Raw genomic sequence first — 144,179 nt, 5'->3', positions numbered from 1 at the left:
TTTCTCCATCTGATTTATTTCACTAGGCATAATACCCCCTAGGTCCATCCATGTTGTTGCAAATGGCAAAATTTCATTCTTTATAGCTTAATAGTATTCCACTGTGTATGTATGTATATATATATTATTTCTTCTTTATCAAATCATTTGCACATATGCATTTAAGTTATTTTCAACTCTTAGCTATTGGAAATAATGCTGCCATAAAATGAGGGTGCAAGCATCTCTTCAGATTACTATTTTTGTATTTTTCAGGCAAATACCCAGAAGCTTCATAACTGGATAATATGGAATTTCTATTTTTTAAGTTTTTGAGGAAGCTTCATACTGTTTTCCATAGTGACCACACTATTACTTTTCCATCAACAGAGTACGAGGGTACCCTGCTCTCCACATCCTCTCCAACACTTGATTCTTGTCTTTTGAATAATAGCCATATTCATATGTGCCAGTTTATATCTCATTGTTGCTTTGATTTATGTTTTCCTAATAATAAGAGATGATAAACATCTTTTCAGATGACTATCTATATGTTGTCTTAGAAGAAGTATCTTTTAAGTTCCTCTGCCCAATTTTTAATTGAGTTGGTTGTTTTTGTTGTTGAATTGTATGACTTCTTTATATATAGATATAGATATAGATATATAAATCCCTTTTCAGACATATGATGTGCAAATACTTGCTTCCATTCAATAATATGTCTTTGTTTTGGTGATAGTTTTGTGTTGTTGTTGTTTTTTTTACTATGCAGAGTAATTTTAGTTTGATATAGTCCCATTTGTTTGTTTACCTTGCTGTTTGAAGTCAAGTCACCAATGTTTTCTACTATGTATGTTGTGATTTCAGGTCTTACATTGAAGTATTTAAAATATTTAAAATTAAATTTTGTGTATACTGTGAGTTAATGATCAAGTTTCATTCTTTACATGTGACTGTCTAGTTTTCCCAAAACTACTTATTGAAATATTTTCTTTGTTCCATTGTATGCTCTTGACTGTTTGTCACAAACTAGTTGTCCATATGTGTGTGAGTTTATTTCTGGGCCTCAGTCCTAATCTATTGATATGTATGTCTTTTTTTATTCTAACAATGTGCTATTTTAATTACTATCATTTTATTATATACTTTGAAGTTAAGGAGTATTCCTCCATTTCTGTTCTTTGCCCCCAGTATTGTTTTTTTCTATTAGGGTCTTTTGTAGTTCTAAATAGATTTTGTGATTTTTATTCTATTTCTGTGAAGAATGCCTTTGGGATTTTGATAGGAATTGCATTGAATTCATGTAATGCCTTAGGTAATATAATTAGTTTAATATTAATTCTTCCAAAATGAACACAGAATATATTTCCATTTCTTTGTGTCTTCTTCTGTTTGTTTCAATTAGAGGTCTTTCACTTTTTGTGGCATAATATTTTGTTATGTCACTGTACCATTATTCATTAAACAATTCCCTACTATTAGACATTTCAGTAGGTGTCAATATTTCAATACTTTAACATAGAATGGTTATAAATATTTTTAATGGGGCAGTTCAAGTTTTTTCTTATTGATTTGACTACTCAATGTTTAGTTACTAAGAGGCTTTTCCAGTCATAAATATTGCAAATTGTTTTTGTGGTTTTCTCTTTGCCTTTCCAATACAATTATGGCATTTTTGAGTAGAGAGGTTTTCAAGAATTTTGATGGGGCAGCCACATCTGAGCAGATGAACATTCCATTTCCATCCTGTGCATCATTTCAATAGGGCAAATGAAATCTGATTATGAACTTTGGGGCCCTAACACCTCATAGCTATCCTTATCTGCTATCATTTCTGTTTGTTTGGTTTTTTTTTAATTGACTCCTTGGATAGTCTGATCTATATCTCTATAGTAATAAATGAAACACATGAGAATAAAACAAACAAGATTTAGTTTTATTAAAGGGAAAAAGAGAATATTAGATTCAAAGGAGAGATAGGTAGAATGGATAACCAATGACAGATGCACTAAGATACAGATCATATTATGTTTCTTTAATTTCTTTCTTATTCTTTAGCCTCTAGCATTCAAGTGTACTTGTTTTTCAGCTCCAAGACACAAACTTCAAAATGTTCATATTTGCTTAGTCAATTTGCTTAGTAAAAAGCACTGCAGAAAGTTTTAAACTGGACTCAATTTACTATCTATAATCCATCAAACACTGAAATAGTATAGAATTAAAGAGATCTGTGGTTTTAAATTTTTACTTGATGCACTTTCATACCATTTTTTTACAAGTGTTTACAATTATTTTTATAAGGGAACCTAGTATGTGATTAAGATATATAGATAGACTTGGGAAACAGTTTTAATTGAAAGCAGTTTCTAAACCATTTTATGTGATACTAAGAAATTTCTAAAGATAAATATGACTTTACAGAATGATGGTGGTTTGAAACGAAGTGAGAGAAATAGTTCTATGTTCCTCTAAATGATATAGTTAGAGGCATTTCAACATCAAATGTAAGATTGACCATAGTTCACATGGCTTCTTTGAAAAGCATTATTTCAACATTACCTTGTGTTCATTCTTTTTCCTATAGAAAAACAGTTGATCCAGAGACTATTCAAGAATTATATTGTAGAATATAATGTAAAAATAGATTTGATATAAAAGAACAAATATCTCAGATGACTTCAGGAATAAAATATTCATCTATTTACAAATCATTGATATTAAAGTCTACTGTTTAGATATTATTGTGAAAGAAATCTAGAAATTATACTTTGATAGGAAAAAAAATCCTCATTGGAAAAGTGGAAACAAACTATGTTTCCATCACAAGATTAGATGAGAAATATTCAGTAGGTGTCTTGAATGTTGTTCAACAGAAAACTTTCCAAATCATCCCATGAATAAGAAAAATCTATAAAAAATATGTTGGGATAAAATAAGTTATCTCCTGAGAACTGATTTATCACTAGATTCAACTTCTCCTGATCTTATGCTGATTATATGATAAAGTTTTATGATGAGGTATAAAAGTGTAGCTTCTACCTCAGTGTTGGGGCTGGGGAAGCCAATGGCAAGGTGACTGCTTAAACTGCTCTATTTTAAATAGTAACACAGAATTATGGCAAAAGGTTGCCAAAGGATAAAAAAACATAAATATTTTAGGACCCTGATTGATGGACATTTTGCAATATTTTGAGAGATTTCAAAATGGGTAATATATTTTCCTCGAGGTGAAAGCTATAACTTAAAGTTAAAATAACTGTGGTCTCAGAAGTAAGTTACGGTAGTTTTAGGTTGAAGCATCTTGAGTAACCATTTCTTTTGTGTGTTCCACCCCTTAATAAAATGTAGAGCACCATCTATCTTAATAGTCATTTATTATTTAGCTTAATTTCACCTACCCTCGGGCCTCTGAAGTCAGAACTGACCATGTATACATGTAATACAGTACCTCACAGACACAGAAGTCACTTATCTAGTAACTTCAGTTATCAAGAAAACAGTAATTATCAGAAAGAAACAAAAATACTTGAACTAATAGATCACATAGAGACCAGGCTTTAAAAAAAAATGTAACCAACAACAAACTTTGTTTAGTGGAATTTTAGCAGGACAACGAGTTTGCCAAGGTGCAGTATGTCATTGTTGAGCTACTGTTTTGACAAAATAGTATATATGTGTGGTTGTATCTGTGAATATGAAAAAGACAAGAAAAAAACAAGGAGATTATATATATATATATGTATATAAAAATGCATGCATACATATATATTTAAAGAAATAAATGCAAGAAAAAAAAAAAGAAAATTGTTAGGGGCCTCCCCGGTGGTGCAGCGGGTTGAGTGCAGAGCTGTGAAGCTGTCCACAGCCTCTGCAGCATGCGTTCAATTCCCAGCCAGCCAGGAAGATACCCACATAGCACAGCAGACCTCTCCTGTCTCAACTGTTGCTCCCCTCAGCAGTGTTTTGGGGTTGTCTGCCTGTTCTCCTCCCTGCTCTGTCTCTGGTGAATTCTCTCACCCTCCTGCACCTCTGGCCTGTGCCTCAGCTCTTGTATGAATAAATAAATCTTTAAAAAAAAAAAGAAAAAGAAAAAGAAAATTGTTAGACTCTTGTTCTCCACACCTTCTGCTTACTTTAGACATAATATTAACTTCTGTATTCATTTGCTTTACCTGTTTATAGCAAATTAGATCCAATAAATTGGAGACATGAAGGCAAGAAATCAATAACAGAAAGAACTGATAACCTATAGTGTGAGCATAAGAAATGAAGCCAAAAGAAGTTAGAATATTAATTCAAAAACCAGGGGGCCTCCATCGTGGTGCATGCAGTTGAGCGCAGCGCTGTGAAGCTGTCCGCAGCCTCTCAGGGCTGGTTTGGTCCCTGCTGGCCTCAGAGCAACTCACATGGCAAGCAGACCTCTCCTGTCTCTCCCGCTGCTCCCCTCAGCAGTATATTTCATCAGCCTGCCTCTTCTGTTCCCTGCTCTGTCTCTGGTGAATCTTCTCACCCTCCCGTGTATCTGGCCTGTTCCCCGGTTCTTGTATAAATAAAATAAATTTTTAATTAATGAATTAATTCAAGAATCACCACCACTACCAATAATAATAGTAATCTGTTGTCATTAGTATGCCACAAATAGCCCTTTATTTTTCCCAAATAGCACTGAAGAATCACTCCGTCACTGCCAAGTGTGCATGCTGATATGAGCAAAGCCGTCTAATTCTTACCCTCCAATGATCATTATAAATGAAATAAACAAAAAATGCAAACTCTGTATCAGTGTTGGAGAATAATGCCATGTGTGACAGAATATTTGAGGAATTTCTCTGCAATATAGTATGAGTGATTCTATATTGAAGTCATCATAGAAGGCTAGTTGAGAAGTCCCTTCCCTTATAAAAGCATCAATTTCCAGCCTCACAAATGTTGGACAATCCAGCTTACATCCTGTTAGCTCAAAGAATTAAAGGTAGCTGTATTTAGAGAAAATTATATTTCTGAAGCTAAATAGAAATTACTAATTTACAAATAAAAATAATTATTGTTTTGATTTTTATTAAAATGTATAGTGAAAATGGATGGGTGAAGAAGATATTACTATGTGGTAAGCACCAATGGCTATCAAATACTATTTTATATATTTTAAGTGCATTACCTATTGTAATCTTTGATCAACTTTGTGAAACAGGAAGTGGGACTTTCAGGTTACATACTGAGTTTCAAACAGCTAGTAAGAATACACAAAACTGATATTAACCAATAAGCAATATAACTAATAAATATTAAATACAAACCACCACTGAGAAAAGTAGATTTCATAAATATTTCTGATTAATGGTTAATATACTTCATATAAAAATAATTCATAAAACTGATAATAGTACTACTATCCAGCATAGAAAATGAAAAGACAGAGATTACTAATAAACATGAGAAAAATGTTTGACTGCAGATATTTAAAAGACTATGATAGCGAGGCAGTGAAACTACCACTCTTAAATTTTGTAATAGAAGTGTGAATTTACACAACCTTTCTGGAAGCAATTTGTTGAGATATCTACCACTTCTTAATTCAGCTATTTTGCTTTATGCTTTATCCTAAGGAGGTAATGTATAATGCAAATTTAAAAAGAAAAAGCATTGTTTTAAAATCATATCCAATACTTACAGAATTTATATACTAAAACTAATATCACTACATTCATTTTAATAAAAAAATTGGAAACAACCAAAATGAATTATTATAACACAGGAATATTTCCATAAATTATTTTAAACCCATTAAATTTAATTATAGGCCATAATTTAAATGGTAATAAATAGATATAATAGCAGGCACTGAAAAATGCTTGTAATAAGAATCTAATAGAATTTGGGATATGACATTTTCCTTGTGTGATATTGTGTCCAAATAAAGCATATATACACATGAAAATAAATAGAATTTAGGTAATAAATTATTTCATTGTATATTTTTCTGGGGTTCTATTCATATTTTTCACAGTGAACAGATGATTTCTATAACAGAAAAATATTTTTAAAGATTTATAGATAATAATTCTATCATTAGAATCCTAAAATGAAGTATTCCATAAATTTGTTATAGGCTTCAACCTGGTTGATTTTACTTTGTTTTCTTTTTCAACAATTCCTGGGTCTCCCTCATGGTACAGAAAGCCTGCCAAACACTGACGTTACCAAGGTGAAAAATGACATGGTCTCTAGTGACATTACACATGACATGACTGAAAGCAGTGTCTACAATGGTGTAGGGGAGAGAAAACCTGGGGTTGGGGCAAACAAGCATTACTGCCTGAGAAACATATCATCCTCCATGGAAAAAGTGTGTCTCCATAGACTTTCACTAGGAAACCTTGCAGGAAGTTTTCTCTAACTTGGGCTCTTCAAGAAAATTTCTACTTAGCTTCCCAGGAATCTTGACATTGGGAAAAGAGAAAATCTCATTAGTAGATATGTGCATCCAGTCATTTAATTAATTGACTTTCTGATGTATATATCTTGTTTAATGTCAGTCCATTATAAATCAAGTCAACTTTGATTTTGCTTATGTAATCCAGATTTTAAACCTGCAAATCCAAAGATATAGTGAAACCAGTAAGCCATCCCACTACTTGAGCCTTGAGTACTGACCCTCTTCTAAATCCCCCAATATAATGATAATTTTTCTTAAAGCGAAGATTTAGCAGGAAGATTCTGATTTAAAAGCTTTTGCTACATTTCCTTAAGAAACAATTCATTTTCTTAAGGAAATCCTAAGAGTACCGCCCCATTTGCATAAAGCAAAAACATTCTTTAGTAAGTCACAAGCTGTGATATTTTTACAAATGACCCAATTACTCCTCTTTTAGAATCTTTAAACATTCACCATTAAAGAATTTCTGCTCACACATACAGACATTTTTTATAATTATGGAGAAAACTCGGGGAAAAAAAGCTGCTAAAAGCAAAAACAAGACTTTGGGCTCACAGCAGAAATAAAGTTACTTAGGATCTACAAGTACTTCTGTGATTTTTTAAGTAGTTTGGGGGGAACTTAAAAGTCTAAAATAGCATTGCAGTCTATCAGAATAAAGCAAGCAGCCTGAAACCTACTGTAAACAAAACTACTTGAGGTGAAGTTTCCAACAGTCTTCTAGCATCACAAATCTTGGTAAGCATCCTGCCATGATTCTATTCACTGTGCAAAGCTGGACTGAATAGTCACGGTTGCCCATAACCATAGACATGGCTTATAGGCACACTCATATTTAAAAAGCCTGTCTGTGGGGAGGCCAAGAATGGTTCTACTGTCTTATTTCTGTCCGAATGGACGTGCATAGGAAAGTTGCATTTTTAGACAGGATCAGGGCAGTGAGAAGTGTTTTTCTCTTTTCCAGTTCATCAGACAGACTTCATTGTAATGTTAGGAAGAAAGGAAAGGGGGGTGACTATTGAGTAAATTGCCTGCCATTTCTTCTTTATATTTGAGTCTGTACACATTGAACAGAGAAAAAGTTGCACAGAGCCACATGTGATAGGAGGCAGAAATTTAGCAAATGCAGAATATAATCATACCCATAATATGACAAAACATGGCTACCTGGACAGCCACATAAGGTAGGGATTCTGTACACAAGATAAAATAAAAACTAATGAGAAAAAATCTGAGTATGTTTAACTGCTTCTTCCAGCAAATTCTCCCCCCAAAAAAGTTTTCATTCATCACAAGACATGTTTATAAGACAGTTTTGTGCACGATAATCTAAATGGGTGTTATAAACAGAACACTGAGATGCAGACCTAGAAATGGAAAGCCAGTGGTATCTCTGTAAAAAGCACTGTAAATCCAGGGCCTCCCCGGGTGGCGCAGCGATTGAGCGCTGGGCACCAAGGCTGCCCACAGCCTCTGCAGCCGCCGGAGAGGGTCCCACAAAAAAAAAAAAAAAAAAAAAAAAAACCCACCGTAAATCCTGCAGAGAGCACAACTCCTGTCAGTGTCTCTTTGAGCTCTTATTAGTTCTGAGTCTTTGTTAGCTGTTTGGCAGAGCAAGTTTAAGATGGTTTGTCCAGATCATTTTTAGTGGTTAGTAAAGCATTCTACTGGAATCTTTGTTCTTTCTTTCACAGCTCAACACTTAACCATCCCATAACTTTTCTCATCTATTAAATGGGTACAGTAATCCATACATTTCCAGGTTGCAGGCAGTGCTAGATAGAGTGTGTATAATAACCCAGTGCAGTGACTGCTGTAGTAATTTCTCAGTAAATGGAAGCTGTGACTAACAGCATTTCAGCAAGACTTCATCCCCTCCTGCTTTTGCTCTCTAAACATTATATCCTAATTTAACTTAAAAAATGTGTCAAAAGCTGCTAACTCTTCTTTTTGATTGTTGACCTACCTGTAAAATGAGGCTAGCAGGCCAGAGAGCATATTTAAATCAAAGATAAAAATTACATTTGTAAACTGTGTGGAACCATTTAAGAGAAAGACATTTCGAATTGCATCCTTGGTACTTTAGGAGAAATAAAATGCTGCCGTGGGAGTAAAGTTTCTTCTCATTTATGTAATGTGAAATATTCTTTCATAAGATTTAGTGTATTCACAAAGCCTTACTTTATTGCTAGAGATTGTTAAAATAACACACAAATCTGTGGCAGGGATATAAACCTTGACATATGCATTCATGACTTCATAGAGGGATACCTCCCTCCTGAAGAAAACCTGTGAGAAGGTTCAGAAGTCAACACACAAGGGAAATATATAAATTGAAAATAGATGCTTTTCTTCTTCATTTGTTTTACTGTTTCTTATATAAGGACTCAATGATTAGAGAAATTTATTCAGAAACATTTATTTTATTGGCATCTATGTATTGCAAGGCTGGATATCTGTATAAATACCCTTATATGAGTAGTTAGTAAAAACTGAGAGTTATAATAATGAAAAAAACTCAGCAACAAAATTATTTTATAGTCAAAAATCTTAGAATGTCAAATAGATGATCGTCTGTATTTATGATGCACAGAAGTATTTGAACCCTTCAAAAGACACTCGGTAATTTAGTTTCATAAAAACCATTTCAAACATATTCAGAAGTCTTTCTAAAAATTAATTTTAAAATATGAAGAAATAAAATTGATATATTAAAAGATCTGGGGACTTGGAAATCAGAAGACAAAGTCTGTGTTTGATACTGTTTAAATGAAATTTAGAGACAGCTAAAGGGAATTTTCCACCTTATCTAACTGAAATGAGAGGACAAAAGGGTGGATAGTCCAGACTACAAGCAGTGACCTATAAGATTAAAAAGAAGTCTCTTTGTCGCAATTTTATCATCACTTGTAAGTGATAAAGTGCCAAAAGACAGGCTTCTGGCAGTAGCAATACATTTTCTTTGAGGCAGTAAAATCATCAACAAGGTGTCTGTATATGTGTAACCCTGCTTGAATATGAAAGCAATTTTCCAAAGCCCTGTAGCTTAATTCTATTGTTTTCGTCAAGAACGAATATTCTAGATCACAATTTTCAGTGACTGATTGTAATGGATACTGCCTGAAAAATGGATGAGGAAGCTCCCCAACTGATTGCTGGACTAGAGTCCAATACTATTAGCAGCAATATTTACATTTATCTAAAAAGAGATTAAATGCTAAATGGACTCCTATACGTTTGTCTGCAAGGCATCCTTGCCTGCGTTTTCTATTAGAGAAAAGGCAAAATTCAAGTAAAACAAGAAGAAAATCTCAATAAAACAAATCTAAATAAAAGTTTAAGTGGACATTACACAGTAATACAAACATAATATATACATTAGACTAAAACATTGATTTTAATATTCCATTATTTAAAAATAACCACAAAAGAGGAAACACCATTTAATTACATCACTTTCAACAGTGGCTAAGTTTTTAAGTCTAAGGCAAATTCAAAGTTGGAAAAGATTAACATATCACCTTTGAATATCTAATGCAGTAATGACCCAAAAGCAATTTTAATTATTCGGATTCTAAACCATTTTTATGCATTGTTTTATGGCCAATAATTATTTGTGTAGGAAGGAATGTTGGTTAGAAAAGGGTAATAACTTTTATGTGTGAAGAAGCAAGCAATTTGTCATGGGTCAAAATTAATTGTTCTCTGCTCTTTTGTACTACTTCGTGTGATTGCATAAAATCATGTTTTCTTATCTTTGGAAGGTTGTTTTTCTGGTTTGGTTTTGTTTTGCTGGTATTGCCACAGGGGGTGTACATAAATGATGATCTCAAATCAAAGCTTGATGATGCTCATTTTATGACATGCATAAGTGTGTGTGCTTAAGAAATTGGCAGGGATACTTGAGTGGTTGTTTTAGAGATACACAGAGGACAGCAAATGCCAGAGAAGTTTAAAAGATTATAGTACACAGGGGAAAAGAAGTAGCGGACTATTGATGGCCTGACAACTGTAACTCAAATATGTTGGTAGATGCAGGGAAGAAGCAAAGAGTAGCATAGAATTATCAGAAAATAATGTTTCGATAAACTGGGTTTTTAGAGCAATTATAAGGAAGACCTTCATATTTCACCCTTAACTTTGAAGGTGTTTCTAATATAGAATGTTTTGTTTCATTAATTAGTATAGTTTCATATTCCATTTCTCTATGATGATTTAAGGTCTTGCAAAAGTTCATTCTGCACATCAATTATCACTGTAAGCTATAAGTGTAGAAGCAAAAAGTGGAGAAGATTAGATTTAATGTGCATAGATGTACAGCACCCTTAAGGAGGTGATTACGAGTAAACCCCTTCTGTTATCTTACTTCTTGGAGATTTGTTTTCCTATTGTTTAAAATAGTACTGTGAAAAGATTCTTGTTCTTTGACTATTACTATCCTTTGAGGCTTAGTTATTAGAAAAACATGATTCAGAGAAATAGATACTGACCACATATTTGAAGATTCTTGGTTACATAAGTAACAGACCACAATGGTAGTGCTAAAACAATAGTCATGCTTTTTTCTCAAGACACTGTCTGAAAAACATCATGTGATCTCAATTCCTAGAAATCTTTTAGTGATTAAGCAATAGCCTATCTGGAATATTTTAGCAATAAATGGTCCCAGAAAGAGTAAGATAGTGCATGGGCACCTATAATGTGTATTCATACAGCTTTATTAGCCTACACCTCATATTTAAATATGAAGAATTTTTTTGAAGATTTATTTATTTATGCATACAAGAACAGGGGTCTAGGCTAGAGGTATGGGGGGGTCAGGGTAGGGGTGAGAGGGTTCACCAGAGACAGTGGGGAGCAGAACAGGCAGATCTCCTGAGATACACCACGGAGGCGAGCAGTGGGCGAGACAGGAGAGGTCTGCTGCACCATGTGGGTCAACTCCCTGGCTGGGGATCAAACTTAGGTTGCGGTGGCTGCTAATAGCCTCACAGCACTGAGACTTTAACCCCTGTGCCACCAGGGAGGCCCTATACATGAAGAACCTAAATACCTTTCTGCTTGGGAAAAAAATTTCCTAAATTTTCCATTCTTCCCACTATCCTCATACCAATTCCTCATAACCACTCAGACTCTTTTTAATTACCCATTTTTGGCAAGAGTGATTTCTCCACATTAAAATGTGGCGCCAACTTGAAAACTGTAAGTCATCTTGCTTATCCTCTTCATTTTATAGTAAAAAGAAATGAATTAGGCAGAAAAAAAAAAATGAAGCCCATGCAAATAACTCCTTGTATAGCTAGAAGCAGGATCTTAATCTTTTTTTCTGCTTAGTACATGAGCCCTTCATTTTTAATAAGGAGTTTCTGATAATATTTTACACAAAAGCTGTGAAAGTTTCCCTGTATTATCTGAAATATGCTCTTTCATATTATGGCTTTTTTTATCCTCCCACCCATGTATCCCCCACCTCATGAATGAGGTTTTATAGCCTAGATTCAAATATATCAGTAAAAGATTTGTTTCTATAAGGCTATAATTTAGACCACACTCTAGAAGGTGAATGTGTCCCTTTAAGGAAAAATGTTATTCCTAGTGCAGAAAATGAGTTAGATCTTTAAACTTGGGTGAGAAAGGGTTTACTTATCTCTGGTTTGTATATACTTATGTAAAACTGCTAGTTAGTATTTATTCTTGCTTATTCAAAACAAAATGTAGGGGGCCTCCCTGGTGGCTCAGTGGTTGAGCGCTGGGTTGCGAAGCTGCCCGCAGCCTCTGCAGCACCGGTTCAATCCCCGGCTGCTCCGCGATAATAAATAAATAAATAAATAAATGTAATTTTCATTGAATTTTGATTTGGTTTTATACACAAGTCCTTATAATTTGAGAAATAGTGTACTTATTACAAGATAATCTGTGTTAATAAATCATGTCAACAAATATATATGACTTTTTTTTTAATCTGGCAGTTGCTAGGAAAGATATTGTTGAGTAAACTTTCCAGAATTCCAAGCCTGAAATATTTCATCTAGTATTATTAAGAAACCTGGCATTACAGGAAAGAGAAGATTTTCTCTATAACATTATAGCCTAGATTTATATTTATTTGCTTAACTAAGGAGCCACTTGATGACTGCTGCTAATGTCCATATGAAAAAGATGTTTTCAAAGGCTCACTATTTCTATTTTAAAGATCAGATAACCATGTGATGATATGGTTATACAAATAAAAGTAACTTTGGGGAAGGAGTATTTCTGCAAAACTCATGTAAGGACATCAGAAAATATGCTTCTCCATAAAACCAGTGAGAACACTGGCAAACATGCAAAATTCAACTTTTCTCAGGACTCTGAAAATTAACCAAAGGCTCTCAATGACCCAAGGAGCATTTACTCACGAAAAAACAACTGACTCTCAGGATGGCTAGTGAGCCTTATGGCATTTAATTTCCTTTCCTCAGCTCCCTCTCCCTATTTTTAAAATCACCTCAAAGCCTTGCAACTATACTTACTGAGAAAACAAGCAGCCCAACAGCCAGTTAAGGAAGCCAAATAGGTGTGTAATGCCCCAAAAATTCCATACCCAGACAATTGTCACTGTTTTACCTGTTTGGTGGCTTCCTGAATAGGGGAAAGGAAACTAAATGGCTTTTTTTTTTTTTTTAATGTAAAGGCAAAACCATACAGATAGAAAGTAGCTGGTAGTGGTCAAGGGTGAGAGTGGAGAGAGGAGAGTGACTGCCAGTACTATGGAGTTTCTTTTTGGACTGATGTGAATGTTCTAAAACCAGTCGTGATAGTGTGTGACTCTGAATGTACTAAAAACACTGAATTGTGCACTGTGTACTGTGAAATGTACTGTGAAATGGCTAATATTATTGTATATGAATTATATTTCAATAAAGTTATTTTTAGGAAACTATCTTTAAAAAGTTTTAATTGTCTGGTTTTGCTTATAAGCCAGAGCCATCCTGCAGGGGAGGAGGAGGGAGAGGGATCAGAGGGAGGGAGGGAGGAGCACAGGGGACTGTGGTGATGTGATGCACGGGTGCATTGGTGAAGGAAATTCTATGGGGACTACACCTGACGGGGTGGGGAGAAGCAAATATTGTTTAAAAATGAACAATGATGTAAAAAAATGAAAAAAAAAACTTAAAAAATTAAACTAAGGGTGGTGCAGGTGGTTGAGCGCAGTGCTATGAAGCTATCGGCAGCCTCTGCAGCGCAGGTTCCAGCGTTGCCTGCCTGGGAGCAACCCACATGGCGCGGCAGACCTCTCCTGGCTTGCCTGCTGCTCCCCTCAGCAGTGTATCTCAGTCAGTCTGCCTGTTCTGTTCCCCACTCTGTCTCTGGTGAATCCTCTTACCCTCCTGCACATCTGGCCTGTACCCCAGTTCTTATATGCATGACTAAATAAAAATCTAAAAAAAAAAAATTTTAAAAAATCAGGTCAAAAATTATACTCCAAACCTAGGACCTAAATGAAAATAAGATAAAAATTAATTTGGCAGTGGGAAATTTCCAGTGTTAATAAAAGACATGAATCACACAAAGAAATAAAATGAAGTAAAAATTGAACACACCACATAATATAGACATAGAAAATCCTAAGAACTTCACCAGAAAAGCTCTTAGAACTAACAAATGAATTTAGCAAGTTTGCAAAATATGACATTAATCTTATGTGAATTTTTGTGAAATCTCATGTGACTATCAGAGGCTATGAGATGATGATAGGACATAGCTCTGGGTGGCTATTGAAAATCTAGCTGTAAAAGGATAAATCAGCCCATTTCAAAATCTAACTCATGACCGCTGTTCTAAGAATCAGTGGTCTTACCTTTCCTTCTGCCCTATTGTGATTCTCTTACTTGGCATTATCATGGAGTGAGCATATTCAGAACTACCAATAATTTCTCTGTAAAAGTCCAGGACTTGAAAAGCTAAGCACAGTGGATTAGAAGCATGGAGCTTTCACTACCCTCCAGTGTGCAGTTCACCTGACAGATTACCATAACAAATTGGACACATTTTCAAATCCAGTCAGCCTTTTTTTAATGGCATATAGCCATAAAATTAGAGTCTACCTAAAATACCTTTTTGTATTTAATTTCTTTATATCTAATATGCCATTATTTATGTACATATATATTAATGTAGCATGATTATGTATGTTTAGGTATAAATATATAAATATTTAAATGTAAATATGTATTAATTATATGCATGATTTTACATTAATGCACAAACATGATCATACACATGCTTATTCAAGAATAAATTGATTTATTTTTCCACTTGTTTCCTCTTTTAATGCATCCCTATTCATTGACATCAAATACCCTCCCCCCAAAGAATCCATTTAAAAATCTAATACTATTCATATTTTTTTTCCTTTGTGCCTACTATCCCACATAGTTATGCATGGTCACACATTGGAGATTACCATTTTTAAAAATGAAGTCATAGTACACACATTCCCTACATCTTGACTTTCATTCTAAAATACCTTGTGGAAATTCTTTCAACTCATCTGATATGACTTTAATTCATTCTTTTAAAGCTATGTAATAGTACGAATTGTCCAAGCTGTGGCTGCACTACAACATATTCAGCCATTACCTCGCTCATTTTGGTTTCCACTTTTTTGCTACTATGGAAAATGTTGCAGAAAACAACTTTAATTTTTTCAAATGCATGTCCTATGTATGATCATATTTCAAAGGTATAAATTCCCAAGAGTACACATATACACATATAAAAATGCTAATGAAAGTTGCTAGAAAGACTGTAACAGTATATATTTCTACCTCAATCTATATGTATACTTTCCCATGACCCTACCTATAATAGGAATTTTAGTTCTTCTTTTTTATTTTCGCCATGTATTTGTTATTTATTGAGTTAATGAGGATTCTATCATAAATTTAAAAGAAAGCTACCAGACTGCTTAAGCAAATGGAATAAATTTGTTCACAAGTTATGCAATAGTATCAAGACTTAATTTCTCCCTCTTTATCCAACCTCCCTGTTGACCTCAATCTCAAATTGACTGCCTGCCACCTTCTGATCACAAGATGCTAACACTGGAGCTACATTTTTCTAGTTTGATCTCCAGCAAGAAAGAGGCATGGTCTCATCTTAGCATTCCAGCAATAGCTCTAAGGTTCACTCCTACAGGATCACAATATGCTTCTTGGCTCATATCTCTGTGTAGTTGGCAGAATGAGATTCCTTGATTAGCTTGGGTCTGGGTCACATGCTTTACCCCAGGACTAGAGGTTGAGCCTCAACTATACTGAGACAGGAGAAGGAACATCCCCCCCCCAAATATCAGGGTGGTTGCCAAAAAGAAGAGAGAATAAAAACAATAAATGTTGACTACATCTTAATATGTGAAAAACTATATCACAACTGTTACAAAAGGATGTTTTTACCCCTTTGAACTAGACAATTGGTTCAACAAAACTAAGTAACTTGAAATTTATTATCCTAACCCAAATGTTTGCAGCATAACCATTTGTAACTTATAAAATAATTGTATACTAAGTTAGTAAAAGAAATAACATATGTAATATATTGATCTGAAAAAATAAACAGCTTGAAAAGCCAAACTTACTTCTAATTTCAACCTTCTGTTGTGAATTTTGCTAAAGTATATCTTAAATGATAATTATATCCTCTTGTGTGTTCTTATTACTTCAGAGTAATCACTAATCATCTATTTTGTTAGTCCAATATAATTTGGGTCTATGAAAGATAATAGGGCTAATGACTTTTAATCATCTTTTCTATTTTTTAATTAAATTGCATTATTTTATTGAAATAATACTGATTTACAACACTATAATTTGGGGGATAGGTTCACCATGTGGGTATGGGTATACTCTTCAGATGTAGTTACCACATTTTACCCATAATCTTATAGTCCACCGGACCCCTACACTCCTTTTCTTATCCTTCCCCCAACACACACATAGCCTCTCTGGTAGCCTCCATTATAACATCAGATTTCTAGGGTTTATTCTGATCTTGTTTTGTCTATTTTATTGCTTTCTTTCTTTATATTCTACATATGAGTAAAATCTTCTAGTATTTGTTTTTCTGTTTTTCAGTTCCATCCACTTGGTCACAAATAACAAGATTTCTTTTTTTTTTTTTTAGTTGTATAGTATTTCATAATGTATATATGTATACCAGATCTTCTTAATATACTCATCTGTAGCTGGGCACTTAGGTTGTTTCTGTACCTTAAGCATTATAAATAGTGCTGCTATGAACATAGGAGTGCATATGTCCCTCAGATTTAGTGCTTTTGTATTCTTTATATAGACATGTAGGTGTCAAATTGCTAGATAACATAGTAGGTCTGTTTTTAATATTTTGGTAAAATTCCATACTGTTTTCCATAGTGCTGGACCAGCCTACATTCCCAACAGCAGTCCATGAGGGTTTCCCTTTGTACACATCCTCATCAATTCCTACTATTCTATCTTTCTTTTTTTTTCACATTTTTATATTTTTTTAAATTATTTTTTTTATTTTTATATTCCCCATACAATTGCAACCCCCTGATTTTGACCCTGATCTCTCCTTATCTTTCTAATATGGGCCATTCTCATAGTTGCGAGATTGTATCTCATTGTGGTTCCAATTTGCATTTCCTTGATGATAAATGATGAGGAGCCTTTTTTTCATGAGCTTGTTGGTCATCCATATGTCTTTGGAGAAGTGCCTGTTTGTTTCTCTGCCCATTTTAATTTATTTATTTATGGGTTTTGTTGTTGTTGTTGATTTGTGTGAGTTCTTTGTAACTATTGAATATTTTAGCCCCTCACTGGATGTATGATGTTCAAATATTTTTCTCACTTGGTAGGGTTTCTTATTTTAATGATAGTTTCTTTTACTGTGCAGTAGTTTTTTAGTTTGATGGTGCCCCATTTGTTTATCTTTGCTTTTGTTTCCCTAGCCATTGGAGTCAAGTTCCCCAAAATGTCACTAAGACCAATGTCATGGGGTGTTTTGTGCATGTTTTCTCCCATAGGTTTTGTTTTGCAAGTCTTACATCCAAGTCTGTAATCCATTTTTAGTTTATTATTGTGTGTAATGAGAGCAGTTTCACTCTTTCACAGATGATTATAGTTTTCCCAGTATCATTTGATAATGAGATTTTCCCTTCTCCATTGTATACTCTTGGCTTCTTTGTCATAGACTACTTACTGTCCACATAAATATGGATTTATACATGGACTCTCAATTCTAGTCTATTGATCTGTGTGTCTATTTTTATTCCATGTCCATAATGTTTTAATTACTATGGCTCTATAATATAGTTTGATGTCTGGGAATGGTACCTTCATTATTCTTTTTTGTCAGAATTGCTTTGAATCTGGTCTTTTTGTGATTCCATATAGATTTATTAAACTTATTTATCTTTCTTCATTTTCCCGTTTTTTGCCATATCCCATACCCATCTCTAGATTTTTCCAACTCTCCCATTCTTGAACACTTACATTTATAATATGTAAGTTGTCTGAAAAATGAGAGATAATTGTCTTTAAAAAAGTTCATCCATTATGAAAGTAGACCAGCTTTAGTACAAATGTTCTGGGTTAGGCTAAGTCAGTCTTAATTACAATGTGTATGAGTACCTAGAGTCCCATTTATTTATTGAATACACAAAATTATTTATCTCCTAATTATGTAGTCTTATGCAATGCACTAAGCTTCTCTGTACCTTACGACCCCAATCTGTCAAATGGCAATAATAACAGTATCTACTTCAGAGGGCTGTTGTGAATATTAAGTATGATGTGTAAAGCTCAGCAAGGTTCCTGGTATATAATGTGTTCAATTAGTCATAGTTGGTATTATTTGTTCACTTTTTTCCTCACTAGATGGGGACATAGTGCTTGGTACATGAAAGATTATACATAAATATTGAATAAATTACTAGAAACTATAAGGTACTCTTCTTCTATGTTCACAGACATGTAAATGCATATTTATACGATCTCAGATAGGAAGTGCTAGTATTATTTATTGACAGAATAGGAATGAACAGGATAAAATGCAATGAAACTATATGCCTGAATTTATAACAAAGCTATCATAATCCCTGAAAACTGTGCTGAGAAATCCTTTAACTGGAATTATGTTTTCCTGTTTCTTTTTAAGACTACTCATTTTCCTGATCAAAAGTTTCCTTACAGCAACATCTTTTATAGAGAGACCGTAATATTCAAAATGATAAAGCAATTAAGAGAGAAAGAATGTTTAACAGTTTGCATAAAAAAAATAGCAATTTTTCTTTTTTAAGAGGTTTTTTATTCGGATTCTGATCTGAGAGCTATTCAGATTTTAAATAACATTGTTTAGTGCTGCCTGGGAATTCCTTCCAGAACACTCTGACCCTGAGATGTCTTTGGGATATCTCCATTACATTGTATACTGTACTTTCTTCTCCCATCGCTAAACTCCCTCTGGTCCTCAAAAGATTTAGGCTTTATTTAAAAAATCAAACAGAAAGAAAATCAAGATTATATAAAGATGTTAAGAAGCAAAGCTCTGTCTTCTTCTTTCAATCCTCTTATTAATACCCATGTCATGACTCTTGTCAAGAAAAAGGTTTAGTGTCACTGTCCTCAATCAGTGTTCTTTCATTCACTTTCATTAGGACCCATGTTTTCCTGACAAAGGATAACAAATGGACACTGTTGGTCCCTAATGTGCTTTTGACTACAGATCCTGCTCCATTTCTCTGTGAAGCAATTGCAATTATTTGTCATTTTAATATGACTTGGCAAGGAGGTCTGAAAAACATGGCTATTATTCATCAATATGTATATTTTGTACTTATATTAATATTAGAATATCATTATTACTTGTCTCACATTGTATGAGCAGACAAAATTACACTATGTAAAAAATGCATTAAATTCTCTTCAGCTGCATTCATACAGCAAAGTAAAGGTAATTTAAGAGCTTGCACCATTTATATGCTAAATACTGCCATTTATTATTATTAGTGGAGAAATACTTTTACCTTGCACTAATGAAAAATATATCAATATGTTTCCAGTGTTAATTGGAAATAATATAGCTAATACTAACACTCAAACCTTTTAAAATTTATCCATCCTTTCACATCCTAAAATGTTCTGGTTTCTAATTTTTCAACCATGTTAGCATAATGTAATTTTGATATTGGAGTATAATTCTTTAGTTTTAAATTCTTTCATAGGCTTTTCCACGTAAGATTAGTTTTGAAACCTTAGAAATTTAAGAACTAGCTTTGTAAATAACTACTAATAATTTATCAACCAACATTCTCTCAATGGATATAGTTAATATCATATCATAATTGTGATGAAGCAAGTTAAATCCCTATCCAATTCTGAGTAGTTTTAAATTACATCTATAATTTCATCAGTCCTTTTTCCTAATCCCAAGATAAAGCTAAATAAAAAACAACTTTTAATTGGTATATGCTGAGCAAAGGGAATGAAAGAGCAGGTTTCCTAGAAGCTATTTCTCTGAATCAAAGGACACACAACATTTAGGACCAGAGAAAGGCCAATCAAATAAGTTTTTTAAATTTATCATGAACAAGATAGCTCAAAGTAAAAGTAAACTTTCCCCCATTTAACTAAGTGCCTTAGAGAAGGCCAGGTACATTCAGATCACAAAGCTTAGAAAATAGGGATCAGACAATTAACTCTCAGGAGAAAAGGAAAGCAAGGGGCAAAATCAAGATAAAACATTATGCATGTGGGCCTCCCTGGTGGTGCAAGGGGTTAAGACAAAGCCTGCAAAGCTGCCCACAGCCTCTGCAGCAGGATTTTGATCCCTGGCCAGCCAGGGAGCAACCCACATAGCGCAGCAGACCACTTCTGACTCGCCTGCTGCTCCCCTCAGCAGTGTACTTCCATCGATCTGCCTGTTCTGTTCCCAGCTCTACCTCTGGTGAATCCTCTTACCCCCCACGCCTCTGACCTGTACCCCAGCTCTTGTATGCATAAATAAATAAATAAATAACATTATGCATGTTTGTATGGGTAGGTAAGACGTGGTCGGATGGTAAAAGGAGGAAAGTAGGAGCATTTTAAAATGCATTACCAAACTTCCAGTTGTAAGTGTAATGAAATAAAGGGAATTATAGAAAAATATGAATATTCGAGGATATTCATCCCATTATTATTTATAAAATTGATTAAATAAAATATGGCTTATTTATAAAATGAATCATCTAAAATTATCTTTAAAGGCTATAGTATGAAAACACTTAAAATCATATTTTAGAAGTATATATTGAAATGTGGGGATGTAAAATGATATCAAGTAAAAATCGATTTTTTAACACAAGTACATGTATAAAACAATATACATACATACATATATGAAACAGTATGCTATGAAATATTTATGAAGTGACAAGATTATGAGTCATTTTAGTTTTCTTTCTTGTATACTTTGCATTTTACCCAGATTTTTCTGCAATGAATATAGTACTTTGTCAGAAAAAAAGTGACTTGAAAAGCATGCTAAAATATTACGTAGAATGTTATTTTTTATGTGTAAAATTTAAAACTTTTATTTCTACAACTCAATGCTGGATTAAATTATGGGTTTATGTTGAATTTATTAGGAGGCCTAATTCTGTGCTAAATAAACTTTTGGCCCTACTTAGTGTTATTTTAAATATTGACACTTAATACTTTTGAAAGTATTAATATGAAAGGATGGGCATTGTAAGAGGTATAATAAAACCTTGTTTCTATCCTAAAGAAATCAATGGAACCCTTAAAAAATATAAAAACAATAACCATTTTAAGGTAAACATTAATGTAACTAAATTTTTAAAAATCAGACCACTCAGTGACAATTTTACCCATTGTCAAATCTGAAACACAGATGAATTTTCAAAATTATGAAAAATAATATAAATTTTTACCCATACTGAAATGTAGGGGTGAGAACAAAGGGGCAAGGAAGCAAAATGGAATGTGGTGATGGGTAATTTGGTGGTGGACACAATACAAGGGTGATAGCTGAGGGAGGGCACCGAATACTTCCAAAATACTAACAATAATATAGCCAGTGTTACCACAGTTTAAAATAATTAACTAAAGAAAAAATTTTACCTGTCCTGAAGTAGGTAAGTCCATAGAGACAGAACATGGATTAGTGATTTCCTAGGACTGAGGGTGATGCCAGGATTAGGGGTAATAGCTCATTAAGTGTGGAGGATCTTTTGGGGGTGATGAAAATGTTCTAAAATTGATTGTGGCAATGGTTGTATAGCTCTGTGAATATACTTTAAGCAGCTAATCATCCACTTTAAGTGGCTAAATTGTATGACAGGTGAATGGCATCTCAAAGAATGTTGTCTCTGTTCCTTGAGTATGGTTTGGACCTCTGGCTACTTCTAGCCAGAGGCCATATTCTGTCAACAGAATATGGCAACAGCGATGGTATCACTCTCATGAATGTATTATACAGAAGTCCATCTTGCTAGCAAATTCATTTCGAAGCCCCACTCTTTCTGACTAGATTTGCAAAAGTTAAGGATCCATGTTGGAAAGTCCACTTGGCAGAGTTGTAGGTGACCTCTGCATCTGTAAGCAGCCTCCAGCTCACAGCCAGTTCAAGTCCTTAGTTCTACAACCAAAAAAAAAAAAAAAAATGAATGTTTTCAATCACCTGAGTGACCTTGGAAAAGGCTCTTCCTCAGTCAAGTCTCCAAGTGAGAATGCATTTCCTCCAACATCTGGATACAGTGTTATGAGATGCTAGGTACTGGACTCAGTGACGTCAGTCCCAGGCAGCTGTCTCAAAGAACCCCCAAAATAAGTGTGTGTTATTTTATTTTATTTTTTTTTAAGATTTATTTATTTATTTATACAAGCACTGGGTACAGTCAGAAGCACGGGAGGGTGAGAGAATTCACCAGAGCCAGAGCAAGTAGCAGAACAGGCAGAAGGACTGAAGTACACTGCTGAGGGGAGCAGCAGGCGGCAGGAGAGGTCTGCGCGCCATGCAGGACTCTCCTCTGGTGGCCGGGGAGCAGCCAGGAATCGAACCAGCGCTGCAGAGGCTGCGGGCCGCTTCGCAACCCAGCGCTCAACCGCTGCGCCACCGGGGAGGCCCAAATGTGTGTTATTTTAAACTGCTTCATATGTGGTAATGTGCTATGCAGCAAGAAAAAGAAGAAACTTACATTACTATGTTATTCTCTCATGGAATGTACTATTTGAAGCTCTTCAGATACCTTCTATATTCCTCTGACTTCCCAATTTTACTGAAGCTCCTACTCAGGTCACAGTTTGGGGACTGTAGAGTCAGTTCATTGCCAAGAGTGTTTATATTGGCACAGAAGTTGCTACAGCTTGAGCATCTAACAAGACTAGACACATTTCTTCAGCTCCTCTGAAGAGATGAAATTATGGTTATATCTCTGGCCAAGAAAATAATTTCCCACCTGTACATAATAAAAACTGGGCTTATACATCCAACTAAATGATATTAGGGCATAACCCAGTGTAAATAAACTTAATAAAATAAATATATAATATGGGAGAGAAATCAGGGAGTGATTTTGAGTTGTGCATATTTGCCTTTTCCTCATTTAAATGACTTAGCAACTTCTTAAAAAGATCTGTCAAAATATTATTGAAAGATTTTTTAGCTTTATCACATGGCTCACATTTGAAAGGTACTCATTTTTAAGAGGTCAAAGGTCCTTAGCAGTACAAAGGAGTTTTTAATTACACTTTTATTTATTTTACTTAATTTTTAAAGTTCAATACCATAAAAGTATTTTACCACCTAAATGTCCTTTTCTTCTCTTTAATGCAATGCAAAATAATCTTACCTTAGTTTTACTGAAATTGTTCTACATTCTTATTGAAGCTCTTCAAATCCCAACTATCTTTTGGTTTTTTAAAATATATTATTAAAGACTTAACACAAGGAATGTCCAACAAACTATAATGTAATGTGAAATGGGATCCTGGAACAGAGAAAGCATGTAACGTAAACACTAAGGAAATCTGAATAAAATATGTACTTTAATTAATAGTAATGTATAACTAATATTTCGTTCATTGTAAAGAGTGAAACATATTTACATGTATGGAAATAACAAGGGAAATTGGGTATGGGGTATATGGGAACTGTATTATTTTTGCAGTTCTTCCATAAATCTATAACTATTCTAAAATAAAAATTTATTTTAGGGCCTCCCAGATGGCATAGGGGTTAAGTCTCAGCACTATCACCACTGCAGCCTGAGTTCGATCCCTGGCCAGGGAGCTAACCCACATGGCATGGCAGACCACTCCTGTCTCTCCTGCTGCTCCCTTAGCAGTGTGCTTCAGTCCTTCTGCCTGTTCTGCTCCCCGCTCTGGCTCTGGTGAACTCTCTCACCCTCCCGATCTTCTGACTGTACCCACGTGCTTGTATAAATAAATAAATAAATCTTTTAAAAAAAGGAAAGATACATTTCATCATATTTAAAAAAAAAATTATAGAATAGCCCTAACACTTTGGGACAAGTGAATAGCTAAATGATAAAAAATAGCATTCCCCATTTGGCATAACTAACTGGCATTATTTCTAGGAAATTTAAGAGTCAAATGAAAAAATTTCATTTTTTATTAGGATAAAATATATAGTATTGTATAATGTGGAAAATGCTTCCTAAGCATAGAACCAAAAATAGCCCCAAAAAAAGATAAATTTATAAATATTAATAATAAAACATTTGACCATATAAAAAATTAAACTGATATATATGTGAAATTAAAATAAATATTTTTATGTATTTGCGATATAGATGACAAGGAGGTAGCTTCTTTAATATAAATGTATTGTTATGAATAAATAAGAAAATATGTCTAAATAGAAAAATGAGCAAATATCATATCACAAATGTATAATTTGCTGAAATAGAAATGCAGCTGACCACTAAGTATGTACTAAAGATTAGCATAATAAATTTCAAAGAAATTTTAATTAGGAGAGCAGTGAAAATTTTTCCACTATATTAGTGAAGATAAAAATGATAATGCCCTCTGTTGGCAAGGATGTGAGGAAATAACCATTCTCATATACAGTAGGAACACAGCAGTCAAGACATTCATAATCATTATCGTACTTAATCTGTGTGAAAAATAATTAGCTCTAATTTTAATTAGTGCAATTACATCATAAAACCAACTTGCAAAACTAGTTATGTAACCAAATCTTAATATCTTAATATTTATAAAAATCTGTAAGAGAAAACTACTACTGAGGTTTTAACTATCAATAGTTGCCTTTAAATAGCAGTTATTTAAATATCAAATAACAGTATCTGGTTAAGGAAGATATTTGCTCTCAAATCAGTTTGCTTTCCAACAAACATAGAATAAATTAATATTTGTTTACTACATGTTTTCTTCCTTCTGAAATTATTATGGGCTTTGGGGTTTCCTTCTATTTCTGTTATTAAAGAAATGTAAAAATGACTGACACAGCAAAGGCTCAAAAATATTGGATAGATAAAAGGGAAGATGGATGGAAGGAAGGATGGATGGATAGATGGATGGATGGATGGATGGATGGATGGATGGATGGACAGGTGGACTAGCATGTTTCTTAACAATGGCTATGTTCATCTCATTCAAAATCTTTATCTCCTAACTGTGGCAGCAAAATCGTTAAATCATAAATAATTGGAAAGGAAGTTCTTTTAAAAAAAAGCAATAAGAAAAAACAATGCAATTGTGTTAATTTTATTATAAAGTTAATCTTCACAGTTCCATTTTCTGAAGCTAAATGAAAAATAACATTCTCAAAATTATTTAAGTAGGGTTCCAAATAGATTTACATAAATCTCTAAATTGATTTACTTTTTAGTTCATAATATATCCAAATATTATATGAAAGGTTTCAAATATTTTGAGGAATGTTCCATATATTAAAAGAATTTAAAGTTTACTTTAGAAGACATAGTCAATACTTTCTCAGATAAACTATAAAACTAACACAGGCATCGTTTTGATCCTCATGGGTATACTTTATTTGTCCTTGAAAATATATATATCCAATGTACCTTTCAGAATGATTTATTAGGTGTTATTGTTATGGTGTTCAATATTGTTCAATACTGAACTACTATACTGATTACCACTCTCCACTCTGCTTTAGTTCTATCATGTGCTTTTATTTACCTCCTGAGGCAAAAACATTTTAATTGGTTTAGAGAAGCTTGAACTCTCTTTTATCAATGACAGATTTCATCAAAATGGAACTAACCCAAGAGCTGTATTCCCAGGGCAGAAAATCCATGATCCACTTTGGGTTTCTAAGGTTTAAGACTTATAAACCAACAGTAAAAGAAAAAAAAAAAGGAAACTAAAGCTTTGTAATCTAAGATCTTTTGTAATAATATACATCTATGTGTGTATTATATATATACAAACATAGGTATGCATGCAAACATATATAAACACATACAGATATGTTTATAGCACCCAGGTATAATTTTACGGAAGTGTTAATATATATTAAATACATTAAAATAATATAGAGGTCTTTAACATGGAACAGAAAATTATTTGTAATTTAAGAAAGGTACCTGAAATGACGTAGTATTTCTCCTATTTTCTTTTAATAGATAGCTTGCCAAATTATCCACACATTTAATTTATGGAACACTGCAGTCAATTTTGAAATAATTTACAGTTAGAGCAAATCCTGCCCACTGCATAAAATTAAGCAAATAGTGCATTATTTTAATAGGTCTATATTTCTTTAAGTATTCATTTTACTGGGATTCATTATTTATGAACAATGGAAGAAATAAGTTGCTTGTTGCACAGAAATTGCATTTATTTAATAGATTTTCATTCCATAATGTTTTCACTACTTCATAAATTCAAACTAAACTGTGATTTGCGCAGAGCCAAACATTCTTTGTAATACACATGCAAAACAAAGACCAACCACCATAATGAATAACCCATTTTTAAAAAATTTTATTATGTTTAGAATAACATTATGTCTTAACATAGAAACAACCTAATGTAGGATCAACTCTCTTAACAAAGTTTAAGTGTACAACACAGTATTATCCAAAAAACAAAATGTAATAAATGCCAGTGAGGATGTAAAGAAATTGTAGACAGCTGGTTGACAAACAAAATGGTGCAGCAGCTATGAAAACGTGTGTGAATTTACTCAAAAATTTAAAAAGAGGGGCCTCCCTGGTGGCACTAGGGGTTAAGCACATTGCTGTGAGGGTATCTGCAGCCTTTATAGCACGATCTCCAGGCAGCCAGGGAGCTACCCACATGGTGCAGCAGACCTCTCCTAACTCACCTGCTGCTCCCCTGAGCGATGTATTTCAGTAGATCTGCCTGTTCTGTCCCCCACTCTGTCTCTGGTGAATCCTCTCAATCCCCCACACCTCTGCCTGTACTCCACTTCTTGTATGCATAAATAAATAAATCTTTTTTAAAAAATTAAATACAGCAGCAATTGATGCAGCAATCCCATTTCTGGGTATTTATCCAAAAACTTGAACAGAGGCTCTGAGGAAGGCCTTAGTACTTACTTCCATGGTCATATGTTCATTGCAGTCCTATTCACAAGATGCAAGATGTGGAAACAATCTAAATGTCCACCAACAGATGACTGGCTATCACTTTCGCCTGGCAAGATAACAAGAATCATAACCCACTAGACACTGAACTGGCCAATAAAGCTAAATCCATGTTCTCCCAATAGTCCCATTGTAAAGAGGCACAGTCTTTTCTTAAATTAAATTCTAATAAAATTGATAATATATAACTCCAACAATGTTCTGCATATTGGAGAGGTAAAAGTGTTTATTTAAAGTAAATGATAGCTGCTATCCTTTCAGCAAATTCTCTCAGTCTATGCCAAGTGAGAATATTCCTTAGAGTTAAATTATTCACTAATTTTTATTGCTCTTTCCAATATAGATTTTTCAAATCTCCCTTTCTTTGTCAAACTGAGCAAAAGACCTTGAGAAGCACAGATATTGAACACAGTATTTCACCTACAAAGTTAGGGACTTTTCTACCATAGAGAACTCATTCTCACTATTAAAGTCATCATAAATTATCAGGTTGTATTAAAAATAATAATTTCAGTGAGTTGGTAGAAAAAATTATTCTGTTTAAAAACAGCAAATTTAGTGGACCTCCCTGGTGGTGCAAGGGGTTAAGTCTCAGCACTATCAAGCTGTCGCCAGCCACTGCTACATGAATTTAATCAGTGGCCAGGGAGCTAACCCACATCGAGCAGCAGACCACTCCTGTCTCACCTGCTGCTCCCCTCAGCAGTGTATTTTAGTAAATCTGCCTGTCTCCGGTGAATCCTCTCACCCCCCACCCCAGTACCTCTGGGCTATGCCCCCGTTCTTGTATGTATAAATAAATAAAAATAAATCTTTTTTTAAAAAGGCAAATTTAGGCATAAGTAGAAATGTAGCATCATCTCTGATGTAATACAGAGACTACAGAAAATCAACTTTTCTCAGTCACAAAACATATTTCCAGTGCATTCATAAATTATTCATAAATAATTCTAATGCACTAAATATACACATGTATCTAAACACTCTATTACTTTGGATTAATAAATAGTCTTTTTAAACAAACAAGAACTCCTGTGAAGGTCACTTTCAGTTAACAAGCCACCCTATACTTACAATGCCTAAGCATTATAAAAGATATCGACAAAATATAAGACACCGTTGCCTACACTTAAACAACAGTTCATAATTTACTTGGGAAAAAAATAAAACAAGATGAACTCATGAAAAACATCAAGCCAAAGAGATCATGTTACTTGAACTTCAAAATTATATTGTTTCCTGACCAGGGATTAGCACATTTTTTCCACAAAAGAGCAGGTGGTAAATATTTTAGGTTTGACAAAAAACAAGGTCTGTGTCAAAATTACTCAACTCCCCTGTTTAGCAGGAAAGGAGTTGTAGATAATCAAAAGTGAATGAGAGTGTCTGAGTTTCAATAAGATATTGTTATAACATAAAGGCTCAGCTAGAATTGGTCCACCATGGTTGTTTATTCATTCTACAGAGCCATTTTGTGAATGTGTTTCCATTGTATTGATGAGGTCTTGGGAAGAACAGTATTTTTAAAACTGAACTATAATTGACACATTTGTAAAACAAAGTGATTTTGTATGTGTACATAATGTAAAATTTTCACAAAAAGTCTGGTTAACATCCCTTACCACACATACTTACACCTGTTTTTTTTCCTTGTGATGAGAATGTTTAACATTTTTTTAAATTTTATTTATTTATATAAAAACCGGGGTACAGGCCAGATGCGTGGGAGGGTGAGACAGAGCAGGGAACAGAACAGGCAGACTGATGAAATACACTGCTGAGGGGAGCAGCGGGTGTGACAGGAGAGGTCTGCTGCACCATCTGGGACCCTTGCCAGCCGGTTGGGATCGAACCTGCACTGCAGAGGCTGCAGACAGCTTCACAGTGAGGCGCTCAATTGCCTGGTCCACCAGGGGAGGCCCCAGAATGTTTAACATTTTTGACTGCTATTTTGCATTAGATAAAACATATTTTGCCCAGTCTTGAGGGAGTCATCGACTATAGGAATGAAACTTCATTCTACCTTTCCCTAGATCTTAGCTTTCTATAAAATATTTGTGGGTATCCAAGCAGACTGTTATAGTCTACATGGTCCCCAGTAGCAGAGGGTGTGCTCAGACCTCAAATTGTCCCAAAGAGAACGATCTCCATCACCACCTACATTCTCTGATATGAAGCCATATTCTTAGGTAGTAGCTTTTAAAGCATGCTAACAGACCTCTCAAGGGGAAGACTGGGAGCTGGACATTCTGTCTGTTCTCTCTACCTTTCATCCTGGTGTGATAATCAGTTTAGAACTGTTTTATTACATTGTAGTATATCATTGAACCTATGACCACAAACCCCACTGGTACCAGTCAGGCTATGTGGAGGAATGTGCCCTCCGGGTAGAGCTACAAAATCCGCAGTGCCAGACATGTACACAAACTCTTTTCTCAAAGACTAGAAATCTGGAGTTAGAAAGAGGGAGAGTGCAAATGGCATCTGCCAGCCTCCCCATCTCTGGAGAGGACTGCAACCTCTTTTGTTTAAAAGAGGTTACAGTAAAGCCTTTTGTTTAACTGGAAACCTGACCCTTTCATGGAAAGACTGGGTGCTTTGTCTGCTACTTCTTTACTGTACACCATCTTTTAGCATAACCATGTGAACCCAGTTCATGAGGGAAAGCTGTTTTACAGAAGACTGCTATTTAAGAATCATAGACAGAGGAATAACGTTGAAATAAATAATAATCAATGTAATGTCAAATAAAATTATGTGTTTATATACATATTACAAAGTGAATTTGAAACAATTATGCAAGTGCTTGAGAAATCAATGCATATTGGTGACAAATTATTTTCTGTTTGCAAAGAGAAATTTTGAAGTACAATGAAGGAACAAGGTTGTCTTCTATCTTATCTAGTGACCAAGTGATAATCAGTTTAGAACTGTTTGAGTGATAGTAGGACAACCAGATATCTTGTGTTTCTAGATATAATCCAGTATAGGGTATATACTTGACTCATGAACAATGGACATTGGGACACTGATACCCCCCATGCAGTCAAAAATTCATATAAAACAGTTGACTCCCCCAAACTTAAGTTACTAATAACCACCTGTTGAGCAGAAGACATACAGAGCTGAACATAAATAGCTGATTGACATGTTGACATATTTTGTGTGGTACATCTATTATATGGTATATTTTTAAATAAAGTAAGCTAGAGAAAAGAACATATTAAGAAAATCATAGGGAAAATACATTTACAGTGCTGTGCTGTATTTATCAATACTGTCAGTTTATATCATCTTGTTTACAATACATCCATGTGAGTTGGACCTGTGGTGTTCCAGGATTAAATGTACAACACTATTTTTGGTGCATTTTGTCTAAAGATGTTTAGTGTTTAATCAAGACTTTGGAACTAAATTCTTCTGGGTTACAGAAAATACAAGGTATTAAGTTATAAAATTAAATGATAATGTGAGGAATAAATGAGATAATATCCAAAAAGTAGATAATTTCACAAGTTCCTATGTTTGAAATTGCTTTTGATTAATGGAAATTTTTTTTAAATATGGCATACAAATTCAGTATATGGCTCGGGTTCAATAATGTTCATACAAACCAATTGTAAATGACCTTTGGAGTACAATGGGATAATGTAAATACAAATGGACTATCAGATGGCATCAAGAAATTATTAACTTTATTATTATAATATTATTTTTTTCCATGTTGTAAGATGATCTTTTTAGAAATGCATACTCATTTTTTTTATGTATGGAATGTTGTATCATCAGTAAGTAAATTGTTTTTATTTTTTATAGTATTTTTATTGAATTAGTTTTGGTTTACTGTAGATGAATCAGAAATATAAGCTCATACCTTTTAAATGCCTTACAATAAGGTAGGTTTAAAAAGTGACCTCACTCCAATTCCCTCACACCTGCCATGGACCTATTGCTGGCCCACTCTTTAGCACAACTTGTATAGTTTCCTCCATGACAGCTATTAACTGGAAAGACTTGGTTGGCTATTTGGTTGGTTGGTGTTGGTTGATCGATAGATTGTTAGTTCGCTGTCCATCGCCTCCTCGAGAATATTAGTTCTATGAGATGTGGGATCTTGCTGGCCATGCAAGTGTATTTTAGCCCTTGAATCATGTGTGGCACATAGTACATATTGTTAAATGTGGGGGAAAACACATATTCATACTCAATCACAATTAACATTTTGTTTGTGAAATACTTCTTTTGAAGATTCCCTTTGCTTAGTTTGATGTGGTTTTCCTGGGGCAATATGTTGACAACATTGGGAAGGGGATGCTTTTCTATTTATCATATAAATGAAGCTTACATCATCATGCCAGTTAACAAACAAAGAGATGGGGAAAGGGAATTGGAAAGATGTAAGATTTTTATTGAGTGTTATTTGAAATCACATGTGAACAGTCTGCTGTGCACTGCTGGAAGACATCCCTGTGAAGTTCAAAGAGCTGAGTGTTCTAGCACCTGTTTCTGAGCTATAACCTGTTTACACTTTTCATAATAAGATGAAACTCAATGTTTTCAGAAAGCTGGTACATGAGAGTTCTAAACATATCCTGTTGGAATTAAATCTTCAGTCCTAAAAATAAAGATTGCAGTGCTCCGATGAAAGAAAATTAAAACATTTTATTTAAAAAAATATGACACTGAAAATCATAATCCAAAGTAACTGTAGCAGTGTGAATAGGAACATCTTTTCTATCTACAGGAGGTATATGTTACTTTTAAGATCAGATTTAAATTTACAAACTACAGAGACTTTTGGCTCAAGAAACACTAGTAACAGATTTTTGTCACATATAGAGACCAGATTGTAGAAAAACTAATAATAAGACCATAGGAATATTGTTTCATGAATTGATATTGAGAAATCTGCCTTAAATAATAAAGACCACCCAAAGATGTCCACTGGGTGACATGTCTAAGGGCTAATTCTATCTCTTATGCTAATCAATCAAGAACTAGAAATAACCATCACTAATACAGTCATTGCAAAAGAAAAGCACTGCTCCGTGATCACGTTTTCACCAGTTTACAACTTCTTACAACCAGAATTCTGCTTTTCTAGGTTGAGTGGTCACTGACAGGGAGGATTATAAGGAGAGGTATGGGAACACACAGGATAAGATCTAGTCAATAAGAGGGCCTTCCCTGGTGGCACAGCGGTTGAGCGCTGGGCTGCAAAGCTGCCCGCAGACTCTGCAGCGCCGGTTCGATCCCCGGCCCCCAGTGAGGGTCCCACATGGCATGACAGACCTCTCCTGCCACGCCCACTGCCCCCCTCAGCAGTGTATTTCGTCAGTCTGCCTGTTCTGTTCCCCGCTCTGGCTCTGGTGAATTCTCTCACCCTCCCGCACTTCTGACTGTATCCAGTGCTTGTATAAATAAATAAATAAATCTAAAAAAAAAAAAAAAAAGAAATAGAGTGAATTTTACGATTTGCCATACACTGTTAGAAATTGCGATTGCAAAGAACAAAAGAAACATGGTCATTGTCCTCAAAGTGAAAACTGTCCTGATTTCATAGTGTGCCCCAGTAGAAGCTGCATATGTAAGGCATGTGTCCTAAAACTGTGCATAAATAAATCAGGCAAGTTTTAATAGTAGTATTTTTCTTAAAAGTCACAGTGTAATTTACTAAATAATCAGTTAATATTATGGTCTTAATGTTCATGTATTTCCAAAATTCATATGTCGAAATCCAAAATCCCAAAGGATTAGGAGGTGAGACCTCTTTGGGATGATTAGGTCATGAGAGTTCAGTCCTCATTAATGAGATTAGTGGCACCCTAAGAACTCCCTAACCTCTTGTGAGGATACAAAAGTCTACAGTCCAGAGGAGGGCCGTCATTAAAACATGACTATGCTGTTACCTTGAAATCTTAGACTTCCCAGCATCCAAGATACCAATAAATTACATTCAATCACAAATTGATCAGTATAATTCAGCACACTAACAGATGAAAGAAAAAATCAAATGATCACTTGAATAGCCTATAGTAAAGCATTTGACAAAAGTAAGATCCATCTCTGATTTTTTTTTAAAAACCTATTTTTATAATTATATTAATCATGAACTAGTAAATCTTTATGATTGGAAAAAATGGCAAGAATATCCAGTCAGAGTTATGTACAACAGTGTAGTAAATGTTGTAATGAATGCAATAAGGAAAAGAAAAAAAATTAATTTCATAAATATTGGGAAGAAGTGTAACTTTTTGTATTAGCAGACAGCATGATTATAAATATTGGAGAACTTGGCTAGGTGTCAGGATGCAAGATCAATATATAAAATCAGCTGCATTTCTACAAAATAACCACAAATAATTAGAAAATAATATATGAAAACTGAATACAATAGCATTTAAAATTAAATGCCTAGGAATTAATTCAACAGAGGACATGGCAGATCTTGAAACAGAAAACTAAAAATATTGTTGATAGAAATAAAATCTAAATAATAGAGAAACATAACAAGCTGATTTTATTTCCCCCAATTGATCTTTGGATTTAACATAATTCCAATCAAAGTTCCAGACAACTTTTTTGAAGAAATTAAACTGATTCTAAGAGTTCTAGAATCGCAAAGAACATAGACTAGTAAAGAAACTCCTGACGTAGCAAAACAAAGGTAATGGAATTACAGTGTCTAAAAAGTTACAGATACTATTTATTCTTTACATTAATATAGACTGTACTATAAATTACCATGAGGATAGATAGATTGAAGAAGCAGAATATCCCACAAATGTAGGTTAATTGATTTTCCACAAAAGCACAAGTTATTTCAATGGGGAAAATAAAGACTTTTCATTAAATCGTGCTGGATAACTATCACTCACTTTTCAAAAGTTAATTTGAAATAAGTCATAGATAAAAATTAAAATATGAAAAGCTGCTAGAAAACACAAGAAAATATTTTGCAATCAAGAGTGACATTTATTTTTAGGATTTTTTTAAGATTTATTTCTTTATGCACAGAAGAACTGGGGTATAGGCCAGAGGTGTGGGGAGTGAGGGGTGAGAGGATTCACCAGAGAGAGTGGGGTGCAGAACAGGCAGATCTACTGAAATACACTGCTGAGGGGAGCAGCAGGCAAGACAGGAGAGGTCTGCTGGGCCATGTGGGTAGCTCCCTGTCCAGGGATCTAACTCATGCTGCAGTGGCTGCCAATAGCTAAATAGTGCTGAGACTTAACCCCTTGCGCCACCAGGGAAGCCCCCAGCATTGATTTTTTAAACAAACAAAAACTCTAAAAATAAAGGAATTTAGACCCTGTTACTTTTTTTTTTTTAATTTAGAATGTCTTATCATTAAAAGATACCATTAAGAAATGAAATAGGGAGCCTGGTGGCTTAGGGGTCAAGTCTCAGCGCTATCACCACTGTGGCTTAAGTTCAATCCCCAGACAGAGTTAACCACATATGGCGCAGCAGACTTCTGTCTCACCCACTGCTCCCCTTAGCAGTTTATTTTAGTAAATCCACCCATTCAGCTCAGCTCCCCACTCTGTCTCTGGTGAATCCTCTCACCGCACCCCATCCCCCTCCACACCTCTGGCCTATACCTTAGTTCTTCTACATACATACACACAAAAAAAAGAAATAGGGACTTTTTCCTGGAAAATGGATTCTAAATTCATATTCAGAATATCTAAAGAATTCCTTCAAATGAACAATAAAAATATAAACATCCCCACAATTTTTTAAAAGACAAATGATTTGAACATGCACTTCATCCAAAATTAATACACCAATGGCCAAAAAGCACATGAAAAAAATCTTAAATCATTAGTAAACGGGGAAATTCAAATTAGAAGACAATGAGACACCACTGTAAACACTCAGTAGAATGACTTGGATTTCAAATACTGACAATTTCCAACATTTGTGAGGATAAAAACAATTGCAATGTTGATGCATTGCCAGAAGGAGTATAAAATGGAAGAGTAAGTTGGTAATTTCTTACAGAGCGAAACATTTAGCTACTCTGTATCCCAGCAATTTTATTCCTACATATATAAGCACAAAAAAAGAAGCCGCAGAGAATCCTCATTCGCAGTAACCTAAATCTGAAAATAATTTTTCAGAAGAGAATAGGAAAACATACTGTGGTATATTAGCACAGTGTTACTAATAATTAATAGTACTAGTAATTAGTACTATCCATCAGAGAAAAATGAACTACTGAAATATTTAACAACATGGATGAATCTCAATTAATAAGCAAAAAAATCAAATACAAAGAACACATTTTTTGTGTGTGTTGTAATGTCACTTTGTGGTTTTTTTTTTATTTAATATTAAGTTTTTTTAATTTTTACATCATTGTTCATTTTTAAACAATATTTGCTTCCCCACCCCCTCAGGTGTAGTCCCCATAGAGTTTCCTTCCCCAGTGCACCCGTGCAACCTCACCTCAGTCCCCTGTGCTCCTCCCTCCCTCCCTCTGATCCCTCTCCCTCCTCCTCCCCTGCAGGATGTCTCTGGTTTATAATTGTCCATTTTTGCTTTGTTGTGTTTTTACTGTTATTATTTTTTACACTGATGTCTTATTGGGTTCCCCTATATTCTTGCTATAAGTGAAACCATCCGATATTTTTCTTTTTCCTTCTGGCTTATATCACTGAGCATAATTCCTTCTAGTTCCATCCACGTTGCTGCGAATGGCATGAGTTTATCTTTTTTGATTGCTGAATAATATTCCATTGTATATATATGCCACATCTTCTTGATCCAGTCATCTATTTTTGGGCATTTGGGTTGTTTCCAGGTTCTAACTATCGTTTTACCTAGTCCTGCAATAAACATAAGTGTACAAGTGTTCCTTTGAATCAACGTTTTTGTGTCCTTTGGGTAGATCCCTAGGAGTGGAATTGCCAGGTCATATGGTAGCTCCATTTTTAGTAGACTGAGGAACCTCCAGACAGCTTTCCATAGTGGTTGGACCAGTTTGCACTCCCATCGCAATGTAGGAGAGCTCCTTTTTCACCACATCCTTGCCAACATTTGTTGTTGCTTGTTTTTTTTTTTTTTGATATGTGCCACTCTTACTGGTGTAAGGTGGTCAAAGTATACATTTTTAACTCCTTTGTATGAAGCTTTGGGTAACTGTTAATTATTGCCAGCTAACTAACCTTTAGTAGTGGGCATTAGGGCAGTGGCAGCTTTAAAGGCATGTGAAAACATTTTAGGAGATGGTAACACTCTATGTCTTGTTTGGGGATTTCAAGCATAATTGAATTAAATCCGTTAGGTCTGTACATGGGCTGAAGTGATCTCAGATTTTTTTTAAAGATTTATTTTTATTAATTTATGCATACAAGAACTGGGGTATAAGCCAGAGGTGCAGGGGTGAGAGGATTCACCAGAGACAGAGTGGGGAGAAGAACAGGTGGATCTACTGAAATACACTGTTGAGGGGAGCAGGAGGCGAGACAGGAGAGGTCTGCTGTGCCATGTGGGTTTGCTCCCTGGCCTGGGATAGAACTCATGCCACAGTAGCTGGCAACAGCTTCACAGTGCTGAGACTTTAACCCCTGCACCACCAGGGAGGCCCAATCTTAGGTTTTGAGGTCTCAGGATCCTGGCAAAGGCATATGAAAAGCCTTCTTTGGAGGATGATAACATCATCAAAACCTCATATTATTTCCATCAACAATTATATAATTGTTTATAACTGGCACAAACTAAACAATAGCTAAGTGCCAAAGGAGGTGTGAACACATGAAAGAAAAAGCAGAAATATTCCACAACATGATCAGACCCAGAGGAGCTCCAGGTATTGTTAACAGAGATTTTAAAATAAAGATGAGTTAATCAAACAAATGGTACTTCTGTTCCTAAAAATTACCCTTACATCTGAGAGGAGAAATCAAACATTGTACAAAAATGAACAATGATGTAAAAAAATATGTGTGCGTAAAAAAAATCATCCTTAATAAATTAGGAAGGGGATCCTAAGAGAATACCTACGGCAAGGATCTAGAGTTGCTTTATCTTCAAGTCCTGTTCCTGAAACCTTAAGGCACTCCCCTCATAAGACTGTGGTGGGGACAGTCATTGGTGGGGACACAGACTGCTGGTGAGACTGGGGAGGGGTTGGAAGTGGAACTTCACATCACCCACACTCTGCTGTAGGTGGTGAGGGACCCAAACATGGATTCTAACATTCTGTGCCTTTGTGTTGACACAGAACTTGAGGACTTGAAGGGATCTGCGGGGACTTGCAGACAGGATAGCCTTGATAGTATAGAAAATTCATGTCTAACATGATGGTTTGGGACTTAGAACCATCCAGAAGATAGTCATTTGGGCACCACTCAATATTCAGACTCCAACATGGCTCCATGAGCTTCACTTATCAGATACCATCATTGACTGCTTGACTGTGAACTTCGGGAACTTTCTCTCTTACTATGTCTTACCCAATATGTATCATAGGTCTAGTATTGAGTCGATGCTCAATAAATGTTTGTTGCATTAATACATAGACACAAAGGGCCTCCCCAGTGGCGCAGCGGTTGAGCGCTGGGTTGCAAAGCTGCGTGCGGCCTCTGCGGCTCCAGTTTGATCCCCGACTGCTCCCCGGCCACCAGAGGAGGCTGCTGCATGGTGCGCAGACCTCTCCTGCCGCCCGCTGCTCCCCTCAGCAGTGTACTTCGGTCCTTCTGCCTGTTCTGCTCCCCGCTCTGGTTCTGGTGAATTCTCTCACCCTCCCACGCTTCTGACTATACCCAGTGCTTGTCTAAATAAATAAATAAATAAATCTTAAAAAAAAAATACATAGACGCAAAAACTTGAAGAATTCCTTGAGGCACTCATTTGCATATTTTGATATTGCGTTGAACTGTACTGAGACTAAGTATCCTATATAGTCAGCTCAAGCCAGCGAATAAAGTAGTGCTCAATTCAAGTCAGTAATTAATAATAACAATAACAAATGCTCATATAACACAGCCATACAACAAGCACTATTCTAAGAATTTTCCTATATCAATTCTAACTTATCAGACCCATTGTAATTCTATTTAGTAAGTTTTTAGCACCCACATTTTACGAAAAGGAAAAATAAAGCACAGAAAGGTTAGGTAATTTCCTCCACTTATGGGACTAGTAAAGGGGTCAAGCTTGGATTCATCTCAGATTTCCTTTCTCTAGGTGAATTTTCATATAATATGTGGTTCCATTTCTAAACTACAATCATTTCACTTAGAATTATGTCTCAACTCTGAATCTTGTTCTCTTTGCAAAAAGCTCATTTTAAATGTTGTTTCATATCTAGTAAGACATGGTATTTTTTTTAAAAAACATATAAAAGTATTGATTTACTGGATCAAAGTGTGCTGTTGCCTAAATGAATTGCTTCTTAGTGAAAACTTATCATTCCATCTTACTCAGATGTCACTAAACTGAGTATACTTTCTCACTACACAAAAGTTTATTTAAATTTGTTTGATTAACATTAGCCATATTACATTAATTTTTCCAAGGAACTTTTAGATTTTCCAATTTACATATGCTATATTTTGCAATTATAGGGCACATTGTTTGCAATAATACACAAATTTGACACTTCCATTTTTCAAGTTTCCTACTGACCTTTAACCACTGAATTTGGTCAAGAATCCATTGTCTAAATTGGGTGTTTTTCCTCTTTGAAAGCCACTGATGTGTTTGTCAGAATACTAAATTGTGTTTTCCATTCTATGCATACAAATTTTTAAAGACATTTATTTGCTATGTCAGCATGCCAATTTCAGGTATCAAATATATGCTTTATATCTGTGGTTTGATGAAATCAATATGTATAAAACTTCTATTCTCAAATTTATTTAAACATCAATATTCTTTTTAGCCTGATATGTGAAAATTGTTATCTATTTAAGTCCAACACAGAGCATAGAGAGAATTTTCACAAAACTAAAGCACCATTTACTCAAATTTAAATTGAAGGATGTAGACTAAGATAATATAGTATTTGAAGAAATTGCATATTGCAGGCACTACAGTAAAACCAATCGGAGAAATCGCTCACATCATTAAGAAGACTCAAGCAAAAAAGAAAGTATTTTAGTGCATTGAGAAATGTATTCCCATGTGGGATAAAATATTCCATTAGTGCAAATGTGGTCCTGAGCTCTATATGAAGGTGGACCTAAGGTCAAAAGCAATGCAATCTGTGATAGTCAGTTTGCCCACATTCTGGTTAATAATAAACAATGGAAGGCTTACATGAGCTCATCCTTTCTTGTCACCCAGCACAATTCCTGAAGTTTAGGATTACTTTAATTGCATCTAAATAAAAAGCAAATATAAGACAAGAGCTACAATGTTGAGCATTTGCTGATTTTCTAACTTTCTCTAAGCAATATGTATGGGCAACAGAGAAAGGGCAGTTACTGAGCCTCCTATCTTCTGTTCTCCCCAAGATCCATTCTCCCTTTTCCAAAGATGCCAGGGGAGGTCAACCTGTACAGCCCACAGCAACATAACTGCTTGCCCCATGGCTTGCTTCTGGGTGAGCCAAATGGGAGCCCCCCCACAGGAGAGTAAAAGGAGAGAGGGAAGTGCATTTGAGGTGCTTCCAGGTGATCATGCCCCTCATTAGAATTTCCAGCCCTCCCTGGTGGCACAAGGGGTTAAGACACTACATTTGAAGCTGTCCGCAGCCACTGCAGCATAAGTTCAATCCCCAGCTAGGGAGCTACCCACATGGTGCAGCAGACCTCTCCTGACTTGCCCTCTGCTCCCCTCAGCAGTGTATTTCAGTCAATCTGCCTGTTCTTCTCCCCACTCTGTCTCTGGTGAATCCTCTCACCCCCTACACCTCTGGTCTGTACCCCAGTTCTTGTGTGCATAAATAAATATCTTTTTAAAAAAATAATTTCACAAATTTCCTCAAAACTTATGATTTTCTTTTTCCAAGTTCTAATACTCCTGTCTCCACCATTCCTTTCGGTCCCAAGTTTAGCACATCCTCACTGTTACTAACCCCAAAGTTCTGCACAATCCCTTAGAATTTCTCTACACTCTGATAATCCCTGTTATATAGTCCCTTTATGAAAGACCCTGCCCCCTGAATTATCCCAATTTGAGTATGCCATGAGGTTCTGCTTGGAAACCCTGATTTATAAAATTAACGACATATGAAAAAAATGAAGCTCTCAAATGTAATACCATAGTATTTAGAAAGTTGTGCTCAAATTATTCTGTGAATCAGGAATGTATAACTACTCTTTGCTTATAAAATAAATACATTTAAACTAAAATAGCCAAAGAACTTACTAAATCCTTCCTTTATCCTTTACTTGGGAATATAAATGAGTCAATATAAATCTATCCTTCCTAGTTTATTGAACACTCTGTTTAGCCATATGTAATAATTGATAAGAAACTATGCTTATCTCTTAGCTCAGATGTATAACCCAATAATTATAAGACTGTGTGACATATATGATGAGGAAAAGAGAAAAAGCATTATAAAAACTCAGCTTAGGTGGTGCAGGAGTTAAAGTCTCAGCACTATCAAGCTAGCCAACCACTGCATCATGAGTTCAATCCCTGACCAGTGCAGCAAACCTCTTCTGCCTCACCCACTGCTCCCCTCAGCAGTATATTCCAGTAGATATGCCTGTTCTTTTTTTTTTTAATTTAATATATTTTATTTAATTCTTACATCATTTTTCATTTTTGCCTATTCTGCTCCCTAGTCTGTCTCTGGTGAATCTTCTCACCCCCAACACCTCTGGCCTATACCCCAATGCTTGCATGCATAAATAAACAAAAATAAATATTTTTTAAAATCTCAGCTTGGAAATACAAGTGAAAGTTCTGGCAAAAAGAGGACTTATTTTATATAGATATAAGAAATTGAGGGTCTCCCTGGTGGTGCAGCAGTTGAGCTCTGGGTTGCGAAGCTGCCAGCAGCCTCTGCAGCACTGGTTCGATCCCCAGCTGCTCCCCGGCCACCAGAGGAGGGTCCCACATGGTGCACAGACCTCTCCTGCTGCCTGCTGCTCCCCTCAGCAGTGTAATTCGGTCCTTCTGCCTGCTCTGCTCCCCGCTCTGGCTCAGTGAATTCTCTCACCCTCCCGCGCTTCTGACTGTACCCAGTGCTTGTATAAATAAATAAATAAATAAATAAATCTTAAAAAAAAAAAAAAATAGCCTTTCTACTTAAAAAAAAAAAAGAAAGAAATTGAACCATTTTATTTATAAAGGGAAAGAAGAAATTCCTGGAAGAGATGTGAGAGTATAGAATTAAGAACAAAATTACATTGTCAAACTAATTACTTATCTTTTTGAAAGTAAATACTTAAATAAAAAATAACTTCTGCTTACTTGGATGATGCAGAGTAGAGTGTTTTAAGTTATTAAAATCAGTGCAAGTGTTGGAATCCAGAAGGATTCTATCTCAACCTGAGTATTTATTATCACTCTACCATCTGTGACCAATAGTCCCTACAGAATTTTTCCAAATTTATTCTCCAAAGTTAAATCTATGATAGAAAAGAAACTGGCAGTTTCAGTAGGTGAACATCTGGGTTCATTTTAAACAGGTAAGAACTGGATACCTGATATTTAAAAATTTTAATGACCATAAGGAATAATGTAGAAATATATTATTCCATTGTAATGAAGTAGAAAGAATTAATTAAACAAATTGGAAGTGTTGGAATATTTAAAGGTCTACAGAATTGCAGAATACAGTTTTGAAGATTTATTTGTAAAACAACAGGCTCTGAAGAGAACAATTTAGGAGTCACAGTCCCCAATTTGTTAAGATTAAAAGATCAGTAATTTTTAAACTTGAATATGCCTTTCAAATTTGAAGATCTGAAAGTTAGATGATATGTATATGTTATGATTGGCAAAGGGAGTAAGTACAGTGGATCTCATTCTCAGAGAACAAAATACAATAGAAAAATCTTTAAAATATAACCTCACTGAGACCAAGGAGCTTGAAAAGTAAGAGCTTTTAGAAGCACCAGGTAGAATCTACCACCCCATAGTCCTGAACACTGGAGAAAATCTGTCCAAATGTCCATTTTTTCTCAAGTTTTTTGTGCTTCCTGGCATTCCAGTAAGGGGTTGGGCTTGGAGATCTTGACCTTTGAAACTCCAATCTGTCTAATTTGTTTTCTTGAAAAGGGTGGGGATCAGAGGTCTGTCTCCCCAGATCACAAGAATGGCCTCTGATGCTACTCTTTCTCACCTAAGTATACTAGAGACTGAATATTTGTGTGCCCCAAAAGTCATGTGTTGAAACCTACCCCCAAGTATGGTATTTGGGGGTGAGGCTTCTGGGCAGTGTTTCAGTAATGAGAATGAAGCCCTCATGAGTAGGATTAGTGCCCTTATAACAGAGACCCCACATTATGAACCAGGAAGCATCCTTTACCATAGAGGATCTGCTGGTGCGTTGATCCAAACTTCCAGCCACCAGAACAGTGAGAAATAAATGTCTGTTGTATTCTGCAGTGTTCTGATACAGCCTGAACTCTGACAAAGTGCTATGGTCCTGGCAAGATTATCCACATGAGACTGGGCATGGGAAGGTAAATCTCAATAAGAAGCAACAATAGAGCTAGAGTGAAGGATCACATGTGGAAAGGCAGACCCTGGGCCTATAGTTTCTGATCAACAAGAGCAGAAGCAGGCCAGTGAGGGGAGCTTTAAGGGTCTTTTCTGGCCTTGCAATCAAGAACATCACTTTCTTCCTCAGAACAAAATAGAATTTTGCCTTAGATGAGTTTTTTCATAATTCCTTAGTGAAAATTTATAATAGGGCTCTGACTAGGTAAAGTGTATGAACTTAAGGTCTTTAATATATACATAACCATAACCAAGACACTTTCTAGAGTGCAATAAATTTCACTCCCACCAACAGTACATGACACTATCATTTTTTTAAACTGTAGCTGATAGGTAAAGAATTGTACCATACTTTTGCTATAAATTCCATTTCTTTGTTGCTTATCAGATTAAAATTGGTTTCAACTTTCAGTTACTTGTGGGTATTTGACAATTGTTTTTAGACTGCTATTCTCTTAAATTGGCCTTATTGTGGGGGGAGCAGAGGGCCTCCCTGGTGCACAAAATGTTAAGTCTCAGCACTATGAAGCAATCCCCAGGCCCTGCAGCATGAATTCCATCTCCTGGCCAGCCAGGTTTGGCGCATGGCGCAGTAGACCTCTCCTGTCTCTCCTGCCATTCCCCCTCAGCAATATATTTCAGTAGATCCACCTGTTCTGCTCCCCACTCTGTCTCTGGTGAATCCTCTCACCCTCCCACACCTCTGGCCTGCACCCCAGCTCTTCTATGCATAAAGAAATAAATCTTTGGGGAAAAAAAAGGAAACTATAATTTCCTAAAATAAATAAATAAATTGGCCTTATCAGTATAATTTTGTCTCTATATACTCATGCTCTGTATTGTCATGCTCAGTATGATGGAACTTAGTCATAAAGTTCCCCAACATATGACTTTCAGAAAGGAAAATTACAAATATCTGCTCTAGCTTCCTTACATTATTAAATCACAAAACTTAAATTTTTGAAGAAAAATCCCTGTTTAGTTTAAGATAACCAATCATAGATATTTTACATTCAGTATGCAAATTTATTTATTCAAATAGGATAGTACTTGCATAACACTTTTTCTTTAGTTTTCAGAGGTGACAAATACATTCAGTATTTTAAACCATCTTCTTATTACTTATATCTTGTTTCTACATATAATGAATCTTTTAAAATAATGCATTTTTCCTTGTTAAGAGATCCAGTCTTTTTGCAAGAGAATTTTCTTAACCACATAATGTTTCTTAACAACTCAGGTATTTTAAGTTACTTAAATAGCTTTCAAATGTTCCCTCCAATTTTCATTTTTAAATCCTGAAATTGTTTCAGGATTTTGTTTCTAACACAAAGTTCTTTCTTACAACTATTTTCTTTATTAGAATGAATAAAAATCCACTGTTAACAAATTCCTGTAATACCAATATAGAAAATTTCAAAGCCACCACTGCATTCAAAATTTATAGTCAGGCCTCCTTGGTGGTACAAGGGGTTAAGCCACAGCACTATTAAGTTATCTGCAGCCACTGCAGCAAGAGTTCTATCCCAAGGCCTTCCCGGTGGCGCAGCAGTTGAGCGCTGGGCTGCGAAGCTGCCCGCAGCCTCTGCAGTACCGGTTCAATCCCCAGCCGCCAGCGAGGGTCCCACATGGCACGCAGACCTCTCCTGCCGTGCCCGCTGATCCCCTCAGCAGCGTATTTCAGTCTGCCTGTTCTGCTCCCCACTCTGGCTCTGGTGGATTCTCTTACCCTCCCAAGCTTCTGAATGTACCCAGTGCTTGTATAAATAAATAATTAAATCTTAAAAAAAAAAAAAAAAAAAGGAAAGAAAAGAGTTCTATCCCAGGCCAGGGAGCTAACCCACATGGCATAGCAGACTTCTCCTGTCTCGCCTGCTACTCCCCTCAGCAGTATATTTCAGTAGATCCACCTGTTTTGCTCCCCATTCTGTCTCTGGTGAATCCTCTCACCTCCCTGCACCTCTGGCCTGCACCCCAGCTCTTGTATGAATAAATAAATAGAATAAATCTTAAAAAAAAAGCTATAGCCCTTCACCCTATAATAACTTAGCTACATATTAACATTTTGACCCTTCTATTTATTGACACTTTTAAGTTGACACTGTTCTATAGTTAAGATATGAACAAGACAACAGTTCTGTAATCAAAAATGCTTATTATTTGGCTTACCAGATTTAGGAAATAAAAATGCCCAGTTAAATGTGAATCCCACATAAACAAATAATATTTGTATAGTCATGTGCCAATTTTTCATGTGATATACTTAAAAATAGAGCATTTTTCACCTGAAATTCATATTTAACTGGGTGGTCTGTATTTTATCTGGCAAGGCAATTCTGATATAATAGAAGAATAATAAAGGTCATTATTCTAATAAGCATAGGCAATTGATTATCCTCAATCAAGCTATACAAGTTGAGAGGTGGGAGATATGAGGAGTCACTAAAGAGGTGTTTCTGAACTGGGCGCAAATCAAGATGACAGATGATAACCAGGGGTGTTCCAGGAAAAGAGAAATCATAAGGAAAGGCAGATGGGATAGAAAGGCAGAGAAATATTCTGGTGATGTAGTCCATTTGGGCTGGCAAAAAAATGTGTTGGGATATGTGTGAACAAGAGTACCAAGTAATATGGAAGTCCCAAGTTATTACCTGTGAATAAAATACACACCATTTACATTTCTAGGATATTAATTATAAAGTATAGGTCATAATAGTTCAAAAATAGAGTAAGTTGGTAGTGTTATTTCTGCCAACTGGAAAAGGGGATTGGTGTTTATTTCAGGAATTATAGCTCCCTCTACTGATCAAAAGCAGAAAATCCTTCAACTGATAGCAAAAAATGTCTGTGATGGCTACACAAAAGATTGGACGTTTCATTATAAAACTGTCTGGCAATATTGGTGATCTCTTGGAATATCTTATGATGAGTAAACAGGTACTTTGTTTTTTCTATACACATATTTCTTTATATATATATATATATATATATATATATATATATATATATAAATGGCCAAGAGGACTCAAAAATTTGAAGAGTAATGGAAAATGTCAATTGCTTAAATGCTCATTAAAGTTTTCACTTCTTCACCAAGGTTGTCATTTCTGTGCAATCTGACTAAAGATCAGAGAAAACACTAAATCTGTTAATAAATTCTTTTTCTAACTACCCAGGAAAGAGTAATGCATAATTAAGACTCACTCTGAGCACATGCAAAAATACTGCTTCTACCTCAAATCCACTAAAATACAAGCACCAGAAGAGGGGCTTGACAATCTAAGCTTTCAACCATTGCCCCTAAGTGATCCTTGTCAGACCAGTTTGGAAACATTATTCCGATGCAAATCTTCTATCCTAAGCTAGAATTCTTCAGCTATTAACTTGTTGCTGAGCAGCTGACTCCTGATTATCCTCAATTAATTAGCACCACCTGTTTAACAAAGCAAATCTCTCCCTATTGTCTATTAGATCACTTCTAAACCCTCTCGCTGGCAGGAAATCGGGCTCTCCACCAGCTGGTCCTGTCTCGTCTGCTCACATTCCTGTCCAAGGCACTGATTCAGGGAGGCGGCTCTCATTGGTCCCAGTGTGCCCTGTATCTCCCTGCAGGAATGTGACTTCTCTACTTCCTCCCAGGCCTAGCTCCTGTCTCAGCATCTACTGAACCAACTTCTATGATCTATCAAGGTCTTAACTTTCCAAATATTAGACCTTCTTCGAGTCTTATACTTACCCCTAAATGTCATATAGTATTTACTAGTTTCTTTTCAATTAAGCCACTAATAGTTTAATAATTTGACTCTTCTAATGCATACTAGTTAAATATCAGTCAAACCTTATGAAAAGCGGAGGCTGATTTGGGGAGGACAGCAGAGCTCAGCCAGCATTCCACTGTTCCTGTAACTTACCTGCCCCACTCCCCCAAACACAAGCCCTGGCGTATGGCATGCCCATTAGGAATATCACCCCCATGCACATCATCCAGAAACTAATCTGAAATACTCATTCCAAACACATGAAGTGTACATCGTTAGAAAACTGTTAGTAATTTGATCATCTGAGTTTCTTAGCAATTTTCTACTGATGTTTGGCACACTCTACAAACTCATGGTAGCGCAGTTGCAGGGCCAGCATAACCCATAGCCCATGGCCAGCTCTGTATAGATCAAGGATAGGTCTTGGCTACCTAGTGAGAATGTCTAGATGTTTTATTTTAACCTTCTGTATATACCATGAGGCCTATTATGATTTAGTGTACACTAAAACTCTTGATACTACAGAAGTTAACCATAAGCATGAGTAATCATTATTAAACTACTGTCTAATATCTCCAGTACAAAAATATTAAAGAAATTATAAATTCAGCATTTCAATAATGTTAATGTTTTCAGGCTGCTAGGATACAATGTGTGTGTGTGTGGGGGAGTGGTTTCAATATAAGCTTGGCTAACTTAACATGTGACTTTAGCAATTCTAAACCTACAGAATTCATTAATACTTCCATTTCTAGGTTATAACTAACTGAAAACACCCTAAAGCATTAGAAATGCTGAATAAAATAATTAAATATCCATTTAAATACATCAAAGACAAATTTTTTAAATAAGAGAAGAAACAGGAAATTATCCAAAAACTACAAATTAAGATGCTTGGCATACTTGATACAGAACCAAACAGAATTTCAGTAATTAGAAAATAAATCTACTAGCCACAGCAGAAGCTCCCTGCATATTCAAACTTCAAAGCTATTATGTTCACTTCTTTGACATGTTTGTCTGAGATTATGTCCCAGCTATTTGAGATAAAATATCAAGCTGTTCTGACTATGTATGTAATATTCAAGACTGAATTTCAGCCAAAGCCCCACACAGAACATAAAATGTGGAATATATTCAATAACAGATTGTTCTTTGATTTTAAAATAACTAAACTGCCTTGGACTGTGCACTGTTACCTAGTTAACAAACATTAGCTAGATGTGGTAGCATCTATTATCTGTTAGTTAAACAAAGTAAATGGTGCTGAGCATATGTATCCAATTTATCTGATGTGGTTGCACATGAGTTGCAAAGTTTTCTGATGCTGCTTGCAGAACAAATTACTACAAACTTAGTGGCTTTCGACAATATCCATTGCTTAACTCAGAGCTGGTAGGTCAGAAATCTGGGATGACCCCACTAGTTTCTCTGCTTAGGGTCTCGCAAGGCTGAAATCAAAATGTCAACAAGCTTCTTTCTCCTGAAAGACCAGGAGAATCCATTTCCAAATTCATTCATGTTACTAGTAGAATTCAATTCCTTTGTTGTTGTTGGACTTAGGTCTTCATTTCCCTGCTCCAGAGGGGAGCCACTCAGGTTGTGAGACCTCCCCACACTCTGTGACATCACTGCACTTCAAAACCAGCCACAGTGCATCAAATATCCCACAAGGTTTTTTGTTGTTGTTGTTGTTGTTTTTCCTGTGGGACCCTCGCAGGCGGCCGGGGACGAACTGGCGCTGCAGGGGCTGCGGGCAGCCTTTCAGCCCAGCACTCAACTGCTGCACCACCAGGGGAGACCCCCCACAAGGTTTTTTTAGATTTCTCATTTCCGTTTCTTCTACCAGTCAAAAGTTTTGCTATTAAAGGACTCGTGAAGATTATGCCCATTCAGATCATCTCCCTTTTGCCATGTAATATAACCATGAAAGTGATATCTCATCATGTGCAGACATATCACCACCTTCAAAAAGCAGATGTTTAGAGTCATTCTTAGAATCTGCAGCCCCATGTGTCAACTGTATTAGTAGTGCTTTCTCTTAAAAAAAGAAAAAAATGAAGCATACACTTAATTCAACAAATATTTATGGCCCTCCAACTATGTACCAAGTGCTCTTCATCCAAATAATAAACCATAATGTCTGCCTCAAGGAGACTGCCTTATAAATACATTTTAACTGTGATGAAAGCCATAACAGCCATGGCATAAAAGTGGGCAAGATGGGTTTGAATCTCCTAGTAGAAGAAGATCCTAAGATCTGAACAGAATACTAGCCTTCCATGTCATGCTAAGGAATTTTTACTGATTCTGTAGTTGAGATGGAGCCCATGGTAGTTATTAAAAAGAGAAATGAGTGAGAATACTCCAAATAGTGACACTGGAATTATGAAATTATCACTAGCAATAAATAATACAGTACCAGCTACAACATATGCAGACTGACTCTCTATTATCATACAGCATTTGGGAGAAGTACAACAACCTAGTGGCCAAAAATGTTAGTACAATTATTTATCAGTAGATCATCACGGAGGCACTGGGAAAATCTGACTCAAGCTGGCATCTCCTCGATCACTCTTCTATGACAAATTTTTAATTTATCATCATCTACTGCCATACTTTCAAAATTCTGTGACTTTCCTGCCTACTCCCTGCCAGATTTTTCAACTACCCACAAAAAAAAGGTTTTCTTTCATAGACTAGAATTACAGCTTTGCACACATAAAAAAGAACTGCACATTTTATACCTGCTGTTGCTTCCTGCGAAAAGGTTACAGGAATCTCAAGTAAATTTTAATGAGTTAGATTCTTAGTTCTCAGAACTGATTTATGTGGAGAAGCATTTGAGTTTTTGTGGTAATGCCTGGTTGACATGAATTATCACTAGGTGTACACCACTCCACCACACCATCCTCTTCTTTTAAAGAGTAGCCAAGTTACAGAAACAGAAAAAAAAAAAAAAGTAAATGTCACTGGTGTATTTCTGTTACCTATAAAGAACTAAGTCTATAGAAAATCAAAAGCCTGCTTCCTAGAAATGACTCATCATTAAGTTCTCCTTGTCAGTGAAAATACATTGTTTAAAAAAATAAGAGTGGGGAAGAAAGACTATTTTCTGATTAAGTAACTCCCTTCCCATTATATTCTGCACTTGCACATCCATCCTTGTATCCCTCCTGTTACCAGACGTGTGTGACTCATGAGATTCCATTTGATGTTTCAGTTCAACTGTTTTCCCCTTAGAATGGAGTTTTCTGTCAGAATCTATGAGCAGGAGAAACAATCTGAACATTCTAGGTTTCTGACTTACAAGGAGACCGGTCAACAAAGTAGGAAAGATCAGAAATCACAGTATTAGCTAAAATGTGAAGAAGCATAATGTCATCTTCCCTATAGATATTGTTCTAGAAATTCATAACTCTATAAGGTAAGGGGAAATTTTAGCACTTTGAAAATTTAACCTCTGAAATCTCTATAAATTTCTGAAAAATGCTTTTTAGCTTATTCAACCAAAAATTTTTTTTGTGAAAACCAACTGTTTGGGAAATATAATGAATGATCCTCCTTGTCAGATTCTTTTTTTTTTTAAGATTTATTTATTTATGCATACAAGAATAGGCCAGAGGTGTGGAGGGTGAGAGGATTAACCAGAGACAGAATGGGGAACAGAACAGGCAGACTGACTGAAACACATTGCTGAGGGGAGCAGCAGGTGGGTCAAGAGCCATCTGCTGTGCCTTATGATTATCTCCCTGGCCAGGGATCAAATTTGTGCTGAGTGGCTGGCAATAGCTTCATAAGTTGCATCTTAACCCTTTGCGCCACCAGGGAGGCCATCCTTGTCAGCTTCTATGTTAAGATGTTGGGATTTCTGAGTTAACCTTCAAATACCAACCCACCATGGAAGGCTTTTTTTTTTTTTTTCATTATTTTGCTTTTTCTTCATTCCCTTTCAGCTTTATTGAGATATAACAGATACATAGCATTGTGTAAGCTTAAGGTATAATGTACTGATTTGTTACACACTAAAAAATAATTAGGACCATAGCTTTAGCTAACATGTCTATCACCTCACATAGCTAATATTTTTTTTTTTTTGTGATGAGACCATTATAAGATCTGCTCTGATAGCAACTTTCAAGTTTATAATAGAAATAATTCAGTTCCCTATACTGTACATTAACTCCCCAGAACTTATTCATCTTATAACTGGAAATTTGTACCCTTTTACTAAAGTCTCTCATTTCCCCATCCCATAGGCCCTAGCAACCACCAGTTCACTCACTGTTCCTATGATTCAGCTAGTTTAGATTCTTCATAAGTGATATCTCCTTTGTCTTTCGTCTAACTCATTTAGCAATATACCTTCAAGATCCATCCATGTTGACAAGAATGGCAGAATTTCCTTCTTTCTCATGGCTGTATAACATTCCATACATGCACACACAAATATACACATATACACACACGTATATATTTAGTGCATCTTTTTTCTTTCCACTGTCATTTATAATAGAATTTTATTTCATTAAGAGTTTTTCCATTGTAAAAGGCATTTTAAAAGCTTGTTTTTTATTAATCTTTTTTTCTTACAATGTTTGCTTTCTTCATAGAATTTTTTTAAGATTAATTTATGCATACAAGAACTGGGGTACAGGCCAGAGGTGCAGGGGGTGAGAGGATTCACCAGAGAAAGCGGGGAACAGAACAGGCAGATTGACTGAAATACACTGCTGAGGGGAGCAGCAGGTGAGACAGGAGAGGTCTGCTGAGCCATGTGAGTTAGCTCCCTGGCCAGGGATCAAACTCATGCCATGCTGCAGTGGCTGCGGATAGCTTCATAGTGCTGCGACTTAACCCCTTGCACCACCAGGGAGGCCCTACATGGAATTTCTTTTCCCCTCAGAATTTCTTTCACCAATTCACCTGTCCACCATCACCATAGTCCTGTGTGTTCTTCCCACCCTCGTTATACTCCCTTTCCCTTCCGCTTCCCTGTAGAACATCTCTGTTTTATAGTTGTCTATTTTTGTTGTGTTGTTTTTTTGGTTATTATTTTTTTTACTAGATCCCCTATATTCCTCCTATACCATCCAGTATTTTTTTTTCCTTATGACTTATTTCACTGAGCATAATCCCTTCAAGCTCCATCCATGTTGCTGTGAATGGCATTAGTTTGTCTTTTATGATTTATGCATAGTATTCCTCTGTGCATATATACCACATCTTCTTGATCCAGCCATCTATTTTTGGGCATTTGGGTTGATTCCAAGTCTTATCTATTATAAATAGTGCTGCAATAAACATAGGGGTGCATGTGCTTTTTTGAATTAATGTTATTGTGTCCTTTGGGTAGATCCCTAGGAGTGGAATTGCTAGGTCATATGATAGCTCCATTTTTAGTAGACTGAGGAACCTCCATACAGCTAAAAGCTCATTTTAAAAGGATAGAAATTAAAAGTAATACAAAAAAGAAAAAAAGTTTTCCTTTGTTTTAACACCCCAAAATAACCACTATTATTCTAAGACCTTTGTTTCCTTCTTTACTTTTTTATTTTGATTTGGTTTTGAGATTTGGTTTTGTTTGTTTCTGAGGTAACATTATTTTACAATATTTTTCTATGACTGAGAGATACAGGATCTCCACCTTCAGGTGTTATTACCTAATCTTACATTTTGCATGATGTTTAATATTTCCACTCTAAACCACGCTCTACTATTCTAACACCCTAAAATTGGATAGAATCATTCTTGTATCAGCAAGACTTAGCACTACCCCATTTTAATTGTATTCCCATAATGTTCATCATTATTCATATTTTAGAAGAGACCTTACCAGAGCAATATTAGCCTACTACTTTAATCAATCCCAATAAGAGAAGGTACACAGCATGCTTTTGTATTTATTTAAGATCATTTTGGCAATCCAAGGTATTTTGTAATTTCACAAGTTTTAGAAATTATTTTTTATTTCTGTAGAAAAAGTTACTGAGATTTTGATAGAAATTGCATTAAATCTGAGAGCCACTTGTGTACTATGTACATGAAAAAAAATTTTATCTTTCTATCCATGAACATGAACTGTCTGTTAGCTAGTCATAGAAGACCAAACACTACATGATTCTACCTTAAGTATTGAAAATAGTCAAATTCACTAGCAAAGTAGAATAATGGTTGCCAATGACTAGGGGAAGGGAGAAATGGGGAATTGATATTCAACAGATATTCAAGATGAATGAGGTTCCAGAGGTCTGCCTTGCAATATTATGCTTATAGATTTCTTTAAATACTATATTGTGCACTTAAGCATTGGTTGCAAGGGTAGATCTTATGTTAAATGTTCTTACCACAATAAAAAAAATAGGGACAAAACTGGCCTAAATGATTTCTATAGGCAAAGGCATTGAGAGAGAATAAAATAAATCTGAAATATAGAAAGAAAAGAGAGTAGATCTAATGAGAAAGTTTAGATAATCTAGAGAAAGGAAGGATAAGAATTTGAGTATTCAGTGTATATGTCTGTGTGTGAGAGAAAGAAGATGAAGAAGGAGGAAGGGGAGAAAAAGAAACTAAGGAGTCTTCCTGATGGTGCAAGGGGTTAAGACACAACCTATGAAGCTGTCCGCAGCCTCTGCAGCGCGTGTTCAATTCCTGGCCGGCCAGGGAGCAACCCACATGGCGCAGCAGACCTCTCCTGTCTCTCCCACTGCTCCCCTCAGCTGTGCATTCAGTCAGTCCGCCTGTTCTGCTCCCCACTCTGTCTCTGGTGAATCCTCTCACCCCACACACTTCTGGCCTATACCCCAGTTCTTGTAGGCATAAATAAATAAATCTTAAAAAAAAAGAAACTAAGAAATGTGAGCCAAGTATAACACTCTAAAAATTTTAATTGCTTTTCAAATCTTTGGATATCACACTATTTGAATGAACATAAGAAGGTAATTCAGATTTATATGAATAAGTTTACATCTTTCTATACAATATTGGTGAGATTTTTCCCTAATCATTCCCATTTTCCCATGATAACAGCAACTCCCAAGCCTCGTGGGCTAGTTGCAGCCACATTTGTCTGAGAGAGCTTTTTCTCTGGCCATGCTTTCTATGGTTAAGAATCACCATCATGGATACATAGTCTTAAGTCAAAAGTCCCTCCAGGAATTTGAAATTGGAATTAACAGAATACGAGTCATTTTCTAGAAATAGCTAGACTGTAATATATAAAGGCCTCCCTGGTGGTGCAGGGTTTAAAGAGAGTTCTATCAAGCTATTGCCAGGCACTGTAGCACCAGCTTGATCCCTGGCAGGCTGGGAGCTACCCACATGGTGCAGCAGACCTCTCCTGTCTTGCCCGTGCTCCCCTCAACAGTGTATTTCAGTCAATCCACCTGTTCTGCTCTGGTGAATCCTCTCAGACCCCGCCAGCCCCTACACCTCTGGCCTGCACCCCAGCTCTCTTGTATGCATAAATAAATCAATCTTTAAAAAAAAAACTCTAAAGATTTAAATTGTGTCAAAGAGGAAAGACAATTATTTTATTTTAGAGTTAGTTATTTGATCAGTAAATACTTATGCACATTTGGTTAATTTTATTTCTTATTTACTTTTATGTTTATTTGCTTATCTAATTTTTATAATGGTAGATGATTTTCCCTCATTTATTTGTAAAGAATCGTTTAAATATGAAATATTAGTCCTTTGCTTTAGCATGTGTTTATACATATATTTTCCTTCTTTGTATTTGATGTTCAATTTTCTGTATGTGGGTTTGTGGCAATTTAAAATTTTTCTGAATGTATTATATAACAATCTTTATCTTCTGTTTTTCTGCCTTTGAGAATAACTTAGACATTCCCTCTACATTCCAGTATTATATAAACATTAGCTGTTCCTCTGGGTCTTTTCAAAGAGGTAATCATAACATCCTATTTTTGTTGTTTTTTCTGCCTTCTTTCCTACTTGCTTGCCTGCCTCCTTTTTTCTTATTACATTGACTAAATTTCAAAACAATACTTACCAAAAAGACATAGACTTCATTACCTTGTCTCCATGTTCTGTAGTGAATGGGGAGTCTGGGTAGTGTGAGAGGTGGGGCAAAGATGATACTACTTGGTCCCTGGATATTAGCATCAACTTGGATCCTGTTTTTGCTCAACAGTTTAAAAATTACGTGGATATTCCTCTTTCCAGAGTGTACGCTTACCAAAGCAAATGTTCATGGATCTCTATGTTATAAACTTGCTTAAACCTAAAATTTAATCTTTTCAGTCCCCATTTTGTCACAAAAGAGCATATTGTTTAAAGGAATCTGGCTTATAGTTTGGGCTCCAATACTTATGTTCAGAGTATCTTCAAAAAACTTATCTTCATTGTGATATATGGGGATTATTACAGAGTTGTATATTGACAGTAATTCTGTGAATAAATATGAAAATGTCTTTTGAATCACAGAAACATGCCAGTAAATGGATATTTTGTATTAAAACTTAGCCCAAATAATTTTAAGAATTTCTAGATGTATTCATAAAATGAAAGTGTCCAGTGTATTGATAAATGCATCAGTAACATATAGTCTCTAACTTGGGTTTTTTGCTACCAAATGAACTACATTTTATCTTAGAACTGAATTTTCTATCTATTGACCTACTCTTTGCACCTAACTGATGCAGAACATTCTAAATGTTTGTTTCATTTCTTGATATTTATGTTAACTACAATATTTAGTGTTACTAAAGAACGATATCATTTTTGATTACTTTTTGTCATCTATAACAAAAATGCAGAACTAATTAGCTTAGAAGAGCTAGCTCTTCAGAAAATCACTGAGGAGAATCACAGAAAGTCTCAAACTAATCTTTTTGTCGGTGATTTGCTCAACTTCTTATTACCACCTTCTGTGATCATGCTGTGACTTTGACAGCCATCCTTGAGGAAACAGCAGTTCAGTTAGTGAATGGAAGTCAGAATTAGGAAAGAGGTGGAGCTCAGTGTTAACCTGAATCTGTCTGTTCTCTGTATGCCTGGGCATATGGGTTTATCCAACCCAGGCTGACCCCTATATGAGTTGCTACAACATGAAAGGGATCTCCACAATTGTGTTGTTTCTGGAAGCACTTAACTGCACAGAGGGATCTTGGCAGAGTTATGATCAATGTTGTATTTAACTTTTTCTGTTAAAAAAAAAAAAGAAGAAAGAGGGCCTCCCTGGTGGCTTAGGGGTAATGTCTCAGCGCTATCACTTGTAAGGCCTGAGTTTGATCCCTGGCCAGGGATCTAACCCACATATGGCAAAGCAGACCTCTCCTGTCTCACCTGCTACTCCCCTCAGCAGTTTATTTCAGTAGATCTGCCTGTTCTGTTTGCCACTCTGTCTCTGGTAAATCCTCTCACCCCCCCACACCTCTGGCCTACACCCCAGTTCATCTACACAAAAATAAATTTTAAAAAATTAAAAAAAAAATCACGAATAGGCAATGGGTAATAGCTTACTTTTCTTGGTATCAAAGTGTGGGAGTTTTACTAATACAAAGTAATACTTTAAAAATTAAAATAAGAATATGTAATGATCTAAAATATTAAAACAGGTATTTTGTTCAGTAGCTATCAAGATATATGGCTACCTACTATTTGGGGCTATAAATTGCTTGCTAGACAAAATAGCACACTTGTCCTCCAGTTTCTAGAAGTATAATATATGTTGGAAGAATACAGTCAATTCTATGTCCACAACATAAATTTAACTGTATGAGTTTTTTAAGAAACCTTAAAATCAATGGTTCCTAGGCTATAAAAGCAGTAACAGAAGTTTCTTAAAAACAGTGAGATACTACTGTAATAGGTGCAACTACTCCAATTTTTTTCTCACAAAACTCAAATTATAATACAATGGCACCACCTGTTGATGAAACATGAGAATTGAAATCCTAAATTACAACACAAAGTTATAAAAAACACAATGTCAAATACTGGAGTTATAAATCAGTATTTGACATATTTAACACAGGTCATTGGGTTACAGGGCAGGGAGACGGGCACCCCAGAACCCCCAAACCTGCCTGCTCTAAACAGGTTCTGCCAGCCTCTGCATCAAGACAAAACATACTCAAGTGTGTAAGACCTTCAATGGAAAAGAACTTTAATACAATTAGTGTGCTATACAGAAAAGGGGAAGAATAAATTTTCCAAATCAAGCACCTGAATTTACCCATTCCCTTGTAGGTAAATGCCCAGCCAAGCAGGGTTAGCCCAAAGCAAGGCCTCTGGGGCCCAAAAGCCTAAACCTCCTGATGGGGCACCTCCTGGTGGGGACCCATATGAAAGGGGCAGAAACAGCCAGACAAGTCTGGAAGGAAAAGAGCAAAATCAAAATCAAGATAAAAGCTGCCATTGTTAACCTCCCCACGGATCTCTCACCCACATGTTTCAACCAGTCCAGGATCAAAAAGCAAGCGCAGCTTCTTCACGTGTCTCTGCTCCACATGCCTCCTCCTCCAGGACTCCTTCAGGCTTCAGAAGGGTGGAGACCCTTCTTTCCTTCTCCAGTGCCCTCTCCAGCTTCTTCTCCCTGCTTAGTTCCTCCCTCCCTTGGGTGGGGCACGGAGCCTGGAACCTCCCTTTTTCCTGGGGACCACCCTGTTATAGAAATAAGTATAAGAAAGCAAGTTTCACCAAATACCAAAGCATCAGGATCAGAAAATCTGTGTACTAGGAACAAAATGTAATTAAATTAGAAATTAACAATAAATAGTTTAAGAAATATGTCAACGTTTAATATTTACTTGGAAACAGCTAATGGGTTAAGGAAGGAAAAATAATGAAATCGAAAATATTTGACTTGAATGATGATTATGAAAATACTGTATATTGAGCCTCCCTGGTGGCACAGGGGATAAAGTCTCAGCACTATCAAGCCACTGAAGCATGAGTTCAAGGCATGAATTCGATCCCCGGCCAGGGAGCTAACCCACAGGCACAGAAGACCTCTCCTGTCTCACCTGGTGCTCCCCTCAACAGTGTATTTCAATCAGTCTGCCTGTTCTTTTCCCCACTCTGTCTCTGGTGAATCCTCTCTCTCACCCACCCCTGAACCTCTGGCCTATATACTCCAGTTCTTGTGGGCAAAAATAAAATATATATATATATATATATATGTATATATTTTCTGCAAATACGAGGTGTATATATATATATAATACTATATATATCTTATATATTATATAATTCTTAGTAATTCTAGTAATTCAATTATAATTCTCTATAATTCTTATTAATTTTTAGTACTAAGTACTACATTAGCAAGCATTAGGAATTTGAAAAAAATTAACCATCCAACTCAAGAAGTTAAAATAAACAACATTCTGCAGTTCCTATTGAAATAATTGATTCAAGCAAGAATGTTAAACAATTAGATAGAAGATTACACAGATACTTAATTGACACAGAGCTAAAACAGAGCCCAAAGATTACTTGCCAGTAACATCTTCTCAAAAAAAAAACGCTATTAAACAGACTTTTGACAATTCATCAAGGAACACATAGCATTATCCTTAATGTATTCGTGCAAATAAGTGTTTTTCCATATAATTAATTTATTCAAATTAAATCTAATAAAATATTTATACCTAAACTTCCTATTACAGGAAATAAAAAAACCTACAGTAAGGTACAAATAAAATAATCCCACCAGGAAACTATCAGACATTTAAATAAATCAGATGTTCTAAAGGAAAATTGATCCAGTCCCTTCAAAAAATTAATGTCATGGAAAAAAGAGAGGTTAGAGGAATGTTCCATATTAAGGTATTATTTGGAGAAATGCCACAATTGTCATTGATTGAGTAATAGGCTAAAGAAATTAGCTTTAAAAGTAATTTTGTGAACAATAGCATGTGAATAATACTTGGTAATACTACATTATTTTAGGGAACTACTGGTTTTGCTAGATGTGCTAATAATGTGGCTATAGGGCCTCCCTGACGGCTTAGGGGTTAAATACCCAGGCCAGGGAGCTTACTCACGTATGGCACAGCAGACCTCTGCTGTCTCCCTACTGGTCCCCTCAGCAGTATATTTCAGTGAATCCACCTGTTCTTCTCCCCACTCTCTCTGGTGAATCTTCTCATCCCCACACCTCTGGCCTACACCCCAATTCCTCTATGCAAAATTAAATACATAAAATCTTTAAAAATAAAGTGGCTAGGGGCCTCCCCCTGTGGTGCAGCGGTTGAGCGCTGGGCTACGAAGCTGCCCGCAGCCTCTGTGGCACCGGTTCAATCCCCGGCTGCTCCCCGGCCACCGGAGGAGGGTCCCATGTGGTGCGCAGACCTCTCCTGCCGCCCGCTGCTCCCCTCAGCAGTGTACTTCGGTCCTTCTGCCTGCTCTGCTCCCCGCTCTGGCTCTGGTGAATTCTCTCACCCTCCCGCGCTTCTGACAGTACCCAGTGCTTGCATAAATTAAAAATAAATTAAAAAAAATAAAGTGGCTAAATAGAAAAATGTTTTAGAAAGGCAAACTGAAATAATTAAAGGCATGTGATGTCAGCAATTTATATTTAAAAATTTACCAAAATAGAGTAAAGAAATGATTCCATAGTTAAATCTAGGAAAGGGGCATTGGTGTAGATCTGGAGATGTGTTGGGTTCAGAAAACAGGTTCCTTGGGTTACCTCTGAGAAAAGTTTCACCAGAGTTCCCCTTTCAGCAGTACATGGAAAGTTTCCCCAAGAGGCAGAGACTTTTAGTTATATCCAAAAGTGCAGGTTTATCATATAAAGAAAGGAAAGGAAAGAGATGCCTGCAGACACCTGCATAGACACAAGCTGGCAGGAGAGCTGCATCTCAAGGAGTTACAAGGCAAGGAAAGGGGCACCCTGGAACCCCCAAACCTGCCTGCTGTAAATAGGTTCTGCCATCTGCCGCATCAAGACAAAACACAGAAGACCCTTTAATGAAAAGGAACTTTAATACAATTAGTGGATAAAGAAAAGACAAAGAATATATTTTCTAAATCAAGCACCCAAAGTTACCCGTCCCCTCGTGGGTAAAAGTCCACCCAAATGGGATTGGCCCAGAGCAAGGCCTGAAAGCCTGCCCCAAGTCTAAAGCACCTTCCAGAGGGAACCCACAGAAAAGGATCAGAAACAACCAGACAAGTCTGGAAGGAAAATAGCAAAATCAAAATCAAGATAACAGCTGCCATTGTTATCCTCCCAACGGGTCTCTCACCCACATCTATTTCAGTAAGTCCAGGACCAAGAAGCAAGTGCAGCTTCTTCAAGTCTCTCTGCTCCATGTGCCTCCTCCAGGTCTCCTCATTGCTCTGCATCCTCCTCCTTCCTTCTCCAGTCTCCTCTCCAGTTTCCTCCTCTCCCTGCTCAGCTCCACCCTCCTTTGGGTGAGGCAGGGAACCTGGAACCTACTCTTTTCCTGGGTACTACCCTGTTACAAAGGGACAGATTTGTTAAAAGAGATGCTGTAGGGCAGGGTGGGCACAGGGCAGGTTCTCTATGATCCAAGTAGACCTGGTAAAGAAGCATCCTAGAGCCTTCGGTGGCTTTCATTAAGCTTTTACATGTAGTGCAGCAACCAGGTACACCGCAGGCAGGGGTGCCAGCGGGTCAGGAGGCCCTCAGGCCTCCAAGCCCCCCTGCAAGTCTTCACTCTGGGTTTCTCTGACCTTCTTTCTCTCCCTCTTTCTCCAGCCTCTGCCTTTCTGGGTGACTCTCTCAATACCCCTCCAGAGGCCCACAGAAGTAAACAACACAACAGTGTAACAACTGCAGGTGCCCCATTAGGCAAGGCAAGGCTAATGGTGGGAGGGCAGAAAAGCCTGAAAACCATTTACCCTGCAAATGCCTACATACATAACAGGAAGGCATTCTAGTTGCATTGATTAGTGTTCTTCTCTTTGGGAGGAGGTTCGTTCTGATACAAGGCAGGAAAAGGGACACCCCAGTACCCCCAAACCTGCCTGCTCTAAATAGGTTCTGCTATCCACCGTATCAAGACAAAACATCTAGTGCATAAGACCTTTAATAGAAAGGAACTTTAATACAATTAGTGTGCAACAAAGAGAAGGAAAAGAATATAATTTTCAAATCAAATGCCGGAAGTAACCCATCCCCTCATGGGTAAATATCCAGTCAAACAGGGTTGGCCCAAAGCAGGGCCACTGAGGCCAGAGAGCCTGCCACAAGTCCAAGGCACCTCCTGTGGGAACCTGTAGGAAAGGGGCAGAAGGAGCCCAGCATGTTTGGGACAGAGGAGCAAAATTAAAATCAAGATAAAAGCTGCCATTGTTAACCTCGCCAAGGGCCTCTCACCCACATTTATTTCAACCAGTCCAGGACCAAGAAAAATATCAGCTTCTTCACCTGTCTCTCTGCTCCATGTGCCTCCTCCAGGCCTCCTACTTGCTCTCCATCCTGCTTCCTTTTCAGTCTCCTTTTCAGCTTCTCTCTTCCCTGCTCAGCTCCACCCTCCCTTGGGTGGGACAGGAAACCTGGCACCTCACCTTTCCCTGGGAACCACCCTGTTACAATTCCTTTGTGGAATTGTTACCTATTGTGAAATTAATTGCTTCTAGGGTGTGATTAGGTTGATTTGTAAGGAGTGGTGACTCTGCAGTGACCCTTCATCTCCATATCCCCACCTCTGGTTTTCTTTCTTTCTTTTTTTTTTCCTAGAGATTTATTTATGTATGCATACAAGAACTGGGGTACAGGCCAGAGGTGTGGGGTGTGTGTGTGAGAGGCTTCACCAGAGACAGGGTGGGGAACAGAACACGCAGACTGAAATACACTGCTGAGGGGAGCAGCGGGCAAGACAGGAGACCCACCTCTGGTTTTCTCTAGGAATCTGATACTTGCTATAGCAGTTGGGGCCTAAGAATTTTCCATTTCTATAGCTGGTTTAAGTTTAATGACTATGTTAATCATTTCCACCCCCATCTCCAGTTTCTGGTCTGGTTAGACCTCCATCCTAAATTTTCTACTTAGACTCCATTAGGCATTTATATACCTTTTCATTTTTTATGTGTTTAAAATTTTTATAATAGCATGTTTCAAAAATACAAACCAAGGGAAAATAGAAACAACCTTAGGGTTTTACTATTGTTTGTTTTAAAAGGTGCTAATGTGAGCCAGACTTCTACTTTCAGAGGCTCCTGTCTCAGGTAAGACTGCCCCCCTGTGTTTCAGAAGGAGTGGCAATGAAGGGTTTGAAGCTAAAGTCATTCATCTTTCAGGAAGTATGACATTCTGCAAGAACAAAAGTCCTGCTGTTGGTCATGTCACTAATTAAACTGTTATAGGACAGGGAGAGGGGCAGCCCAAACCCCGCAAACCTGCCTATTCTAAATGGGTTCTGCCATCCGCTGCATCAACACAAAACATAGGAGACTTTAATGGGAAGGAACTTTAATAAAACTAGGAAACAATACAGGAAAGGCAAAGAATCTAGTTTCTAAATGAAGCACCCAAAGTTACCCGTCCCCTCATGGGTAAAAGTCCATCCATATGGGATCGGCCCAGAACAAGGCCCCAAAGCCTGCCACAAGTCTAAAGCATCTTCCAGTGGGGACCCACAGAAAAGGGTCAGAAACAACCAGACAAGCCCGGAAGGAAAAGAGCAAAATCAACATCAAGATAAAAGCTGCCATGGTCACCTCCCCACGGGTCTCACCCACATCTGTGTCACCCAGTCCATGACTAAAAGACAAGCACATCTAGGCTCCATGCACCTCCTCCAGGTCTCCTTCTGGCTCCATCCTGCTTCCTTCCTTCCTCAGTCTCTTCTGCATCCTCTTCCCTTCCTGCTCAGCTCCACCCTCCCTTGGGTGGGGCAGGGAACCTGGAACCTCCCCCTTTTCTGGGGACCACCCTGTTACAGAACCAAGGAGTTGATATTCATACACCTGTTCCTCCTCACAAGATGCAATATCAACTATGAGTCAAGCAAATTTGGATACCTCTTACTGAAGGTAACCAAGAAAACTGGGGCAACAGAATGGAATAAAATTAAAATCAGTTGTAACCCATGATACCAATTTTCCTATCCAGTTTTACTTTTCTGTCCTTCCAGTTTCTATGTTACACCCAATAGATTGTCATCCTTCTTTCAGAATATGAAGAAAACCTAGCAATTTTAATGGCAAAAATTAAACAGTTCAATTATGTATTCATTTACTAAAGCCTCTGTCTAAAGGAAATTCAGTAAATGCTGTGAGGGATTCATAGACAGTCAAGGGGTTAAGACGCAACCTATGAAGCTATCCGCAGCCACTGCAGCACAAGCTCAATCCCCAGCCAGGGAGGTGACCCACATGGTGCAGCAGACCTCTCCCGACTCACCAGCTGCTCCCCTCAGCAGTCAATCTGCCTGTGTGTTCCCCATTCTGTCTCTGGTGAACCCTCTCACCATCACCCCCAACCTTTGGACTATGCCCCAGTTCTTGTATGCATAAATAAATAAGTCTTTAAAGAAATCAAGAGTGGGAGACAAAGTCTGGAGCATTAAGGCAAAGCGTGCTATAGAAATCTAAGGGGAAAAAACTTAGCTATCTAAATGATGGAGGTTAAGAGTGGAAAATTTGGGAAGGAGGCATCACAAGACCAAAAACTGGCTCACACAAAATCAGAAGCTGGAGGTGGGCATAGAAATGATTACACAAGTGATAGAAAAGTGAAGTATCTGGGGGCCTCCCTGGTGGCGCAGAGGGTTAAAACGCAACCTGTGAAGCTATCTGCAGCCACTGCAGCATGAGTTCGATCCCCAGCCAGGGAGGTGACCCACATGGCGCAGCAGACCTCTCCTGTCTCGCCCACTGCTCCACAAAGCAGTGTATTTCAGTCAATCTGCCTGTTATGTTCCCCACTCTGTCTCTGGTGAATCCTATTACCCCCATACCTCTGGCCTGTACCCCAGTTCTTGTATGCATAAATAAATACATCTTGAAAAAAAAAAAATGAAGTATCTGGAGGCCCAGACAGAGGAAGGGATATGGAGATTGAGGGCCATTGTAGCAAATCACTAGTCAAATCCACCTAGTCAAACCAAATATAGAAAGAGTCTTTAGGTGCCACTTCTAGAAATAAATAAACAGTAGTTAACAAACCCACGAAGAGATGAGCCCCATACCTCCCAAAGAGGAGCTGACTCTATCAGTTCAATTTTGCAGAGGCAAGATGCAGCTCTCCTGCCCCTTTGTGACTAGGCTGGCATTTCTTTTACCAACCTTCTCCCTTTGCTTTACTGTTTAAAGTAGATCAATGAGACACCTCTAATATTTCGAAGGTCTTTTGTTTGATTTTTTTTTAACCTTTTTACAATCACATTCTTCTTATCTTTTTTAAAGATTTATTTTGTTTACACATGCAAGAGCTGGGGTCTAGGCCACAGGTGTAGGGGGGTGAGGGGATTCACCAGAGACAGAGTAGGGAGCAGAACAGGCAGACTGACTGAAATACACTGCTGAGAGGAGCAGTGGGAGAGACAGTAGAGGTCTGATGCGCCATGTGGGATAGCTCTCTGGGTGGTGATCTAACTCCTGCTTCAGTGACTGCTGATAGCTTCATAGTGCTGAGACTTAATCCCTTACGCCACCAGGGAAGCCTTCTTTTTTTAACTTTAAACCATGTTTTCCTTGACTTTCCCTGTATTTAATCTTTGCCTGGGAGCCATTTCTTGATTTTTACATCACTTGTCACATGGAATGTCTAAGAACTCTTCAGACCTGCAAATCCTAGATCTTTTTATGCTTAACACTTATTTCCTGAGCAAATCTCTCTCCTCTTGCTTTGTGCTACAAACAAGAAGCAGCAGCCAGCTGGCATATTCAACACTGTGCCTGGAAATCTTTGAAGCTAGATCACCCAGTTCACAAAGGAAAATTTCTCCTTCCCACATTGCTGCAGGAGACAATGTTACTCAGGGATTTCCTCCTCTCTAGGTTCCGATGATATGCTTCTTACTGGCCTTTATGCCCTCACTGTCTAGTTTCCACTAACCCAGACATTGCTGCCATTGAAGCTTTCACTAACGTCTCCATCAAAGGTCCACCTTTTACCTACTGCCTAGTCAAAGCAAGTCCCACATTTTTCTTTCATAATTTTGTTAGTACTCTAACAATGTGCCCCATATTCTCAGTACCAAAATCTGGTGAATTATCTATTGCTGCATAACCAATTGCTCCAAAATTTAGGGGGTTAGAAAAATAAACATGGACCTGATAACAAAGAAGTGTTAAGTATAATAATGCCTAGTAAAAATGTACCCTGGAGAGTAAGAGATCAATATTACAAAGATTCAGGAGCCGACCGAATCAGTGAAAAGTTTAGGGGACCAGTAGTTTTGGCAGTTCAGAATATCCCTCCAGGATCATGCTCAGTGAAATAAGTCAGAAAGAAAAAGAAAAATACAGGATGGTCTCACTCATAGCAGGAATCTAGAAAACTTAAATAAGGGACCAGGAAAAAGAATAACTATAAGAAAGAAAATACCAAAATCAACAAACAACTATGAACCAGAGACACTCTATGGGAGGTGGGGGTCGGGAAAGGAGAGATTGGGGTCAAAATAAGGGGGTTGTAATTGTATGGGGAATATAAAAATAAAAATAAAAAAAACCAGACTATCCCTCCAAAATAAATGACAAGTTATTTTTACATTGTATCATCTACAACTAAGTTTTTTTTTTTTTCTTGCGCAGTGCTTAGCAGTGTACTTTATGCTTCAGAGGTTGCACATTCCATATTTGAATATAATGTTCTGTCCCATTTATCATGTGACACAGAAAGTTTGAGTGGAGGCTGACACAAGAAGATGCCTTGGGGCTTTCCCGGTGGTGCAAGGGTTTAAGTCTCAGCACTATGACGCTATTGGCAGCCACTGTGGCGCGAGTTCAATCCCTGGCCAGGTAGCTAACCTAGATGGCGCAACAGACCTCTCCTGTCTTGTCCAGTGCTCCCCTCACAGTAGATCCGCCTGTTCTGCTCCCGACCCTGTCTAGTGAATCCTTTCACCACCCCCGCCCGCCCTCCCAACTCCGCTGGCCTACACCCCAGCTCTTGTATGCATAAATAATGAAACTTTTAAAAAGAAAAGGAAAGAGAAAATGCCTTGCTGGAAGTTTAGGCTGCAATAAAAAAAAAATCCTGCCTCTTCCTCCATATAATCTTATAGATTCAGTGGATTTCAAGATATTTGTTGGAGACAAAAATAATGGTGGGTCCCACACAAGCCCAATAGGAAAAGTTGCATCAGAGAATGAAGGCTTCTTCTTCATGCATCCCCAGCTTCAGATCCCTCCCTTCAGTACTGCCAACTGCCCTGGAAAATTTCCAATTTGTTCTAGCACTTACTGTTTTCTCTGCCAGACATACTCTTTCATCATATATCTTGGCTCACTTTTTTTTTTTCTTTGCCTCTTACCATAGTTATGAAATAACCCTATTTAAAATTCCTTTTTCCCCACTCAGCATTCTCTTTTCTCTATTTTATTTTCCTCCAGATGATTTAATATAATGATTTAATGTAATGTAAGTACATTTAGTATGTATTTCACTTCTTTGTTTATTGTATGTGACCCACATTAGGCCGTAAAATCCATGAGGGTATGGATATTTGTCTTTTGCTTTTAACTGCTAGATCTCCATGACACAAAGAACAGAGATGCACGTAGTAGACACTCAGAAAATAACTATGGGATCAATGAATTGTATATGACAGACCCCAAACTTGAATTACATAATAAAGATTTTTCATCTCAGTGTGCCTAAGACACCAAAGATACCAGTCATTTATTTCTCTCTTTTCCTGTGGTAGGCAGGACATTGCCTCCTCCAAAAATATCAATATCCTCTTCTCTAGCACCTATAAATATAACCTGTGTGGATTACGTAGTGAAAGGGAACTAGGATTGCAGATGAAATGAAGATTGCTAATCATCTGATGTTAAAATTACAAGGGTGGGGCCTCCCTGCTGGTGCAAGGGGTTAAGCATCAATACTATGAAGCAATCTGACAGTACGAGTTCGATCCCCAGCCTGGGAGCTACCAACATGACTCAGCAGACCTCTCCTGTCTCACCAGCTGCTCCCTCTGCATTGTGTTTCAGTAGATCTGCCTGTTCTGCTCCCCACTCTGTCTCTGGTGAATCCTCTCCCCTCCCCACACATCCGGCCTGTACCCCATTCTTGTATGCATAAATAAATCTTTAAAAAAAATTATCTAAAAAAAGGTGAAGGAATATAGACAACTTTAGAAGGTGGAAAAGTCAAGGAAATGAACCAGCCCCACACCACGCTAATGAATGCTTTGACTTTAGACTGCTGAGGATCGTGTCAGACTTCTGACTCAGAGAACTATATTGCAGTTATTTTTATGACTGTAATATAAAAAATAATATACATCTTCCCTATTCTCTTTATATCCAATTCTCCTACTAATTGCTAGGAGCTCGGCTTTATACAATTGGTCATCGCTTTCTTTGGCTTCCTTTCAGGAGCAAGATAATCCTTCTCCAACTTCAGTTTTCATGTGGTGGCATCAGAAATCAAAATCCTTCTTATCTATTGTTCTTTCCATACCTGTACTAAGCAGACCAACAACTTCAGCCTCCAGTCCTGTTTCTGTTCTGTTTCTGCTCAACAAAGTAATGCTAGTGTTGTGTTTAAATATAGTTATGCTTTATTAACTTTTAATACCACCTTCCTTTCTTAATAAATCATCAAATTCTCTCCATTCTATTTTCAAAATGTTTAGGGAATTTGCCCTTCATTTAAATGTCCACTTCTGGACCTCCCTGGTTGCGCAAGGGGTTAAGCACCACACTATGAAGCAATCTGCAGCCTCTGCAGCTAGAGTTCAATCCCCGGCCAGGCAGAAAGCAACCCACGTGGCGCAGCAGACCTCTCCTGTCTTGCCCGCTGCTCCCCTCAGCAGTGTATTTCACTCAGTCTGCCTGTTCTGTTCCCCACTCTGTTCCTGATGAATCCTCTCACCCCTTGCATCTCTGGCCTGTACCCCAGCTCTTGTATGCATAAATAAATAAATCTTTAAAAATTTTTTTTAAATGTCCACTTCTACTGGTTTAGTTCAAGCCCTAAGCATCTCTTAGAACTAAGAACTACTATTGTAAGCTGTTAGTAGGCTTTCTCATATTAAATCATTGTCCTCACTGCATACTTCCAGTTATCATAATAAAATATAAAGATGATATTGTCACTCCCTTGCTCAAAAATCCTTACTAGTTCTCATTATATTTGGAATGAAGTTCATAGTAAGTAGCAGTAAGAACTGAATATTGTGGGCATTGAGATTAAGGCCATTGGCTCTGGAATCACATCACCTGTGTTCTAGTTTAACTGCAGGTGCTGGGGAAGAAAAACCTGGGGTTGCAGCCTGTTTTATTTACTGTATGAACCAGAACAAAGTCCTTATCCTTCTAGAGCATTGTAGTACTACTTCGCAGAATTGTGAGACTTCTGCAATGTCTGTATAATGCTTAGTATGGTGCCCATGCAAGAAGTGATCAGTAAATATTAGCTGATATAATTTTTGGTTTTTAGTTATGCATAGAAGAACTGGGGGTGGGGGTAGGCCAGAGGCAGGGGTGGGATGAGAGGATTCACCAGAGATAGAGTGGGGAGCAGAACAGGCAGATCAAATGAAATACACTGCTAAGGGGAGCAGTGGCGAGACAGGAGCGGTCTGCTGTGCCATATAAGCATTATCTCCCTGGCAGGGGATTGAACTCAGGCTATAGTGGTGATAGTGCTGAGACTTAACCCGTAGGCCACCAGAGAGGCCCCATTCACTGATACATAAAGTAGCATTACATTTCTGTTTGATTTTTTTAAAATCATGGCCAGGAATGGAACTCATCATGCGGCAGTGGCTGGTGACAGTTTGATAGTACTGACCCTTTCACCCTTGCACCATCAGGGATGCCCTACATTTCTGTATTAACTCAGGCTACCATAATAACACAAATTGGCTTAAACAGAAGTTAACTCCTTGCAGTTCTGGAAGCTGAAAGTACAAGATAAAGGTGCTATCAGGGCTGGTTAGTGGTGAACCTCTTTTCCTGGTTTATAGACTGGCATCTTCTCGCTGTACTCCTATGGCTTTCTGTCTGCATACACATAGAGAGAGACCTTGTGTCTCTTGTTATAATTAGAACACCAGTTCTGTTGCATCAGAGTCCCATGTTTATGACCTCATTTAACTGTAATTACCTCCTTAAAGGCCTTATCTCTAAATATAGTCACACGGGGCTAGGACTTCAACTTACAGATGGTGGGGGAAACAATAGTCACAGCACCCTATTTATTTATTTATTTATTTTTAAAGATTTATTTATTTATACAAGCACTGGGTACAGTCAGAAGCGCCGGAGGGTGAGAGAATTCACCAGAGCCAGAAGGGGAGCAGAGCAGGCAGAAGGACTGAAGTACACTGCTGAGGGGAGCAGCGGGCGGCAGGAGAGGTCTGCGTGCCATATGGGACCCTCCTCCGGTGGCCGGGGAGCAGCTGGGGATCTAACCAGCGCTGCAGAGGCTGCGGGCAGCTTTGCAACCCAGCGCTCAACCGCTGCGCCACCGGGGAGGCCCCACAGCACCCTATTTAACCTGATATTTCTGATACATCAATGGTTAATGATTTTGAGTACCTTTTCGCATGCCTGTTGACATTTTTATGTTCTCGTTGGAAAAATGTCATTTAGTTCTTTTGCCCATTCTCAGTTAATTTTTTCTTGTTATCAAGTTTGAGTTCTTTATATATTTTGGATATAAACATCCTTTTTTAAAAAAAAGATTTAAATTTTTTTTTGTAATTTATGCATATAAGAACTGGGGTGTAGGCCAGAGGTGCAGGAGATGAGTGAGAGGATTCACCAGAGAAAGTGGGGAGCAGAACAGGCAGATCTACTGAAATACACTATTGAGGGGACAAGCGGGTGAGACAGGAGAAGTCTGCTGTGCCATGTGTGATCTCCCTGGGCGGGGATCAAACTTGTGCCACAGTGGCTAGCGATAGCTTGATAGTGCTTTAACCCCTGTGCCACCAGAGAGGCCCTGGATATAAACATCTTATCATAGCTTGCAAAAGTTTTCGTCCATTCTGCCATTTTATTTTGTTGTTTCTTTTGCTGTACAAAAGCTGTTGGGTTTGATGTAATTTCATTTGTTGATTTTAGCTGTTGGCATCATGTTCATAAAATAATTTTCAAGATCAATATCAAGGAGCCTCTTCCCTACATTTTCCTCTAGATGTTTTATGGTATCAGATCTTAAGTAGTGCGAGATATGAGTCCAATTTTTTTGTTCTGCATGTATTTCTCTAGTTCTCTCAGCACAAATATCTCAGTAAGTAGTAAGTAGGCCAGAGAAATCTAATGCAGAGTACAACAGATATACATAATATTGTACTATAGTTATGTAATGTGGTACAAATGGCAAAAATAGTACCCATATTGTTACAGGGCAGGGTAAAATGTACCCCAAGATCCCCAAACCTGCCTACTGTAAATGGCACATGTAAACCTGCCACATGCTGCATTAAGATAAAACATACTCCCAAGTAAGACCCTATATGGAAAGGAACTTTAATACAATTAGTGTGCAATAAAGAGAAAAGAATAGATAAGATAGTTTTCATACAAAACACCCAATACCCCCTCCATTGTGTGTAAATACCCAGCCATGCAAGGTTGGCTGAAAGCAGGACCATTGAATCCCAAAAGCTTGTCACAAGTCTAAGGCACCTCCCGGTGGAGACCCATAGGAAAGGGACAGAAGGGGTCAGGCGCATCTGGCATGAAAGGAACAAAATCGAAATCAAGATAAGGCTGCCCTTGTTAACTTCCCCACGGATCTTTCACCCACCCACATCTTTTTCAAGTGTCTCCTTCTATAGCCCTCCGGTCCCTGGTACAAGTCCTAGGCTTAGAAGGAAGCTCAGCTTCTTCACATGTCTCTTTGCTCCAAGTGCCTCCTCCAGGTCTTCTTTGCTTTCCTTCTTGTTTCCCAGTTTCCTCTCCTGTTCAGCTCCACCCTTGCTTGGGTGGGGCAGGGAACCTGGAAGCTCCCCTTTCCCTGGGGAACACCTTGTTGCAATATGATCAGATGTAAATGGATTAAAGTAACTTGTTGTAAACTTTAAGTTTACATACTATTATTTCTCAAATATATTCAATCTTTAAAATGGTGGTTAAAGAGAACTAATCACGATAGCCTCTCAGCTCAGTTTTATGAAAGTGCCCTGACTTGAATTTGAGAGAAAGTAGTTAATAAAACTTACATATGTGCAAGAAATTTCTGATTTTTACTGCTCTCTTTTAAGACTTAAGATCATTCATGTAACCTGTACACACCTTAATGATACATAGTATGTATACATAATATGCATAGGGAAAACAGTATGCTAAAATATGTAACAATAAATATGCCTCAAAGTAAATGTTATAGTTTTCAAGTCATTATAAAGAAAGGTACTATTTTCCTATGCCAGATATAGATAAAATAAGCTTGAACATTTCCAATTTTTCATTTGATAATTATTTTTATATCATTACTTTTATACATTATAATTACTGAGTAAGAAAATTTAACTATTAATTTGCACTTATGTTGTATCTTAATTAAGCAAGCTCACAATTCAAATCTTATGAATAATGAATAATTAAATATATAAATAATTTAACATTAATTAAATATTCCTTATTTAAAATGTGTGCTGATAATTAAAAAAAAAATCTTTGCAAATAAGGATAGTGAACATAATGTAAAACTTCCTAGAGACTATGCTCCTGGTTTGGCAGTCAAATAACAAGTCATTTTCACAGGCTCCATCTTGTATGCAAAATTCTACTGCCTGAAATTAAGTGAGTCTTCTCAGGTTAAAAAAAAAAAAAAAAGTAAGAATGGGTGTCCAGCCTTTGTATCCCTGCAGAGTTTTCTGAATGGGAGTGACTGGACCCTGCATAGCCATCTAGCATCAGCGTATCTTTGGATGAAAACAATTTAGAGCTAGAAACCCTTTCTATCAAAAATAGTTAACATTCTTGGTGTTGGTGACTCACTGTTTCTGGCTATATAAACTATATTCAAACTTATGCTTATTTAGAGCAATTCTCACAAAGTAAAATCTGTTGGGCTACTTTCTAGATCCTCACTTTGATTATATAATAAACTCTTTGTCTAACGATTTTTGAGACTTTAATATTTTTCAGTTAAAAGAATATGACCTAATGATGGTAAGGACATATATATCAACATCTAACTAAGATGTTTCTGGTTCTCTACAGCTGGAAACTATGAGAAATCACAGATCATGACATGTTCTATTTTAAAATACATTTGAAAGTATAGCTTCTCCACATCTATAATCAAATCTATAGTTAATCAAATCTATAATCTATAGTTAATCAAATCTATAATATCTGTATATTAATGGAAAAAAAACAAATATGAAATAGCATTATATATACTAATGGAAAGGAAACAAATGTGTTAAACAGCTGTAAATTTAGATATTTGTACTTACGGTCTCTAAAAACAGACACTATGTGTTTCAGGAAATGAAAAAAATATGTAAATTGTATATCACCATGCAAGTATTAAATAATTAGGTGCATCAATATTACTTCCCCTGATCCCTCACTAGCTGAAAGATTGTGAATTCTTAAATTCCAGTAAAGGCAAGTTTCCATTTTTTAGTTCTTACTGCAATCCAGCAATGTTCAAGGCTGTATACTGGGTTCAATGAATAAGACAGTTCTTTGGCCTTCAGCTCCCTTTAATTTATATCCCAGAAGGAAAGTAAAATACAAGAATTACAGTAATTGTCATAAATAAATACGAGTAAGTTACTATGAATTTCAGAAGCTAAAATCATTACTTCAGATTGTAGTGAGCAAAGAAAGTTTTATTACAAAGTGGTATTTATACTAGGTCTTAAAGAATGGCTAAGATTTGGTTTGCAAGAATAAGGTAAAAAATATTCCAAAGGGAATAAAAACCAGGAGGAAGTCTGTGAATGTATGCTTTAGGTACTCTGAACAATTTAACTACAACAAAGGTTGCTGATATGGGGGGGAAAAAGAGTACAAATTAGTGAAACCCTCTAATTACAACCTGTTGAGAACTCAGAGGTTGTTTGTCTTGAATTCAAGGGTTAGTCAAATAAGTTCTCTTTTAAAGCAATGCAAATGTAAGTTTTCACACAAACTAAATTTGACTAAATTCTAGTTCTTGAGTAAAAACCTCAACTTTAACCCAGGTGTTTCCCACACAGCTTATAGGCTGAAAAATTGGAGCTGAGTGTGCTACCACTACGAACAGGTTGCTTTGATTTTGTTTTCCTATAAATAGCTTTCTAATTCTGCACTACATCTGGTAGAGACATAGCTAAAGCAACCCCGGTTTACATATTTAGTACTTGGTTCCACTTCCTGCAATTTACAAAGGCATAGAGACTGACAGCCTTTTACAGATATATGTATTTCTTCACTGGGGTTCAATTATCAACTTGTAGTTTTCTTGTAGATAGATTGTAGCCTTTTACCCAGGCAGAGGAAGAACAAGCTGTACTTTAGGAATGGTGAGGTCAGGAGAAACTTGATTACTCATGCGTGGGGTCCCAGACCTGGGTAGTCCTGTGAGGTCTGAGCACAGGTTTAAAGACCAAGGGTTCCTTTTATTTTTATTTTTTAAAAAAGATTTATTTATTTTTGCATATGAGAGCTGGGGTACAGGCCAGCAGTGTCGTGGAGGGAGGGGGGAGTAAGAGGCTTCACCAGAGACAGAGTGGGGAACAGTACAGGCAGATTGACCAACGTACACTGCTGAGCAGAGCAGCAGGCGAGATAGGAGAGGTCTGCTGAGCAATGTGGGTTACTCCCTGGCTGGCCAGGTAATCGAACTCATGCTGCAGAGGCTGCAGAAGCTTCATAGGTTGCGTCTTAACCCCTTGCGCCCCCAGGGAGGCCCCAAGGATTCCTTTTGTAAGCAACTGTCTCCCTACCTGTGACATTGATAGCATCATTTGTCAGCAGGCACAACCACTTGTGGCAAAGTCCCCAGACCAGGTGAGGGGAACAAGGCAAGGGGGTGGGGGGCAAGATGCAGGCATTTGGGGATGACTTTGGAGCAATAGCCCAGATGGTTGGCTGCTGGACCTAGTACATAAGAGTGCTGAGGCCCTGGCCATGAATCTTAAAAGGGAAAGCTGTAAGTAAGTAAACTTGTTAATTATGCCTGCATTGGGATGTTCACCGCACCTGGGCTGAAAGTTCTGCAGGACTCTTTATTATATTCATTTGCTCAACAATATATTTTCTCATCAGTTTAACCTAATCAATATTACAAATTTTAAGACATAGGTGACGTTTTAAGACCGAAGGCACTAGCGTCGGAGCCTCCAGTCAGGCACAGAGCAGTGCGTTGAGGCTGGATTTCCAGGAGGAAAGAAACACAGCAACGCCCAACACAGTTATGTGGCCTCCCCACACAGACACCCTCCCCCAATTCCAGAACCCCAGCAACACCCCAGACAAGCCAGCGGCCTCCCCAGCCTTGGGCGTCTCTTTCCGCCCCCCTCTCCTTCCGCTTCCGGGGAGGCCATTTCTGGGCCCGCCCAGCGCGGGGGCGGGAGCCACGGAGGAGCCGGAAGTGGCCCTGGCACTTCCGCTCGGGGAGCGCTCGGCCGCCTCTCTGACCCGGCTTGACAGGCGCGGTCCCTGCAAGTACTTCTCGCTCCTTCGCCCTCCCGGGGCTGGCCTCCCGCTCGCTTGCCGCCGCTGTTCCGCAGTCTGCGTCTCGGAAGCCGCCCCTTCCCCATGTGCCGGGGCAGCAGTTCTGAAAGCGAAGACCCACTCGCCGGTATCCCATCATGTCCGAACTGACTAAAGAGCTGATGGAGCTGGTGTGGGGCACCCAGAGCAGCCCGGGGCTCTCGGACACCATCTTCTGTCGCTGGACGCAAGGTACCGGGGCTGGGCGCTCTCTTGCCCCAGTCGCGTCCTTTGCCCCCCGAAAGTTCTGGCCGTGCCGCCGCCCGCTCCAGCCCCTCGCGTGCGCCTCACTCTGTCCCGGCTGCGGTGCCCGGGGCTGAAACTAGACTTTGGGGGAACGCCCTAGCTGCCCTGGTGGGGGGAGAGGAGCAGGGGGCGAGGGCTGTCCGCTCTGGACTCCTCAGTGCCCCTGCCCTTTTCGGGGTGCCCCTCGAGTCGAGAGAAGGGGTGGGTGGTGGGGGGCGGCAGTAGTTGACAGTGAAGGGGTGCCCCGCTGCACTCCGGCTCAGTTTCTCCAGAGGGCTGGGGTCACCTGTGTCTTTGACCCTTAACAAGCTTCACGTTTTTGGGTGTTTGGTCTCATTTTGAGAGCGAGAAAGTCCACGGGGAAATCAAGGTGGCTAATGGCAGAAAGCAGTTGTGTTTGTTTTTGAATTATGTGGCTAGGCGTGGTACTCGGGGATATAAATATATGTAGCAGATGCTTGTTGTTACAAAGTGTTTTTTTTCTTTTTTTTAAGATTTATTTATTTGTGCATACAAGAGCTGGGGGACAGGCCAGAGGTGTAGGAGGTGAGGGGATTCACCAGAGACAGAGAGGGGAGCAGAACAAGCAGATTGGCTGAAATGCACTGCTCAGGGGAGCAGCGGGCGAGGCAGGAGAGGTCCACAAAGTGTTTTCTTGACCCAAAGTATGCCCGGTTTTAATGTGGTTTAGTGTCTATTACAGTTAAAAGGAACACTGATCACAGCATTTCCTGTCGCCCTCTCTTGTTACCCAGACGGGACTTGAAGTTATATAAGAAGTTTTGTTATGAATAATACAAAACCAAAACAAACCATTTATTGAATTTCTGCGGTTAGCTAGGTTGTGTTGTGTTTGTTTTTGAGTTATGTGGCCACGAGTGGTGCTGGGTGTATAAATCCATGTAGCAAATGCTTGTAATTATCGCAGTTCTTAAGTTTTGATATTAAAATGCAACAGACACATGAAGGTAACCTAAGAATGACTGTGATGAAGTTAAGTGAGGTAAATAGCATTGTGTTTGGAATTTGAAGAATCGGTAGTGTACATATGTAAAACATAGGCAATAAGTAATAGCTTATGTTACTACTTGGTTCTTATTACTATTGTTAAAACAATTAGAGAATAACCTAGTCTCAAAGGATTTCAGAGTAAATCTAATACTGAAATAGTGTTGTAATGTGTATTTTTGTAACAAAAATTTAGGATTTAAGTGTTCCTTATTGCCAAATACTTTTTTAGAAGACCGGTAAAATTAGAATCGTGATGTATTGCAGTTAGTAAGGTTATTTAGCTCTTCACTCTTGATTTGACGAATAGAAAAATGAGTCGTGAATGACCTGCCTGAAGATGCACAATTTGATAGAACTGCAAGTGGTTTCCAAGTCTCCCAACTGCTAATACAGCTGTTTTCACTGTTTTCCTTTGTGTTTCTGAACTCTATTGGTAATGAGTTTGGCTTTTTTTTTTTTTTTTTTACACAATTATGTCAGTTAACTAATTTGTGAAATTTTGGACACCTGTGCTTGCCGATTTTATTTTACAACTTCCCTCTTTGCCTTATTTATCCTAAGAGTGAATAGTCTTAAAATACTCAAAGAAAAATTTACTTCCCAATTAGACAACATTAAATAAGCTTTTACAATGTAGAATAAAGTACTATTTCATCCTTATTTCTGTTAATATTGTGATGAAAATTCAAGAAAAATCCCGAGGCAGTGGTTTTAGTGACAGTTAAGAGCAGGTTTTGAAATATAGTTGGGTGTAGGTTCAAGTTATTTAGCTTAATTAAGCTTCATTTTCTTTCTCCATAAATGCAGATAAAGGTAACGTTAATCTTATAGGACTGTTGTGAGGAATAAATGCATGTAAATATATTCAGGCATTTGGCACATTATGTGACATATTGTAAACACTCTGAAAAAAATGGTAGCATAATTTAAAGTGTTTAATTTCAGATTAAACCAAAGATCATTCTCTGACTATGCCCTGACAATTGCAAGAAATTGTTTATTTGATGGATGATCACTATTTAAAATAGGATTTTACAATGGCATATTGGTATGATCTCCCACCTTTTACTCACTCAGAGATTTATGAAGACAAAATTTGTTCTATCAATACCACCTTATTTTTTTTTATTTTTTAAAAGATTTATTTATTTATACAAGCATTGGGTACAGTCAGAAGCATGGAAGGGTGAGAGAATCCACCAGAGCCAGAGGGGAGAGCACAGCAGGCAGACTGATGAAGTACACTGCAGAGGGGAGCAGCCGGCTACAGGAGAGGTCTGCTGCCATGTGGGACCTTCGCCAGGTGGCCAGGGATCCAACCAGCCCTGAAACCCAGCGCTCAACTGCTGCACCGTGGGGGAGGCCCTCAACACCACTTTAAAGGATTTTTTTTTTCTATTCTGAAAGTGCATGATTTTTTAAGGTGACCAAATCTGTATTTTAATTTATCTCTGAATCAGAGGGGTATTGGTTTTGCTGTGTTAACTTTTATTCACTTACACATTCTTAGAGGCAGAAACCATTGTTAAAGATTGCTGTGCAGTCATTTGGGATTATGGGAATAGGCACAAGACACTGCTGTGCTGCATTTGCCTTACTGCATTAGTAATGTGACATCAACTTGGCTTTATTTCATAGCCTCTAACTGTGCTTTCAATTGACCACTATAATCTTAGTTTTTTGAAAGCAAGTTTTAAGAGTAAGATGTTTGGGGTACATATTTATAAAATTATATCTAAGGAAATTCCACTTATGAAACTATATTGATCATGTTAAATTATTTTAATGTGTGAAAATAACAAGTGGCAGGAATTGCAGCAGAACATGGCTTGTTGTATTTTTTTCTCTTTTAGTTGGTTTGGCAGTTTTAGATAATGTAAAACAATAATCTATTGGAATGAATCATACTTTTTAAAATTGAATGGGCATTATAGATAATTCTCTTCTACTAATTCTTTAAATGGAGGGTTTTGTTTGCCATTTTTAAAAGCAGTAAATCATGTAAAGATTTGAAGTTTTTTTTTTAAACTTGGAAATTTGCTGTCTTTTTCTGCCTCCTTCCCTCCTGCTCAATTTCCTATGATACATTTTAAATAAAAGCAGATATTTTCTACTTTCTTAGTTCATAATCACTGTTTATTCTTCCTTTACTTCTTTCAATAAATGTGACAGTGTTCACAGCCTCTGCAGCGTAGACTTGGAGAAGACCAACAGTAATAACATAGCATAAATTTATACAATAGTTTAGAAGGGAAGGAAATAGGGATGAGGTGGCCTGGATAGGTTTCACTGTAAGATGAGATTTGGGCAAATACTTGTAGTTACTGTGTTAATCATGCTGCTGTCTAAAAGTGTTCTGGGCAGAGGGTATAGTCTTTAAACAGCATTTAATGCAAATTATACCTGAATTTTTGTTCAAGGGAAAGGAACAAGATTAGTTTGACTGGAGAGGGCATAGGGAAGAGGAACGTAATAAAAGATGATGTAAGAAATAATGTGTCACAAATCATAAGGCTTCATAGACCATTGTAAGGACTTCTGCTTGTTCTGAATGAAATGAGAGGTCATTGGAAGGTTTGAAATAAAGAAGGGACATGATATGACAAGTTTTAAACGCTTGATCTGAGTGCTATGTTTGAGGATAGTGAGGTGAGAGACATTACGATCAAATAAGACCGTAATTTAGATGAAAGCGAGGTGTTGTCTTGGACCAGGATAGTTGCAGTAGATTGTAGGAAATGTCAGAGTGACCACATCTCAGTAGAACCAAAGTGAAAGTCATCTAAATCTAATAGGAGTAAATAGAATTTTGTTGTGAGAACATTTTTTACTTAACCACAGGTTTTTCTTTTCAGTATTGATGTGTAGCTCATTGTTTGGCTAACATTCTGAAAAGAATCCAGTGTCTCAATACTCATCTCCACTGTTGCTGCTAAAGCCCTAAATAATATTGGTGTGACTATGCTCCAAAAGTTCACTTACAAAAAACAGGCCCTAATGTAGATTATAAACTATCAAAAACCATTTTCCCCTTTTTCCAAGCTTTTAGTTGCTATTTCACCTAAAGATTAGCTAGAAAGGCATAGATCCCATTTTGCTGTTTATAGCACTTTCCTGTGTTGGGGGTGTGGGTAATAAGCTATAGTTGACTGAAATTAGAGTTTTGAACTTTGGTATAGGACAATTTTTGTTACTGTAATTTGAAAGAAAGACATTTAGCAGGTGATTTAGGAAAAGAGAGCAATCAATTAAAATGTAAGTGTACAGTGTATTTACGAATTAATGCATTTGAATTAAATTTAGTTTGAAAGTATGTTTGGATGTTTACTGTCATGTGAGTCATTATTTTACCAAAGTAATAAAATGACATACCAGTATCATAACTTTTTCTTCCAGAGTGAAGATAAGTTAATACTGTGAGTTATATCATTTCACGGAATTTTGTTGCTCTTGAAAGCCTTTTCTCTTAAGCATAAATTTTCCTTTCGCCTACCTACCTTATTTAATCATAATGTTTCTAGTTTCTTAAAATTTACAATTTGTTAGCCTGAGTAGCAAAGTTAATTTCTTGGTACTTTGAATATATAATGTGTTGTTATTCAGGGTATGTTTTCTGTCTTACATTTATATTATGCTTTACAGTTTTTGAAAATCTTGTGTAATCCTTGCAGCACCTCAGAGAGAAAGCAAAGGATAAATGTAGTTATCCTCATTTTTGTAAGTGAGGAAACCAAGGCCCAATTCAGATTGTTGGCTTAACCAGTATCATCTATTTATAATGTCAGACCAAGTCTTTCTGAGGCCTTTGTTTATGTGGAAGGCTAGAATTATAGAGGCAGTAGTTGTCAAACTGGTTTGAGTAATATATGTATATATGGTAAGTTCTATGAAGATAAAAGACTGGAGAATTGTAAGGCCATCCATGGCTTAGGTTTTAAATTAACTATCTAAGACAGACAGATTTCTTTGTCTATAGTACTGTGAAACCTAATAGAAACCATTTTTAGGATCAGATACTTTAGGTGACTGATATCAGATCTAATCAGGAAAAAATATTTTGTGTTAAGCCAGTTCCTTTTAAAACTAGAAGATAATTTGACTGTGAGAACACTTGATAAGAAAAATAACTATACCCCCCAAAATTTAAACTCCAGTGAAATCTTATTATAAAAGAAGTCTATTTGTCATAGTCCTGTTTTAGAATAGAGCATTCTATTTAGCTAACCTTATTTCCTTTAAAACTAATAGCCTTTTTTCTGTTATCAGCAATATTGTCAAACATGTATACTATAACTAAACAGAAATTGGTGTAAAGCAAAGAATACTACCTATAATTATCTCTGATGTTTTATTATCTAAAGTACTCTATGTGAAGCAGCACACTAAACTTTAAGTCCTATTATGGATCTTGAAAATTACGTTATATTTTAAGGAAGGCAAGAATCCATTAGTAATTACACTTATTACATACCCATAAAGTTTCACAGAGCTTAGTTTTGCCTCTTATTCCCGGTAGGAGATACACTAGATAAAGGGGAGACCTTGAACTTCAACTCTTATACTTAGGTGGGAACTCAGATTTGGGTATCTTAACATGATAACTGGCACCCTTAGTTTTCATTTGTTCTTATCAAATATATCCCATTCATCTGACCTATTTCTAATCCTCCGTTTATCGTATCTCTTATTTTACTTCAAATTTCTGTGAATTGCTGAAGAAAATTGTGGCCAGCATCAATATGTGTAGTAATGAAACCTTAACTGAGCTCTCATTGTTTCTCTTACTTCCTTATCCTTGTCAATTTGTTTTTCAGAATTTACAATCTCCACAGCTCTTTAACCTGCTTAATGCCCTCACTCTGAATAAGTGGCATCTCTTTATTTTCTCTTTGCCTATGTATTAAATAGAAGCCTGCTAAGATTTACTTTACTTATTTGAGACAGTGGCTTTCATGAAAGCCACTTTTTTTTCCCTCCAGACATCAGGGCCAGTTATACTTTTAAAAATTAAGGACTTCAATGTGAAAAATTTAAAAATTAGTGATATCCATGGTATTTTACTTTTTCGCAATTTTATTGTCTAGCTCATTAGGAGATCTCTGGGTTTGTAGTCTGTTGTACTGTGTTTGGTTAAAGTATATGCAGAAAAGTAATGTAATTGGTAAGGTAGAAATATTGAAAGTGGGAGCCTTTTCAGATAATTGTGGACATTCTTTGATACCACACCAAAACTCAACATGTGTTAGTTTTTTAGATGTTAATTGTAGTTTGTATTCTTAACCTACATCAGTGAACTTTTTGTGCTTGTTAAATTGAAATTAATTGCTTTGTCTTTAAATGGGACTTTAAAAAAAAAGATTTATGTACACAAGAACTGGGGTACAGGCCAGAGGTGTGGGGGGTGAGAGGATTCACCAGAGACAGAATGGGGAACAGAACAGACAGACTGACTGAAATACACTGCTGAGGGGAGCAGTGGACGAGTCAGGAGAGGTTTGCTGCACCATGTGGGTGGCTCCCTGGCCGAGGATCAAACCCATGCTGCAGTGGCTGCGGATAGCCTAGTAGGTTGCGTCCCAACCCCTTGCGCCACCAGGGAGGCCCCCTAAATGCGACTTTCACCCTTGAATTAATTATGATAGCATGTATCAGCCTTTGGGGAGTTATTAGACTACTGGTTTATGCAGATCTTCCAAATGTTAACACGTTTCATTGTACAGTATCAGAAGTCACCTTTATTATTATCACTACTGATCTCATCAGAAAAATCTAAGTCTTGAGGAGTTGTCAAGCTAACAGTAGCTGCCACAGTTTTCCTGAATTTTAATTGTTGCTTGAAAGGTTGAAATTTTATCACTGGCAAAAATACTGTCAGTTATTTTCCTTGAAAGATCAGGCTCACTTTTTTTTTTTCAGAGAAAATGTCTGCCAAATACTCAAGTATTATATAATCATAATTTGTCAGTAGCTTTTCAGAGTAAAAACAGTGTTCCACAAAAAAAGTTCTTACAATTCAGAAAATTACACATGTGTTTTTCCTTGAAATAGCTATCAACCGTCATACTGTGGTATGAGGCTGACATGCCTTATGGGTAGTTTCCATTTTGTCGCATTGTAAAATTTTATTTTTTAAGATTTATTTATGCATACAAGAGCTGGGGTGTAGGCAGAGGTGCAGAGGTTGGGGTGGGGGTAAGAGGATTCACCAGAGATAGAGTGGGGAGCAGAACAGGCAGATCCACTGAAATACACTGCTGAGGGGAGCAGCAGGCGAGACAGGAGAGGTCTGCTGCACCATGTGGGTAGCTCCCTGGCTGGGGATTGAACCATGCCATGCTGCATTGGCAGTGGATAGCTTCATAGTGCTGCGACTTAACCCACCCCTTGCACCAGGGAGGCCCTTGTCACAATTTTTTAAAAGGACATGTATCTAAGGTAAAGCTTTAATAAAATTAGTGGTGGTATGGCATCAATAAGGGCTTTGCTTAAATTGGCTTTTTCTGTGTTTTGAGAGAATATGGTGGAATCTACTAGCATGAAGACCGCTAGTACGACTTGGCATTATTGCCTTGACTTATGCTAATGTACTGTCAGTTTAACCAACTCTGCTTTTATTCTACCACTGTGAATATCAACACAGTGAGAAGGCAGATAATGTCTTAGTGCTATTAAAATGTTTATTTTAATATGTATTGGGGCCATGAAAAGGATCTCCAGGACTACCAGGGCTCTTTACACCACATTTTGAGGCTCTCACTTTGTGCACTATATCACCATCATCACTACACCCGCTTTCTCAGCTCTTTCAGGAGTTGGAGTATTTTAACTTCTTTCCCACACTAATCACTTTTCCTTTTTAAACTCTTGCCCTTCAGTCTGTAAAAGTAATGATTCTTTATCCAACTGCCTTTCCATTAATAAGGGTAGCAAATGGTTGGTTTGTTTAGCAAATGGTTTACATTTACTATCTCTCCTATTCTGAATCAAACCTCAATCCTTTATATTTTGGCTGCTCTTCTCAAAGTTCTAAGTATCATTTATTTTTGTTTTTATTATTCACAATGACACCAGCAACATTTGTAACACATGGCTACTCTCTGATTCCTGACTTCCTTTCTCATAGCTCAGTGTGTTTTTCTCTTCTAATCTTTGTCAGTCTCCTTTGCTGACTCAGCCTGTGGTCTCAGTTCCCAACTTCATTATCTTTGTCCTACATGTTTTCATTCACTTTAACTGCCATGTTTATGATGATCCAAATTGCAGTCTCCAGTCCTAACCCCTTCCCTCAACTCCAGACCCATATCTCTCTGCTTCTGGATAGTGCTAAATGGTTGCCTCACATTTTTAGAACTGAACTTGGCATCTTAGAAACAAATCCTCCTCCCACTCCCCCAAATTTCAGAAAGCATTTATTGAGCATTCATTACATGTAACATGCTTGGACGACAGTAGTCAATAGAACAGGCAAGCGACCACTAGGACAAAGCAAGCCGTAAACTAGCAAAAAATAATAACAGATTTTAAGTACTGTTTGTGCCAAAGGGATGATAGGGAATATTTACTCTTAGAGAAGTGTGTTGAGTTTATACAACTAAACTAAGTACTTAAGAATGAGAAGGATGCAGCCATAGGGAGGGTGGTAGGGAGAGGGAGAACATCTCATGCAGAAGGAATAGCAAATATCAAGGCCCCAGATAAAAACCTTGATGTTGTCTACGGGCCTAAGGGCATTGTAGAAGATGAAAATAAGAGTGAACTGAGGGAAGGTGGGATTGATAGGTCCGGGGTTGGGGGTGGGAGACTGAATAGGTAGAAGATGGGATTTCTTAGTGAAATTATTCAATATGAAACTGTGATGGTGGATTTAGGTCATTATACAGCTGTCAAAAGCCATGGTATGCACAGCACCTTTTTTTTTTTTTAAGATTTATTTTTATTTATGCATCTAAGAACTGAGGTGCAGGCCTGAGGTGCGGGGTGAGTGAGAGGATTCACCAGAGACAGTGGGGAATAGACAGGCAGATCTGCTGAGATAAACTGCTGAGGGGAGAGTTGGTGGGTGAGACAGGAGAGGTCTGCTGCACCATGTGCGTTAGCTCCCTGGCCTGAGATGGAACTCATAGCACAGTGGCTAGCGATAGCTTGATGGTGCTGAGACTTTAAACCCTGCACCACCAGGGAAGCCACCTTCTTTGTTTTTTATTAAGTACTGCTGTTTAGTAGGCAATTTTGGATGCATTATTCAAGGAAGGTACAGAGATTTCACATGCAACCCCAGCCCCCCTCCCCATGATAGTCTCCTCTATTATCAATGTCCCCCACCAGAGTGCTACATTTGTTACAATTGATGAATCTACTTATCATAATTCACCCAAAGTTCCTAGTTAACTTTATGTTTCACGCTTGGTGTTGTGCATGCTATGGTTTTAACAGATATAATGACCTATCTCCACCATGACAGTTTCATATAGAATAGGTTTACTGCCTAGGAAATCCCATCTTCCACCTATTCAGTCCCCACCCCCAACTCCTGGCAACCACTGCTTTTCTTAGTTTTCCATAATTTTGCCTTTTCCAGACTGTCTTATAGTTGGACTATCTGTAGCTTTTGTAGATTGGCTTTTTTCTCTTAGTAATATGCATTTAAGGAGCTTTCTGTTCTTTCATGGTTTGACGACTTACTACTTTTTAAAACTAAATGGAGTCCCATTGGGGATGTACCACAGTTTGTTTATACATCCACTCACTGAAGGACATCATGGCTCTTTCCAAGTTTTGGCAATTAACTGCTGTAAACATCCATCTGCCGGTTTTGTGTTGACATGGGATTTCAACTCCTTTGGTTAGATACCAGAGAACACTTGGTGAAATATTAGGATCTTTTTGTTTTTCCTCTTAAATATGTGAGATGCATGTTTTAATACTGTCTGAAAGAGATTGATAGTTAGAGAGGATGGGATGGAATGAGATACTGTATACTATTTGTTATTGCAACTGCTTTCTTTTTTTTTTTTTTCTTAGATTTATTTTTATTTATGCATACAAGAACTGGGATGCAGGCCAGAGGTGCAGGGTGGGTAGTGAGAGGATTCACCAGGGACAGGGTGGGGAGCAGAACAGGCAGACCGACTGAAATACACTGCTCAGGGGAGCAGCAGGCGAGACAGGAGAGGTCTGCTGAGCCATGTGGGTCACCTCCCTGGCCATGAATTGAACTTGTGCTGCAGTGGCTGGCGATAGCTTCATAGTGCTGAGACTTAACCCCTTGCTCCACCAGGGAGGCACTCAACTGCTTTCTGATGTCTCAAGTTAGAAACTTCAGAGTCAGCTCTTAATTTCTTTTGTACTACACTTTGACCCCACTAGCATGATGTAATCATCAAATCTTACTTTTTACCTTAGAAATAACATTTGGGTATAATTTTTACTTTTCACACTAATGTTGCTTATATTTGATCAGCATCATCTCTGTGGGGCTATTAAAACAGCCACTTTATCATTCTGACCCCCATTAAAAAGCGGGGGCAGTTTAATTATATTGCTACTTAATATTGCTTATAGTGTGACTGGAACCATGGTCTCCTCCTTCCCAGTGTTAACCTCTTGTCACTTCCCCACCCATTTGCAATCTCCCCATCTTGGCCCCATACTTTCCTTCTGTTACTGTTAAATTTCCTTCTAATCCATAGACTTGTCCTGTTCTTACCATACCCTTTCCCTTCAGTAATCATGTTTTCTTTATCTGAAGGTCATTCTTCCAGTCTTGCCTCTCTGGAAAAATTCTGATTCAAAATCAGCTTCAAAGTCACCTGTTAGCAATTGACCCAGGCAGAATCAGTTACTCCTTTCTCTATCCACAATTGTTCCCTTTATACTTCTGTTACAACTTCAACTTACTACTTTATTTTCGTAATTATCTGTTTGTATCTCTGTCCTTAGCTGGACCCTGCAGACCATGAACTGTATCATTGATGCATTTATTCCAGCTGCTTGATACAGTGTCTGATGTTCATTAAATAATGGTTTGTTAGATGAATAACTGAATTATGATCATTAATGAAACTTTACAGGTTCCTTGTATGTTAGACCTGGAAGTGATCTTTTTAAAGATAAGTATACTGGGCCTCCCTAGTGGCACAAGGGTTAAGCACCACACTACGAAGCAATCTGCAGCCTCTGCAGTACGAGTTCGATCCCCGGCCAGCCAGGAAGCTATCCACATGGTGTAGCAGACCTCTCCTGTCTCACCCGCTGCTCCCCTCAGCAGTGTATTTCACGCAGTCTGCCTGTTCTGCTCCCCACTCTGTCTCTTGTGAATCCTCTCACCCCCCGCATATCTGGCCTGCCCCACAGCTCTTGTATACATAAATAAATAAATCTTTAAAAATATATATATATATACTGAGGCCTTGAGAGGTGAAATGATTTCCGGAAAGTTAGACACTCTCCTTACCCTTGACCCTGTGATTTTTGCAGGAACTTCTAGTTGCTCTCAGTCAGTACTGTTTGGGGAATATTTAAACTAAAGTAGAGCAAATGTGAGTACATTCATTATCTCATTATGTAGCCATATGGTCATTAACTTGTAAAAAAATAAAATATTGAAATTTTAAAAAATACTTTTTGGAAAGGCAAATATAATATTGTCTTGGTAAATTTCATACTTTATTTTGTAGTCCTTCTTTAAGGGGTCCCTGGGTGTAAAATTGTGTATACGTGTGTGTGTGTGTGTTCATGTACACTTATGAGGGGGAGTTAGGGTTTTTTTTTTAAATATTTATTTATGCATAGAAGAATTAGGGTGTTGGCCAGAGGTGCGGGGGGTGAGAGCATTCACCAGAGACAGAGCGGGGAACAGAACAGGCAGATCAACTGAAATACACTGCTGAGGGAAGTAGCGGGTGAGATAGGAGGGGCCTGCCAATGCCATGTGGGTATCTCCCTGGCTGGGGATTTTGGGGAACGGTTTTTTGTTTTGTTTTGTTTTGTTTTTATATAATTCTTACATCATTTTTCATCTTTGTACAATGTATTCACTTTCATTTTGGTTATATTCCCATAGAATTGCAGAGGGGGAGTTAGTTTTGTATCTTTTTTCAGAGGGTTCCTTTGTCCCCCTAAAAGTAAAGAACCACTGCAACTGACTGACTTGGAGTAGTTTTGCTATTGTGTTTTAGTGACCTTTCTCAGAATAATTTAATACATTAAAATTTATACATTAAATACATTAAAAATTATATAGCTGCTACTTGAATTATATTTTTAATCTTTGCTGCTTGCTTTCATTTTTAGGGTTTGTGTTTAGTGAATCAGAGGGATCTGCATTAGAACAGTTTGAAGGTGGCCCCTGTGCTGTTATTGCACCTGTTCAGGTAACATAGACTACTTTACCAATTCCTTAGAAGGACATTTCAAACATTTCTTACCTTTTTTTCATTTTTAAGGAAACATAATAGGTGTTTCCTGCCTTTCGGAAAATTAGGAAATAATGATCATGACATCTTTCTAATAAAATATTGTTAAGTAATATTTTATACTGTAGATACATACATGAAATGGTTATTATTTTCATTTGTTTGAAAATAATGGTATTTTCATTTGTTCTGTCTACAAAAATGGTTTTCCTAATGAGTTAAAAATGAGTTGATATTTTCATGACAAAATTTCATAAATTTTTAAAATAAGTTACAGTAAATACTACTTTAGGCTGTAGTTTTTGTATTTTATATAAAATTGGTAGCAACTAGAATTGAATTTCGAAAGTAAAAACTTTTCCTTTTGCCCAAAAGATAGAGTTGATCTAAATATGTGTACATGATTTTGACTCTTTATGTGTTACATTGTTTGACTTTCTAAGACTGATTTGCTGTAAACTCTTGCATTGTTAAAATCAGTAATTAAATTTTCACTTCACTATAGGACAGTGTCTGAACAGCATTGTAACTTCAGGAGTGTTAAGAAAATAAACTGGAATTATATTTGTCTTAATCAGCACCTTTTGAAAATTACACGTATTTAATTTGATATTTATTATACATTGGGCATAAAGAATACATTTGTGAACTGTCAGCTCAAAGTAAATTTATCTCTCAAATTTCATACTCATATATTTATATTATTAAATTCAAAATGTGTGTCTCTGAAGGAGAAAAACCTTCCTTTCAGGGTTGATTCCAAAATACATTCTTTGTAGATAATTACTCTATTTTTTAAAATAGTAAAGTTGATTTTTTTACATTAATTGAACTATAAAAATAAAATTGTTTTATTTGAACCTTGTCTATAGGTATTGAATATAAAAAATAAAATTGTAAGTCAGTAATTAGAGCTGTTATGCTCTGTAACTGAGGCAAATTTTGATGGCCAGTAGTAACCTTGTTATCTGAACTTGAGTTTAATATTTACTTAAATATTTCAAGAAGACTTTTGTTTATAGTGATATTTTAATGTAAAAGTGAAGACTAAATCATTAAGAGTAATGTAGGAAATGAGCAAATCCAGGTATTAAAATGTTTTTAATCTATAAAAATTAGAACATTATGCCTTTGCTACAGAAATAGGCATATTATGTAACCAAGTAGATAAATTAGTATAGCACATTACATACAACAATTTACCAAGAATTTGTCACTTACCATGATTAAAAGGGAGCAATCAATGGTAGATGAAGGTGAAGTTTAATAAATGCCGTTGTATGACTGATTGGCTATTTAGGGGGAAAATGAACTTAGGTCATCTCATACCATGTGCCACATAATATTTAACCACAGGAAAACTAAAAGTATGTGTTAGTCCTTTAAGAGAAAAGATGACTTCCAAGTTCAGAAAGTATTTGCAGTGACACTGAGCAGTAAATTGATATTGTCTGTTATATGAAGAACTCCTATAAATTGGTTAGAAAAACATTATGGCCCCAGTAGTGAAATGATTATGTATATTCAATAACTGTTGGATTGATGCTGGAACCAAAGAGTCAAGGTGTTCAACCTCACTAGAAATCCAGGAAAGTACAAATAAAAATAAAACTATTCTTTTGATAACTTTCTAATCTAAATACAAAATAACTGCCAGTCATGTAAAGATAGGATGATGCTGAAATGCTCACATTGCTTTTTTGTACAAATTTGTATTTCAAATTTTAAGAAGGAATTTTACTTTATAACTGGAATTATAATAAAGCAGATTGTTGGATGCAGTAATTGTACTTTTATGAATCTTTCCTAAAATAAAAAAATCCTTAATGTGGGTAAGATTATATTTGAGAAGTTTAATACTTCTAGTAGTAAAAAAAAAAAAAAAAATGCATACAACCTAATATACAACAGAGTAAATTAAACATGATACAATGTTTAAGTAAATTTTGATAGCTTGATAGAAAATTAGTAATAAAGAATTACAGATATGAATTCTGTGGGAAAACAGAAAAATGGAAAAATAATCTCATCCCACGTTTCTCATATGTAATAAAATTTAAAGCAGCATGGAAGAAAAACTAGATGGAAGAATATTAAAAATACTACCTGTGATTGTTGTAGTGGTGAAATACTGAGTGTCCCACCTCACTTTTCCAAATTTTGTAATGTAGAAGCACTTATGTTACTGATTATTTTCAGTTAGTAAAGTAGTGCAACCAAGATGCAAATCTAGATTTATCTGCCTAAAAGCAGTTTTCACAACTGCTTTCAAACATAGGTGAGTAAGAAGCACTATACTATTCTCTTTTTCTTAGATCTGCCCCTTCTTGAGATTCAGATACAGTAAGTGAAACCTAAGAATGTGCATTTTAAATAAAATGTCAGGTGACTAGGGTGCAACTAGCCCTTGAACTACACTGTGAGGAGGAAACACTGTGCTACACTGAACTGTTTTCTATCAAGTTACCAGTGTAACACAGTTGACTAACTTAAGGAGAGGTTAGGCATCAATTTTATTTGATTCTTAAAGCTTTTTGAGTTAAACAAGGAGGTTAGGGGTGGTAAATCATTGTGGTATTCCTGTATCACAAATTAGAGTTTATAGAGCAGATTTTTGTGTTTAGATTTCTTTTCTTTCATGAAATCTAAGAAATGTAGACTTGTTCCAATGAAGTGACTTATTAAACAGAGCAATAAGTTTCTTTAATTTTCCAGTTAGGTGGCTGCTATTTTGAACCAATTCTTTAATTTGCCAGAAAATACATAATATGAAAGAAGACTAATTTTGTGGATCTAAAATCAAGCTTATAATAGTATATTCTGAGTGAAAAATTATTCAGTTACTGTTGAATGTGAATGGAAACCATTTGAAATCTTTATATTAAACTATTGAAAAGAACAGAAAGAAACAGTTTTTAGTTTTTTTAGTTTTCTCCAATTTTAAAGTAAAATAATGGTATGTAAGATATGGTTATCATGCATTCTAATAATTATGCTTTAACTGTATAAAGGCATTTCTTTTGAAGAAGCTCCTGTTTTCTTCTGAGAAGTCTTCTTGGAGGGATTGCCCAGGTATGATAGCTGTCTTTTATAAACTTTTCCTCTCTTATGATCAGTGCAGCACTGGCAATATTTAAATTGAAATTATCTATCTTAAAAAGTAAACTGTCACCGGGATACATTTTTCTTGAGGTTTATTTTTAATATGTTTGAGAAAGTTTCATGAACAATGACTCCAAATATGCTTTTCCTAAGAAGTATGAGGTAGACGGTATAACAGGGAGTAAAACCTTTGGTCTCTTGCTAATACTTAATAGTTCATAGTTAATAGTTAATACTTAATAGTTCATTTGCCTGAACTATATTAAATGATTGCATAACAAAGGGAATAGTCATTTATGTTTGTTTTGTCTTACTATGTTCTGAGCAAGAACTCAGAATTATCTTTATTCCTTTATCTTTTGGTGTGATGCCTTACACAATACAAATAATACCACAAACCATTCTAAATTTCTAAAGAAGCTGTCATCATTTCTGCAGTACAGTTAGGAGAGAGAGTGTATGGTACTTCCTAATAACAAATGTGTGCATTCCAGTTGACAATTTGCAAAGATCTTTCTTTCCCTTAAACAATTATAACCTCACAATGAACCTCACAATAACTTCTAGAAGAAAGTAGGCTATATTATAATCCCAGTTTTGTATATAAGGGCAAAACAGCTTCCACTCCAAATCATGCCCATAGAATCTACTACTGATCTTTGAATTTCAGAGATAAAATGTAACTGGTAAATATATTTTGTATTAAGAGCTGAAATGTCAGATTTTATTAGAACTGTGATTCTGTTCAGGACATACAATTAACATGAGTGGCTTATTAAGGAAATTTAAAATATTTCTTGCACAGAAATATATTCACCTTGATGACATTTCTACATATTGTTGTAAATGTCACAAATGCAGTGGTGCTTATAAAGTGAATGGCACAGTTCCTGTCTTTAAAGAAGTTTTAGCCTGTAAAAAGAAACAAAAACCACCCCCTTTTTTACACAGGCTGTGTATACATCTTATCTCCTTTGTCTGAAAGTTTCAGAAAGTGTTACTGCACCTGGAGGATAATACTACTTGAAAAAGGGAGAGTGCATTCGGAAGAAATTGTCTGTGCGTGGGTGTTATTTTAAAGTCTAATGCTCCAGTCTCTGGAGTACAGTATCTGTAGCTTTTGCATTATGTTGCATAATCACAGTGGCCCCTGCGGATGTAAAGGATTTGGTATTATATGTGCTGATGTGCTGTGTTATCTCATTGTCCTTACCCCAAAGGACAAGATCAGAGACATTTGATTAATTTAGAAACAGGGAAAAAATAGATGTCTCTTCTGGACCTTACATTGTACCTGATCCTGCAATAAAGGAAATGTTAAGACTTAAATTCTCTGTTTGCAGTTTAAGAACCAGGAAATCAGTATCAGGTAGCAAATTCTTTCTCACTTTTAATTCTGTATTTTTCAGGATATTTTTCCCTAATTACTGGCAGTTATTTAATAGTGGTGATTTTTTTAACCCTTAGGCATATTGTTTTTGTAAAATATAACTTAAAACCTGGATTTTATGGATTTCTCTCCCCCCCAACACACACTTAAAAAATTTGACTTTCATTAGTAATTAACACATTCTTAATGTTGTTCATGACAGTATTTTTTTTTTCCAATATAATTTATACTTTGGTTATTTTTAGAGGAAGAGCGGAAGGAACTCCTTTGTCATACCTTATGTGATATTTTAGAAAGTGCTTGTTGTGACAACTCTGGATCATACTGCTTGGTTTCATGGTTAAAAGGAAAGACAACTGAAGAAACTGCTAGTATTTCTGGGAGTCCTGCAGAGTCTAGCTGCCAAGTGGAACATTCTTGTAAGATATATTTTTATTTCCTGAAGTTATTTCTTGTACCTTTCTTTTTCTAAAACTTAAAAATTTTTAAGAAAAAATCTTTAATTTTTGTAACATGTCTCTTTTAAACCTAAGCTTAATTCATGAGCTTTACTACTTTTAATTTCCCTTTTGATTATTTTAATTACTAGAGATTGTATTTTATTTTGAGAAAAAGATGCATCTCAAATTTTTTTAAAATTCTAGTTAACTTCTGCTTTATTGCAAAGCTCTCATTTATAAAGTTTAAAGAACATTTTACTATGTACTGTAATTTCATATACACCAATTTTTTTTGTTATTGGAAAAAGGAGGGTTTTTTGGTAGAAAATATTTTAAATGGTCTTAGTTTTCCCTTAAGCAAAGATGGGATATTGTTATTTATTATGTTACTTCTTTTTTCCTTGAACTTTTTAAAGATAGTTTTAATTATACCTTCATTTAATTTGTTCAAACTTTGAATATTTCTCTTTAAAATAAGGAGTTCATAAAAACTACACATTCTATCTTTAGCCTTTGAAAATTCTTAGGTAATTCACCTAAAACCTGCCAGATTGAACTAGTAAAATGGAAACTTTTGCTGATACAGCAGCTAAAGAGTTGCTTTTGGGTAATTATAAAAACCAGTGGTTTGTAATGAATGGTTTGTAACTCTAATTTTTATTTGGTATATAATTTAAAAGACACATTTTAAAAAATCATTAGTCTAAAAGCTAGTATTGTAATTTCAGTTTGCAGCTCTAAATTTTGTTTTCTATCAAATTTTAGAAACTAATTAATGCAATTAGAGAATTATTAAGCTTTTGGACACACGTTGTATAAAGGTGTAATTTTTATGGTATCAGCAACCAAAAGGAGTGGAACCAAGCTGTAAAGGAATATTAAAGGGATTAAAAACAAAACATGGTGCCTGGGAGAATTGGTGGTGGGAATTCTATGGGAATTACACTTGAGAGGAGAAAGCAAACATTGTATAAAAATGAACAATAATATAAAAATATATATATAAATAAAATAGCTTAAAAATAATAAAAGTTTCTAATTAAATGTAATGCCTTGCACCGCTGGCCTACACTCAGTTCTTGTATGAATAAATAAATAAATTTTTTTTTAAAAATATATGATCTCCCCCCCCAAACAATTGCTTTTCTGTTTTTCCATTATAAGAATTACCTTGTTAGGTTTTGATGATTGGTAGTTCCAAATGCTTTATGCTGAATAATATAGGTGCGCTTAGTCTACCTATTGTATATTTTGTTAAGTCATCTTTACAGAAATTTTTTAATTGATTTCTACAAAGTAAATTTCAGTTGCTTGTGATATACACTGGCTTTTATGTATGATTAGCTGTGGGGCATTTGCCTCTGAGAGCTAAAATGTCTCTGAATTCAGTGTCTTCGCTCTTCTACTACCTGAGTAGTTACAGTGGCAAATTCTAATAGTAATAAATTTGCAAGGAAATATTTTTTAATCCAGGCAGCTGAATGAAGTTTCCTTTTCAGGCCTTTCAAACATAGCCTTTCAAAAAGAATTTAACATATATAGAGTTAATAATGAAGATTGAAGAAAACAAGGGGAAAGTATTCAAAAGTGATAAAGATGTCATTAATAATGGATTTAGAATATTTTCCAGATTTTACTGGGTTGCAGCAAACATGCTGAACAGTTTCATTTAGAGTAATAATATTTTGGGAGAAGAATAGTTGAACTAAGTTATTTTTTAAAATGTGCTAAAAGCCATTCTTTGTAAGATAGTAAAATCTTTTTTGTATTTTTTCATTAGTGTTAAGATAGTATGCTGTGTGATCACATGAATATGCAGTATATACCTGTAATTATAAGTTAAATTGCTCTAAGTTTAATGGTCTCATAATGTACTAATGGTAACTTCAGCAACTGATTTAGGTGAACATACTATATTGAATCCTCCAAAACATGTTTTAGTAATTTTTTAACTACTAAATTAAAATCATAAAATCATATTTCAAATCTTTTTTTAAGTATATAAATTTGGAAAGTTTTGTTAACTGAAAATTTGAGAATTTTCCTTAGATGTTGACAAATGAACTTATATTAAAATTTTTACACCATATAACAATCTATTTTACCTGTTCTTTCCTTTATTCCCAGCTATGTTCTTTTTCTTGTGTTTTATATTTTCTACCATCTGCCTGCTAAGCTTTTTGTTTTGCTTGCCTTTTTTCTCTAAATTACTATCTTTGTCTACTCTCATAATGTATACATAGTAAAATTGTTTAGATATTCAAGCACTGCAGAATAATTAGTACAATTTTGAAAAGGTTAGGTAGAAATTTTATTTTTTCCTGAAATTTTAAATGTGAAGAATTACCCCCCTCCCCATCACTATTACATTCTGTACAAACATTTATTTCATTGGCTTGTGTGGTGTGTATGGTTTTGGCTTATCGGTAAAGCACGATTGTTTGCAGTAGTGAATACTCAGGTTCAATTTCAGTTTGTTTCCACAGAAGATTCTTTAAATTCATGTGAACAAAATTTAGGAAGTAATTTCAAACATTTGAAAATTAAAACCAGACTTCGAAAAATTAATGTAATTGGCATTTTTAATTATAAATAAAAATATTTATATGATGATAAATGATTTATATAATCATTTAGATCTCTAGTGAGTATATTTGAAAGAGCTAACATTTTCTTTATAAAATACATACGAAGTTGTTCATTGTGACAAATCTGAGGAGGCATTTTGATTAGTATATGGCATCTTAAAGACTATCTTGGTGTAGTCAAGATTATTTGGATTGAAATCTCATCTCTGCTCTTTATTGCCCTGTGCTGTTGGGAGGATTCTTTTCTGTTCCTCAGTTTCTTCTGTAAAATAGGGAGAGTAGGTTGTTGTGAAGATTAAATGAGGTAAGACATACAGAACATTTAGAAAGGTTCCTGGCACTTAGTATAAGTGCTGAATAGATACAACCTTTGATTTAAATGCTTTCTTTCATTTTAAAAAAAAATTTGTAACTGTACTGTATTAACAGTTTGTTACAAAAGTTACACAAAGAAATGAGGAAACAAACTTAAAGCTGTTGTTGAACCTGTGTAGTTTTAAAATGCTATGCCTTCTTATACACATTTGTTTATAATTAAGAATTAAAACTAAAGATATTTTATTATAAAGAAGGAAGATTAGATTTTACACAGATTGGATCTGTGCACTAAAAGATTATTTAAAAGTGCAGGACACATTACAATGATGTGTGAAGCACTGTGAATGTCAATTGCTCATATTTTATAAATTATCTAGACTAACTGAATGAAAAGAAGTACTTTTTTATTTATCACCCCTCTACATTCTCAGTATTATATCCATTTTAGTTATAATCATGGTAACCAAGATCTTGAAATACAAATTTATGTAAAAGTAAAATTAAAAAAAAAACCAGAATTTTAAGGGAGTAAGGAAATAGGGAAAATTTTGATTGCTTGAAAGTATTTACAGCCTGCTGTGTGTATCTTGTGTCATTTATTTGCCATGTGTAGTGCTGAAAAGTGTCTTTTATGTATAGCTGCCTTGGCTGTCGAAGAGCTTGGCTTTGAGCGATTTCATGCATTAATTCAGTAAGTAACATTGGAACATTTAAAATACTTCTTGTGGACACATTGCCATTTTAAGTCTGTTCATATTGTGAAAAGGTACTTAGATTTATTATGCTTGAAGAATTGTGTTTTAAAATGTAAAAAAAAGTTTGTATACTTGTTCACTTCTAAATTAACTATCAAAATACACTTTGTGGACATTAAAAGCTTTTTCATCATTACAAGAAAAATCATTTTAGCATAATGTTTCTATGTCCTGAGTGAATATAAAGATTTCTACTAGAATATATATTTGAATTATTATTTATTTGCCCAAATGTGCTTTCTATAATTTTAATTAAAATATAATTTCATTAAAGCATATAAACTTTTTATTACAAAATGAAAGATAAGGATAGTTGTGTTGATAGAATTATAGGTGGCATTTGAAATTACAGCATTATAATAATTTAAAAGCCACAGACGTGCACCTTATCTTTTGTATCCTCACACTTATTAAATAATTTTGGGCTTTAAAAGTCAAGTCTTCTTTGTTCATAAACTCCCCTTAGAAGAAAGCCACTTTGTTCTTTAAGTAACACTATGATTATTGCATTTATTGATGCCCAGATAGTTTACCTGAAAGATGATGAGATTCTCTGCCAAGTAAACATTCTATCTTACTGGTTTATATGTTTTATAGTCACAGTTGTCAGCAATAGTTTTGGCTTTTAATAGCTAAATTTGTATTTGACAATTTGAGGCACTTTAAAAAAAAATCCCCTGCACACACACACACACACACAAACACACACACCTTAATGTAATATTCAACGTAAATTTCTCCCATTTATGAATGTAGTAAGCTCATCATGGTACTAATCCTTAATTCTTTTTCCCCCCAGAAAAAAGTCATTCAGAAGTTTATCAGAATTAAAAGATGCTGTCTTGGATCAGTATTCAATGTGGGGAAACAAATTTGGAGTATTGCTTTTTCTGTATTCTGTGTTACTCACAAAGGTTTGTTTAAGAAGATGCTTCTTCTAGCTTTTATTAGTTTGAGTTTAGTACTGTTTTTCCTGCTATGAGTAATTTTATTCGTGATGCTATTTCTAACTGTCAAAATGTAACTCTCACGTGTTGATAATAAGGAATCAAATTCTCTTTCCTCATCACTTGTTTGTTAACCATTTTCAAATTTACTTTGACTCCTGATGCTCTGGGCTGCAGAGAGTTATCAGTAATGTTCTCATGAACAGAAGAATACTCAGTTCTTCTGAGTTTTATTTTCTTTGATCTGAGTGATGTCTGACACTTGACCTTTTACAAAACTCTTCTGTAAGTTCATTGTAACCCTCTCCCTTTCTTTTCTGATAAATCACTGTACTAGTCTTTCTATAATGTCTCACAATTCCTTTTCATTTATTTTGATAATTTTATTTCTGTCCTTATTTGTTCTGCTCCTTTCTTCAGCTTTTATTTTCCAGAAATTTCAGTCCCTGGTGCTGTATGCTTTTTATTTTATGGGTATCTTATACTTACTCAGTTTACCTTTATGTTTTTAATTGTGTTGTGTGTATTTCTAATCTTACCCATTTTCCCCAAATGCCCACCTCATATCTCTAGTAACCTGTTTCAGCTGAGTATCCTACTAGATTCATCATGTCTGAAATCAAACTTCTTTCATTTGACCAGTGTTTATCAAACATTGACTTTATGCTAGGGTGTGGAATAATAATATGGGATGCCAGTTGTTTTAATGGTTCCTTTGGTGATGTAAAAAAAAAAAATGATAATACTTCCATTTTAGCAATGTTTCATGCACAAAGCATAGTAAAAAGAATGTATGTCTAAGTTTATTGGATGAAATCAAGGGTAAACTCTATATAGTAAGGATCATTGATAGATCATATAAGGATCATTGATAGATGTAGTGTCTTGATGGATGAGGAGACAATCTTGTGAACAATAAAGGTGTTTCTCAAGCAACTGCAACAACAATATAAAGGCTTCATGAAATAGGTGTATAATACATATTTGCGGAACTGTAAGTAGATCATTATTAATGCAGTATTGTAGATGGTATGACTGGGTATTTACATAAAGAAGGTACCTAAAAATACTTTAAACTGAAATTAGAACCAAACAAAAATTTTGAACAAGGAAGTAATAAGATGTTTCTGTTGATAAAAAATTCCTTAAGTTGGAGAAAGCGTTAAGCCAGAGGGTGTTGATGTGTGGAGTATAAGACTAGAGTCAGGAGAACTAGAAATGTGGTTATTGAAACAGGTGAATCTAAGCGAGGGCAGGGACCTTGGAAATTGAAAAGAAAAAGCATATTTAGAAGCATGTTTTAATTTAAGAACTTAAAAACATTTAGGGACATGTTCATGAGAAAGAACCAAGAATATTTAACAGTTGGTTAGATATGGTGAACAGAAGTGACATTGATATCTAAAATGACTGATTTCTTTGGAGTTTGTCTTGACTGTACATTATTCCCCCAGTTTTCATTCTCAAAACATCTGATAACTCCTCTGTTGCCTTTTATAGGGCAGTAAATCATCATGTCTGGGCATTCTTTCTTGAGCTGGTCTTTGAAATAATATCCCCCAATGATTATGTAATTTGGTCATACTCATTTTAACTTATCTTGGCTTGTTTTGTATTGATTACAAGGAAGACAAGTGCAAGATTTCGTACTTGTTTGTATCTGCCTACAATATTCGCTGTAATTAAATACATATATGTATTTATGCCCAACAAGGTAGGTTTATTAGGGGAAAAAAAGGAAAGGCAAAGACAATGCTTGCACAAACACAAGCAGGCAAAAAGAGCTGCCAGTATTTTGATTTTTGATTAATGATTTTAATTCGTAGAATAGGCCTATAATCTGATAGAAACAATGGTTAAATGATACGCATAGCACAATGAGTGGCACTTTTCTTTGTCATTTTGTGGTTGATGAGGTTAAAATGTGTAGGTCTCCCTTGGGACTTTGGTATCCTTTGGAGGTATTTAAAGTTATCAAAGAAAATGATTTCTTCTTGTCCTCCAAATTTACATTTTATTTTGTCAGTACACATTCAAGTTACCAGTGTTTGTGAGAATGCACAGTCAAAAATATAATTCCCATTTCCATATGTACTAGCTGTACCTTTTGTGCATTTAATTTATACCTCTATTAGTACTCATGTGTTTATTTCCAATAAGTTTTTAAATAACATCAGATGCTTTAGCAGGTGCATTAGGCTTGAATTTGTTAGTCTAAAGTGAGATGATTGTTAACTTTTGGATTAAATAGTTTTCTTTTCCCTCCTCTTGAAATATAAATGCCATCTTTTTATACCCCTTTAACCAATATGTCAACATTAGCTCCATTACCGTGAGTCAATTTAGGTTCTTTATATGGAGTCTAAGAAAGAAAAAGTATTCTTGAAGGGTCTACTAATTACTGTTAATGTGTTAAATGCACCTCTACTTCAAAATCTTGGAAATTCTTTGTTAGAAAAGCTACATAAATGTAGTAAGTCCTCATTTAAAATCATAAGCAGGTTCTTGGAAACTGCAACTTTCAAGCAAACGTAAAAAAACCTGTTTTGCCACAGACTAATTGATTTAAGTGAATGTTAAGTTCCAGTGGCATATTTCTGATCACAAAAGTATCACCAATATTTTAAATAAAAACCCCAAACACTACTAATATCAAACAGTAATTTGTATTTCATTAGTTCATGTCCAACCTGCTTATTCCAGTTCAGAGTGCAGGTGGCCAAAGCCTGTGCTTGCAGCTCAGGATACAAGGTAAAGCCCAACCCTGGAGAGGACAATACAGGGCATATTCACACCCACACTCACACTGGGACCTCATATGCACATCTTTGGGATGGGAGGAAACTCGAGTACCCACAGGAAACCCACACAGAGGGAGTATTTGCAGGCTTCACCTAGGCCATAGAACCTGTCATGAATTGATGATTCTTTTTCTTTTTTTTTTTGGATGATGATGATTTTTCATCAGCATAACAAAGACATTGAATAAAATGGCATTATTTGAGGACCTGCTGTGTTTGTGTTTTGTTTATAGTAAAAATTGGATAGTTTTTAAACAACCGTAATTTAATTTTTAGTTTTAAGGATAAGCAATGAGTTCTTGGTTTCTTTAGGGCATCGAAAACATAAAAAATGAAATTGAAGATTCAACTGAACCTTTGATAGATCCTGTATATGGACATGGCAGGTAATTAACTAAAATCTATTATCTCTTAATAGGCTTTAGTTTTGAGGAACCTAAGATGAAACATAGCTGAGTCAGATAGTTTTGCTTGTCATCGTTGACATCATTAACTCTATGAATTTGAGTAGTGTGTTTTATGCATAGCTTGCTTTATTTATGAAATGTTAACTTCCATTTAAGGTTTACCTATGCATTGCATTGTGGAATATATTTTGTTTTAAGATTGAAAACAGGATGTTTCAACAAATTCTGTTGACTTATGAAATTTTCTAATGGATGAAATTTATTCGTTTGACTTAAAATATATCCTTACCTATTGGTAAATGCTTTCCTCCTTAAGAGAAAAAATTTTTCCTACCCTTCCCTCTCAGACTTTTATAGTTATTTCTGCTAACTAAAATCTATTAAAAAAGTGATTGTTAATCCACTCTATTACATAAGTTCTCTACATCTTTCTGCCTCATTTAAATTTCACATAGCTTCCATCAAACACAAAATGGCAATTATATATGTATTTTAAAGATAGTTATAAGTATTAAGTAAATCTATTTTTTCATGTGAAAGCATGGATAATGTTGTTTATATGATATAGAATTTATATGATACAGAACAATGGATACCAGTGTGGTGATTCATTTAGGAAGGCTGTTTCTTTAAGTGTATAACATGAAAAATGTTAGATTTTCCCTTGGTTTCCTAAACAGTAATTTAATGTAAAAGACCATTATTTTATGCACAACCATAGGAATTATTTATTTTGAAGATTATTCATATTTTAATTACTTCTTAACTTTTTTAATAGCCAAAGTTTAATTAACCTCCTACTGACTGGACATGCTGTTTCTAATGTATGGGATGGTGATAGAGAATGCTCAGGAATGAGTAAGTATATCCTTTATTGTGTTTACCTCTTATTTTTAATTTTTTTGTTTTGTTTTCTATTTTTTTTACATCATTTTTCATTTTTGCACAGTGTATGCATTTTCATCTTGGTTGTAGTCCCCATACAATTCCCACCCCCCTTATTTTGATCCTAATTCCTCTTTCCTCCCCCCCCACACACCCCCCTCTTAGTGTGTCTCTGGTTTATAGTTGCTTGTTGATTTTGATTTTCACTTTATTATAATTAATCTTTTTCCTGATCCTTTATTTAGGTTTTCTAAATTCCTGTTATGAGCGAGACCATCCGGTATTTTTCTTTTTCTTTCTGACTTATTTCGCTGAGCATGATCCTTTCTAACTCCATCCATGTTGCTGAAAATTGCATGAGTTTATCTTTTTGGATTGCTCACTAATATTCCATTGTGTATATGTACCACATCTTCTTGATTCAGTCATCTATTGTTGGGCATTTGGGTTGTTTCCATAGCTTACCTATTGTAAATAGTGCTGCTATAAACACGGGGTGCAGGTGCCCTTTTGAATTAATGATTCTGTGTCATTTGGGTAAATACCTAGGAGTGGAATTGCTGGATCATATGGAAGCTCTATGTTTAGTAGTTCAAGAAATCTCCACACAGCTCTCCATAGTGGTTGGACCAGTTTGCACTCCCACCAGCAGTGCAGGAGAGTTCCTTTTTCTCCACATCCTCGCCAACATTTTTTGTTGCTAGTTTTTTTTACTGTGTGCCATTCTCACTGGTGTAAGATGGTATCTCATTGTAGTTTGTTTTGCATTTCTCTGACTACAAGTGATGCTGAACATTTTTTCATATGCCTGTTGGCCATTTGCATTTTCTCTTTGAAGAAGTTTGTTTTTAGCTCTTCTGCCCATTGTTTATCTCTTATGATTAAAATTTCACTTTAGTACAGTTAAATATTTAATGGTTCTACATCTATTTAATGGGTCTACATTAGTTAGAAGGTTAAGATAATTGCTTTGTGTGGGGAAGCACTTTACATCCTTAACAGATTTCAGTTCCACCCTACCATGAAGAGCATAGACTTTGGAAGCTGACAAATTTGGGTACAGACCCCATGTGTATGCCTTTATTCAAGTTACTTAATTTCTAATGCCTTCAGTCTTCTCTAGTATAAAATTGGGGCAATAGGATAAATTTCTTCAGGAAAGATCTTGTAATATAAATAAACCTGGTACATATTTATTCAGTGGTACCTATAAGTCTGGGATACTATTGCACTTTGTTTAAAATTGAGAATAGCAAGAATTTTGAATTGAAATACTTGCTTTGAAATACATCGTGACTTACTCCTATTTTATTTTCAATGTCATACTTCCTTTCAAACATGGGGGAAATGTTTTGTTGAGAATTTTAAATCACTACTTCCATTTCTAGTGTCAGTTATTTCCTATAGTTTCATATGTTCCTAGGAACATTGAAGTGAAACACATTTGGCCAGTCCATCCAGTTAAGTAAAACTGATACACAGCTCTGAATAAAATTCCCTTCAGCTTAGCACTTGATCAATCTACATTAATTTACTTATTCAATTTATACTTAATACCTACTATGTACTTCGTATTGAAGTATGTAATACAAGATAGGGGAAAATCCCTATAGTTCACAGGGAATTTTATTTCTATCCGGTTGTTGACTAATGACAGAAACAAATATGATAGAGAAAATAACTACTGCTTTCTGCTCCCAAACAAATATATGAATGTGGATCTTATATTTGAATTTTTCTCACATTTTAGAAACTTTACAAGTTAATGAACCATAGTTTATTAATAGAACAGGAAAGGATATAATATTAAGGAAAAAAGTCAGTAAAAATGATAGAACTTAAGAATTAAAAAAGCACCTCAACATGCTTCATTTCACTGTTTAAGAAATTTAAGGAGGCCTCCTTGTTGGCCTAGGGGTTAAGTCACAACACTATGACTGCCAAGGCCTGAGTTTGATTCCCCAGCCAGGGAGCTGACTCAAACGTGATGCAACAGACCTCTCCTGTCTCTCCCGCTACTCCCCTCAGCAGTGTATTTCAGTTAATCCACCTGTTCTGCTCCCCACTCTGTCTCTGGTGAATCCTCTCACCCCTGGACTATACCCCAGTTCTTCTACATAAAAATAAGTAGAAATTAAAAAATTTATGAACTCCCTCCCTACGTTATATAATATGTAAAATGATCCATTTAGCGTGATGATATTAAACAATTTGCAGATTTCTGGTAGAGATCAAAATTTAATCAATAAAATTAATGAACAAAAAAACTACTCAAGTTATGTTCCTCTATTTTCTGTAATTGAACCCATTCTATTTTTTTTTTCTAAAGGTGATTTTTTTTTTTAAAGAATTGTTTATGCATATAAGAACTGGGGTACAGGCCAGAGGTGCGGGGGGTGAGAAGATTCACCAGAGACAGAGTGGAGAGCAGAACAGGCAGATCCACTGAAATACACTGCTGAGGGGAGCAGCAGGCGCGACAGGAGAGGTCTGCTGCACCATGTGGGTTTCTCCCCAGCCAGCCAGGGATCAAACTTGTGCTGCTTTGGCTGGCGATAGCTTGATAGCACTTCTTTCTCCACTGGGGAGCCCTGATTTTTCTTTTTATTATACATACAAGAACTGGGCTATAGGTCAGAGGTACAGGGGGTGAGAGGATTCACCAGAGATACGGTGGGAGCAGAACAGGGGGGTCTACTGAAATACACTGCTGAGGGGAGCAGTGGGCAATATAGGGAAGGTCTGCTGTGTCATGTGACCAAGTGGATTGCTGCCTGACCAGCATGGGATTGAACTCATGCCGCAGTGGCTGCCAATTGCTTGATAGCACTGTCTTTAATCCCTGCGCCACCTGGGAGACCCTGTACAAATTTTTGTGAGTGTTTGTCTCTTAACTTTTCCTTGATACATGCCTAGGAGTGGAAATCTTGAGTCATAATAATTCAGTGTTAAACCTTATGAAGGGAACATTTATAAAACTTTGATAGAAAATGCCAAGTTGCATTCTAAAATTAGGTATACTGACTAGAAAGTATAACTTAGACTCCAACATTGCAGGACAGTTCCTATTTTTCTGCGTTTTGTCAGTTTATTGACGAGAGGTAACCTGTTGTAATTCACATTTCTCTGATTCCTGTGAGCCAGTGCTTACTCATCTTTTAATGTATTTGTCATTTTTAGTGTTTCTTCTTTTGGAAATTGCCTCTACCTTGTGGCATTTTTAAGAGAGGGGTTATTTTATTTGCAATTTCTGGGAGCACTTTTTCTTCTGTTCTTTGTGTTTTAAATTGGTATTGCAAAAATTTCATCTTATCCTTTTCTGTCTGTTAACTTTACTAATATAGTAACTTTCATTTTATCTAAACTTTTTTTCATTTTTATAAATTTATATCTTTTGGTCTTTTATATTGTATCTTCTGTTTAGATTTATTTTTAATTTTCCTTGTGTCAGTTTTATGTTTCTCTCATCTCAAGATTAATATTCTCTTCAAATGCTTTTGTAGACTTTTAAAAATATTTCTCTCTTTAATTCATCTGGCTTATTTGTGGTATTGAGGTATAAGGACTTAACCTTTTTATTTTCTCCCCCCAAAATTACCTAATATTCAACTTCCAGTCAATTCTCCACAGATATGAAACACCTGTTTTTGTAATCAAATAGCACATTTTCTTGTATATGTGAGTTACATTTTGGATGTTTCTATTGCACTAATATATGTGTGACTTCTTATGCCAAAACTACAGTGTTAAATAGTTGTATATATTTTGATATGCATTAGCACATGTTTTTTTAACATTGTTCTTTTTCAAATTTGTCATAATTTCTGTATTTTCTATTACAATTGAACTTTGTTAAATTTTTTAAATTCTAGTGTTAAGTCAGGATTTTGATGGCAGTTACTTTAAGTTGGTAGATTATTTTAAAGAAGTGACATCTTTGCAGTATTGTCTTGTCATCTAGATTGTTTTCAGTGAAATTATCTTTTATTTTTTTAAAGATTTATGCATACAAGAACGGGGTGGGTGTGTGTTCGTTTGTTCATTCACCAGAGACAGACTGGGGAGCAGAACAGGCCACTCTACTGAGATACACTGTTGAGGGGAGCAGCATAAGAGTCAGGAGAGGACTGCTCCACCGTGTGCTTTAGCTTCCTGGCTGGGAGTCGAACTCATGCACAATGACTGGTGCAGTGACTAGAAAGAGCTTGGTTTCACTGAAACTTTAACCCCTGTGCCACCAGGGAGGCCCGAAGTTATTTTCTTTTAATCATAAAGGTCATATATAGTTCCTGCATCCCTGTTTTTTATTCTACCCCAACTGAAAACAGAATAGAAATAAAACTGCAATAGATTGATCTTGCCTATCTGTTTAGTCCTTCATAGTGGCTAGTGTGGTATTTTTAAAATTAAATCAGATCGTGATACTCTCACTTAAAACCATTCGATAGATGGCTTCCCTAGCACTTAAAATCCAAACTCTTTACCAGGCTTCTCAACTCCTTTCGTGATTTGCTCCCTATTTACTTACCATCTGACTTCATTTTGTACTACTGCTTGCATTTCCAGCTGAGGTTCTCTTTGATTTTGTTTTCCCATGGATCAGTTTTCTCTTTTTTATATTAAAGGATTTTCTCAATATTTGTGCACTTTTATTTTTGTATGTATTGTACATATATTGTTTTTGGTATGTTTTCTTGATGATTTTTATGTTAGTGTTGTCTTCATTTGGGGGGGATTAAAATAGTCAGCCCTTATATATCAGAAACCCAGAGATTTCCTTTTTTTCTTTCTTTCTAGTAGAAATTAGTACTGAATTCCATCCAGCCATAGTTAATTGAAAGTTGAGGAACTCATGATCCATAGACATTAAGAGAATCTAAACCCTCAAGACAAAAATCATTTTGAAATTGTAGTATTTTTTGTAGTATTTTTAAGTAATTAATATGAATATCAAGTGGTGCTAGGTATTATACAAATTTGCAAGTATTTGTTTTTTCAGAAATTATGTAAGAAAAGACCATAAGTGCTATTTTCTCCAAATTTTATTGCTTGTAAAAGTACATTTAATTATCATTAAATGGATGGAACTAGATTGCCAGATTAAATACAGGACTCTAGTTAAAATTGAATTTCAGATTAACAATGAATCATTTTTAGTCTAAGTGTTCTCATACAATAGTTAAAAAATTACTTATTTTTCATCTGAAATTTAAATTAAACTGGGCTTCCTGTATTTTTATTTGCTTAATCAGGCAACCCTAGCTAGATGCCAAATATGACAAGTAATGATAGATGTGAAATTCTTTTACGTATTAAAACATACACCATCTTAGGTATGATTGTGTACAACAGAACTCTAGAACTTAGTCTTATGTAACAGAAGCTTTTTATCCTTTGACTAGCTACTCCCTAGTTCCTCTTCCTCCCAGCTCCTGGCAACCAGTTTTCTCTGCTTTTGAGTTTGACTATTTTAGATACCTCTTATGACTAGAATCATGCAGGATTTATTTTCACTTAGCATAATGTCATCAAGGGTCATATGTTGCTGCATATAGTAGGATTTCCTTTTGTAAGCCTGAAAAATACTCCATGGGGGGGGGGTGTATGTGAGAGAGAGAGAGATAAATAATGTAAATATTTCTTTGAATCTTAATTCCGTTTTTTGGATAAATATCCAGAAGTGGGATTGCTTTATCATATGGTAGTTTTTTTGGGGTTTTTTTGAGGAACCTCCATACTGTTTTTCATAGCAGCTATTTATTTATTTTATATTCCCACTAAGAATGTATAAGGGTGCCAGTATTTATACATCCTTGACAACACTTTTTTTTTTTTTTTCCAGATTTATTTCATTTATGCATGCAAGAGCTGGGGTGCAGGCCAGAGGTGTGGGAGGGTGAGAGGATTCACCAAAGATAGAGTGGGGAGCAGAACAGGCAGATTAACTGAAATACAATGCTGAGGGGAGCAGTGGGGGAAACAGGAGAGGTCTGCTGTGCCATGTGGGTCACCTCCCTGCCTGGGGATCTGAACTGCTGCAGTGGCTGGATAGCTTTATAGTGCTGAGACCTAACCCCTTGTGCCACCAGGGAGGCCCAACATCACTTTTTTTAATACGACCATCCTAACCTGTGTAAGGTGATACTTCAGTATGGCTCTGATTTGCATTTCTCTGATTAATGATGTTGAGGACCTTTTCATATACTGTTGGTCATTGTATGTATTCTTTGTAGAAATCTATATTGAAATCATTTGCCAAATTTTTAATTGAGTTCTTTGCTACTGAATTATAGGAGTATCAAATTTGAAAGTCCCAAAGGGAGCTTTGCAAATGCCCTGATCACTCTGAGAAGTGATAGTTGATAGTGGAGGACAAGAGTATTAAAAAGGCAAACTCAGAAAAATAAAACTATGTAAATACAGTCTCACTGACTGAAGCAAATAAGGCTCAATAGGGCCTGATCATGATTAATCTTGAATGCTACTTTAAAAATGATAGACAAAAAATTATAAAATCTAATGCTATAGGATTTTCTGCAAATACAGACCCCTTTGAGACTGAATGAGAAAAAATCTCATCTAAGTAAATTCTGTAAGTTGCAATGTGTAAGAATATTATATCCTCACAATAATTACAACTTTTTGCAATAGTACCTTTTTTAATTTTTTTAAAGCTTTATTTCTTTTATGCATACAAGAGCCGGGGTGTAGGCCAGAGGTGTGGGGGGTGAGAGGATTCACTAGAGACAGAGTGAGGAGCAGAACAGGTAGATTGATAGAAATACACTGCTGACGGGAGCTATGGGCAAGACGGAAGAGATCTGCTGCGCCATGTGGGTTAGCTCCCTGGCCAGGGATTGAACTTGTGCAGCAGTGGCTGCTAATAGCTTCATAGTGTTGAGACTTAACCTCTTGCGCCACCAGGGAGGCCCAGTAGTAACTATTTTAAAAGATGTACTTATTTTTTAAAGATTTGTTTTATTTATTTATGCATACAAGAGCTGGGGTGTAGGTCCATGTGCTCCATGTGGGTTAGCTCCCTGGCCAGATATGGAACATGTGCTACAGTGGCTGTGGATAACTTGACAGTGCTGAGATTTAACCCCTTGTACCACCAGGGCAGCCCTAATGATGTATTTGAAGTATCAAAGAAGATGAAAAAAATTTGATATATTCCATTTAAGGAAACGAGTATTTTTTGTAATGTTACTACCCAAGCAGCATGCCTAAATATGTGATTACTGACCAAATCTGAATAATCCATTATCCAAGAATAACTAGTTTGCTATATTTAGGAGTATAATAATAGGATAATACACAATTCTAATTGTTTAAAATTGCAAGGAAATAGATGATGTAGTATCTAATCAGAACACTAGGTGGTGGTAACTGATTTTAGAAATTAAGTTCTGCTGATGTTTTTCAACTTATGTATTCTTTGAACATGAAAACATTTAAAATGCTTGCATTTCAGAATTAGGAAATAATAGAATATGACATTTAGCTTCTGGAAACTCTGTTCTCATGGGAGAGTAAAAATAATAAAGGTAGTCATTGCCTATTCTTATTAAAATCATTTTGATCTCATCTAGTCTCTCAAAAGGTCTTATGTGAAAACCATTGCTTTACCTCCTTTGTGCCTGAAAGAAATGAGCAAAGCTGGTGAATAATGCCACCTTATGTGTATGTGCTTTCTATTAATTTTGAACTTAGAAATCTCATAAGTTAAATTACCAATTCTTGATTTTCACCATCTGGATGCTGTACTTAAGGATACATAGTAAAATATTTACAACGAAATTGACTAAGAGTTGATAATATTACATCAATTGATAAGAAAAACACCCTAATAGAAAAAATGGACAAAAGATGGCCAGATGGCATAAAGGATGCAAAATTATGTATACATTGTGTTTACAGTGAATATAAGTTTTGTCAGAGAAAAAAATGCTTTTTAGAAATATGTATGGAGCCAAATTTTTATTTCAGTTCTGTTTAATGTATATTAAGTAAAAGTTATAGTCTAGGAAAAGACTATTATTGCAATTACATCTCTAGTGAAATAATCTCATTTTTCGTTTTCTAAAAATTGTTCTATCTTACTTACATCCGTGACTTCAACTCTCAATCTGTGTGGATTATTCCCATGAGTCTCTATTTTCTCCTGACATCTCTTCCCTGTGTTTCTGAGCCCTCCTTGCAGTTACATAGCCATCTCTAGCTAGAAACTGTAAAGGTGCTTCAACTCCACCTTGTCTAAAAGTGGACTTATGTTCTCTCATCGCACCACTCCAAAACCTACTTCTTACTTTTTATTCTAGTTAATTGATTTGTGAGATTCTCTGGAGTCTGGAAATCCTTAAGGAACAAAATCTTTATCCCTTTATGATGAGTAGAGTTATAGTAATAACATGATGTGAATTCTTAACAGTAAATTGTGCTAGGTTTTAAAATATACTTTGGGAAAGTAAAAGTTTTGGTATAGAATATATATTTACATGTATGTATTTTTCAGATTTTCATGTACTAATGCAATACTAACTTTTTTTGTTGTAGAGCTTCTTGGTATACACGAACAAGCAGCTGTAGGATTCTTAACATTAATGGAAGCTTTAAGATACTGTAAGGTAAGTTAAATTGAAGTACTTTAAATGTTTTTTGTTCACATGTCCATGATAGTCCATAATAGTTTTCTTCTGTGACAGTAAGTTTGAGTTTGCTGCTGTAATTAGATAGTGTAATTCATTCTGTAATATCCTTTCCTAAATTGAATCTTACGAAGGATAGTGTTTAGCTGGCTCATTATGCTAAGTTTCCTAATTTTTAGGTTTGTCCCTTTTTTGAGGGGTGGGAGGCAGAAGAACCCAGCATGAAATAATTTATGAAAATAGATAAATGTATTATTGAATATAAATTTATCTTTGGTAAATGGCAGGAAAAGAATATATTGTTTCTTCCTCTCTGAGCATATTTTTCATTGGAGCAACTAGTACTATTTTATAAGGCAAAGGAAAAGAATTGCTAACACCCTGAAATTCTAACCTTTTCTATTCCATCTAAAAAATGCTCTCACACTAAAAAAAAAATTCCAAGCATCCCAACCCTAAACTCATTAGCATGTGTGCTAGGACAAGAACTGCCATGAAATATTTTTGTATTTATTTCATCGCTTTCCTATACAAACTGAAATAATTACTGGACATTCCACATAGTTTTAATGAGGTTTAAATCATTAGTGATTCGCCCTTAATAAGATGTTCTGATTTTGGGGAAAGAAGTAGATAGAATTTTCTTTTCCAGTTTAGAATAGTGGTTCCACAATAGTGATTCTAGTGTTGGCAGCAATTACTTTTAGTAAGAGGAACAGCTTCTTGCCTTCTTTCTTTTCTTACCAGGCAGTGTTCCTTGTTCATGACCACATTTGGACAAGGGTAATATTGTTAAAATAATAAATAGGTTTCATCCTGCAGCAATCACATTGTTCAAAAATAGCATTTCTTGCATTTATAGTGACTTTAATGATACAAGCAAAAGTATACTGAAACAGCTTCTCAACCATAATTAAGCTATTTTACCTTTCTGGCAACAACACACATGTACACACATGCACGCGCACACACACACACACACACGTGCGCGCTCTGATATCCTCAAATAGTGTGTTTATGCACATGCAAAGAAGACAGGGGTAATGGATGTAGGGGTAATGGATATATGAAAGGGGTAATGGATATATGTAGGGGTAATGGATATATGAAATTAGTTTGATTGTGATGATCTTTTCACATTATGTTCATTTATATTGAAGATATTATGCTTCTTAACTAGAATTTTTACATGTCAAAGATATTTCAGTAAAGCAACTTAAGAAAGTGAGTGTGTTTTTTGCAGGAGGATAGATGGGGTGTGGAGATTATACATTTTGAAATGTTCTCTGTATGCCTTTAAGGCTCTGAGCATCTAGATGCCTCTGGCCTTGCTCTTGCATTAGTCCTGCTGTTGCTATCTCCAGCCACACTGGGTTCCTGTTTGTTTCTCATATATGCTGAGCCCATTCCTGCCTGAGAGGCTCTGATACTTGCTGTCATTTCTGCCTGGTACTTTACAGTTTCGTAATTGATGGCTCACTCTCCCCTTCAGGTCCTCCTTCAAATGGTTCCTCAGGGATCTTTTCCTTGAAAATTCCCTCAGTGAATTTTCACATTTCACAGGGATAATTCACTCTGTAATGATTTACTTTTGGTTTATGTATTTACCATTTTTCAATCTTGAATTCCATTCATCATCCCTAATGGAATATAGACTCTTTGAAAGTAGGTACATTGTCTCTCTGGGTACATACATATTAGATGCTCATTAAGTGCTTGTAAAAGGGATAATTCATTAGAATTGTAAGCTTTTTAGAAAATTTAGAATTTGTACTTTTACATTTTTTTTAACTGTAGATAGAACAGAAGAATGTCTGTGCCCCCATCCCAGGCTCCGCAAGATATTAGTGGGAAATCAAGAGCTGCTGTACATTTTCCTGCTTACATTTTGCTCTGGGGTTTTTAGCAGTGACTATGGCTTTTTATGAGATGTAAAGATTCTTTTAATGGAGAAATAAACACACTAATAGATAAAAGACTGAACAAAGGTTACAGGGCAACAGCAAGCTACAGCTGTGGGGCAGCTTATGAATGGAAATTAGGATGGAGTTAGCTGTGAGCAAACTCTAGATTGGCTAGTTTAAATAGTTTCCATGGGCTCTTAGATGTAGGGGCTATGCCTGCTTGTCAGGGAGGTTAGGGAAATGCTTAGCAGTCCAGAGTGTAGGAGACCTAAAAGGAAAGTGGGGGTAGTATGGACTTAAACAGCTCTTTTTGCTTTAAGGGAATTGCCTCTCGCCAGTGTCTTCAATATGAGTTGAGATAGCATGCTATTACAATATGGTATTAATTTATATACAGCTTTTGATACTTTCTCAAGAAATGACACTTGTGCTAAAGAAATAACTATGTTTATATTGCTTTTGTAAGTACAAACTTTTCCTGTTCTTTGATAGTGTAGCAGATTGCCCTTTAGAAGTGAAAATGTTTTGCATATCATTTTGACCTTATATGTTGATTAATACAAATAAAACCTCCATCTCCTTGCTTTTTAAGAAAAATATATGTCACATGCCATAAAACTTACCATTTTTAAGGTATTTGTTGCAGTGGTTTTCATATATTTGCATAACTATGCAGCCATCACCACTGCCTTAATTTTAAAATATTTGTGGTTCCACCAAAATTGTTTCTTCTATTTCTATGAATAATGCTTTGATATTTTGATGGGGGCTGTAATGAACTTTAAATAGTATGCCATTTTAACAATTTTTTTTAAAGATTTACTTTATGCATATAAGAACTGGGGTATAAGCCAGAGGTGTGAGGGGTGAGAGGATTCACCAGAGACAGAGTGGGGAGCAGAGCACGTGGATCTACTGAAATACACTGCTGAGGGGAGCAGTGGACCCTGGCCAGGGATCAAACTTGTGCTGCAGTGGCTGCAGATAGCTTCACAGTGCTGCGTCTTAACCCCTTGCGCCCACTTTTCATACATTTTATTTTATTTTAAAGAGATCATATTGTGAAACCTAATTCCCTAACGAAAAGTCAAACGACAGGATCTTTTATATTCTTAAATGTTTTGGATTATATATTTTTCTTGAGATTTTATTATTTTAAGATTATTGTATTGCCCTAGATTTTTTCAAAACAGATTTTCTTAAGACTAACTTCCCTTATTTATTTGACCATAAACCTACTCATTTGTTAGTTCATAGTTATTCTCCTCATAAAGTAATATATCAACAAGCTGAAATTCCAGATACGGTAATTTTATCTAGGACCTTTAGCAAAGCCTGAAAATAATTCACAGAAGTGAACTACTTCTGTGTTAAGTCTGTGTCATTGTTGTTTTAATGTAAAGGTGCAATATATGCTTAGTTCTGAGTCTAAGAGTCTTTGTATAACATTCATTTTTATATTCAGCATTTGACCTTTATGGATAAAGTATTCTGGCACAATACATTATCCCATTTAAATATGAATTGGACGCTTTAGTTATGCTTCAGATATTTGTGGGCAAATGCTTAACGGACATCACAAAATTTTCATTTGTTTGTTTATTTTGCTACATTTGTTCTAGGTTGGTTCTTACTTGAAATCTCCAAAATTCCCTATTTGGATTGTTGGCAGTGAAACTCACCTCACCGTATTTTTTGCCAAGGTATGCTTATAGCAGGAATTTTTTTTTTGAAGTATGACATCAGGCAAACAAGTAATATAAGTCCATATTTAGTTTGGATCTTTGTACAAACCTCAGTGTATTTTCTCTAACAAGTCTATTGTTCCAGAACCTAAAAAAGTAATACTAAGGGACATATTGTCATACTATTCTAGTTTTGGAATCAAAACTAAATTTCAGTAAAATCTGCCATAAATTTCTTTACTGTTTCTGATTATATAGCTCTGACTTTATAGCTTTGACTTTTTTTTTTTTTTTTTAAGAAATCTCTTGTTTTGGTGAAAATAACTCAGGTTTGGATTGTGCTTTTGTAGAACAGATCAAGCTAACCTGATGTTAAATAATTTTAGTTGCAAAATCTAGGGAAATATCTTAAAATTCTTTTAATAGTATAATGGTATTAAAGTCAAGTGCTTTTTGAAAAGATAAAATATTCCCTACAGCTTTAATACACACATGGTTACAGTATTGAAATAGATAAAATGCATTTGAACTTTCTATTTTAAAATTCTTCCAATAAGACTCTAAATCCAAACCATTAACTATAATATTTCTTTTCCCACAATAAGTAGTTGAGAGCTTTAGAGTTAGACTTCATTTGAATCCCAGTCTTGCCACCTCCTAACATCATTCAGCTTCTTTTCTAGTGATTTAAAAATGGGGATTCATAATAGTATTTTGCTCTTAGAATTGTCATCAGGCTTAAATAGGAAATATTTGACTATCTAGTACAAGTTAAGCGCCCAAGTAGATCTTAGCTGTTGGCATCATCATCTTCATTTTTCTATGAATATTTATTAAATATCACTGGGTTGTTTTACTTTGTGAAGGGGGAAATCTATAATTGAATTGTGAGGTTTCTTAATTCTAATGCACTTTTGTGATTACTCCATGATTTTGTGTTTTTTTTTTTTTAACCTTGTACTTGTCTGATGTATTCGTATTTTTTGAAAGTAGGGATTATATAAATTGTACTAAAGAGTGAGTAAACCATGTGAAGTTTTGTGGGTCTGTTTCATTATTTATTACTGTATTTACTTTTATTGTGTTGGTAAAAATTTAGCTAGGGGATTAGGAGCAAGATACATGAATATTTTTTCTTAAACAGGGAAAGCTATAAAGTACAACTTTGAAAGTACAGACATTATGATATGTTACATTTAGTTTGGAATCTTTACTATTTATTTCCCTCTTAAAGTAGAGAGGGAAAAGTTAAAAACAGAATATTTAACTACAGAAACCGAATACCACCTAATTCTTGTGTAAGCAGTTCATTTCCAGAAAAGAAAATCAGTTCCAATTTACATTAAAAAGTGTATTTTCACCCCAATTATTTATCTCTGGCCCTATTCTTTAACTTGAATAAAATTAATAAATGACATTTTAAATATAAAACACAAAATGAAAATATTTTAAATCTCATATTTTATGTTATTTAGGATTTTAAATGTCACAGCTAATATAAAAACAATGTCAGTTGAGCTATGTAAATTTGCAGACATTTTGTATTTAGGCATTGGAACAAATTAGGTGTGTTGATAGTCATCATGTGAATTAATCTCCACCTTTATACATTTCTTACCTACCTGTCTTGGTGTTCTTTGGTATGCCTATAACATGTGATCCATTATGCTGTTGCATATATCTCACAATACAGTTTCTTCTTCCAAACTGTTGTTTCCTTCTTGTCCAGTGGTTTGGACTGAGACATAACACTGATTCCTATTCTTATTCATGTGTCTCACCAGGTCCAATGAAATATTGAATTAGGGACATGAAGTATCTAGAGAAAAACACAAACACCCCCCCCCCACTATCAGTTCATCAGTTATAGGATATCAAAACAAAGTTTATGCTATGTGAGTCAGACAAGATTTTTAAACCTATCATCATTTCTTTGCATCCCTGAGACTACTAAATTGATCCTAGTCATAGGAAAAATGCATTCACACAAAAGTGATTATACAGAATTTTATAGTAAGAGTTTATTAAGTTCTTCACCTATTGTAAAACTTAGAAATCATTGATGCCAGTACCGCCTCTCTCTTTTAGAACTTTTGGATTTTATACTAATTGTTACTGTTTTTATACTAATCTTTGTATTCTCTGGATCTGGTGTATAGTCTGTCCATAGTATAGATGATTCATTAATAAATAAAACCCTTGCATGAATTTTCCACACTTGGGTTCCAATGACATATCTTCTAAAAATAGTTTTTCATGATTTATTATGAAATTTCTTAAAAGCCTGGGTAATTAATTTTAATGTATTCTAGAACAATTGCATTTAGATTACTTGAACATGTTATCCTTTAAAAAGCTGCTGGTAAATATTTTTTTAACCATTTGAAATAAGTAATATAAAACCAGAAGGCCATGTTAATGATAATGAGGTTAGTAATATTTGATATCATTTCTGAAGTCCAGTTTTCAGTTGGTTTTTTTTAATAAAGTAGAATTTGTCTAGTCTCACCATACAGAAAATGAATTTTGCTGGTTTTGATATAATAAGACCTATAATTTTGGTCATTCTTTCTTTGCTGTCTCTACATTTGAACAAAAAATTTTGGCTGTACTGACTTTGTTTTCTACTTTTTGAGTTTGGCATCTTTTTGCATAGATTCATATACTTTTTGTTCCATGGAATCAACAAAAACCATAGGTTTTATTTTTCCCCAACAGCTCTTTGTAAATGATTTTTTTTTTTTAATAAAACTGGTATACTTTTTTCTCTGAGGATGTATTTCATGTGCTTACTTCTTTGTACTGGTTATGATTAAGTAAAAATACATTTTCAAGACAACCCATAGGTGGGGATTGTAAAATGCCTATGAAGAACAATAGAATTCTTCATGTGACTTATACATTGGACGTGATAATAATTACAGCTATCTTCATTCATGTGTATACTTATCTGTGAGATACTTCCTGAGCATATTGTCTGTGCCTGGCATGTCTGAAGCCAGGAAGAGAGTTTAAAAAAAGAGTAGATATACTTCCTATTCATAATGGAAGTGTACATTCTAGTGGGAGGACAGCATCAAATAGTCATACTTACATAATTATAACTGTGATGAGTGTTGACAAAGCACAGGTCTATGAAGCTATGAAAATTTATTCTAGTTTTCTAAGATTACGAAGTTCCTTGAAGAATTGACGGTTAAAATGAGCACTGTTTCATCAGTGAGATTAAACTAGGGGAAGGGGTGGGAAAAAGTATGCTGTACCTTGGAAGTAGTCATTGCAAATAAATGATTTGGAAGAAAGGGTTGTGGTGTGACAAAGGCAAAGAGTAAGAGAAAGAAAATGAAAGAAGAACTGGAACACTGACAATTGTGGGGATAAGGTGCAAGATGAGACTGCAAAGGTAGGTAGACCATGGACTGCTAAGAGTAATGACGCCCACTGGACTTGTAAAAGTAGACAGGAGAGCTAGGGGAGTTAGGAAGGGGAAGGCAGGATTAAACTTTCATTTTGGAACAATCACTCTGGCTAATTGTGGGAAATAGACATATTGCAGGATACTGTAGAGTGTGGGTAGTGAACCAGGTTAATGGTGGTGGAAATATACAGAAGAACTTAAATTTCAGAGATTTATTTCTGAATAAAACTGCCAGGATGAGTTTGAATTTGGACTGGAGAGTGGTAGAGAGAGATAATGAGATAATGTAGATCTCCTAATCTTAGGAAGAAGTGTACTTAACAGCTACACTATTGATGAATGTTCTTACTCATAATTAAAACAATTTATTCACTATAATAAATAAAATATTCACATAAAATATTGGTGAAGTGAGAGGTGCCTCTCATACTGGCATGTAGAGACCTATGCTTCTCTTCAAAGCAAACTCCTCTTCAAAGGGCAGCAAAGGGAAGAGAAACTGTTGTAAACTGATGCTTGGGGAACTGGAATAATACCTTTCCCAATTATTAAAATTGAGCACTAGTAAGAGTTGAAATCATTAGCCCAAGCCTCATTCTTTCTGCCAAAAAATCCAAAGCTTTTTGCTCTTCTTCCTGACCAATTTAAGCATGCATACTTACACTTTTCCAGATCAATGAATAAAACACTTTGGGTACTTATAGATAAGCATTATCACATTATGTAATCTGTCATATTTAAGATTTTTGTTAATAGTTTGGGGATGATAGCCTCCCCTGGTGGCGCAGTGGTTGAGCACTGGGTTGCAAAGCTGCCCGCAGCCTCTGCAGTGCCGGTTCAATCCCCAGCTGCTCCCCGGCCACCAGAGGAGGGTCCCACATGGCCCGCAGACCTCTCCTGCCGCCCGCTGCTCCCCTCAGCAGTGTGCTTCGGTCCTTCTGCCTGCTCTGCTTCCCACTCTGGCTCTGGTGAATTCTCTCACCCTCCCGCGCTTCTGACTGTACCCAGTGTTTGTATAAATAAATAAATAAAAATAAATCTTTAAAAAAAAACCTATAAAAAATAGTCTGGGGATGATAAAAAATTATTTCTATTCAGAAATAACTTCTTCACTGTGTTTTTCTTGTGAGATGAACAGTTTACTTTTAGGACTCCAATTAATTAATTTTTTTAAAAAGAGGTCTAAGTTCATAATTTTAGTTTTGAGTCGAACTATTTGCTTAATAGTTACCACTTCATATTTGAGATGTGTAGTGACCCAGATTCTCCACCCATGGAGACTCATTGAACATACCGTGTAGAGTTGAAAGAGATTTTTCACAACTCAGTTTTATTTGAAAATCAATGGTTAAAAAAAAGGTAATTTTATTAATGAACTGTAAAATTTCAGGCTGATCACTTATAACCATCCTTAATTTTTTAAATTTTTTTAAAGATTTATTTGTTTGTTCGTTTATTTATTTATACAAGCACTGGGTACAGTCAGAAGCGCGGGAGGGTGAGAGAATTCACCAGAGCCAGAGCGGGGAGCAGAGCAGGCAGAAGGACCGAAGCACACTGCTGAGGGGCGCAGCGGTCGTGGCAGGAGAGGTCTGCACGCCATGTGGGACCCTCGTCTGGTGGCTGGGGATCGAACCGGCGTGCAGAGGCTGTGGGCAGCTTCACAACCCAGCGCTCAACCGTTGCGCCACCGGGGAGGCCCTTAAGTTTTTTAATTTAACTACCTGCCATGTTTTATAAATCATGTTACTTTTCTCTCTGACATAGACAATATGATCTCTTTTTGTCTTATTTAAACATCTTCACTGTGAAGCAAAACTAATCTTGTTTTGTCCTGAACAAAATATCTTACAGAATGTGATTGTAGGCAATACATACAAGCTAGCCTATGTAAATGGGAATCTTAAACTTGATATTAAGGACAAATGTCACAAAATCAAAGCTACAGGGATTTTATAGGAATTCAGAAGTCATCAAGGAGCAGTAATCCCACAGAACCCTCTAATAAGAGACTGAGTGAGGTAAAAATGCCATATGTAAATAGAGATCTTCAAAGAAGAGAACCTGACATTTTGGAGTGAAAATTTTCTATGTGGGTCATCTAAGCTATAGCAGAATAAAACCTTCAGATCTGTATGTTGTGAGTGAATGTGCCCTGTGGGCATAAGTTGTGTCTTCAGAAATTGTTCCATGGTACTATCCATGAAGTCTCACCAAAAAACCCTGCAAATCTACCGCTTAGGTAAAATAAAGGATTTTGAAAATTAGGTACTTGAAGAACTAGAACGTATATTTAAACTTACCTTTTTTAAAGTGGCTCCTCTTCAAAAGAAAAAAGACTATAACACTTGTTTTCTTGTTAAATTGTTTCTTTAAGCATCAGGCTTTTTCATATTTAGATGTTAAAATACTTTAAATGTCCTAATATTAACCAATTAAATATTTGGGCATTCTCTTTTTCTTTTTAGTCATTCACTGCAGGTATTGTATTCACTACAATTTTAGTCTTTTTAGGCATTTATTTTTATATGAAACATGAAGCCCTTCTATGGGAGATTGCGCTATGTGCAGCTTATGTTGTTAAATCAGAAGAGAAGGGGAGAAAAGTAAGCCAGATATGAATAGGAAGAGCAAGTATAATACATGTCACAAATAAAATCTCAGGCAGAAGATTAGGTTTTATTTCCTTTTGCTAGTTTTCTGAGATAACAAGCCAAAATTCCTATAATTTACATAATATTCAAGAAGGGGAACAGTCCCCCAAGTTGGAGGAATGTTTGACCCTTGAAGTTGTTTAGGATTGCCTGCACATAACAATGATAAAGAGGGATTTTGTCAGTTTGATTATATTTAAACTCTATAAACAGTGCACCCTCTTTTTGCCTATACTGGGACTCTCTCAGCACAGTCTACTCCCCGAACACATACACCAGCTTGTTTCTTTCTTAATTTTTATGTTCTATAGGGGAGATCCAGGTACCTTCTTCATTCTAAGATCTGGGCTGAAGTAGCAGCCACTTCTCTGTCAGGACTGTGCAATTCTGGTAGAGGGGAAAGGAAAGGCACTAAACAAAACTAGAATGGTACTTAGAACTTTTTCTAGGAGCTAATGTCATATCTGCTTGTATTTTTCTGGTCAAACCAGTCACTTGGCCCAACCTGGTGTTAGTGGAACAAGGCTGTGGCCCCCTCCCACAGAAAGGTACTTCAGATCCTCTTATAAGGAGGCACAAATAAAGGGAGGACAGTAATACCTACTCCCACCACAGGCTACTTTGAGGTCAGGTGATACAACAGTTTAACTTAGTTCAAATGATACCTAGAGCCTATACTTAGAAATTAGGAGTAATTTTTTAACTGTAAAATTGATTTTTACCCAAGTAATTTTGTAATCTCAATTTCTACCATTTTAAAGAGTCAAATATTTTTTCTTGATATATGTAGATGTTCATTCATATGCATGTAGAGTAATAGTTTATGTTGGCTGTTTTCTTAATGAAATACAGTTGTTAAAATACCAATGGCTTTTCTGGGCCTAATTATTCATATAAAAGACAAGACAAAATGGTTTGAGAGACTTTTCTCATTTCTCCCAAAGATTTGAGCCATAAATGGTAGCACTCTAGATACAAAGAGTCATTATACCAAGTGGACATCTTGGACTTTGGGGATGAATTTCTTCCCAAATTCTTTAGGGAAAAGCTGGAAGGATTGTGACACAGTGAAATGTACAGTTATGGTAACAGGGAGAGAAAGCAGTCCATTTGTTAGTATTTGTAATGATTGTAGTAAATTATATCCATTGGAGACTTTACCTCCTGCAGTGTTTTCATTTGTACATTCAGAGTTTGTTTTTTTTTAAGATTTATTTATTTATGCATACAAGAACTGGGGTACAGGCCAGAGGTGTGGGGGGTGAGAGGATTCACCAGAGACAGAGTTGGGAACAGAACAGGTGGATTGACTTGAAAGTACACTGCTGAGGGGAGCAGCGGGCGAGTCATGAGAGGTCTGCGCCATGTGGGTAGCAACCTGGCTGGCCGGGGGATGGAACTCATGCTGCAGTGGCCAGGGTGTTGAACTCATGCTGCAGTGGCTGCAGATAGCTTCATAGGTGCACTTTAGCCCTTTGGGCCACCAGGGAGGCCCCAGAGTTTGTTTTTCTAAAGAAAGAACCTGAAGGTCTCTTCTTTGTTAACTACCCTGGCTCCCTGTTGTTTCAATACAAATTTGCACCAAATAGTAGTGGTATGTTGTGGAGATAACTTGAGACTTTTGCACATTATTTGGGAAATAATGGAAGATCAAGAAAAAAGACCATTTCCTTCCTGCTTTCAATTGGTGGGATTAAAACAATTCTGTTCCTAGCACTGACACTGGAAAACACATATATGAAAGCATTTGATTAAATTTCTGTTTCACAGTGGTTCAGAACTAAGCATAGTGAGCAGTCAGTAAGAACTAGTGATTTTAAAGTGATATTTTACTTAAAGCTTAAAGATAAATGATATGCCACTTGATTTTTATTAAAAAAAAAAAAAAACAACTTTCAGGCCTCCCCTGGTGGCGCAGCAGTTGAGCGCTGGGCTGCGAAGCTGCCTGCAGCCTCTGCAGCGCCAGTTCAATCCCCGGCCTCTGGCGAGGGTCCCACATGGCATGCAGACCTCTCTTGCTGTGCCCACTCCTCTACTCAGCAGTGTATTTCTTCGCCAGTCTGCCTGTTCTGTTCCCTGCTCTGGCTATGGTGAATTCTCTCACCCTCCTGCGCTTCTGACTGTACCCAGTGCTTGTATAAATAAATAAATAAATCTTAAAAAAAAAAAAAAACTAGCATAATAGAGTGTTGTCAGCAAGCTAAAATGTTATTTATATATGTTATCATTTGTGAAACTAGGTAAGGCTCTCAGAGGTACTTTGATAACCCATGACAGCAGATTGGGTTGGATACTGATAAAAGGTATAATGAATGAACTTTAAAGACCTATTCAGTGATGTACTTTTACCAAGCCAATGAACTGAAAACTGGCCTGCCTTATATTTCAGTTGGTATTTAGAAGGATAGCTAAAGTTACATTTGAAAAGGTTTATGGTGAACAATGAATAATTATACTGATAAAACAGAGTTACATGAAAAAGAGATTGTTTCATGACTGTAGGATATTAGATAGTCCCATTACAGCTTGCCTTTCCCCCCCTTTACTTTGGCATCACTCTGACAATGAAAAGAGAGCTGGGTGAAGCAAGAAATTTTAAAAGCTATATTGTTTAGCAGTCCCTGTTGACCGGTAAATTGAATGAATAGAAATAGTTTGAACATTTCTGATATAAGCATCTGATATATTTGACTAATGCTGAGAACTGCTTTTAGAGTAAATCAGTGAAAATAAATGGCTAACTAAAACAATATTCCAATATTTGATGCTTGTGTTCAGAACTTTTTTCCCAGTGGGAGGAGGGCAGGGGGTATCTAAAACAGTTTCAAGTGTAAAGCACTTTGAAATTTTGTAACTGATACAACTAGGAATGAAATAAAGAAATATAAGTTTCCCTTCTGACTTGGATAACTTGTAATTCTATCACTGAAAACTAATTCAATGGCTTGTGGAGGGGTAGTTGGCTAAGTATGTTTGGATTCTATTTTAGAGGGTAATTTTAATACTCAAGGAAATAAGCATATATTACCATATTTTTTCTCTCCTATTAGATTATAACCTTAAATGTACAGACTGTATTTACCATTGATTAGCTTGATAAAATTCCAAACATTGAGTGTGTAGATAGGTCAATGTGGAAAATATATATGAAATATGTAACCTGAAACCTATTGCTACATTAAAAGTCTTGGAAATGAAAATCTTAGGGATAGAATTCACTATTTGTTCTTCACACTTACAAAATTATTGCACATGAGTTCTATTTTGCTTTGCCCTTTATAACTAAATCACTTTTCTGTACATGCAGTGAGAAAAATATAGCAGAGCTTTCTCACTAAAATATTTTGTCAAGATTGTAAAGGACTCTTGCTCAGTTGAATAGAACTCAGTATTTGCTATTTAAACTTGCTATGCAAATATTAAATGGATTTAATTATATAAAATTTGGGACATGGTTCATTCTGCTAACAATCTTTACACTAGTATTCTTGTTCAGAAGTGTTTAAGTTAAATAAGTTCATAAAAACTTGGGTTGAAATTTGTAATTTTAAATTAGAAAGTTAAAAGGACTTCACCATGGAACACTTCAGTGGAAATTGAAGGTGCTTTTTATAGCTTATTCTGATTTTATATATAAACATTTAAACATTCTATAAGTTCAAACAAGCTTTAAGGGATCACTTTTTACAATAATCTAAAGAAGCATTGTAGATGCTTAAAATAAGCAGGCTAGTTGTCATTTTGGAAGACTATACTAGTTTTGGTTTGTGAATGAAACTTGGAATGTTTTCATTAGAATTTACTATAATTTTTTGTTTGTTTTGACTAGAAGGGTTTAATTCCTAAGGAGTTTTGCAAATTACCTATGAGTATATCAGTAAGACCAAAAAAACAAAACTTGATTTACTTGTTCAAGACATAATTTATTAGTAATGACAGTTACAGTTGGTGGTTTTATTATGTGGAAACTGACCAGTAGCACTGGGTTGTATTTGGGGAGGAAAACAGGAATTTCTGCTGTTCTGCTGTGAAAAATAGGTTGTTCATGTGAGTTTTTTGTTGTTTTTTCACATAGAGTTTTGAGATACTTGTCTATATTCCTTTTTGGAATCACTATTCTGATACTTTGAGGTAATCAACTTTTGTCCATTTCATTATCTTAACCTGGTAGGTTTTCCTGCTCTAACCACCTTTAGTGCTTATGTCCTGTTTCTACTAACCTATAAGAAGCTTGCATTTGGCAAACATTGAGTATCATAGTTTGTTAAATATTAAGATAAATTCATGTGTCCTATCTAGATGTTCAACCATCAATTCCAAACTCTAAATTTTCAAAATCAAATTCATTTTTTCATCAAACCTGACTTCCCTTCCTAACTATGCCTCTCAGGTATAGTCCTCAAAAATTCTCACCACCAGTTCACCTGTGCACCATCACCAGAGTCCCTGAAATTTTGCTTTTTTAATTTATTACAATTATTTTTTCCCCTGATCCCTTATCTGGATCCCCTACACTCCTGCTCTAAGTGAACCCATCTCACATTTTTCTTTTTCTGGCTTATTTCACTGAACATAATCCCTTCCAGCTCATCCATGTTGCTATGAATGTCATGAGATGATCTTTTTTGATTGCTGAGTAATATTCCATTATGTATAAATACCACTTCTTGATCCAGTCATATATTTTTTGGCATTTGGGTTGTTTCCATACTTCCCTATTGTAAATAGTGCTGCAGTAAACATAGGGGTGCAGGTATCCTTTTGAATTAATGTTTTTGTGTCCTTTGGGTAGATCCCAACGAGTGGAATTGCTGGGTCATATGGTAGCTCCATTTTTAGTAGTCTGAGGAACCTCCACACAACTTTCCATAGTGGGCAGACCAGTTTTCATTCCCACCACATCCTCGCCAACATTTTTATTATTATTTTTTTATTATGTACCATTCTCACTTGTGTAAAGTGGTACCTCATTGTGGTTTTGATTTGCATTTTGCTGATTATATGAGGGATGTTCAACACTTTTTTATACACCTCTTTGGAGAAGTGTCTTTTTAGCTCTTCTACCCATTTTTTGACTGGATTGTTTACATTGTTTTTATTGAGTCACCTCAGCTCTTTGTAGATCTTTGTGATCAGTCCCTTAAGCAGTTGTGCTGTGTGCAGAAATTTTCTCCCAATCAGTAGGGTGTCTGTTTTGGTTAATGTCTCTTTTGCTGTACAGAAGCTTTTTAGTTTGTGTAACTCCAGCTGTTCATCTTTTCCTTTACTTTCTTTGTTTGCTTTGGGGGATGTATTTTTTTTTTTTTTTTAAAGATTTATTTATACAAGCACTGGGTACAGTCAGAAGCGCGGGAGGGTGAGAGAATTCACCAGAGCCAGAGCGGGGAGCAGAGCAGGCAGAAGGACCGAAGCACACTGCTGAGGGGAGCAGCGGGCGGCAGGAGAGGTCTGTGCGCCATGTGGGACCCTCCTCCGGTGGCCGGGGAGCAGCCGGGGATCGAACCGGCGCCGCAGAGGCCGCAGGCAGCTTCGCAACCCAGCACTCAACCGCTGCACCACCGGGGAGGCCCTGGGGGATGTATCTTTAAAGATGTTACTGAGATGTATGTCATACATTGTTTTGCCTATATTTTCTCTCTTAGTTCTTAGTCCTGTTCGACAATTTCCGCTAACCTATGTGCTATGCAAGTGTTCTTTCTAGCTAAAAATCCCTACCTTATTTTTTTTCTTTCAGATGAGGGCCAAAATATCTTCTCTATAAGATCCATTATAGTAATTAAGACATATTATGCTCCCAGATGTGTCCAAAGAAGGCATTTAACAGAGCATTTGGCAAAAACAAAACAAAACATGTATTTCCTAAATTATGGGTCAGTAAAATTTGGCCCACAGGTCAGATCAGGCCACCACTGAGTTTTGTAAGATATTTTATGGAATGTAATCATGCTCATAATACTAATGTATTTACTCTCTGGCTTATTACAGAAATATTGCCAACCCCAGGACTTTTGCCTAAGCTTCAACTTACCTTTCTATATCAGACTTGCATATATAGTCCATTCAAACATGAATAACATTTCTGAAGCCTGAGTTTTTAATATATTCATAACCAGAAATGAGATTTGCAGTGAATCTTTTTGATTAAGTTCATTAATTTTTTTCTACATTAGCATAGTATATTTTTTTATATGTGGCAATCAGAGACAAGGCATGACAAAGCTCACATTAAATTACTTTTGTTTTCTTGTATTTTCTGAAGTCTTTAATTTCAGAGAATTTGGTGTAAATCTTTTTTGATAGTAAAAAACTGAAATCTTCCTTATTTCCCCAACTTTATAGTCGTAATTTCTCAAAACTTGGTTTTGTAGGAATATTAAAGTAATGCTTCAGTAATATTCCTCACCATCCCTTCCCCCAAAAGATTGGTTTTTGATGAAGAAAACAGTATTGCCCTCCCCTCTATGTCGTAGTTTTAGGTAATACTTAGAAAATATAAATGTTTTAAAACTCTTTTCAAACTCTCCCTTGTCACTAGTAACAAAGGTTAAATGCAACAAAGATGAGTGGAATGACTATGTTCTCATCTCTTCTCCCTGTAAGTCCCTTTGCATAAAAATTTGATTTACAGTTATCTATAACCTTCTCCTCAGCCAGATTTTCAGTGTGGTGTTCACAACTTCCAACGATTATTCTGAAGGGAAGAATTGAAGAAAATAAGTACAGTTGGAAGTAGTTATGAGGGCTAAAGAATAAATGTAGTTTTTGCAGTTAAGGTTTGGGAGCGATAAAAGCTACTACAGAATGATAGTCCCAAATGCTCCCTAAAACTGGGAACTGACTGCAATCCTAGCTTTGATACAGAGTTAGTTACATCACTCAGGCTATATTGGTTTTGTATTAGGAAAAGGAAAGAGTCTTAAAAACTTTTATTCACAATAGATTAAGTGAATAAACATAACCTAAGAATCTGGGCGTATTTACCAAAAATACAAACACATTCTTCCTTAGACCCAGCAACTCTACGCTGATGCTCTTTTTTAAAGATGCAACTGCTCATGTACAAAATTATAGTTCAAGTATGTTTGGTGCAGCATTGTTTATAACAGCAAAAGATTAAACAATCCACCAATTATGGACTGGATAATAAAATCAGAAAGACATTGAAAGTTAGGCCAGAGGAGAAAACACATTACCTGGTATGTATATTATCTGCTAAATAACATTGAAAATGCAGAAAAAGTTGCTGTCAAGGGATAATGAATGGGAAGTAATTGTATAATACTGATTTTTACTATGTCATAAAATAATCAGATTTAAAAAAAAATTATCTTCTAATACATAAAAAATGTGTAAGGGCTTTCCATACACATTTTCACTTATTTTAATTCCCATTTCTCTTTTTTATGTAAATTGAAAATTCTGTTAAGGTGTTCAGGTACCTGGTGTCATGATTAGGCAAGGAATACTCTTAACTGATTCATATAGTTTGTTCCTTCATCTCTGAACAAAAGAAGGATGGGGTGCTTAAGGTAAAGGTGTGCACATCTCTTAACAAAAATTTGTTTCCCTGGGAGAATAGCATTGTAAATTTTATTTGACATTTTTTTAAAAGATTTATTTATTTATACAAGCACTGGGTACAGTCAGAAGTGCGGGAGGGTGAGAGAATTCACCAGAGCCAGAGCAGAGAGTAGAACAGGCAGACTGACGAAGTACACTGCTGAGGGGAGCAGTGGGCAGCGGAGAGGTCTGCTCGCCATGTGGGGATGGAACCAGCGCTGCAGAGGCTGCAGGCAGCTTCGCAGCCCAGCGCTCAACCACTGCGCCACCAGGGGAGGCCCTATATTTAACATTTATACCCCATAACTTCTTAAAATGGATTTAAGACGGTATGAAGAAATACTTGGAAATTTGTTCTCTGTTCAGTTTGTCTGAGTAAACACAATTACAGGCAAGGCTTAGACCAAAGAAAAGACTCAAAGACCTAGATTCACGTTTGTCCAGAACTAGAGTTTCCTAGCAGTTTAAATATTTGGAGTAAAAGTTTGTGAAGAATCCAAGGAAATTCTGAGTTTTTGTGCTTAGAATTTTGGTAAGTACCAGTGTTGCTTACTACATGAAGAAACTAGTTATAATAGAAACTTCTTTTCATGGGGAAAAATAATTCTGTCTTTCGGATGGTTCATTTGAGTTAAGAAAATTTAGAATTCTGGACCTGCAGAACTTGATTGTTCTTTGACTAGGTATGATACTGACTAAAGTAATCTAAACGTATTGCTCTATGAATGTTTGCTCTCACATCTCTGAATTTAGTTTTTAAATATTTGAAAATTATTGTTATATGTATTACCAAGACAGTAATGTAAAGAAGATGTTTGTCTTTATTTTTTGCAGGTTGCATTTTTCTAGTAATTATTATATCAGAATTTTCAGGCGTTTTTATATAGAACTTCACATGTATTCCTGCAACAATTACTTGTGATTGAAATATTATACCCCTATTTTAAAGATGTAAAATTAATGCCCAGTTTATTACTTACCTGGTCACATACCTATATAAAATGTAACTCAGTCTTATGATTTAAAATGTTGTCATTTTTGTGTGTATTTTTAATGCCATGATGTTACAGCTGGTTAAAAGCATGCTTTTTATCTTGTCAGGATATGGCTTTAGTTGCCCCTGAAGCTCCTTCAGAACAAGCCAGGAGAGTTTTTCAAACCTATGATCCAGAAGGTAAAAGATATTAACATTAGCTATGTTTTGTATCTTTATATATTTAAAATCATTGCCAAGAACAATATTGAGCTTGTTGTTTCAGTGTTTTCGAGTAGGAGTTTCATGTTACTGGGTCTTATTGTTTAAGTCTTTGATCCATTTTGAGTAACTTTGGTGTATGCTGTGAGCTAGAGGTCCAATTTCGTTTTTCTGCATGTGTTTCTCCAGTTTTTCAGCACTATTTATGGAAGACTGTCCTTCCCTTATTGGGTATTCTTGATTCCCTTTGTAGTATAGTTTGAAATTGAGGAGTGATTTTATTGTGTTGTTTTTTTCTTCTCCGGACTGCTTTGGTTACTCAGGCTATTTTGTGGTTCTACCCCAATTTTATTATTTCTTCTATTTCTACGAATAATGCTTGGATATTTTGATGGGGGCTATAATGAACTTTAAATAGCTTGACCATTTTTAACAGTTTTTTTAAAAAAGATTTATGCATAAAAGAGCTAGGCCAGAGGTGTGAGGGGTGAGAGGATTAACCAGAGAGAGAGTGGGGAGCAGAGCAGGCAGTTCTACTGAATTACACTGCTGAGGGGAACAGCAGGTGAGACAGGAGGTCTGCTGCTCCGTGTGGGTGAGTTCCCTGGCCAGGGATTGACCTTGTGCTGTAGCGGCTGCTGATAGCTTCATAGTACTGAGACTTATTAACCCCTTGTGCCACCAGGGAGGCCCCATTTTAATAATATTATTCAAATCCATGAATATGGGCTGTCTTTACATTTGTCTGTGTCTTTAATTTCTTTCCATAAGTCTTAGGTTTTAATATACAGATCCTTCACTTCTTTGCTTAAACTTACTCCCAAGTATTTTATTGTTTTTGATGGTATTGTAAAGTTTGGATAGGAATTTCATCAATTTCTGTTAGGTTGATTTTTCAAAGTTGTTCCTGATACTTTATTGAACTCACTGAATAATTCCAACAATTTTTTGATTGACTTTGAGATTTTCTATATGTAAGATCATATCAACAATAGCAACAATTTTATTTATCCCAATTTGGATTTCTCTTGTTTGCCTAACTGCTCTTGCTTAAAACTTGCAGACTGTAATGAATTGGAGTAGTGAAAGTGGGTAGTCTTGCCTTGTTCTAGATCAGGGAAAATAATTTTTTTTCTATTAAATATAATATTCATTGTGGGTTTGTCATGTATTACTATGTATGGTTTTGTCATCTTATTATTTTGAGGTATGTTTCTACTCCACTGAATTTTTTTGAGCATTTTTAAAATGTGAATATTGTTCTTTTGATGGCATCCCACAATTCAGTGGAGAATGACTTTGACCCCGAGGTGGCTGCAAGGGCACTGACTGGATGTAAAATCTTTAGTTCTTGAGAAGGTACGGTGGCATAGTCTCTTTACAACTCCATTGACTGAGGTTAACATTGGCCATACTGCAGAGGTCCTCTGTGTCAAGGCTGCTGATACCTTCCTGATCTTTCTTTGCTTGTAGAAGGAAGTTCTAGATGAGATGTTCCTTGGTGCCTGCTCTGGCATACTGGCACGCAGGCCCTCAGAGCAGTATCACAGTGGAGGTCCTAAGAGAGCACATGTGTCCTGGACACAGATACATTCGCTGTAACTGTGGCTCTAATGTCTAGAATATGGCCATGGCCTCACCGTAGTAACTTGGGATATTAAGGTGGAAATGCAGAAGCAGCACCAGTCCTATACTACAAGGTGCTGTGGTTACCTGGGTTCAGGGGCAGTGGGATGTCAGTTTCAACTGCAACCCTGTGTGCAGGTCAGTAGCTTCACAACCACAGTTAATGCCATTTGTTAGGACTTGAGGAGCAGGGCTCACAATTGGGTCAGAGTGGCAGTAACACAACACAGCAGTGGTACTCAATGCATGACCTGAGCCCAGGAGGCAGGGCACATAATAGTGACCTCTTGGGCTTGATATATAATGAGGTAATGTTCCCAGTCTTAGAGACTGGGGTAAGCAGAAGGTACTTGAGTCTCTGGGAGGAACTGTGAACAGCTGACAGCTGGGATCAGTATAAGTGAAGTCTGTGGAGATTTGTGTAACAGACTGCAAAAGTTCAGAGTAATGAGGTTGGCTGAGATTCTCCTCTTCTCCTTTATCCCATGACATGAATTTTCTCTGAGGGAATTCCCTCTGGAGCTAAGCTGCTCTTGACTGAGAAATGAAGTGATGCAAGCAATTTGTTCCTATGCTTTTCTAGGTCATCCTTAATTTTTGAGATCCTGACTTTTTTTTTTTTTTTTTTTTGGTAGTTCCTGCTTTGTAGTCCAGCTCTTTCTCTGAACTGTTTTCTTCAGTTTGTTTTTTTGGTGGGAGAGATGAGTGCTGACGACTTCTAGCTCCATGTTGTTGATGTGACTGCCCCGAAGTATTTCTATATAAATTGCTTGTGGCAGGAAAAAGATGTAGAAAAGTAAATTGACTTTTATTCTCTTGTGAGCCTGTGCTTAACTGTTGTACCCAACATAGTTTTGAAAAGCCCACGTTTATATCACTGTTAGCTAGGTTTTGTTCATTTTTGTATTCACATACTTAGCTGTTAGACTCTATAGCCATTACTGTTCACCCAAGTCATCGGCTTTCCTAGTATAGCTTTAAAACCAGCTCATGCCTTATGTTCCATTATAAATTATTAGGCGAAGCCTACTTGAAAGTGATGCTTCAGTGAAGCCCCTGTGAATTCCTAGAGGGATTTAGTTATCTTTAAAAATACATTTTCTTCTATCTTCAAACTTGTTAAACTTAGGCATCTCTTTTAATTTCTGAAAATATTAGTCATTATGAAGATTAATGTTGTGAAATGCACCTTACCCATTGCTTACCATGTAGTAGGATATTTTATAAATGTGAGTTCCTTTCTCTCCATCCCTCTAGTTACTTAGTGCTCATATTGGTGAGTTGACTTTCTTCCGCTATGCCTTTTTCCTAACTTAAAATTTGCATATAACATTTCTAAATCTTTAGATTGGAAATAAGAGATTTACCTCTTCTCCTTTTCTCACCACTGAATGAAATTAGCTTTCTAGTCAGTCAACAATTTTAACTTGAATCTTTGCTGAGTGTAGCACTTTGAACTATGTCATGGGCAGTCTTACCACTTTGAATCCTTTCATGGACAAGACAGGGAATAAGCCATTTCTATTCCTTTTTTAAATGAGAATATCATGAAGACTGGAAAAGGGAAATCACATTGACAATTGGAAGTGAAGAGAAATTGATTTATCTGTGAACACAGATAGGAGGTACCATTTTATATGCAAGAAATAGCCAGGAAAGTGTTTGTCTTGTGGTGAAGTTAGATAATGAGTTCAGCAATTTCCTGTGTCATAATGTCTTAAGGATTTAAGGTATGAGGTTTCCCCCCCGCCCTTTGCTCTAACCCTCATTTAGATCTTCCCTTTATTATACTTCATATTCCAGTCTAGATTGCTGCTTCATGGCCATGCACATATGTACATAAATGCCTGCTCATTTCAGGATATGTTTAGGGACATGTTTCTACCATATTAAAACTAATTGCAGTATGAGAGAGAAAATCCCTCCAGAATGGAATACATAAGATGAGGTGTGTACTGCTGTTTTTAAAAATGACTACCCAAGATATGAGTAGTGGTCTAATTATTAGGCAAATTCCTAAACTCAGTTTTCTGTGCGAGAACTACTTTACATGAGTTGGCAATTTATTGTGTAGTGGTTTATTAGAACAAAATCCAGACGGTCTTCTCTCCCTCCTCTTGTATTTTCCCTTTGTCTCTTACCTCACTATCTTCCTCCCTCTTTCTGTCTCTCCTCTCTCCTGGCCTGTGTCACTAGCGCTCTGTCTCTCTCTCTCTCTCTGTTACGCACTCATCTCTGTCACTCTTCTTCCTTCTGTCTGTATCTGACAGATACAGAGACAGTGAGAAACATTCTGTTTCTTTCCTCGTGCGTCTTCCGGACGCACTCTGTCATGATCTCGCTCATCTGTGTTTCGCTGAGTCACTGTCTCCCTTTCCCAGAATCTGTCTCTTTTCGTCTCTCCCTCTGTCAAAAAAAAAAAAAATTTTTTTTAGGAAAGAAAAAATTCCAAAATTGTGTGGCATATTGTGAGTTCATTCATAAACAAAAACAAAACTATATAGATGGCATTTGAAATGATAGTCTCATGTTTTTCACATAATGTGGTGTTTTGGCTTCATTTAAGGAAGCAGTTGTATTTGGCTAATGTGTAACTATCTTTATTTAAAATGAGCACTTTAAATACTAATATTTTAAGTCGCTGAAATATATTGGCTTTTTTCTGAATGGTTTCAGCATGTTGTATTTTAAGAAAAACTACCATTATAGATTGTTTAATGTACAGCCCTTTAAGACATTCTATACCAGCTGCCTTTTGTCTTTTCTGTTCCTTTTAAATGATGACATTTGCTTCTTACCTTTGTTCTTCTTCACCTTGCCCTGGCCACTTGTTCTGCAATCATATTGTTACTGTTCTGCGAGTTTCCCATCACATCAGTGGAGTGATTTTGCAGGACAAGCTCATTTCTTTATGAGCTTCATGCATACAATTTACAAAACTTGTTGCTTGAAGGATGGTACCTGGACAGAGTACTTTCTTTAAATTTGAAATTAGGATTAGCTTGAATAATTAAACGAAACAAGCATTATTGAGCACTTGCTTGTATCAAACACAGCTTTAGGTTTATGAAACCCCTGCTGCAGTCATCTACTGGGGATGAGCAGTGATAAAACACTAAGGAAAGCTGAGCTGTCAGCATGTCTTCACCTGTGGCACAAGCCATTCTTTCTGTTGTAATTATGTATTGTTGAAGTTGAAATAGGTTGTTCTGTGAAATACAAAATAACATCATAAAAATTGTGATGATTTTACTGAAACAAAGGTCCTCCTCAACTAGACCTCTGTGTTCTTTCTAGTCCCACAAAACTATTGTCTCGCCTGCAGTGGTTTGAAAATGTTAGTCCCAAGTGTTTGCTGCCCATCCCTGTGTCTCCGCAGAAGCTGCCTCCAGCTCAAATGCAGGAGGTCCCATCTTGCCTTGTGGATTTTGAGTGGCTGCCATTTGCTTTCTTCCCACAGCACTCAATCTAGCTTGTGCTAAAAAGAGACCTGTCAGACTCTTCCTTAATTCGTAGTTAGAATTGGTACATCTTTCTCTTTAAAATCCAACTCTTATTTCTTCACAGTTATGAAATGGTGGTTATATCCAGGAAATAACTTACTTGCCAGCTTTTGTTCTCCATCAATTGTCTTTTGCTCTGAGTTACTCCTAGCCTCTGGGAGCTTGGCACACTTTATAGTCTGTTTGCTGGCCAAAAAAAGCAAACAAAATACTTTGTTTAGCTGTTTGCCATCACAAGTGCTGGGCCCTCACTTGTCCTCCATGCCTCATATTCCCTACTTTTCCAGCCTCTAGAAGTCTGATTTTGTATTCACATTTACACATGCCTTCAAGTTCTTTTTCTTTAAGTGCTTGACTAGTAAATTGTACTCAGATTTCCATTACTGTTGCTATTGAGATCTTATCACATGATGTCTCTATTTCCATATTCTCTAAGGAATTGGTCTTCTCTCTAGTAGAATACATACTAGATGACTACATACTAGATGATCTAGGCTTCATCTGTTTTTAGCTTAATGATTCTGTTCTTTTTCTATAATATTTGTCCTAATAAATATGACTGATTAAAAAATAAGGTAACATCAAAATAAGTGTTTTTAAAAGATTGCCAATTCTAATCTTGGATATATTAAAAAATTTTGCGGTGCTGAGGTACATTACAATTTTTAGGTTTGAAATACTGTATGTACAAAATGTAGATTCACTTATTTAGTATAATTGTTAAGAATGCATTTATACATTATAGAATATATTTACAAATTAAAAATGCGTTGAAATGTTTAAGCTTGAGGTTAAACATATGATTTAAGAAGTCTACTGTGTTCATTGTTGTTATGTCTTTATGTAACCAGTTAACTTTCTGGGGGCGGGAGCTGAGTTCTGGGGTTCTGATAAGGGAGGTAAGGCTGCCTGCCTTACAAAATGTATGTTACTCAGTGTTGCTGAGAAACATTTAGTGCTCCAAAAGAACAGGTCACTTTTGTCAAATAGATGTGCAGAAACCTATCCAGATAATTTTAACTGTTCCATAAAAGCTTGCTTTATGTTTAGAAATGCTGGGGTTTTAACTGTGACTTAACTGAGAAAAATATTTTTCCCAGTGTTCTAACTCATCAAAGCAAGGTTTATAAAATTTAGCTTATTTCACAGGTATCAACTTCTTTATTCCCTAAACCTTAAATTATTGGTAACTGACAAATTGAAATGACTTTCAACCTTCACTTAAAAATTGCACAGTTTCAGTTACTCCTCATGATTCTTAGCCTTTTAGTCAAGACCAATCTCTTTACCATGGGTAAGTCTGTGCTTATGAGGTGTAAGAAAAGACCTTTTTATAAACTCACAATTTATTTCCTTCTTGATACAGTGAACATAGCACAGACTGAAAGAACAACTACAGGTTTTTTCCTGTAGTTTGATTATAGAAGTAGTGCTTTTGGACATCTTGTTCTTCAAAAACAAGATCTTTATTTATTACCTAATCCCAAAATTGACATAAAGCTGAGAGTCTTCAGTAATGAGTAAATGACTAGAGAAGCTCTGGCACTGTACATTTTAAAAATAAACTTACTTGTTTAAGACTACTGTGATTTTAGACTGTCCTCCAAGCTTGTTTTGGTGTCATGTTGTATTGCATCAGAGTTTTGTACCACTTACCAGTGCTGTTTCCTCATCAAAGAAAAGAAGTATTTTCCATAAGCTAGTCTTCAGCAAAATTTAATTCTACTCTGCATTTTAATTTGAATTTTTTTCCTATTAGAAGTATGACTTATTTTCAGACCACCAAGCTGTTGTATCTTTTCTTGGTCTTATATTTATAATATCACTTATCTAACAGTGGGTCATTAATATATTAGTAACATTCTTTCAGAAAGTTAAATACCATGTGCCTAAGGAATTGGTTAATAAAGGGTTATTTTAATTGGATTTCTTAAAGGGAATTTAAATGTTCATATTGTTTATTGAAAGTTATATCTGATTACTAACTGTTAACAACTTTCAATAATACAATTTTTTCCCTACTTAAATTTGTAAAACTGCTTTAGAAGTAATTTAGTTTTAAGGAATTTTTTTTTTTTTTTTTTTTTTTGCAGTTCTCAGGTAGAAAGTACATGGTTAACTTTAGTAGAAACCTTGAAAATAAATCTTTGTCTATGTGCCCAAGAAATGTAACATGTAAGCCAGTGCCTAAGATAAATCTAATATACTCGTCTTCCTTAACTTTGTGTCCCTTTTGTGATTTTTCCACTAGAATCTTAACAGTAATAACATGTCTTCTAGTAAACTCTTAATTCCAAATTGTTTCTACTACTTTTCTACAGATAATGGATTCATACCTGATTCACTTCTAGAAGATGTAATGAAAGCACTGGACCTTGTTTCAGATCCTGAATAGTAAGCAAAATAAGATAGGAAGTGTTAAAGAACTCAAAGTATTCTGTTTAATTTAAAACAATTTATGTACAGTTTTGCCTTTGTTTTTATCTAAATTTGCATTTATAAAACATAGCACCTTATATAAAGCAAAGATTTAAGAAGAAATGACATTAATCACTACTATAGTGGAGACTTGACAAACTTAAAATAAGCTTCCTTTCTCACTCTACAATTACTTTCCTGCTTTTTCCATAAATTGAAAATCTTTTTCACTAAGTAGCTTCAGTGAAAGTAGTGACTTATCTATATAATGATATTTACTAGTTATCCTACTTAAATAACCAGTAGGCCTCTGACTTTTAGGACATTTGACCAAAGACAATGAACATTTCTAAATGACTAGTTTTTCATTATTGCCTAAGTATGTGTCATGGTCTTCATTCTCACTCTTAAGTTAGTACATATTAAATCTACAACTTTTTCCATAAATGTAACTATTTTTCAGTTTTTTCCCCATACATTTTCCTTTTGAAAGTTGATCTGACAATGAACAAATGTTTGTTCATAAAACATTTAAGGAAAGGATTCAGCAAAGCATACTCTTAAACACAGTTTTTCAAACTTGATCCTATTTTGTTTTTTGAATAGTTCAGGTGTATTTTCAGAATGTTTACATACATATAAACATGTGCAAACTGTTCACATGTGAATTAGTTTTTTTGTCTCACTATCCACACTGTGATGTTACCCATTTGTAACAGAAATAATAGTTTCCAACTTAAAGGGAGAAAATTAGAACTGAGCTAGTCCAATAAACAGTATGATAGTAATTACCTTATTTCTTCTCTATTAATTTCCAAGTGGAGACCATCTCGTTTGCATTACTCTGACTTGATTGAATTCAGGTAATTTTGGCTATGGAAGATTAACAGGAAGAAGGGAAGAGTTAATTTTTTCCCAAATTCTTACAGACTTGCCTGCACATATCTACTTAATTTTCCTTGTTCTACCAGAATACACACTGTATCTTGAAATTGTAAAGTTACAGTTAGATCGTTTTTCGAGAAGTAGCTGAAAGATTGGACTGAGTTATTCACTCTGTACTTTGGTCTAGTAACATTTTCAATATGTGATTGCCCATAAACTAACAAGACCAAATTAAGCATGAATAAATTAAATAACTGTAATATTACCTTACCTTTGTTTCATGTCACAACGGCCTACTCTTACTCAAACCCATTAAAATGTCATATCCTTTGCATATTATGTAATATAGTATAGTTAACTTGGCATTTACAGTTTGGAGATAGTATGCAGAATAAATATTTTCTGTAAGAGCTTTTCACTTATGAGACTCTTCAAATTGCAGCCTACTTTTCTCTGCCTTTTTTCTAATCACACATAAATAGCACTTTACCACCCCTGGTTACATCTAAATTGTTAGAGTTCTGCAAAGCACTGTTCACTAGGCTGCCACTGGAGCAATAAAGTGCCCATACACCTTACTTCCTACCATTCATTACACTTTAGTGAATTAGCTAGTCCAGAGAACTGTCTTACATCTTTAACCTTCCTGTTATACTGCCTAAGAATTTTAAGCCTCCACACTTCATTTGATTCTTGACAGTTAGCTTTTTAGATGTTTTCATTTCATGTACCACTGCTTTTTGATGCTGTTTCTTTTTCTCCTTAGGCCTTAAAATAAACTTAAGTGCCTCACTTGATTGTTAAATCCAGGCATTCAGAATCCACCATTGGAATATTATCAGACTGCATTAGAAGCCTAGTTTTTAAGTTACTTTACCTAATAAGGAACAATATTTCAAAGTCATCATCATAATTTAAATTCTAAATAGTAACAGATTACTGTGGTTTAAAAATAACCAAGTTTTGGCAAATTGGATGTCATTCCTGGGTATGTGTCATTAAGAGTCTAAAAAGAACAGCTCTTAGGGTTTTGGCAGTCAAATGTGTTATAGTACCAGTAATTTAATCATAAGAAAAGTAAGCTTTTTTCCCCATCTGTATCCACTGTTTCTTTTTTTCCTTCTCCATAGCATAAATCTCATGAAGAATAAATTAGATCCAGAAGGATTAGGAATCATATTATTGGGTCCATTTCTTCAAGAATTTTTTCCTGATCAGGTAACGTAACTAAAGACCAATCAAAAAAAAAAAGTATTTATTTTGTATTATTGGAATGTAATTGTTCTAGCATCTTTCATATAAAATGTTCTAACATGCAGACTAAGAAAGTACTATTTTGTAAATACTTTCCCATACACAGAGGATAGAACATGTGTTCAGACATTGTAATGCAGAACTTTGAGAGGTGATAGTGCACACACTACTAAGTACATGTAGCGATACTGCTATTTTAAAGGAAGATAAAATTCAGAAGGATGTGGAGTATAAAGAAAAAATTCTCTAGTCCCATCCCTGTTTTCCTTCTACAGGTAACTATTATGAATGGATTTAAATTATCTTTTTAAAGCTTTCTAAATACTAAGAAGGAAGGTGAAGGAGCCTCTACAGAATGAGCACTCCTACTAGTAAACCCCAGGTTCCAGAGAATTTTCATTGGGTGGAGCTGTGCTGTTTCATATTGGGACACCTCTTCCATTGGGCTCAAAGACCTCAGTTAGCACACATGTATACTGACGTTAAGTACTTTTCAGACATAGCTGTGTCGTTGGCAAACCGTTTCTACAGCCTATATGCCAGCCTTTTCTTCTGTTTCCTATTTACAGTGAAGGATTTTAGCACTAAAACAAATTATTTTTTTAAAAATGCCATTCCTATTCCACCTCTATTACATAAATTCCAAGTAGAAAAATTATAACAAAATGATAGAGGGAAAATGTCAAAATTCAGTGTTGGTAATTAAAATAGGGACCCATTATCGTCTAACACTGTATGTCTCTGTTGAGGTTACTGTGAATAAAATGAGTAAGGTAAAATTCAAAGAGTTACTAAGAATATCACAATTAGGCTTTTAAAATTTTGGTTAATTCTTCTTGAAAAAATGAATCTTTTATTTTCTGATATCATTATTTTTAGATGGTGCTGTCCTATTTATATTCCAACTACTAGTTTTTTTTATAAAGTGTTTATGATTTGCAACCAAGAATCTTAAAATGCAGGATCTAATCTTTTCACTCTTATTGAAAACAGAATCCAAGGTGAGTAATTGAAGATAAGTTTTAAATTCATTTTACTTTTATGTACTTCAAGATAGCATCAAAACAGTGTTTTAAAAATATAAATGTAATGAAGTAAAATAATGGTTGTTTTCATTTTGGAACGATTTTGCATAGTACTTAGAAAATACAAACATTGAGATGTTTACTAATCTTTTAGAAATACATATCTTACATTGTTATGATTACTCTAAGAACGTATAAGCAAATTGCCTTAAGCAGAAGCAGATACATTTATTCAGGATACACTATGCACCAGGCATTTTGTGCCTTATAAATTACTCATTTTGGCAAAAGGAAACCAAGGATCCAAAAATGAGAAAATTGCTTAAGGCTGTACAACTAGTGTATGATTAAAGATTCCAATGCAGGTTACTTCATCCCAGAGATAAGCAGTTACCAACACTACCAAAAGGTAGTGTAACGCAGTAGTAATTTCAGTATTTTATGCCAGTGTTAATGACTGGAATATAAATTATACTCCACTATAATATACCCCCAGTTATAGTAAAGTATTTCTTTTGTAAGTTAAAGTACATTAGCTCTGCAAATTCAGCAATACCAAAAAAAAAAGTGAGCTTAGATTTTCGAGGTAATACTATCAAGGGATGATACAAAGTAGTATGTGATTCATTCTAAAATTAAATTTTGAAACGATTACTATAAAACCATTTAGTGTAATAAACAACCCAATTAGTGTACTAAGGGAGAATGTTGAATAGTTTAAAAAGTCACAAATGTGAAAGGACTAACAATAAAAGGTGTTTTCATGGGGAAACAAGTGTTATGCTTCTCTAAAACAGAATCCAAGAAGGTGAGTAATGGAAGATAAGAGTGAAAAGATAGATTAACTCCTGCATTTTAAGATTCTTGGTTGCAAATCATAATACCCCAGGCTGGACTGAATCAAGAAAGGGAGGGGGTCTGGCTAAAAATTGGAAGTAGTTGAAGCAGCAAGCATCTATTCAGACGGTAACTTTAGGGGCCTCCGAGTCTGTACCTATTTTTCCCCTCCTTTCCCTCGGAAGCTCAAGATGCCACAATTGCCAGCAGATCTTCTAAGGGGAGCAATGCCCCAGCGTCACAGGCCATTCTTGTAGCACTTGTGGCAGGGACATTCAGCCATAGAACCTTAGGGAAATCGTTGGAGCCAGTCACCTTCAGAGGGGACAGGCTGTTATTAGCTGCCTTGAAGCTAGCATCAGTTTTTCTGAAAGTTTAGTGGCATTGTGTTTTGTGTGCTAGCCTTTACTGAGTGTTATCCAAGTCTCTCAGAATAGAATTATTTGCTTTGGGGGATGGCAACCCTTATTTGATATTGTGGACCAAATTGGAAGTATTGGTGCATGTGTATATGTACTGTTCCCACTCTTCCACATTGATTAAGGAAAGAAATTAACCAGACCTTTAAAGACCAGTAATATGTGAACATTGTTAGAAAATAAACTAGTGCAGAAGATCTTGTAATAAAACTCAGTTTTTTCCTAGAAGCAAATCATTTCAGCTTTGAGGAAGTTAGCTGTACAAACCTACATTTCTTGCTATATCAAATGATTCCCTAGTCAAAGAATAAGGATTTAAGAAATTTGCATTTTATTTTCAGTGGCTGAATTAGAATTTGCCTGATCTAAAGATGTTTTAATACTTTATTTATAATAGGGCTCCAGGGGTCCAGAGTCTTTCACTGTTTACCACTACAATGGATTGAAGCAATCAAATTATAATGAAAAGGTATGATAACTGACAATAATTGTGGCTACTTGGGTTGATAAAAGTAAGTTGCCAATGTTTGATTCACACAAAATTACTACCTAAGGTGACTATTTCAGGAGTCTCTTTAAAACTGTCGCAATGTATGTGAGAGCTAATCATATTGTGATTTGACTAATGTTAGTGAGATCACAGTTTCACTGTGACAAAATAACTATATTTATGTACATATTGCCCTTGACTGTAGATATTAGTAAATCAGTATTACAGTTTAATCTGGAAAAAGGAGTAACAGCGAGATTTTTGATAGAGAAAAACTGCTAGTGCTTATTTTATAGAGCATTTACCTAAGATTGCATTGGGTACTTTATCTGAAGTTTCATACCAGCACCTTATAAAGTAAGTATGGTCTGAATAGCCCCATTTTACATAAATAACTCATTAAAAGTCACCGCTCAGGAATTGAAAATGAGTTGGTCTACATCAGAACCTGCACTCTTACCGCCCATGCTTTGCTATGAGCAGTTGACACAGCACAAAGTTGATAACCTCCCGATGTACTCTATCCGTTTCCCTTAGATATGAGCTTTATTTACATATGTTTCTTATGATTACATTTATTCAAATAACAGACAACATTAGAAGGAATAAAAACTGATAATACCTTTTCACTTTCAAATACTCATGCTGGTATAAGTATCTAAAATAAGAACTGCTACAGAAAATCATGCTCATTAAATATATAATTTTAGTTAAAAGTAAAAAAAACTTGGATGCTATTTTCTAATATGTGCTTATGAGTGCTTCATTTAGATTTTGAAATTTTACATAGTTATTTGCCTACACAATCCCTACAAGGTAGGCCAGTCAAATATTATCCATATTTTACAGATGAGGCATCTGAGACAGGGAGATTAAGTGACTCACCCAGTGTCACACAGCAAGTCATTGGCAGAGCAAGGACTGGAACTGAGTTCCTGATTCCTAATCCTGTCCTTGGTCTGCTTGGCCACGCTACCTATATCTAGTAAGTCTTCAAATCATGCTCACAAGCATCTGACATAATAACAAAAGGGTCAGAAATCCAGAAATACGAAATCTTAATAGTATATAAGAACTATAAGACAAGGTGCGTATGTCATTAAGTTGCAGAGGTAGAACACACAGTTACTCAGTACTGAAAATATGAGGAACAGAGGAAAGGATAATGCTGGCCCAGCAGGAAGGAGTATAAAAGCAAAGACTGGTAGGCCACAGTACTTACCCAAGCAGGCCTGCCTGAATGCAGTGAGATTCCTTATAAGAAGTAGGTTCTGTCTTAGCAGTTAATTATAAAAATCAAGTTGTATTCTTGGTGTACAGTTTCTCTGAAAAGGAAATTTTCCTCTGAGGAGTTGAAAACCATGAACTTGAGTAGTGAATGTATTTCATCAAAACTAGCAATAAAATAGATTAAGATACAGAAAAATTTTAATTCACTTTAGAATTCCCTATAAAAAGACATAAAACCAAATTATGTGACTTTGTCATATATAAAATACTTTCATAATTCAATGTCGTTTTAAGCAATAAAGTTGTTTCTTTTGACTCCTAAGTCAAAGTATTTGAAGTATTTAACACAAAGCAAATATTTCTAATTTACCTAGCTCTGCTTCACTATCAAAGCAGTAGGAACTATATAAAATTTGAGGAATGTTTATCAGAAGCAATGTATTTTGGCGTTTACATATGTTTCTCTTTATTGTGATCTCAGTCAACTGGTCAGGTAGCAGTTAAAATTTCCATCATGTTTCCAAACTTACTTGCACATTAATCAGTAAGCAGTTATTTTTATATCCCTAATAAGAATTTGCTAAGACTACTGATTGACCTAGATGACTTTATTTGGTTCAACAGGTCATGTATGTGGAAGGGACCGCAGTTGTTATGGGTTTTGAAGATCCCATGCTACAAACAGATGACACGCCTATTAAACGCTGTCTCCAAACCAAATGGCCATACATTGAACTACTCTGGACCACGGATCGCTCTCCTTCCCTAAACTAACCTCCCTAAGTATTTATAAGGAAGATTGTAATAGCAGATGTTGAAGAGGGATGCAAGACTGGCAATTGGCTAAATTAAGCTCTACACTGGTATCACTGATTAACTGTAAATAACAAAAACACATTTTCAATGTTGAAGATGTTTAAATTATTTCTTTTAAAACTAATGTTAAAGGTTACCCTATTTAACTCTTCATGACATTTACTAGCAAAATTAAACTTTAACCAAAGTTCATTACCTTTATAGTCAGATAATTGGTTATTAAATGACAAACATCATAATACTACAGCATTTGTACATTGAGTATTAGAGCTACTATTTATAAACTTTGGGTTTTATTTGATTCAGACACATTTTATTGTTTAAATAATTCTGGCTTGCCATATAGCATCCTTCATGTTGAAATGCAGAGGAGTTAATTTTTGTTTTTTTTTTTTCTAAAATCTGGTTTCCATTACAAATCTTGATGGCAAATTACTAACCTAGATCCTTTTCAGTTGACTTAGTAGCTCTAGCATGTTTATAAAAGCAGGAACCTATAAGAGAATATTACCATTTATTCAGATAATAAAGATGTATTTTTTAAAAAAATCAGAAAGAGAATCTGTTTGCTAGTCTTAACACTGTTAACTTTCACTGTATTGCCAAATACACTTTTCCAAATTTATCCCAACAGCCAGCTTTCTTGTATATTTATAAATGTGGTAAATGCATGACGACATCTGTTATTACATTAGTATATTGCATTATTTATTATGATCCTAGTGGATGGCTTAAATAAACACTTTTTTTCTTTATTTGTACCCTTGCATTTTTTACATTAGTGGCTCAAAATAAGTACTTTTAAATCTTTCTGCCCACCAACCGTGAGAGCAAAGCATAAAACAAGTTATCTATTAGAGACATACTGCACCTTGAATAAAAGACCTTATACTTACCTGAGAGCCTTCGTACCACCAGCCAGAGAGGCACTAGAACCTGGGTGGCAGCTGTCTGGACCAGTAAAGAAAAATACTGACACATTTCTATTTTAGAGAGATTTCCTTTACTCGATAGATTTGTTGCCTACCAATTTGAAATATGAATAACCTAAAATACTTCTCTATACTTAGAAGCAAACAGTTGTTTAGTGTCCTCTCTTGTATTTCAAAATTGAACTTTACCTTCAACAGTAAAGTTGTATATTGACTCTATAAATACCTTTGGAATTTTGTCAATGTTATTATAAGATAGATTATTTTAACGTAAGAAAAAATATGGCACAAGATTTTATGGATAAATTTTAGTGACTTTTCAGGAGTAATACTTGAATTACAGCTGCTATATTTCAAAAGTTTTGATTATATACATTTGGAAGTAGCTAATATTAAAGTGTATTGTGCTAGAATTGTAACTCAGGTCCTAAATTTATATAAGATTATGACAAAGTATAGATTTTCTTATAAACATTGAGCCTACAAAATCATGTATTCTATTGCTACATCATAATCCCAAAATTCCAGTGCATAACAATCATTAAACTCACAAATTCTGTGAACAGGCACAGTGTAGATGGTTTGTCTGCTTCTCAATCTGGAGGCTCAGCTGGGAGTCTGCATGACTGGGACTTTGGCTTAATGTAATTGACAGATGTGGAACGCTGCACCAAACTGCAGGTACCTTCTCATGTATTTTGATGGGAAATCAAAATCAACTATATGTTACACCATAAAAGCAAGTCTAGAAAATCCTCCAACATTTAAAAATTAAGCAGCTACACTACTGAATAATCCACAAAGCCAAAACACGAGAAAGGAATCTCTTTTTTAAAATTAATAAAGGTAAAGGAATCTAAGCTTAGCTTTACAGAAAATCATCATGAAGGGGAAAAGCAAGAGAAGAAACAAAGTACAGAACATCCAGAAATCAATTAGCAAAATGGCCAATTAGTACATACTATCAATAGTCAAATGTAAATGGGCTCTTTTCCAATCAAAAGAAAGAACAGATGAACGCATAAAAACATGAGACATTAATACATTGCCTGCAAGAGATTCCCACCAGATGTTAGACTAAAAATGAAAAAGGTAGTCTATGCAAAAAGGAACTAACAGGAGAGCAAATAG

The 144,179-nt window shown here is 35.9% G+C and overlaps 1 protein-coding gene and 1 long non-coding RNA gene across 4 annotated transcripts; one reads left to right on the top strand and one right to left on the bottom strand.

The window, feature by feature from the left end:
- The first annotated feature begins 61,593 nt into the window (after positions 1-61,593).
- On the top strand, positions 61,594-142,871 carry MINDY3 (MINDY lysine 48 deubiquitinase 3). Of its 3 annotated transcripts, none has more exons than XM_037510665.2 (15): positions 61,594-61,624; positions 86,795-86,874; positions 89,928-89,988; positions 91,654-91,827; positions 95,394-95,445; positions 96,309-96,423; positions 99,570-99,643; positions 100,443-100,522; positions 109,106-109,176; positions 112,724-112,804; positions 127,520-127,592; positions 135,064-135,136; positions 137,176-137,263; positions 139,978-140,049; positions 141,925-142,871. In XM_037510665.2, exons 6-15 carry the CDS (start codon positions 96,367-96,369, stop codon positions 142,072-142,074), a joined length of 819 nt encoding a protein of 272 aa, XP_037366562.1. In that variant the 5' UTR covers positions 61,594-61,624; positions 86,795-86,874; positions 89,928-89,988; positions 91,654-91,827; positions 95,394-95,445; positions 96,309-96,366; the 3' UTR covers positions 142,075-142,871. The 3 variants fall into 3 exon arrangements, with proteins under 3 accessions (XP_037366562.1, XP_037366560.1, XP_054551080.1); XM_037510663.1 differs by lacking the exon at positions 61,594-61,624 and adding an exon at positions 74,122-74,437; XM_054695105.1 differs by lacking the exons at positions 61,594-61,624; positions 86,795-86,874; positions 89,928-89,988; positions 95,394-95,445 and having other exon boundaries at positions 91,791-91,827.
- Positions 131,304-132,925, bottom strand: LOC119244717 (uncharacterized). The gene is made up of 3 exons (XR_005125113.2): positions 132,843-132,925; positions 132,038-132,448; positions 131,304-131,645 (listed from the first exon to the last, which is right to left on the bottom strand). It is a non-coding gene; the product is annotated as an uncharacterized LOC119244717 (long non-coding RNA).
- Positions 142,872-144,179: the final 1,308 nt, after the last annotated feature.

Source organism: Talpa occidentalis, unplaced genomic scaffold (assembly GCF_014898055.3).
Source record: "Talpa occidentalis isolate TD23 unplaced genomic scaffold, MPIMG_talOcc4v2.1 talOcc4.14, whole genome shotgun sequence".
In the NCBI taxonomy this organism is placed as follows: Eukaryota; Metazoa; Chordata; class Mammalia; order Eulipotyphla; family Talpidae; genus Talpa; species Talpa occidentalis.
This window is presented reverse-complemented; position numbering and strand designations above follow the sequence as displayed.

Coding starts and splice junctions, on each gene's coding strand:
- MINDY3 (XM_037510663.1), top strand. CDS start 74,344: ATGTCCGAACTGACTAAAGAGCTGATGGAGCTGGTGTGGGGCACCCAG. Junction 86,875..89,927: donor CTGTTATTGCACCTGTTCAG/GTAACATAGACT, acceptor AACTGTATAAAG/GCATTTCTTTTGAAGAAGCT. Junction 100,523..109,105: donor TAGAGAATGCTCAGGAATGA/GTAAGTATATCC, acceptor TTTTTGTTGTAG/AGCTTCTTGGTATACACGAA.